Source organism: Cherax quadricarinatus, chromosome 26, assembly GCF_038502225.1.
Source record: "Cherax quadricarinatus isolate ZL_2023a chromosome 26, ASM3850222v1, whole genome shotgun sequence".
NCBI classification, from domain to species: domain Eukaryota; kingdom Metazoa; phylum Arthropoda; class Malacostraca; order Decapoda; family Parastacidae; genus Cherax; species Cherax quadricarinatus.
Window position 1 is genome coordinate 15,306,070 of NC_091317.1, and position 144,179 is coordinate 15,450,248.

General features: G+C 40.4%; 1 protein-coding gene across 3 annotated transcripts; it reads left to right on the plus strand.

The window, feature by feature from the left end:
• Positions 1-18,776: 18,776 nt before the first annotated feature.
• On the plus strand, positions 18,777-105,521 carry ND-42 (NADH dehydrogenase (ubiquinone) subunit ND-42). Of its 3 annotated transcripts, none has more exons than XM_070088819.1 (9): positions 18,777-18,800; positions 42,541-42,633; positions 62,411-62,599; positions 74,788-75,031; positions 75,835-75,921; positions 76,044-76,254; positions 81,342-81,503; positions 95,558-95,672; positions 105,276-105,521. In XM_070088819.1, exons 2-9 carry the CDS (start codon positions 42,541-42,543, stop codon positions 105,357-105,359), a joined length of 1,185 nt encoding a protein of 394 aa, XP_069944920.1. In that variant the 5' UTR covers positions 18,777-18,800; the 3' UTR covers positions 105,360-105,521. The 3 variants fall into 3 exon arrangements, with proteins under 3 accessions (XP_069944920.1, XP_053636458.1, XP_053636459.1); XM_053780483.2 differs by lacking the exon at positions 18,777-18,800 and adding an exon at positions 38,116-38,180; XM_053780484.2 differs by lacking the exon at positions 18,777-18,800 and adding an exon at positions 38,216-38,267.
• The last annotated feature ends 38,658 nt before the right edge of the window (positions 105,522-144,179 follow it).

Below are 144,179 nucleotides of genomic sequence, written 5' to 3' on the forward strand. Positions count from 1 at the left end.
ATCTAGCACACAGTTTAATAATAACACCGTCAAAAGGCACAGGAGCAGTAGATCAACACTCGTAAGAGTGCTTGGTTAATGGAGTTTCAAGCCTGTCGACTGCACTAGGGTCATTAAGGCCCCGTATAACATTTTCACCGCCAGACAAGAACACTTTATTAATAACTAAAATGGGAATTAAAGATAACTCTCAGCATATATATACTGAGAGAAATACACATCTAGGTGTATATTTCCTGCGGTCCTCCCAAGAGGTCCAGGAGCTGGAGATCAACGCCTTTTAAGCTCCGTCAAGGGAGACGGGAGGCTTATGATCTGAGGAACTGGACCTATCTTCCCATTTCCTGGATCGAACCCAATTGCCTCCCCCTTTCCTTCAAGCGCTCTATGACCCACACGGATTTAGCGCTTTACACGATAAAAAACATTAAATGGTTTTATCGGTATGCATATAAGTGCTATGCATATAAGTGGCTTTGGCATGCTGCTCTTACCTGTATTTTTTGTACCTCTGTATGTATGCTTAAATTACTAAATAAATAAATAAATAGTATTCATAGACCAGAACTACTGCATATGTACGTATTTGAGATAGAAAACGATGGGACACCATTGAAAATAATCCTTATATAAGTCCCTCTCGGCGACCCTAATGGATATAATTCGCATAATTACTCTGTCAGGTTAATTTATGGTAATTTATTACTGACGACCCATACCTGGAGTATATCAGATATAGACAGAGATATAACCCACAGCACCGTATCATGCTTTGCAGATGATACTAGGATCTGCATGAGGCTGTCATCTATTGAGGACATGGTTAACCTCCAAGAAGATATAAACTAAGTTTTCCAGTGGGCAACGGAAAACAACATGATGTTCAATGAGGGCAAATTCCAACTACTACGTTATGGAAAACTGGAGGAGATAATAACTAGAACAGAGTATACTTGTGGAAAATTGCATTTATCTGAATGTAACTCATTATGTGCATAACAGTAAATGATAACAAAGATAATTATTATTTATCAGAGTTACATAGACAAGTAGGAATTTGGGACACCTAGGTCGCAAAAATGTCCCCCTTCGATACCTACCACTGTCATATCCACAAGTTGCTCTGGACCTATTAATTATCAAATGAAAAATACATCACCAGGAATACTGGTAAATATATAAATTTGTGGACTGTATATTAAAAATAATAAATGGTTATATATATTCACAATTACATAACAGAAGGAAAATATATCTTAATATCACTCACCAATTTGACTGGAGATTAATGTGTATCATACTCAGAAAACCTCACTCTAACTAAATCTATGAAAATAATGCTGGCCAGAATTACACACAAATCTAGAGAGCTTATCTAAGGTTCCTGGAGCTGTCTTGTCCAGTCGTCTGATATCTCAAGTTATGCAGGAATGCACGTCCACCAATTTCGCCTCCTATTTGAGAGGTGTCAACACAATTTTATCCTCTAGAGCACGAAAAATTCTTCCCATTATACCAACGTTTGTACAAAATTCAAAACTAAGATGGCGAGTCTCCTCTGCGCAGGCGCAGGCTTTCCATTTCCTATGACATAAATATTATTAAATAAAGTATGGCCATCTATTTACATATAAATACTGAATTTCTGGAAAATATATACAGTATTTTCCACACTGCGGCCGGCCGGAGTTCGTTGCTAAACGATTCAAATTACTCCTTCCTTTAGGAGACGATTCCAGCCAGTTCTGGCTTGAGTGGCTGTTCTCCTAGTAGGTCTTACTACAATTTCATCTTCCGGCATCACTTGGTCTGCGTTATCTTCCATATCACTCGTGTCACTTTCCCTCAGATTTTCATTTACGTTTGATTGAACACCTAATTCCAAGGGAATCAATTTATTAATTGTGCGTAAACTTTCCTGGCCACGACACAACACTTTGACATTCCTGACAACACCTTGCGCATCTGGGTACAATGTCAATACTTTGCCCAGAGGCCACAGTGTTCGATGTTGTTCAGTGTCAATTAACACAATGTCACTTGGTTGAATGGTCTGTCGATTTACTGCCTCTGTCGCACCATAAAAGTGTTCATGTAGTGTAAGAAGATATTCCTTACGCCACACATTAGACCAATGATCAATTACTTTATTTAACATTTTAAATTTATTACACACTGCCGCATCATTGTAATCTTCATCACTTTCTTCCGGATTATCTCTATAGACAGGGGCAGCTTCCAATTTCCTTCCACATATTAGGTGAGAAGGTGTTAATACATCTGCATCAGGTGTATCACCCATGTACGAGAGAGGCCTATTATTTATACGATTTTCTGCCTCCACTAACACTGCACGGAATTCTTCCAAATTAATTCTCTTCCGGTGTAGTACTTTGCGGAGACACCTCTTCACTGTGCCTATCAGTCTTTCGTACAGCCCCCCCCCCTGCCAAGGGGCTCTAGGAGTAATAAATTTCCAGGTACACCCTCGCTGGGTTAACAGAGATTGAACATCGTTACTATTATTTAATTCTATCAAGTGTTGAGCACCTGCTACAAAATTTGTGGCATTATCCGAAATCATCAACCTCGGACAGGATTTCCTAGCTGCAAATTTTCGAAACAGCTGTATAAACTGTCCTGCAGACAAGTCCTGTGCCACTTCTAAATGAACTGCCCTAGTAGCAGTACAGGTGAACAAACAAACATACACTTTCAGTGGAACACCATTTGACGTACCTGTTAAAATTATTGGACCACTATAGTCTACACCTGTTACATCAAATGGTTTCACTAATTGTACACGCTCCTTTGGCAATGGTGGAGGACCTGGGTACATATAGGATCTGGCATCCACACGGCGACATATTACACAAGATTTAATCATCCTTTTTACACTTTGCCGTCCTTGTGGAATCCAGAAAGTTTCCCTAATACAATTTAAGGTATCTTGTACCCCACCATGCATTACATTTTTATGGGCATTTAGAACAATCAAATTTGTTAGATGATGAGTTTTGGGCAGTAAGATAGGGTGTTTAGCATAATCACCCAATTCAGCATTTTGTAACTGTAGTGATACTGGTCCTGTGGGGAGCAGCAGCAGGATAATACTGCACCACCTCTAGGGGCCCTTAACAACAACAACAGTTTGGTGTGTGTCATGGGCACCAACACATGGTGTGTGATTCTCTCCTACTTTATCCATTTATCAGCGATGCAGATTACATGGTGAGTTTAAATATGTGGCCTGTAGTTATAACTTTTCTCTTGACATATGCAAGACATCACCATCCCTGTAGAAGCCATTATTAGATGTACTAGTCATTATATTTTGTTGTTGCAGAAGTACTATGAAGATTCTATGTTCAATAAAGCCTAGAGATAAGGCCTGTGTTTCTATCACAACAATTTATTGAACATAGAATCCTGGGCTACCTGGTGGTGATCCTGCGCTAGACTACATCACAACATGGAGCGTTTACTGAAACCTGAGAGGCTAGACTGTGACCCCAGCTTATCAACGGCTGCTCAGGAATGGAAGCACTGGTTTAAGACTTTCGAAAACTTCTTGGGAGCCCTTCCTAAAGAAGATCTAGATAAACTAAGTCTGCTCATCAATTTTGTGTCACCTAAGATATATGAGGCTATTTCTGAGTGTAATACCTACGAAGATGCTATCAAAACCCTCAAGTCTCAGTATATTAAACCTACAAATGAAATCTTTGCACGCTATCGCCTTGCAACTCGCCGCCAGCAGATTGATGAGTCCTTAGAGGAATACTTTCAAGCACTGAAAATTTTAGGTAAGGACTGTCACTTCCAAGCAGTGACAGCTGCTCAGTATTGTGAAGAGTCCATCAGGGATGCTTTTATCAGTGGCCTGCAATCACCAATAATAAGGCAGCGTTTATTGGAGAATAAAACTCTCGACTTAGCCGCTGCCTTTGACCAGGCAAGAGCTCTAGATTCAGCCCAGAAGAATTCTGAAGTATACAGTACCACTCAGCCTTCTCGAGTGGTAAGTGCTGCAATTCCTGACCAAGACTCTTGCAATGAAGTTACTGGGGAACCTGCCTCAGTGACAGCAGCAGCAGGTACGGTGTGTTTCTTTTGTGGTTTTTCAAGACATCCACGTCCAAAGTGTCCTGCTCGTGAAGCAATGTGCCATAAATGCCACAAGAAAGGTCACTTTGCTAAAGTATGTCGTGCTAAGGCATCAACAAGAGCTAGTGCCTCCACACATTCCAGTGATCATGCGACTCTAGCAACAGTGACTTCTGCGGCTACTCCAAATTCACTGTCAAAGGCAGTTGTGAAAGTATTCATCAAAGGAACAGAAGTAGATGGTCTTATTGATAGTGGCAGCTCAGAGAGTTTCATCAACCTTGACTTAGTTAAACGGCTCTCCTTGACTCTACATCACTCATCAGGTACCGTTTCCATGGCATCAACATCTCTCTCTATTCAGACCTTAGGGTTTTGTAAGGTAAATCTCAGAGTTAATGGAAAGGATTATCAAGATGTACATTTAGCTATTCTGCCACAACTGTGCTCTGATGTTATCCTTGGTCAGGACTTTCAGAAGCTGCATGGTAGTGTCACCTTAACATATGGAGGTGAACTGCCTCCTCTTGTTGTCTGTGGACTTAGCACTTTAAGGGTAGACCCACCAAAGCTGTTTGCAAATCTTACCGCGGATTGCCATCCTATATCAGCTAAGTCACGCCGCTATTCTTATGAGGATCGGATGTTCATTGAGAAAGAAACTCAGAGGCTGCTGAAGGAGGGTATTATAGAACCGAGTGATTCCCCTTGGCGTGCACAGGTTGTTGTTGTTAAAGATGGTTATAGGAAACGGAGACTGGCTATCGATTACTCTGAGACAATCAACAAATTTACACTTCTTGATGGGTACCCTCTACCTCGAATTGACGATACAGTGAACAAAATTGCTCAGTACTACGTGTTTAGCACAATTGATCTGCAGAGTGCCTATCATCAAGTCCCTATAAGGAATGAAGATAAACCATACACAGCGTTTCAGGCTAGTGATGGCCTGTATCAGTTTACCAGAGTCCCTTTTGGAGTCACCAATGGGGTAGCCTGCTTCCAACGAATTATGGATTCACTCATTCAGGAAGAGCAACTCATGGGAACCTACGCGTATTTAGATAATGTTACCATTTGTGGCAAGACCCAGGAGGAACATGATGCAAACCTTGATAAGTTTTTGGAAGCCGCCAAGAAGAAAAATATCAGTTACAATGAGGAAAAGTGCACTTTTTCAACTAAAAGGCTTAGCATCCTTGGTTATGTAGTGGAAGGAGGTTCAATATTCCCAGACCCTGAACGACTACGACCTCTACGGGAACTTCCAATGCCTCAAGACAAAAAGTCACTCCGAAGAACTCTTGGTCTCTTTGCTTATTACTCACAATGGATCTACAACTATTCAAGTAAAGTCCGCCCATTGAGTGCTACCACATTTCCTGTGACAAAGGAAGCAGAAGCCGCTTTCCATACTCTCAAACAGGACATTGAAAACTCAGTAGTTCAAGCCATTGATGAGTCCCTACCATTCGAAGTGGAAACGGATGCATCTGACATTGCCATTGCTGCAGTCTTATCTCAGGCAGGACGACCAGTAGCCTTCTTTTCGAGAACTTTTCAAGGATCAGAGAAATGTTATGCTGCTGTAGAAAAGGAAGCCCAGGCCATCATAGAAGCAGTTCGCCACTGGAGGCATTATTTAACTGGTAGACATTTCACCATAAGGACTGACCAACGGTCCGTGATGTATATGTTCGACAAGAGGCACAAAAGTAGGATAAAGAATGACAAGATATTACGCTGGAGGATGGAACTATCGTGTTATGACTTTGATATTCTGTACCGACCGGGTCAAGAGAACATCTCACCTGATGCATTCTCTAGGTCCCACTGTGGAGCAGCATGTCATGATTTGCAATCACTCTCAGCTCTCCACAAGGCTTTGTGTCACCCAGGAGTTACACGCCTGTACCATTTTGTCAAATCAAAGAACATGCCCTACTCAGTGGAAGATGTGCGACAAGTGATCAGAGCATGCAGAGTATGTGCAGAGTGCAAGCCAAACTTTCATCAGCCAGAGAAGACTCATCTCATAAAATCCACCCAGCCTTTCGAAAGATTGAATATAGATTTCAAAGGACCTCTACCAAGCACAAATCAGAATAGGTATTTCCTTAACATAGTAGATGAATATTCAAGGTTTCCCTTTGTATTCCCCTGTGCAAATATGGCTGCTTCAACTGTTATTAGTTGTCTTTCACAGTTGTTCTCTATTTTTGGTATGCCAGCTTATATCCATTCAGACAGGGGATCCTCGTTCATGAGTAACGAACTTCAGGAGTTTTTGGCTAGCAAAGGTATTGCCTGCAGCAGAACAACAAGCTACAACCCTCAAGGCAATGGTCAAGTGGAGCGGTTCAATGGTACTATATGGAAGGCAGTTACAATGACATTAAAGTCGCGCAATCTACCTGTTCAACACTGGCAAACTGTCCGTAACCTACCTCTGCACCTAATTACATTGTTCTCTAAATACAGCCCCAATTTCTCTATTATAGAACCTTTTGCAATTTTTCTTTCCATCATCAATTTAATCTCATTTCCATAGATTTTCTCCTGTACCCTCTTTATCCAATATTCAAGAGGATGTGAAAACTTAAATGAAATATTTATCTTGTTTAGAAATTCAAACACCAACTTAGTTACATTGATCAGTTTGGGTAAAGAAGAATACCTATTTATATCAATGGATAAAGAAGGACAAACTATTGGAGCGGTGGTCACAGTAATTTCAACAGGAGCAATATACGCCTTTTGTACAGGCCAATTAGCTTTATTTACCAACCAGCTCGGTCCTTTAAACCATGATACAGCATTTACAAATTTAGCATAAGGTAAACCTCGAGACAAGAAATCAGCTGGATTCTCCTCACCAGGTATATGATTAAATGTTAACATATGCTGACCCAAACTATTATACTCCTCTTGCATCTGATAAATTTCAGCGACTCTGTTTTGTACGTACACAATTTTACTGTTTCCATTGCGAATCCATTGTAAGGATACCTCATTATCAGACCAAATTACAGTGTCGCTAATATTTACCTCCTGCAACTTATTTCTTATATAATTAGCTAATTTGACACCTACATAAATGGCTGTTAATTTCAACTAAGGCAAGGTACGTGATTTAATTGGAGACACTTTAGCCTTAGACATAACAAGAGAAATAACACTATTACATTGAAGATAAGCAACTGCTCCATATGCCAATTTTGAAGCATCACAAAAAATGTGGAGTACATTTTTCTCATTTGGAATGGCCACCTGGCATGGGAACTCCAACATTGGAATTTTTTCATAATCACCAATTAATTCATCCAACCTGTTAATGAATTCCTCAGGTAGAATTTCATCCCAAGCACATTTAAGTTTCCATGCTTCCTGTATTAATAATTTCCCTCTTATAGTAAGGGGTGACACTAAACCTAGTGGATCAAAACATTTGGAAACTTCAGCAAGCAAAACTCTCTTAGTTAATTTATTGGGCATACTGTAATTATTAGGTTTTAACATTAACAAATCTCTCTCAGTATCCCAAGTTAATCCCAATACATTACTACATTTTGGCACTTCATCTCCAGGGTAATCTTTACTTGTTTTGTCCTTTAATTTGGACGAATTACTATTCCATTCCCTCAGAGGCATATTGGCACTTTGCATTATTTTATTAGCCTCTCCATAAGTCATTAACAGTTCCTCTTCAGTTGACATCACACCCAGAAAATTGTCCACATAAAATTGTTTGCTCATTACTTTACTTAATGAACTTCCCATACGTTTAAGGTGTGCATTTATCGTCGCTTGAAGTAGGAACGGACTGGATGTAGCACCAAATAATACGCTCCTAAAGCAAAAGGTTTTCAGAGGGCTAAGTGGGTCAATAGGATTCTCAGGCCATAAGAAGCGGGTACAATCCCGGTCAGCCTCTTGTAAACCCACTCTTAGGAAAGCTTTACTTATGTCAGCTGTAAAGGCATAATGCTTCACTCTGAAATTTAATAAGATATCTCCTAATTTTTCCGTCAACGAAGGACCTGTCATCAAACAGTCATTTAAACTAGGCACATTTTTGTTACTCCTGGCACTATAATTAAACACAATTCTCAGAGGAGTGATCTTAGAATTCTTCTTCACTCCGTGATGTGGCAAATAGTGACCATAAATTTTGGCTTGCTCAGGAGGTACCTCTTCTATAAATTTATTAATTAACTGCTCAGCAATTATATCATTATAGGCAGTTAACAATTCTGGTGTCTTACTCAGTTCGCGGAGCTGAGTCTTTAATTGTCCATATGCCATTCTGTAATTAGTGGGCAATTCTGGATGGTTCAGTCTCCACGGAAGTCGTACCCAGTATTGTCCAGATTCAAATTTTACATCTCTCAGGTATTGCTCCTGGGTAAAAGAATCGTCTGGACTTTCTTCATTTACATTTATTCCAATGCTGTCTAATTCCCACAATTTATGCACTGGCTCAACACCATACTCTATGGAAGAATTATACTGGGGTACGATTTCATGAGTAAGACACACAGTTATGGTATTTGTAGTTTCCTCTAGTCATGAATTATTATTACGAGGAATCCTACCATACATTACATGGCCTCCTGCAGTCTTCAAAAGGGTGACACCACATTTCTTTACCATACCCTTTACAAAGGAGGCATAATAGTCACTACCTATCAAAATATTTATTGGGCCTACAGAATCATCACTTACACCAGAAGGTGCTAAATTTACATTATGTGAAAGTCTTTCTGTAGCTTTACTAAGTCCTGTAGATATTTTCTCTGGAAGTCTATCTACAATTAATGCATTAACACGTTCTTTCTCATTGCCCAACCTGACAGTTACATAAACAGTGTCATACAATTGAGCTCTTTTATCTGAGAGAAAACCAGATAATTTTAAAGTTGTGGGATCTCCCATCTGTACTTTCATACCATCAAGACATTTACGTTTTATGAAAGTACGCTGGGATCCCTGGTCCAATAATGCATTTACACTTTTAGATTTATGCCTTTTATCATCAGTTTTTACCTGTAACACAGGTAAGGCTACTTCAGCAAAACCATCATTATTAATATTAGCAGCAATTTTTACATTAGCCACTGTTGTGTCAGGATTGTCAACATTATCATTATTATCAACATTATCATATAGACCTTTACACATGACTATATGGTGTCTTCCTTTGTGACATTGATAACAGAAGTTTAATTTGGCATAACAATCCTTTACATTGTGATTACCCAAACATCTGATACATCTGTCAAGTTCCTCCAATCTTTCAACTTTATCATTCCATGAATTGTATGCATTGCAATTCTTAGAAAAATGAGTACCCTTACAGAAGAGACAATCTCTCCTTTCTTTGACTGGTTTCTTATTAACTGGGCTACTCTTAGGAGGGTACTTATTCTTCTTACCTTGTGGAGAATCATTATTTCTGATTCCTGCTCCTTGATATGCCCCTATGTAACTCCTTTTAGGAAATGAATTTTGATTATTAACATTAGGATAATTTTTCCCTTTGTGAAACTTGGCAGATACCTCAGAGTTAAAATGAGTTAGTTGGCTGGTCTTCAACTGCACAATCAATTCTTGTAGACCTAGTCTTATTTCCTCCAGACCAAAATAACCCTTGTGATATTTGTTTGAGATTCATTCAAGTGTTTTATAGTTTAATTATTCTGTATCTTGGCACTCAATAACCAGTCTGAATCCTTCAGATTATATTTATTACTTAAAGTTTTGAGAGTGCTCTCCAGTTTAACTCTAAACTGTTGTAAACCTTTGTAAGTGTGATCTGGGGATTTTAAATTAACAATGATATTCACTAGATCCAACCTACTTTGTTCTATATTACCATAAGTGACCTTCAACAAGTCAACTGCTTCCTTGTAAGAGTCATTTACATTGGGAAAGGCTTGTATGAGTATGTGAGCATCTCCTCTTACCTGTCCTTTGAGGTAAAATAATTTAGTTACACAGGCTAGGTCACTCCTGTCATGCACAGCTGCTTTAAAAATTGACCAAAATTCCTCCCATTTTTCACCAGGATTAAATACAGGTAAACATAGTTCTGGGAGTTCTGGCAAAGACATTATTTGTTGGAGCAAACTGATTAACTGCCTGGTTTACACATTTTAATTTATTCAAGGCCTGACTTTTACAAGAAAGAATCTTTTCCTCTAATTCATAATACTGATTAATTATGAGATCTACTTTAGTCTCATCTACACAGTTTACTAATAAATCTCCTTCATATTTGTTGTAATATAATTTGTATGAATCATATCTATTACCTAAAGCATCTAAATACAATTTTAAATCATCAGTATTCACAGTTTCTTGATTCATTAATTCCAAACATTTATTGTATGCTTTTGTTACATGACCCTTTCTAGCTTGCAGTGATGCTTTCTTTACTCTATATTCCATATGTTTGTCTTCTACATTAATTTCCTCATTTTCAGCCATGATGCAATGTATTAAATTCAACTTAATAACACTGATTATGTACTAAATTATGCACTTTATTAAGGTAAATAGTACAACTTACCTTTAAATAAATTCTAGCTACTTGAGCTTAGCAATTACATGTAAAAAATTGTAATATAAATTTTAAATACACATTAATAATGTTAGCTACACTTGAGCTTAGCAATTACACATGTAAGAAATTTATATATAAATTTTAAATGTACATTAATACAAACCTTTAGCCAGCCTTGGCTTATCAAAATTATTATACAAATTAATATAAATCCTTGCCAGAATTTGGCATAGCAAAATTAATATTATACACATTAATATAATTAGCAACACTTGTTGCCTTATCAATTACACATACATTGATATAAATCTTGGCCAGAATTGTCTTATCAAATTAATATTGCAATAATTATAATCCACTACACATTAAGTAAAATTAATATTATACACATTTATATAATTAGCAACACCTGGCTTATCAATTACACATACACTGATATAAATCTTGGCCAGAATTGTCTTATCAAATTAATTTTATACAAATTAATATAAACTTAGCCAGACCTGACTTATCAAAATTAATATTGTAATAATTATAATCAACTACACATTAAATAAATTTGTGAACTTAACATCCACCTCCTTCTGTCATTTCACATATAATTATTAAGTAATTAACTAATTAATGACTTCACTAATTACCTCCGGCTCAAGAAGGACCAACGGGCAAATTAAATATGGAAAATTGCATTTATCTGAATGTAACTCATTATGTACATAACAGTAAATGATTACAAAGATAATTATTATTTATCAGAGTTACATAGACAAGTAGGAATTTGGGACACCTAGGTCGCAAAATTGTCCCCCTTCGATACCTACCACTGTCATATCCACAAGTTGCTCTGGACCTATTAATTATCAAATGAAAAATACATCACCAGGAATACTGGTAAATATATAAATTTGTGGACTGTATATTTAGAATAATAAATGGTTATATATATACACAATTACATAACAGAAGGAAAATATATCTTAATATCACTCACCAATTTGACTGGAGATTAATGTGTATCATACTCAGAAAACCTCACTCTAACTAAATCTATGAAAATAATGCTGGCCAAAATTACACACAAATCTAGAGAGCTTATCTAAGGTTCCTGGAGCTGTCTTGTCCAGTCGTCTGATATCTCAAGTTATGCAGGAATGCACATCCACCAATTTCGCCTCCTATTTGAGAGGTGTCAACACAATTTTAACCTCTAGAGCACGAAAAATTCTTCCCATTATACCAACGTTTGTACAAAATTCAAAACCAAGATGGCGAGTCTCCTCTGTGCAGACGCAGGCTTTCCGTTTTCTATGACATAAATATTATTAAATACAGTATGGCCATCTATTTACATATAAATACTGAATTTCTGGAAAATATATACAGTATTTTCCACAATACTACAAACTCTGGCCATTCAATAGAGCGGAAAAATAATGTAAAGGACCTGGGAGTGGTAATGTCTGAGAATCTCACTTTCAAGGATCACAACAGTGCCACAATCACAAGTGCAAAGAAAATGGTACGATGGATAATGCGAACGTTCAAAACGAGAGATGCCAAGCCATTGATGATCCTTTTCAAATCACTTGTTCTCTCTAGGCTGGAATACTGCTGTTCATTAACATCTGCGTTCAAAGCAGGTGAAATTGCAGATCTAGAGTGTACAGAGAACCTTTACTGCACATATAAGTTCTGTCAAGCACCTTAACTACTGGGAACACTTGGAAGCACTTGACTTGTACTCGTTGGAATGCAGGAGAGAGAGATATATCATAATCTACACTTGGAAAGTCCTGGAAGGAATGGTCCCGAATCTGCACACAGAAATCACTCCCTACGAAAGTGAAAGTTTGGGCAGGCGATGCAAAATACCCCAAATTAGAAGTAGGGGCGCCATTGGTACACTAAGAGAAAACACCATAAGTGTCCGGGGCCCAAGACTGTTCAACAGCCTCCCACCAAGCATAAGGGGAATTACCAGTAGGCCCCTGGCTGCCTTCAAGAGAGGGCTGGACAGATACCTAAAGCCAGTGCCGGATCAGCCGGGCTGTGGGTCGTACGTTGGACTGCGTGTGGTCAGCAGTAATAGCCTGGTTGATCAGGCCCTGATGCACCGAGAGGTCTGGTCGTGGACCGGGCCACGGGGGCGTTGATCCCCGGAATAACCTCCAGGTAGGGTTTCGGGGGTCAACGCCCCCGCAGCCTGGTCTGTGACCAGGCTTCCTGGTGGATCAGAGCCTGATCAACCAGGCTGTTGCTGCTGGTTGCACGCAATTCAACGTACAAGCCACAGCCCGGCTGGTCAGGTACCGAATTTAGGTGCTTGTCCAGTGCCTGCTTGAAGACAGCCAGGGGTCTATTAGTAATCCCCCTTATGTATGCTGGGAGACAGTTGAACAGTCTCGGGCCTTTGACACTTATTGTATTGTCTCTTAACGTGCTAGTAACACCCCTGCTTTTCATTGGGGGGATGTTGCATCATCTGCCGAGTCTTTTGCTTCCGTTGTGAGTGATTTTCGTGTGCAAGTTCGGTACTAGTCCCTTTGGCATTTTCCAGGTGTATATAATCATGTATCTCTCCCGCCTAGTTCAGCTATCAAAACTTTGGGGGCCCAGTCCCTGGACCCATTACGTACCTCTGTAATCTGTAAATACCTTTGTAACTTGTCATGATTGTGACCAGACTTACCTGGAGTTCATTACCTTTGTAAATTGTGAGTTCATTACATTTGTAAATTGTGAGTTCATTACCTTTGTAAATTGTGAGTTCATTACCTTTGTAAATTGTGAGTTCATTACCTCTGTAACTTGCTCAGCTATCAAAACTTTGGAGTCCAGTCCCTGGACCAATTATGTACCTCTGTAATCTTTTGACTACCGCCCACAGGATGGGTATGGGGTGCATAATAAACATATTAAACTAAAACTGCATTCCAGAGAGTACAGATTCAGGAACTTCAAGCGCTCTCAGTAACTGAGGTGTTTTATCTCCATTATGCGTGCCGTGAAGGTTCTCTGTACATTTTCTAGGTCAGCAATTTCACCTGCCTTGAAAGGTGCTGTTAGTGTGCAGCAATATTCCAGCCTAGATAAAACAAGCGACCTGAAGAGTATCATCATGGGCTTGGTATCCCTAGTTTTGAAGGTTCTCATTATCCATCCTGTCATTTTTCTAGCAGATGCGATTAATACAATGTTATGGTCCTTGAAGGTGAGATCCTCCAACATGATCACTCCCAGGTCTTTGACGTTGGTTTTTCGCTCTATTTTGTGGAAGGAATTTATTTTGTAATCTGATGAAGTTTTGATTTCCTCGTGTTTACCATATCGGAGTAATTGAAATTTCTCATCGTTGAACTTCATATTGTTTTCTGCAGCCCACTTTCAAATTCAAAGTTTATTCTCTATAAGGATTACAATGCTGAGTTTACAGAAATTTGGTTATTGTGTGGTTTACATGTTGTAAAATAGTGATTACAGAGTGTACCACTAGAACGCTTAGCATGGCTAGGCATTTCGGGCAGACTTAGTTTTATTCTTAATAGTAAAATATTACAAATTATGAGGTAAGTTGGTATTATGGCTAAGTGACTAAATACTAATTTGTGAATTTAACAATGTGAATGCTTTTGTTTTGGCACAGTACATAGTTTCAGTATTGGAGTATCACAGGATTCATTATTTTGAGACTGAGATTAATATTTCTGTTTATGGTCAAATGAGTGAGTGAGGGTAAGTGTGTACCACCAGGTGGTATTCGTGTAGTTAGTTGACGGGGTGTATCAGGGAGATAAGATGTTTTCTAATGGTAGTTTTGAAGGTGATGAATGTGTCTGCAGTTCTAGAGTTCTCAGGTAGGGTATTCCAGATTTTAGGGCCTTTGACATACATTGAATTTTTGTAAAGGTTTAGTCGGACACGGGGAATGTCGTAGAGATGTTTGTGTCTGGTGTTATGCCTGTGGGTTCTGTCACAACTATCAAGAAAGCGTTTTAGGTCAAGGGTGATATTAGAGTTTAGGGCCCTGTAGATGTAGATTGCACAGTAGTAAGTGTGGATGTACTGAACAGGGAGTAAGTTTAGGTCTATGAAGAGTGGGGGGGGGTGTTGCCAGGGATGGAATTTAGTGATTATTCTTACTGCGGCTTTTTGTTGGGTTATTATTCGCTTTAGGTGTGTTGCTGCAGTTGATCCCCAAGCACAAATAGCATAGGTGAGGTATGGATAAATAAGTGAGTGGTATAGTGTGAGAAGGGCATTTTGCGGCACGTAGTATCGTATCTTGGAGAGGATCCCAACCGTTTTGGATACTTTTTTGGTTATGTGTTGGATATGGGTGCTGAAATTCAGGTTGTTGTCAAGGTATAAGCCTAGGAATTTGCCCCCATTATTTCTGGTAATTAGCGTGTTGTCAATCTTAATGTTAATTTGTGCATCTCCTGCTCTGCTACCAAACATAATATAATAGGTTTTGTCAGTGTTAAGCATAAGTTTATTGGCTGTCATCCAAGTCGACATTTTGATCAGCTCCTCATTCACAATGGTGTTGAGGGTGGCAAGATTAGGGTGAGAGATGACATAAGTCGTGTCGTCAGCAAAGAGAATGGGCTTCAGGTGTTGGGATACGTTTGGAAGGTCATTGATGTATATGAGGAAGAGCAGGGGACCAAGGACACTTCCCTGCGGAACTCCAGTATCAATTGGCCGTGTTGCTGATGCTGTGTCTTTAATGGTGACATACTGATGCCTATTAGTAATGTAAGATTTGAAATAAGCAAGCGCATGGCCTCTTATACCGTAATGATCAAGTTTGTGGAGTAGGATGTCGTGGTCTACTGTGTCAAAAGCTTTTCTTAGGTCAATAAAAATTCCTAGTGGATATTCCTTATTTTCCAATGCTGTGTACAGCAGATCTAGCATTTTTATGATTGCATCATTAGTGCTTTTATTTTTCCTGAATCCAAATTGGCAGGGGTTGAGTATGTTTTGTGCCGTTATAAATGAATACAGTCTCCTGTGCACGAGTTTCTCAAAGATTTTGGATAGCAATGGTAAGTTAGATATTGGCCTATAGTTGTTTAAGTCTGTAGGGTCACCACCTTTATGTATTGGTGAAACCCTTGCCATCTTGAGTAGTTTCGGGAAGGTGCTAGTCTCTAGTGACTTGTTAAAAAGTAATGAAATAGCATGTGAAAGGACATGGGGCGCTCGCTTGTACAGTAATGGTGGGACATGAGACAGATTCCCCGAGTTATTTTTAAGTGACTTTAAAATCTCGGTGACTTCCGTGGGCTCAGTTGGTGCAAGATAGAAGGAATTAGGGAAATTCCCATCTAGGTAGTCCCCGGCATGGGCATTGGTATGTGGGATTTTACTGGCGAGATTAGATCCTATGGTTGAGAAGAAGTCGTTTATCTTGTTAGCTGTGTCAGTGGGATGTAGTGGTGTTTCATTAGGTTTAGTTAGGACAATATTCTTGGTTTTTCTCAGTTTGTGGGTCCCTAGAATCTGAGAGAGTGTTTTCCAGGTCTTTTTTATATCTCCTCTAGTGTCTGTGAATCTACTGGAGTAGTATAGTTGTTTGGCTTTCTTTATTACTTTGGTGAGAGCTGATGAATAGTGTTTAAGAATATCTTTGTGTATTAAGCCCTGTCTATATTGCTTTTCATATTGGTGTTTCTTGTCAATGGATTTCAGAATGGTGCTGGTTAGCCATGGGCAACCAAGCCGTTTGTTTGTGATCTGTTTTGTTTTTATAGGACAATGTTTGTTGTATAGTCTAAGTAATTTGTTAAGAAAAATGTCTGTCCAGTCATCAATACCATTGGCCTTGGAGAATTCTGTAGGCCAGTCAACAGTCTCTAGATCAGCTGTGAATTTCCTTACTGAGGCCTCGTCATGGAGTCTAAATGAGACTTTGTTGTATTCAAGTGGTGGTTTACTAATGTTTGTCAGGAGGAAGGTAGGGTAGTGGTCTGTAGTGCTATCTGTGATTATCCCTGATTTAAGGGGGGCTAGTATATTGGTCCATATGTGGTCTATTATGGTTGCACTTGTCTCAGTGAGCCTGGTTGGTTTAGTTATTGTTGGTATGAGAAGTGTGTTGTTCATATTGTTGATGAAGTCAGTTACAGGCTGATCATCTAGTAAGCCAAGGTTGATGTTGAAGTCTCCAGCTAAGAGAAGGTGGTGCTTATTCATTTGTCTGTTTGTTATTAGTGACTTTAATTTCTCACTGAAATTTGGGATGTTTGTGTGAGGTATCCGGTAAATGGCACCGATTGTTATAGGCGTCTTAAGGATTTTTACAGTAAAATTAGCAATAATGTATTCCCCGTATTCATCACTAAAGCAAGTGGTGCTAAGACAAGATAATTGGTTAGAGTAATAGATTGCAATACCACTCCCAACTTGGTTTGGTCTGCAGTTGTGAATTGCTGTGTATCCTGGTAGAGGGTAGATATCTATTGTGTCCTGCTTAAGCCAGGTCTCAGTAAGAATAATGCAGGAGAAGGGTGTCTTTAGTGATTCAAGGAGTGCTAAGAGGTCATCATAGTGTTTGCTTAAGGACCTGATGTTGTAGTTAAGTACTGATAGACTTTTAGCATTGTTTAGGATAGTGCTGGCTTGTGATGCTGTGTTATAAAGGCAGTTACTTTCCAATAGGTTTTGATTGGGTGTCAGATTATGGAGGTTTAGATCAGAGTCAACGTGATCAATCATCTTCTAGGTTTAAATTATGGTTATTTATATCCTGAGTTGTGTGTTGAGTTCTAGTACTGATATCTGTAGTGGTAGGAAGTTTGGACAAGTATATAGCTAGAGTATTTTGGTCATGTAGAGTATAGTCACTACTACACATAATGAAGTTGATGTTGTCTATGTGTTGTGCTGGAATGAACTAAAGTACAACTAGGTATAAACTAATAATATAAAAATACAAATTAAAAATAGAACAATACTCTCACTTGTAATTGCACTAAGGTCTAATAATGACTTTTGTGGAGTCTATGTTTTGAGCTAGAATGAGCTATAGTACAATAGGTTTAATCTAATAATAAAAAAATACAAATTAAAAATAGCACTAGTCTCTCACTAGTAATTGCACTATGGTCTAATATAGTGAATTTGGTATTGTCTATGTATTGAGTTAGAATGAGCTATGGTACAACTGAGGGAATCATAGGCCTGTCCCGTGTGGAAAAAAATAATAATTGAACTTTTCATGTCAGAGGAAAGAAAGTCTCCCTGATAACATTGAGTATACATAGTGTATAGTGTATACTACAGTGGCTCCCTAGTATATTGATGATAAAGGCTAAAGTGTCATTTGAAAACAGGTGAATTTGTAAATGAAGTGATAAGCCTATAGAGGCAGGTGCCAGAAGTCGCCAGAACTTACCACAGGTCAGCTGTTTTTTTAATAATCTTCCTGGCTTGCCAGTGTACTCGCATATAATCTAGTGATACCAGTGATTAGCAGAATACAGTGTTGTAGTAGCAACTAACCAGTATTATAATGGTACTTAGTGGAGTGGAGTGACTTTCATTAGTTTCTTTTTCTTGAAATACGAGACGTTACTGTGAATTTCATATAACCTGTAGTTACCAGCAGTCGCAATATACACAACGAGAAGCAATTATTACTACAGAAAAAGCGTCCTTCCTCCAAAATTTGCACCAGTCAACTATAGTGATAATATAGCATTTATTGTGGTGGAGACGGAAAAAAGAAAAAAAAAAAAAAAAAAAAAGAGAAAAGCCAGATACAGCGATTGATAAACAAGGAGGTGACCGTTCGTCATTGTAGGAGCTGCCAGATATCACCGGCTCTTCAACACGCAAGTTATACTTTTGTATCAGTCAAATCACATATTACTCGGGTAGATAATTTCCAGTAGATCCTTCATGTGTTAGCTCAAATCACCGACCAGTATGTTTTAAATAAGTGACCCACTGATCAGAGCAGATCGACTGGCCCGAACCCTTGCCTGGTCCGAACCCTTGACTGGTCCGAACCCGGGACTGGTTTCAAACAGTTTCGTTGGACAATAAAGCAGACTGTAAACGGATGGGGTTGTAGGCGCCCTATAAACACAAACATTAAAAAATCAGGAACGTGACGGTAAGCTGTCCAATATACAAAAAGAGTTAGAAACAGAAATACAAATAGCTAGAGCTTCATTTAAGGTTATTAATAGAATTTTCAAGAGGTTGCTAGTAGAATTGCAGTAAATCAACCATTCAAATCATTATGAAGCCCTGTGTAGTCTGTGGTCAGTCAAACAAACGGGCTTCCACATGGATAAATTGTCATTTTTGTGGAAATTGGTGTCACGCCCCTTGTGCAGATATCCCAGAACTAGCTACAAGCAGTATTAAAACAGAGAAGTGTTTTTGGGTATGCTCAAATGAGGAAAATCTGTGGACTAAAATCACAAGGGTATTAAAAGAGGACAACATCAAAGCTGCTTTCATAGAAAACCTGGAAGCTTTCTACAACAGATGGGAACATAAAATGTCTGGGCTGAATGGTACTGCCCTTGATACTGGCCATGTAGTCATAAACTGTAAGGCTGGAGGTGATGTCCTGGTAGTCAGTAAATGTGGGGCTGATAGTGCTGTCCTGGGAGACAGTAATGGTGAAGCTGGAGGTGCTGTCCTGGGAGACAGTAATGGTGAAGCTGGAGGTGCTGTCCTGGGAGACAGTAATGGTGAAGCTGGAGGTGCTGTCCTGGGAGACAGAAATGGTGAAGCTGGAGATACTGTCCTGGGAGACAGAAATGGTGAAGCTGGAGGTGCTGTCCTGGGAGACAGAAATGGTGAAGCTGGAGATACTGTCCTGGGAGACAGTAATGGTGAAGCTGGAGGTGCTGTCCTGGGAGACAGAAATGGTGAAGCTGGAGATACTGTCCTGGGAGACAGAAATGGTGAAGCTGGAGATATTGTCCAGGTAGTCGGGAATTATACGCAGGAAGGAATACATATAAATGATCTCATAGGGGACAGGAGCCATAGTAGGGAAACAAGTGTAGTCAAAGATAAGATAAAACCAATATTGCAAACTAGAAATACCGCAGGAAATAGCAAACAAGAGGACTCCAATAGCAATAGTGAGGATAAATTACCAAAAACAACTGGTGGGAGCTCCATTGTTGGTGCTAGGGAGGATAGAAGTAAGACAGGGAAACATGCACCAACAGGGAATACAGTCACAGAAACCCAAGGCAAGCGGAAACCAAGCCTGTGCACATACTATGCACTTGGTATCTGCTGGCATGGGAAATCTGGAAAAACAGATGGGACATGCAACTATGACCACCCTAGAAAATGCCATGCCCATATGAAAACAGGAAAATGCAAACTCCCTTCCTGTAAGCTTTTTCACCCTGAAATGTGTACCTCTTCAGTACAGGAAAGACTGTGCTATAACTTAAATTGCCAGGCATACCATCTAAAGGGGACAAAAAGATACAAAACATCCAGGCCATGGGAAAACCTGGGTAGCCACAGCCACTCAAGAGGGAGAGGTTTTTTAGTGCCAGGAAGGAAAAAAAACTGGCAGGAAATGGCAGAAATCGTACACCAAATCCAGTCATTCCTGGAGTGGAACCACAGTCGATGGCCTCCACTCCAAACCAACAGATACAGATACTAATGCCGGAAAAAAAATCCCCCCCCAGTACCAACAATACCACCAGTCCGATAACATTCTTCTTTGCAAATATACAGGGTCTAAAGCCAGCTACAAACAACAAAATACCTTTCATCCGTGGACTGCTTGCAGAGGCAAAGGCAATGTTCGCGGCTTTCACTGAGACCCACATAAAGGATCACTTGGACAACGAAGTATGGATCCCAGGTTACAACCTATACAGATGTGACAGAGTGAACAGGCAAAAGGGGGGGGTTGGCCTGTACATTGCAGAGTCACTTGTTTGCACAGAACTGCTTAATGCCTCAAATGACGTAGTGGAAGTTTTAGCAGTAAAGGTCGAGAACCAAAACCTAGTCATTGTGGTAGTCTACAAGCCTCCGGATGCAACATCCCAGCAATTCCAGGAACAGCTGTTAAAAATTGACCACTGTCTGGAAAATCTTCCAGCTCCTGCACCCAACATCTTGCTCCTGGGGGATTTCAACTTAAGGCACCTAAAATGGAGGAATATAGCAAATAATATTGTTGCAGTAATAACACCAGGAGGCAGCTCTGATGAAAACTCACACTCACACGAGCTTTTAAATCTCTGCACAAAATTCAATTTAAACCAGCAAATAATAGAGCCTACAAGACTGGAGAATACACTAGACCTCATCTTCACTAACAATGATGATCTGATAAGAAATGTCACCATATCAAAAACAATATACTCAGATCACAACATAATTGAGGTTCAGACATGTATGCATGGAGCCCCAGACCGACAAAATGAGACTAGTCACGAGGGAGCATTCACCAAATTCAACTTCAATAACAAAAACATAAAGTGGGACCAAGTAAACCAAGTCCTAACCGATATAAGCTGGGAAGATATACTAAGCAACACAGACCCAAACTTATGCCTAGAACAGATTAACTCGGTGGCACTCGATGTATGCACAAGGCTTATTCCTCTAAGAAAAAGGAGGAGTAGATGTAAAATAGAAAGAGACAGGCGCTCCCTTTACAGGCGACGGAAAAGAATAACAGAGCGGCTAAAAGAGGTCAATATATCTGAAATGCGCAGGGAGACACTGGTCAGAGAAATAGCAAGCATCGAACTTAAGCTAAAAGAATCCTTTAGGAGTCAGGAATCGCGGGAAGAACTAAAAGCCATAAATGAAATCGAAAGAAACCCAAAGTATTTCTTCTCCTATGCCAAATCAAAATCGAGAACAACGTCCAGTATTGGGCCCCTACTTAAACAAGATGGGTCCTACACAGATGACAGCAAGGAAATGAGTGAGCTACTCAAGTCCCAATATGACTCAGTTTTTAGCAAGCCGCTAACCAGACTGAGAGTCGAAGACCAAAATGAATTTTTTATGAGAGAGCCACAAAATTTGACTAACACAAGCCTATCCGATGTTATCCTGACGCCAAATGACTTCGAACAGGCGATAAATGACATGCCCATGCACTCTGCCCCAGGGCCAGACTCATGGAACTCTGTGTTCATCAAGAACTGCAAGAAGCCCCTATCACGAGCCTTTTCCATCCTATGGAGAGGGAGCATGGACACGGGGGTCGTCCCTCAGTTACTAAAAACAACAGACATAGCCCCACTCCACAAAGGGGGCAGTAAAGCAACAGCAAAGAACTACAGACCAATAGCACTAACATCCCATATCATAAAAATCTTTGAAAGGGTCCTAAGAAGCAAGATCACCACCCATCTAGAAACCCATCAGTTACACAACCCAGGGCAACATGGGTTTAGAACAGGTCGCTCCTGTCTGTCTCAACTACTGGATCACTACGACAAGGTCCTAAATGCACTAGAAGACAAAAAGAATGCAGATGTAATATATACAGACTTTGCAAAAGCCTTCGACAAGTGTGACCATGGCGTAATAGCGCACAAAATGCGCGCTAAAGGAATAACAGGAAAAGTCGGTCGATGGATCTATAATTTCCTCACTAACAGAACACAGAGAGTAGTCGTCAACAGAGTAAAGTCCGAGGCAGCTACGGTGAAAAGCTCTGTCCCACAAGGCACAGTACTAGCTCCCATCTTGTTCCTCATCCTCATATCCGACATAGACAAGGATGTCAGCCACAGCACCGTGTCTTCCTTTGCAGATGACACCCGAATCTGCATGACAGTGTCTTCCATTGCAGACACTGAAAGGCTCCAGGCGGACATCAACCAAATCTTTCAGTGGGCTGCAGAAAACAATATGAAGTTCAACGATGAGAAATTTCAATTACTCAGATATGGTAAACATGAGGAAATTAAATCTTCATCAGAGTACAAAACAAATTCTGGCCACAAAATAGAGCGAAACACCAACGTCAAAGACCTAGGAGTGTTTATGTCGGAGGATCTCACCTTCAAGGACCATAACATTGTATCAATCGCATCTGCTAGAAAAATGACAGGATGGATAATGAGAACCTTCAAAACTAGGGAGGCCAAGCCCATGATGACACTCTTCAGGTCACTTGTTCTATCTAGGCTGGAATATTGCTGCACTCTAACAGCACCTTTCAAGGCAGGTGAAATTGCCGACCTAGAAAATGTACAGAGAACTTTCACGGCGCGCATAACGGAGATAAAACACCTCAATTACTGGGAGCGCTTGAGGTTTCTAAACCTGTATTCCCTGGAACGCAGGAGGGAGAGATACATGATTATATACACCTGGAAAATCCTAGAGGGACTAGTACCAAACTTGCACACGAAAATCACTCACTACGAAAGCAAAAGACTTGGCAGACGATGCACCATCCCCCCAATGAAAAGCAGGGGTGTCACTAGCACGTTAAGAGACCATACAATAAGTGTCAGGGGTCAGCGTGCCTCGTTGTGCTCCCGGTTTTTCTGGTGTTTTCACGGTCGCTCTTACGTGCTAGAACTTTAATTTGTGTCATCAATCCTATACGATACATCCCTCTAGCGCCTGGAACCAATCTTGGGCGGAAAACATTATATACTGAGTAAAAAAAGGAGAATTAGTGTGCACTTCCTAGCAGAGTTTACTGCCAGAGGGGAATCATAGGCCTGTCCCGTGTGGAAAAATAATAATATTGAACTTTGTGTCAGAGGAAAGAAAGTCTCCCTGAAAGCATTGAGTATACATAGTGTATAGTGTATACTACAGTGGCTCCCTAGTATATTGATGATAAAGGCTAAAGTGTCATTTGAAAACAGGTGAATTTGTAAATGAAGTGATAAGCCTATAGAGGCAGGTGCCAGAAGTCGCCAGAAACTTACCACAGGTCAGCTGTTTTTAATAATCTTCCTGGCCTGCTAGTGTACTCGCATATAATCTAGTGATACCAGTGAATAGCAGAATACAGTGTTGTAGTAGCAACTAACCAGTATTATAATGGTACTTAGTGGAGTGGAGTGACTTTCATTAGTTTCTTTTTCTTGAAATACCAGACGTTACTGTGAATTTCATATAACCTGTAGTTACCAGCGGTCGCAATATACACAACGAGAAGCAATTATTACTACAGAAAAAGCGCCCTTCCTCCAAAATTTGCACCAGTCAACTATAGTGATAATATAGCATTTATTGTGGTGGAGACGGAAAAAAAAAAAAAATAGAGAAGCTAGATACAGCGATTGATAAACAAAGGTGGAGGCTCGACCGTTCGTCATTGTAGGAGTGCCAGCAGTCACCGGCTCTTCAACACGCAAGTTATACTTTTGTATCAATCAAATCACATATTACTCGGGTAGATAATTTCCAGTAGATCCTTCATGTGTTAGCTCAAATCACCGACCAGTATGGTTTAAATAAGTGACCCACTGATCAGATCAGATAGACTGGTCCGAACCCTTGACTGGTCCGAACCCTTGACTGGTCCGAACCCTTGACTGGTCCGAACCCTGGACTGGTTTCAAACGGTTTCGTTGTGCACCACCTAGCAGGTTATTAATAGAATATTCAAGAGGTTGCTAGTAGAATTGCAGTAAATCAACCATTCAAATCATTATGAAGCTGTGTGTAGTCTGTGGTCAGTCAAACAAACGGGCTTCCACATGCATAAATTGTCATTTCTGTGGAAATTGGTGTCACGCCCCTTGTGCAGATATCCAAGAACTAGCTACAAGCAGTATTAAAACAGGGAAGTGTTTTTGGGTATGCCCAAATGAGATAAATCTGTGGACTAAAATCACAAGGGTATTAAAAGAGGTCAACATCAAAGCTGCTTTCATAGAAAACCTGGAAGCTTTCTACAACAGATGGGAACATAAAAAGTCCGGGCTGAATGGTACTGCCCTTGATACTGGCCATGTAGTCAGAAACTGTAAGGCTGGAGATGATGTCCTGGTAGTCAGTAAATGGGGGGCTGATAGTGCTGTCCTGGGAGACAGTAATGGGGAAGCTGGAGGTGCTGTCCTGGGAGACAGTAATGGTGAAGCTGGAGGTGCTGTCCTGGGAGACAGTAATGGTGAAGCTGGAGATGCTGTCCTGGGAGACAGTAATGGGGAAGCTGGAGATGCTGTCCTGGGAGACAGTAATGGTGAAGCTGGAGATTTTGTCCAGGTAGTCGGGAATTATACGCAGGAAGGAATACATATGAATGACCTCATAGGGGACAGGAGCCATAGTAGGGAAACAAGTGTAGTCAAAGATAAGATAAAACCAATATTGCAAACTAGAAATACCGCAGGAAATAGCAAACAAGAGGACTCCACTAGCAATAGTGAGGATATATTACCAAAAACAAATGGTGGGAGCTCCATTGTTGGTGCTAGGGAGGATAGAAGTAAGACAGGGAAACATGCACCAACAGGGAATACAGTCACAGAAACCCAAGGCAAACGGAAACCAAGCCTGTGCACATACTATGCACTCGGTATCTGCTGGCATGGGAAATCTGGAAAAACAGATGGGACGTGCAACTATGACCACCCTAGGAAATGCCATGCCCATATGACAACAGGAAAATGCAAACTCCCTTCCTGTAAGCTTTTTCACCCTGAACTGTGTACCTCTTCAGTACAGGAAAGACTGTGCTATAACTTAAATTGCCAGGCATACCATCTAAAGGGGACAAAAAGATACAAAACATCCAGGCCATGGGAAAACCTGGGTAGCCACAGCCACTCAAGAGGGAGAGGTTTTTTAGTGCCAGGAAGGAAAAAAAACTGGCAGGAAATGGCAGAAATCGTACACCAAATCCAGTCATTCCTGGAGTGGAACCACAGTCGATGGCCTCCACTCCAAACCAACAGATACAGATACTAATGCCGGAAAAAAAATCCCCCCCCAGTACCAACAATACCACCAGTCCGATAACATTCTTCTTTGCAAATATACAGGGTCTAAAGCCAGCAACAAACAACAAAATACCTTTCATCCGTGGACTGCTTGCAGAGGCAAAGGCAATGTTCGCGGCTTTCACTGAGACCCACATAAAGGATCACTTGGACAACGAAATATGGATCCCAGGTTACAACCTATACAGATGTGACAGAGTGAACAGGCAAAAGGGGGGGGGGTTGGCCTGTACATTGCAGAGTCACTTGTTTGCACAGAACTGCTAAATGCCTCAAATGATGTAGTGGAAGTTTTAGCAGTAAAGGTCGAGAACCAAAACCTAGTCATTGTGATAGTCTACAAGCCTCCGGATGCAACATCCCAGCAATTCCAGGAACAGCTGTTAAAAATTGACCACTGTCTGGAAAACCTTCCAGCTCCTGCACCCAACATCTTGCTCCTGGGGGATTTCAACTTAAGGCACCTAAAATGGAGGAATATAGCAAATAATATTGTTGCAGTAATAACACCAGGAGGCAGCTCTGATGAAAACTCACACTCACGCGAGCTTTTAAATCTCTGCACAAAATTCAATTTAAACCAGCAAATAATAGAGCCTACTAGACTGGAGAATACACTAGACCTCATCTTCACTAACAATGATGATCTGATAAGAAATATCACCATATCAAAAACAATATACTCAGATCACAACATAATTGAGGTTCAGTCATGTATGCGCGGAGCCCCAGACCGACATAAGGAGATTAGTCACGAGGGAGCATTCACCAAATTCAACTTCAATAACAAAAACATAAAGTGGGACCAAGTAAACCAAGTCCTAACCGATATAAGCTGGGAAGATATACTAAGCAACACAGACCCCAACTTATGCCTAGAACAGATTAACTCGGTAGCACTCGATGTATGCACAAGGCTTATTCCTCTAAGAAAAAGGAGGAGTAGATGTAAAACAGAAAGAGACAGGCGCTCCCTTTACAGGCGACGGAAAAGAATAACAGAGCGGCTAAAAGAGGTCAATATATCTGAAATGCGTAGGGAGACACTGGTCAGAGAAATAGCAAGCATCGAACTTAAGCTAAAAGAATCCTTTAGGAGTCAGGAATCGCGGGAAGAACTAAAAGCCATAAATGAAATCGAAAGAAACCCAAAGTATTTCTTCTCCTATGCCAAATCAAAATCGAGAACAACGTCCAGTATTGGGCCCCTACTTAAACAAGATGGGTCCTACACAGATGACAACAAGGAAATGAGTGAGCTACTCAAGTCCCAATATGACTCAGTTTTTAGCAAGCCGCTAACCAGACTGAGAGTCGAAGATCAAAATGAATTTTTTATGAGAGAGCCACAAAATTTGATTAACACAAGCCTATCCGATGTTATCCTGACGCCAAATGACTTCGAACAGGCGATAAATGACATGCCCATGCACTCTGCCCCAGGGCCAGACTCATGGAACTCTGTGTTCATCAAGAACTGCAAGAAGCCCCTATCACGAGCCTTTTCCATCCTATGGAGAGGGAGCATGGACACGGGGGTCGTCCCACAGTTACTAAAAACAACAGACATAGCCCCACTCCACAAAGGGGGCAGTAAAGCAACAGCAAAGAACTACAGACCAATAGCACTAACATCCCATATCATAAAAATCTTTGAAAGGGTCCTAAGAAGCAAGATCACCACGCATCTAGAAACCCATCAGTTACACAACCCAGGGCAACATGGGTTTAGAACAGGTCGCTCCTGTCTGTCTCAACTATTGGACCACTACGACAAGGTCCTAAATGCACTAGAAGACAAAAAGAATGCAGATGTAATATATACAGACTTTGCAAAAGCCTTCGACAAGTGTGACCATGGCGTAATAGCGCACAAAATGCGTGCTAAAGGAATAACAGGAAAAGTCGGTCGATGGATCTATAATTTCCTCACTAACAGAACACAGAGAGTAGTCGTCAACAGAGTAAAGTCCGAGGCAGCTACGGTGAAAAGCTCTGTTCCACAAGGCACAGTACTCGCTCCCATCTTGTTCCTCATCCTTATATCCGACATAGACAAGGATGTCAGCCACAGCACCGTGTCTTCCTTTGCAGATGACACCCGAATCTGCATGACAGTGTCTTCCATTGCAGACACTGCAAAGCTCCAGGCAGACATCAACCAAATCTTTCAGTGGGCTGCAGAAAACAATATGAAGTTCAACGATGAGAAATTTCAATTACTCAGATATGGTAAACATGAGGAAATTAAATCTTCATCAGAGTACAAAACAAATTCTGGCCACAAAATAGAGCGAAACACCAACGTCAAAGACCTGGGAGTGATCATGTCGGAGGATCTCACCTTCAAGGACCATAACATTGTATCAATCGCATCTGCTAGAAAAATGACAGGATGGATAATGAGAACCTTCAAAACTAGGGAGGCCAAGCCCATGATGACACTCTTCAGGTCACTTGTTCTATCTAGGCTGGAATATTGCTGCACACTAACAGCACCTTTCAAGGCAGGTGAAATTGCCGACCTAGAAAATGTACAGAGAACTTTCACGGCGCGCATAACGGAGATAAAACACCTCAATTATTGGGAGCGCTTGAGGTTCCTAAACCTGTATTCCCTGGAACGCAGGAGGGAGAGATACATGATTATATACACCTGGAAAATCCTAGAGGGACTAGTACCGAACTTGCACACGAAAATCACCCACTACGAAAGCAAAAGACTTGGCAGACGATGCACCATCCCCCCAATGAAAAGCAGGGGTGTCACTAGCACGTTAAGAGACCATACAATAAGTGTCAGGGGCCCGAGACTGTTCAACTGCCTCCCAGCACACATAAGGGGGATTACCAACAGACCCCTGGCAGTCTTCAAGCTGGCACTGGACAAGCACCTAAAGTCAGTTCCGGATCAGCCGGGCTGTGGCTCGTATGTTGGTTTGCGTGCAGCCAGCAGCAACAGCCTGGTTGATCAGGCTCTGATCCACCAGGAGGCCTGGTCTCAGACCGGGCCGCGGGGGCGTTGACCCCCGGAACTCTCTCCAGGTAAACTCCAGGTAGGCTGTTTCCTAACTGCGATTTTTCCATCCCTCACAAAGCACTGGTTGATTTGGTTGATGTCCGCCTGGAGCCTAGCAGTGTCTGCAATGGAAGCCACTTCATGCACATCTGCAAAGGAAGACACGGTGTGCTGTGGCTGACATCCTTGTCTATGTCAGATATGAAGATGAGAAACAAGATGGGAGCGAGTACTGTGCCTTGTGGAACAGAGCTTTTCACCGTAGCCGCCTCAGACTTTACTCTGTTGACTATTACTCTGTTTGTAGATGAATGGTTCAGAGAACCGACACTATTACTCTGTGTTCTGTTTGAGAAGAAATTATAGATCCATCTACCAACGTTTCCTGTTATTCCTTTAGCACGCATTTTTGTGCGCTATTACATCATGGTCACACTTGTCGAAGGCTTTTGCAAAGTCTGTATATATTACATCTGCATTGTTTTTGTCTTCTAGTGCATTTAGGACCTTGTCGTAGTGATCCAAGAGCTGAGACAGACAGGAGCGACCTGTTCTAAACCCATGTTGCCCTGGGTTGTATAATCGATGGGTATCTAGATGGGTGGCGATCTTGCTTCTTAGGACCCTTTCAAAGATTTTTATGATATGGGATGTTAGTGCTATCGGTCTGCAGTTCTTTGCTATTGCTCTACTGCCCCCTTTGTGGAGTGGGGCTATGTCTGTTGTTTTAAGTAACTGTGGGACGACCCCCGTGTCCATGCTCCCTCTCCATAGGATGGTAAAAGCTCGTGATAGGGGCTTCTTGCAGTTCTTGATGAACACGGAGTTCCATGAGTCTGGCCCTGGGGCAGAGTGCATGGGCATGTCATTTATCGCCTGTTCGAAGTCATTTGGCGTCAGGATAATATCAGATAGGCTTGTGTTAACCAAATTCTGTGGCTCTCTCATAAAAAATTCATTTTGATCTTCGACTCTCAGTCTGATTAGCGGCTTGCTAAAAACTGAGTCATATTGGGACTTGAGTAGCTCACTCATTTCTTTGCTGTCATCTGTGTAGGACCCATCTTGTTTAAGTAGGGCCCAATACTGGATGTTGTTCTCGACTTTGATTTGGCATAAGAGAAGAAATACTTTGGGTTTCTTTCGATTTCATTTATGGCTTTTAGTTTTTCCCGCGATTCCTGACTCCTTTAATTATAAGATTCCTTTAGCTTAAGTTCGATGTTTGCTATTTCTCTGACCAGTGGCTCCCTACGCATTTCAGATATATTGGCCTCTTTTAGCCGCTCTGTTATTCTTTTCCGTCGCCTGTAAAGGGAGCGCCTGTCTCTTTCTATTTTACATCTACTCCTCCTTTTTCTTAAGGAATAAGCCTTGAGCATACATCGAGTGCCACAGAGTTGATCTGTTCTAGGCGTAAGTTGGGGTCTGTGTTGCTTAGTCTATCTTCCCAGCTTATATCGTTTAGGGCTTGATTTACTTGGTCCCACTTTATGTTCTTGTTATTGAAGTTGAATTTGGTGAAGGCTCCCTCGTGACTAATCTCATTTTGTCGGCCTGGGGCTCCGCGCATACATGTCTGAACCTCGATTATGTTGTGATCTGAGTATATTGTTTTTGATATGGTGACATTTCGTATCTGGGAATATGATAATGGTATACAATACCGACAAGTTGATAAGCAAGACACAGAAGCAACAGTTAGGTGTCTTTGTTCAGAAACGTTTAGCCTATACAGTAGGCTTCTTCAGTCGAGTACAGAGGTGACATGAGAAACAGTAGAGATGTAAAGACGATGTTATCAGTCCATTACCCTCGAAGACCTAGTTTTGAGGTGATCAGTCCCTCAGCATAGAGAAGAGTTATGTTCCATAGTCTGGAACAATGCTGAAGCAACAGAATGGAGACTAAATTCTGTCAAGTTGAGGCGGAGAAAATCTTCAAGCCTAGAAGAGGTGGGGCCTGCTAGGAGAAGTAAGAAGGTAAACATTAAGAAGCAAAGTAGCAAACCTACTGGGTAGGTCCCTCTCAAATCTATCGTTTGTCACTTGTAACTTGTGGTCAGGAAATAAAAGTTGTCGAAGATGTCCTCTGAACCAAGATACTACGGTGGCCCGTGGCCTGGTGGCAAAAGTTCAAGCTTCCCACGGTGAGGGTCTGGGTTCGATTCTTTGCAAAGGTTGGAAACATTGGGCATGTTTCCTTACACCGGTTGTTCATGTTCCCCTATCTGGAGTTTACCTGGAGAGAGTTCCGGGGCCAGGTCTGTGACCAGGCCTCATGGTGAATCAGGGCCTGATCAACCAGGCTGTTACTGCTGGCTGCACGCAATCCATCGTACGAACCACAGCCCGGTTGGCCAGGTACCGACTTTAGGTGCCTGTCCAGTGCCTGCTTGAAGACAGCCAGGGGTCTATCGGTAATCCCTCTTATGTATGCTGGGAGGCAGTTGAACAGTCTTGGGTCCCTGACACTTATTGTGTTGTCTCTTAACGTGCTAGTGGCATGGTCTTGGATGCACTGGGAGAAAAACAGAATGCAGATGTAATATACACAGACTTTGCAAAAGCGTTTGACAAGTGGGATCATGGCGTAATAGTGCACAAAATACGTGCTAAAGGAATAACTGGCAAAGTGGAGAGATGGATCTTCAACTTCCTAACCAATCGAACACAAAGAGTAGTGGCCAACAGAGTTAAATCGGAAGCTGCCATAGTGAAAAGCTCTATTGCACAAGGCACAGTTCTCGCCCGCATCCTGTTCCTCATCCTCAAATCAGACATAGACAGAAATGTAATCCACAGCACCGGGTCATCCTTTGCAGACGATACTAGGATCTGCATAAGACTCATTTGTTGAGGACACTGTTAACCTCCAAGATGTAAACCAAATTTTCCAGTGGGCAACGGGAAAAAATATAATGTTCAATGAGGGCAAATTCCAACTACTCTGTTATGGAAAACTGGAGGAGATAATAACTAGAACAGAGTATACTACAAACTCTGGCCATACAATAGAGCGGAAAAATAATGTAAAGGACCTGGGAGTGGTAATGTCTCACTTTCAAGGATCACAACAATGCCACAATCACAAGTGCAAAGAAAATGATAGGATGGATAATGAGAACAAAAGTTAGAGATAAGATAGGTCCCCTTAAAAATAACTATGGGCACCTTACTGACAAAGAGAATGAAATGTGCTCGATTTTAAATAATTATTTTCTCTCAGTTTTTACACAGGAAGACACTAACAATATTCCAGTAATTAATTTTTATAGTGGGCTAGAAGAAGATGAATTATGTAACATCACAGTCACTAGTGAAATGGTTGTGAAGCAGATAGACAGACTGAAGCAAAATAAGTCGCCGGGTCCTGATGAGGTTTTTTCAAGGGTTCTTAAGGAATGCAAAATGGAACTCTGTGAACCATTAACTAATATTTTTAATTTATCTCTTCAAACAGGTGTAGTGTCTGATATGTGGAAGATGGCTAATGTAATTCCTATTTTTAAAACAGGGGACAAGTCGTTACCGTCAAATTGGTCTTGTCTAACTAATTTATTAACTTTCTTCAGTAAAGCTTTTGAGGCTGTTGACCACGATAAAGAATTTGATATTATTTACTTAGTAAGGCTTTTGATAGAGTTCCGAACCATAGACTGTTAATGAAAGTGGCAGCTCATGGCATTGGGGGAAAAGTGCTCTCGTGGATCGAGTCATGGCTCACAGACAGGAAGCAGAGTGTCCATAAATGGGGTTAAATCCGAGTGGGGATCTGTAACAAGTGGCGTTCCACAGGGATCAGTCTTGGGCCCGTTGTTGTTTATAATATATATCAATGATCTTGATGAGGGAATTACTAGTGATATGAGCAAATTCGCCGATGACACAAAGATAGGTAGGATAATTGATTCAAACGTAGATGTTATGGAACTTCAGGAGGATTTAAACAAACTCTATTCTTGGTCAGAAAAGTGGCAGATGCAGTTCAATGTAGAAAAATGCAAGGTTCTGAAGCTTGGGAGTGCCCATAACCCTAGTACTTATAAGTTAAATGATGTAGAACTTAGCCATACAGATTGCGAAAAGGACTTGGGGGTTATGGTGAGCAGCAACCTTAAACCAAGACAGCAATGCCTAAGCGTACGTAATAAGGCAAATAGATTACTGGGATTTATATCAAGAAGTGTAAGCAACAGAAAATCCAGAGGTCATACTGCAGCTTTATACATCATTAGTAAGGCCTCACCTAGATTATGCAGCTCAGTTCTGGTCTCCATATTACAGAATGGACATAAATTCGTTAGAAAACATTCAGCGTAGGATGACTAAATTAATACATAGCATTAGAAATCTTCCTTATGAAGAAAGATTGAAGACTCTTAAGTTACATTCACTTGTTAGACGAAGAATGAGGGGAGACCTGATCGAAGTGTATAAGTGAAAGATAGGTATTAATAAAGGGGATATTAATAAGGTCTTGAGGATGATTCTCCAAGAGAGAACCCGCAGTAATGGATTTAAATTAGATAAGTTTAGATTTAGAAAGGACATAGGAAAGTATTGGTTTGGAAATAGGGTAGTTGATGAGTGGAACAGTCTACCTAGTTGGGTTATTGAGGCTGGGACTTTGGGTAGTTTCAAATTTAGGTTGGATAAGTACATGAGTGGGAGGGAAAAATAAACACATATGCAGTATAATGTGATCCTTTATTGACTACGTTTCGCCCACACAGTGGGCTTTTTCAAGTCACAAACAGAACTACCTGGGGTGGAAGGAACGCGAGTATTTATAGTCAGGTTCAGAATGCTGAGGTCAGGTGGAGAATGCTGCATCTGATGATGTACCGAGTGGGGTTATAGAGTCTAAAATCTTGGGTAGCTTGGAAAGGAGATTGGATAAGTTTGTTAGCAGACCTTCTACAGTGATCTTATGTGGGATAGCGATGAAGAAGTTTCTTGGCAAGTGGTTCAGCTATGTTATAGAAGCCACTATTCTGGTTGAAGTTGTCGGATATAGAAATAAGTGATGATTCCAGGATTCTTCGGTATTGAGTGTTTTCTTCTGTGGCGATAAGTCTTGAGTTTCTGTAGTTTATCAAGTGGTTGTGTGAATTACGGTGTTGTACGCAGGCATTCCTTGTGTCGTCAGACCTACTTGCGTATTGGTGTTCTGAAATACGTGTTTGGAGGTCCCTTGATGTTTCGCCCACGTATAACTTGTTGCAGTCATTACAAGGGATTATGTATACCCCTGCAGAGGGTGGAAGCTTGTCCTGTCTATCACTGGTAATGTCCTTGATGGTCGTGGTTGTGGAGGTAGATACTTGAAATGAGGTATTGGAAAAGATGTTGGAAACGTGTTTGGCAATGGAGTTGGTGGGGAGGACTATGTATCTCTTCTCGGCAGTGTCTTCTCTGGATGTGTTGAAGATGTTTAATGCCCGTCGTCTGCAGTCTCTGATGAAGTGACGAGGATAGTGGAGTTTAGAAAATACTTGTTCAATCATCGTGCATTCTTCTTCAAGAAACTCATTGCTGCAGATTCTAAGTGCACGCAGGAAGAAGCCTATAATTACACCACGTTTGGTTTTGGTGTCGTGGTGAGAGTAAAAGTGGAGAAGATCGTTTTGGTTGGTGGGTTTTCGATAGACTTTAAAACGAAGTTCGTGGTCAGCTTTGTAAAGCAGAACATCAAGGAAAGGAAGAGTGTTGTCGACTTCTTCTTCAAGTGTGAACTGGATTGAAGGCTCGACCTGGTTGAGCTTGTCTTGGAGAGCTTTAACATTGAAGCGTTTAGGAGTTATGAGGAGAATGTCGTCAACATAACGGAGCCAGGTGACAGATGAAGGAATAATGGTGGAGAAACGTTCGGCTTCTAGATGTTCCATGTATAGGTTCGCCAGGACCGCACTGAGTGGCGAACCCATGGGTAGTCCAAAAGTCTGCTGAAAGAGGTGATTTTCGAAAGAGAAACACGTAAAGCCAACACATAGTTCAACAAGTTAGTTAGTTTAGTTTAATATGTTTATTATGCACCCCATACCCATCCTGTGGGCGGTAGTCAAAAGATTACAGAGGTACATAATTGGTCCAGGGATTGGACTCCAAAGTTTTGATAGCTGAGCAAGTTACAGAGGCAATGAACTCACAATTTACAAAGGTAATGAACTCACAATTTACAAAGGTAATGAACTCACAATTTACAAAGGTAATGAACTCACAATTTACAAAGATAATGAACTCCAGGTAAGTCTGGTCACAATCATGACAAGTTACAAAGGTATTTACAGATTACAGAGGTACGTAATGGGTCCAGGGACTGGGCCCCCAAAGTTTTGATAGCCGAACTAGGTGATAAATTAGACACATGTGCAACTCTTGGGTATCTTTATTGAGGAAACGTTTCGCCACACAGTGGCTTTATCAGTCCATACATAGGAGAAACTTGAAGAACAGGAGGAGAATGAGGTAATCAGTCCCTCAACCTTGAGTCGATGTGTTCAGTCCATCAATCTTGAGTAGAATACTGAACACATCGACTCAAGGTTGAGGGACTGATTACCTCATTCTCCTCCTGTTCTTCAAGTTTCTCCTATGTATGGACTGATGAAGCCACTGTGTGGCGAAACGTTTCCTCAATAAAGATACCCAAGAGTTGCACATGTGTCTAATTTATCAACATGTCGGTTCTCTGAACCATTCATCTACAAGCCGAACTAGGTACAAAGGTAATGAGCTCACAAGTTACAAAGGTAATGAATTCTGTAGAATGGTTACTTACGTTTATACTTTGGCTACAATCATGAACAAATTATAGAGTAATGAGCAATTCACACTTCCACACCCGGTCACAACTGTAATGAGTTATTGGTGCAAATATTGATTGTTGAGTCACACACACCACACACACACACACACACACACACACACACACACACACACACACACACACACACACACACACACACACACACACACACACACACACTTTAGTTTAATATCTTTATGCACCCCATACCCATCCTGTGGGCGGTAGTCAAAAGATTACAAAGGGACCCCAAAGTTATGATAGCTGAACTAGTCACAAAGGTAATGAACTCCAGGTAGAACAAGGTCGATGAAATCCCTGGCTGGAATGGGAAGATCAAGTGAATCGTCAATTTTCCTGCGCAAGAGATCGATGGCTTGTGTAGTAGGTACTTTGGTGAATAGGGAAGTCACGTCAAGGCTGGAAAGTTTCTTGTTCCTGATGTTGATGTTGCGAATGCGATTGAGAAGATCACCCGAGTGTTTGAGATGTGCTGGACTGATAGTGCCCAAGAGTTTAGAGAGGTTGTTAGGTAAGACACATATGCAGTTTAGAGAGGTGTTTTGCGAGAATTCCTGAGAGCTGGTGGGGAGCACTGCCTATTCCCGAGGATATGGGCCTCAGTGGGATACCTGGCTTGTGATTTTTTGGCAGACCGTACATCCTGGCAGGTCTGGGGTTGCTGGGTATGGTGTGCAGAAGTTTCTTCCCTTGTTCTGAGCCCCTCAGAATGCGGCGAGTCCTTTGAAGAAAAGTTTTAGTAAGGTTGTCCACTTGGTTAGTTGTGAGAGGTTTGTAGGTATCTGGGTCATTAAGTAGACTGAGCATTTTGTTCCTGTAATCGTCAGTGTGCGTGCACTCAGAATCTGCAGCAATGAGTTTCTTGAAGAAGAATGCACGATGATTGAACAAGTATTTTCTAAACTCCACTATCCTCGTCACTTCATCAGAGACTGCAGACGACGGGCATTAAACATCTTCAACACACCCAGAGAAGACTGCCGAGAAGAGATACATAGTCCTCCCCACCAACTCCATTGCCAAACACGTTTCCAACATCTTTTCCAATACCTCATTTCAAGTATCTACCTCCACAATCACGACCATCAAGGACATTACCAGTGATAGACAGGACAAGCTTCCACCCTCTGCAGGGGTATACATAATCCCTTGTAATGACTGCAACAAGTTATACTTGGGCGAAACATCAAGGGACCTCCAAACACGTATTTCAGAACACCAATACGCAAGCAGGTCTGACGACACAAGGAATGCCTGCGTACAACATCGTAATTCACACAACCACTTGATAAACTACAGAAACTCAAGACTTATCGCCACAGAAGACAACACTCAATACCGAAGAATCCTGGAATCATCACTTATTTCTATATCCGACAACTTCAACCAGAATAGTGGCTTCTATAACATAGCTGAACCACTTGCCAAGAAACTTCATCGATATCCCACATAAGAACACTGTAGAAGATCTGCTCACAAACTTATCCAATCTCCTTTCCAAGCTACCCAAGATTTTAGACTCTATAACCCCACTCGGTACATCATCAGATGCAGCATTCTCCACCTGACCTCAGCATTCTGAACCTGACTATAAATACTCGCGTTCCTTCCACCCCAGGTAGTTCTGTTTGTGACTTGAAAAAGCCCACTGTGTGGGCTTAGTAGTCAATGAAGGATCACATTATACTGCATATGTGTTTATATTTCCATTGTGTCGGTATTTTATACCATTTATTTCCATGAGTGGGAGGGGTTGGATTTGAGTGGGACTTTCACATCAGAGCTTATTTCTTGGGTGGCATTGAAAATTGGGTTGGGCAAATGTTTTGTTAGTTAGTTTAATATGTTTATTATGCACCCCATACCCATCGTGTGGGCGGTAGTCAAAAGATTACAGAGGTACATAATTGGTCCAGGGACTGGACTCCAAAGTTTTGATAGCTGAGCAAGTTACAGAGGTAATGAACTCACAATTTACAAAGGTAATGAACTCTTTTTTTTCTTTTGTTAGTGGGATGAATTGTAAAGGACCTGCCTAGTATGGGCCAACAGGCCTCCTGCAGTGTTCCTCCTTTCTTATGTTCTTATAATTAAGAGAAATCCTGAAGAGTCTGGGGACTCCTGGTTTAGCTCATGAATATAATAACTCTGATTTGACGTAATACACCTGAAAAAGGTTGCATAATTCATAAAATATATTTATTATACTGAAATTTCTACACTAAAAATAAATAGAAATTTCAGTCGTATAGAAATGTCAAGGAATTACATTATTTAATGCAAATAATAAACAACTGGAGTCAGACCAAAATTTGTATGTAAGAGGAAGACTTGAAGTTTGGCTTCTTCGATAAAGAAAATCAAATCTGACATTAATTCCTTGAGAAAATGTATGAAATATTTGTATATTTGTATAATTTTGCTAGGTAAGACACATATGCAACAGTCAGGTATCTTTATTTCGAAACGTTTCGCCTACACAGTAGGCTTCTTCAGTCGAGTACAGAAAAGTTGATAGAAGCAGAAGATACTTGTCGGTATTTTATACCATTTTAATGTTCATAATTTTGCTACTTCTCACTCAATAGCATATACTGGAGGTGAATATTGTTATTATTTCTAAACTAAAGACGGAGCCATAAGAGGAAGAGTGTGCAGCAGCTGGTGTAGTTGTTGCCGCCACCACCAGGGGGCCACCAGCCGGGGGAAAATCACAGTAAATATTACCTAATATTTTCCTAAATTTTGTTTCGCTAATTTTGAGTTTGAACTCCGCCACAAAACACAGCAACACCTGTGAGAGGTCATTGTTGCAACTACACATTATAAGGGCATGTTTGTTTCCTTAAATCTGACAGCTGTTTGTAGCAGTGGGATTGCAATGTGATCAAAATAAATATGTACAGTTTTAATGTAGATTTACCGTCTGGGAAGTTGGGTTGTTGCTGGTCAAAGGCTCTTGTTCCAAGGAATTTGAGTTTATTTCCTCAGATCAAACCTGACTGTTTCTTCCCAAGGTGATTCATGACCCTTATGAGTTTAGCGCTTCCCATCAATAATTTCCTGTAGATTTTTTACGAAGTAGACGTGAATTTCATTATTTTCTTTGACTATTATCAAATTGGTTGGGTTAGTAATTGAACCTCTTATCCTCTTCCTTGGATCAAAACTGCGTGCATCTCTAAATTAATTGTGATTGGGTTATTCTGGGCTAAAACTTCAATTACCATCACTAAGCCAATACTTATTTTTTCATTACTTTTCTTCATGGAGGAAGCCTGGATGCTGGTGAACAGCACTTCGTTCAAGGAATTGGAGTTATTATCCTCTACTTTGGATCAGTTCTGATTTCCTTTTATTCTCCAGGTCTTGTGGGTATAGCACTTAAGTTATAATAATAATAATTTTATTTCTTCAAGTACATGTACAAGGTATACAGGCCTAGCTGACATCAGTGATGCCCTATTATATAAAAAGTCCCTTGTTATGTAGTGTATTTCGGGCAAATTAGGTCAGTTTTGTCCCAGGATACGACCCACAACAGTTGACTAACACCCAGGCACCTATTTTATGGATAGGTGAACATGGACAGCAGTTGTCTTAAAGGAAACACATCCTAATGTTTTCCAGCCTTACCGGGAATTGACCCCTGGACTTCAGTGTATGAGCTGAGTGTGCTAGCACTGTATGACTTCTACTTGGACTTTTTTTTGTGTTATTCTAGGTAATTTACACATAATTTACCATGTACGATAATTTGTGGAACTGTACCTAAATAAACTTACTTGCCTACTTTCAGGCTTGGTTCTTAACCATTAATATAGTGGCAAATTACGTTGGATGCATTTTAAACATTATTTATCCTGGTATTTAATTATTGTAATATCCTGGAAATAATATTATGCACAGTATTATTTGAAGCATTCACTCATGACAGATGGTTATGATTTTAACCTGGGATAGCTTAATTATATTAAATAGGATTATATATATACACATGAATACAGTATCAAGAGTCAGTAGGATTCTAATTCCTTCCTTCTAGTAGTAATGCAAAATGATAAACGGTGATATGTCCGTTTCTCCTGCCATGCGTGTAGGGTGAACGTCTTAGTAGTTATGGATTATGTGTTATATGATTTGTGGAAATTATAATACAATTGTGAACATTGTGGTCGTATACAAGCCTCCGGATGCAACTTCCCAGCAATTCCAGGAACAGCTTTTGACCACTGTCTGGAAAATCTCCCAACTCCTGCCCTAAGCATCTTACTACAGGGAGACTTCAACGTGAGACATTTAAAATTGAGGAGTGTAGCAAATGACGACGACGATCTGATACGTATTATAACCGTATCAAAGACACACTCAGATCACAACATGATAGAGGTAGAGACATGTATGCACAGGGCTCCTGACCAGCAAAATGAAGCCTTTGCAAAATTCAACTTCAGTAACAAAAACATGCAATGGGAACAAGCCAACCATGTTCTAAATGAAACAAATTAGGAATATATCCTAAACAACACGGATCCAAACGTTGGCCTAGAAAAAATAAACTCTGTGGCTCTTGAGGTCTGCTCAAGGCACATATTGAGAAAAAGAAAGAGAGGATGTAAACTAGAAAGAGACGCTCCCTATAATGACAGAGGCGAAGAATTTCAAAGCTGCTGAGAGGAGCCAATATATCTGAAATACGAAGGGAGGCACTAGTCAGAGAAATAGCACATATCGAACTTAAGCTTAAAGAATCTCAGGAGGAACTAAAACCCATAAAGGAAATCGAAAAAAAAAATACTTCTTCTCTTATTCCAAATCTAAGAGTAAAAGAACATCTAGTGTTGGGGGCCTGCTTAGGTGAGATGGGACAAATACAGACGACAGCAAAGAAATGGGTGAGATACTAAGGTCAGAGAGCCGTTACCCAGACTAACGGTTGACAATCTAAATGAATTCTTTATGAATGAGACCCAAAATTTGGTCATTCCAAAAATCTGTGATATTATCCTAACACCACAAGACTTCGAAAAGGCAATAAATGACATGCCCATGCACTCTGCCCCAGGCCCAGACTCATGGAACTCCATGTTCATCAAGAACTGCAAGAAGTCCATCATGTGCTTTCAGCATTCTATGGAGAGGGAGCATGGATACAGGGGTCATCCCACACTCACTAAAAACATAGCCCCACTCTACAAAAGTGACAGTAAAGCAATTGCAAAGAACTACAAATCAATAGCACTAACATCCCATATCATAAAAATCTTTGAGAGGGTTCTAAGGAGCAAGATCGCCAACCACCTATACCCATCAGTTACACAATCCAGGGCAACATGCGTTTAAAGCAGGTAGCTTCTGCCTGTCCCAGCTACTGAACTACTGTGACAAGGTCCTAGATGCTGTAGAGGATGAACAAAATGCAGATGTAGTATACACAGACTTTGCAAAAGTCTTTGACAAGTGCAACCACGATGTAATAGCACACAAAATGTTTGATAAAGGAATAACAGGAAAAGTGGTAGATGGATCTGTTACTTCCTAACAAATAGAATACAAAGAGTAATAGTAAACAGTAAAGTCTGAGGCAGCTACGGTGAAAAGCTCTGTTCCACAAGGCATAGTACTTGCTCCGTGTCTTCCTTTGCTGATGACACCTGAATTTCCATGACAGTGTCCTCCATTGAAGACACTGCAAGACTCCAAGCTGACATCAACCAGATTTTCAAATTGGCCACTCAGAACAATATGAAGTTCAATGAACAAAAATTTCAACTACATAGATATGGAAAACTTGAGGAAATTAAAACTGTATCAGGGTATACAACAAATTCTAACCATACAATAGAGCAAAAAGTAATGTGAAGGACCTGGGAGTGATAATGTCAGAGGATCTCACCTTCAAAGACTGCAACAATATATCTACTGCATCTGCTAGAAAAATGATAGGATAATGAGAACCCTCAAAACTAGGGACACCAAGCCCATGACGAATCTCTTCAAATCGTTTGTTCTCCCTAGGCTGGAATGCTGCTGTACACTAATTGCCCCCTTCAAGGCAGGCAAAACTGTTGACCTGGAGAGTGTACAAAGAACTTTAACAGCACACATAAGTATGATAAAGCACCTTAATTACTGGGAATGATTGAAGTCCCTTGATTTGTATTCCCTGGAATGCTGGCAAGAGAGATGCATGATAATATACACTTGAAAAATCCTAGAGGGATTAGTACCAAACTTGCACACGAAAATCACTTCTTATGAAAGCAAAAGACTCATTAGGAGATGCAACATTCCCCCAGTGAAAAGCAGGGGTGCCATGAGTACGCTTGAAAGACAACACAATAAGTGTCAGGGGCTCAAGACTGTTCAACTGCTTCCCAGCATACATAAGGGGGATTACCAGTAGACCCCAGGCTATCTTCAAGAAGGCTCTGGACAGGCACCTAAAATCAGTACCTGACCAGCTGGGCTGTGGTTCACATGTCAGTTTGCATGTGGCCAGCAGTAACAGCCTGGTTGATCAGACCCTGATCCACCATGAGGCCTGGTTTCAGACTGGGCCGTGGGGGCGTTGACCCTTGAAACCCTCTCCAGGTATACTCGAGGTAACTCTGGGAATTGGTGAGAGATTTGTCCATAACTCGCATTTGTAGTTTTAATATGGTCTGTGCTAATCTTGTCGGGAATAGTCTGGGTGAACACTGATTGTACTAATGTTGATTGAATGTTTATTGCTAATTTTGGTCCAGACCCACTTGAATATGCAAGTGGCTCTGCCTTCAGTATGACATGTGGCTCCTCCCAAGTGTGGTTGTAGTGCTATGTAATGGTACACTGAGCAGAGATATTTCACCCTTACCAGTGTAAGGCTTCTTGTGAACACATTTACTTGATTACGGCCCCCAAAAATATAATTTTTTTCATATAAAGAATTTTGGATGAACAAGAAGTCAGATTACAATGAAAAATATTAATTTAATCAGGAGTTTGGTTTATAGAATCATACATTTTCACTTAGCATTTTAATTTGCAATATTAATTGAGGCAAGAATTTTATGTAATGTTTTATCTTCCAGATGGCATTGTCAGTGATAAGGTGGGGGATCCCCTCCCTGAGAGGGCTGTCTGGGCGCTTCTTGTCTTCTCCAACACCCATACTCCGCCCTCAGGTAAACACTGTTGTTAAGCTTGCTGCTTATCTTGTTTCAGGTTTTCATTGTACAGCATTCACTTAAACCATTCACTGTCACTTACATAAGATCTACGTTGTATTAATATTGGTAGAATTACCGACAATATGTTAAGTAAAAGGACACAACTGCAACTAATGTGACATTTTATTGTGGCAACGTTTCACTCTACAGGAGCTTTGTCAAACTGTTGCCTTCTCAAATCCATCCCCATATACCTTTGTCCAACCTACAAAAAAAAAAAAAAAAAAAAAAAAAAAGAGAGGTAATGGCTTGACAAAGCTCCTGGAGAGTGAAACATTGCCACGATAAAATGTCACATTAGTTGCATTTGTGTCCTTTTACCTAACATGATCTACATTATTGATGCCAGGGTCACTGATGTAAATCTGTTTTTTGGTGTCACGTGAGAGAATGGAGGACATCACTGAAATATAGATGATTTTGGTTGGTTCTACAGTAGGGCCCACTTATATGGCAGGTTAGGTTCCAGGCTACTGCTGCAATGCAGACATCGCTGGAAAGCAGAATGCCTTTTTTTCCACTTACAAATGCATATAAATGCCAGATAACAAGTTTGCACTAACATATATTAAGTTAGCAATAGAACTAGGCATTAAAAAAACATAAAAAGTAAAATACACACACAGTACACTCATTATTTACCGCAAAATATTTGTAGTCTTAATGTAGGGCAAAAGGTGAGAGGTATTTACTTTATGAAGTCAGGTGTGGTAGGTATGGTAACCCTCCTGGCCACCCCACCCATACATAATATACTATGACATTTAAAGCACCCTAAAGTGATAAAATGCATATACAGTACACTCATTACTTACCTGAAAATATTTGTAGTCTTAATAATAAATAATAAAAGTAACGAGTGTACTGTATATGCATTTTATCGCTCTAGGGCGCTTTAAATGTTGTAGTAGGTGGGCTGGCCAGGCCGGCTACCATACCTCCCAAACAACTTTCTACAAATACTGTAAATACTTTTCACCTCTCACTCTACATTAAGACTTAACACATCGGCCGATTCCCACCAAGGCAGGGTGGCCCGAAAAAGAAAACCTTTTATCATCATTCACTCCATCACTGTCTTGCCAGAAGGGTGCTTTACACTACAGTTAAAAAACTGCAACATTAACACCCCTCCTTCAGAGTGCAGACACTGTACCTCCCATCTCCAGGACTCAAGTCTGGCCTGCCAGTTTCCCGGAATCCCTTCATAAATGTTACTTTGCTCACACTCATTACTTAACTTAAAATATTTGTAGTCTTAATGTAGGGTGTGAGGTGAATAAGAGAGAGAAAAGCGAATAACTGAGAAATAGACAACAAGTAAGAGAACAGAGCCGCAGACTACTATGTAAACAAACGCGTCTGGTTATGGTTGATACACGTTCATAAAAACACCTTACATTGTGTACAAGTAGTCTCCACAGTGGTACAGTAAAATAAATAAAGACCAGCACTGCCATTCTTATGTTGGAGCATCATTCCTTTTAAGAATATTATTACAAGTTGTTATTGTTATTATTACAAATTATTATTATTGAAAGTTACAGTGGACCCCCGACTTATGATGTCCTCAACCTATGTTAAAACTGACATACGATACTTGGCAACGTAAAAATTTGACCCCGACATACGTTTAAAAACTCGACTTACATCATTCGTACCACGGTCAGCTGCTGCTGCATCACGGTCAGCTGTACTACTCGAAGATGTGGAGAGACTGTTATTGGTGTGGCTTCTCGAGAATACCGAGAAACAATTAACCCCAGAGAGTTAGCCACCCAGGATAACCCAAGAAAGTCAGTGTGTCATCGAGGACTGTCTAGCTTATTTCCATTGGGTTCCTTAATCTTGTCCCCGAGGATGCGACCCACACCAGTCGACTAACACTCAGGTGAACAGGAAAAAATGCCTGGAACTAGTGCTCATATTGGTGAATTTAAGGCCAGCAAAGGTTGGTTTGAGAGATTTAAGAATCGTAGTGGCATACACAGTGTGATGAGGCCTGTTCTGGAAGAAAATGCCAAACAGGACCTACATTACTCAGGAGAAAAAGGCACTCCCAGGACAGTGTCTCATCACTACATCTTCAATAAAGGTAAGTGTCATTTATTCTTCATTTAGTACACTAGTACATGCACAATATATATTGTGCATGTATCCTTCTTTTTGTGTGTAGAAAATATATATTTCATGTGGTAAAATTTTTTTTTTCATACTTTTGGGTGTCTTCAACGAATTAATTTGATTTCCATTATTTCTTGTGGGGAAAATTAATTCGACTTACGATAATTTCGTTTTACAATGTGCTCTCAGGAATGAATTAATATCGTAAGTCGGGGGTCCACTGTACTATTATTGTTACAAATTATTATTATTATTACAATCATAATAAAAAAGAAGCGTTAAACCCACAAGGGTCGTGAATAGCTATAGATAGTGAAGACATACGAAAGGAATATTTTTCAACAGTTATCCCCCAGTAACTGGTGTTTGACTAGAGAAAACATAATTCTTCCGACACTCCTACAAACCACTTGGTAAACAATTCTCATATTTATGTAAATTTTTATACTTTGGGTGTATGTATCATGTAAATGTGTTACATACTGTGTTTATTATATTATTTTGAAAAAATATTATGAATAAATGGAAAAGTCTATATTAAGGTAATATACGACATTAATGCGCCCAAGAGATTATTATATAGTTTCAAGAGTAGAAAGACAAGTGATTTTAATGTGCATCTGCATGCCAGCACAGTGTGTAGTATATTTAGGTACAGGTACACATAAGTATAATTATCAAAGTACATACATATAAAATACACAATAACTTTAAAACACTTGAAATTTTGGAAATTTTCCAGACATAATAGATGTGCTCACTGAGAATGTAAACAAACCGGGTGGGGCATGCCCTGTTAAAAAGACTGGGAGCCATATAGCAAGTTTTGGTCATAATTTGAAATCACTGTACAGTGGAACTTTGACTTATGAGTTTAATCCGTTCCAGGAGCTAGCTCATAACTCAATTCACTCGTATATCATATTAATTTTCCTCATTTAAATTAATTGAAAAGCCATTAATTCGTTCCTGCACTCTGGAGAGACGAGAAAAAATACTTAATATGACGCTATTATCAATTCTACAGCTTATTTATCTATCACAATTCATCTAGTATGACATAATAAGCAATATAATTAGCACAGAAACATGATATATACTCTAGAATGAATAAAATAGGCCATAGTATGGTGGCAGAGGCAACAGCGGCAGAAGCGTCAGTCATTTCTGTCACAGTTTGACCGTAATATCTTCCCATGTTCTTACTGTAAGAGAAAATGGAGTACAGTGGACCCCCGCATAACGATATTAATCCGTTCCTGAGAGCTCATTGTTATGCGAAATTATCGTTATGCGAATGAATTTTCCCCATAAGAAATAATGGAAATCAAATTAATCCGTGCAAGACACCCAAAAGTATGAAAAAAAAATTTTTACCACATGAAATACAGTGGACCCTTAACCAGCGATGGCATCGATTAACGATAAATCTGACTAGCGATACATTTAAACGCAAAAATTTTGCCTCAACTAGCGCTTAAAAACCCGACCAGCGCTATTCATTCCGTACCATACGCGTCCACTTTGGCCTGAGCGTGCCTCACTTGTCCCTTGGGTGTCAGTGTTTACAAGCCAGCCAGCCACCGCGGTCGCTTCCAAACATACAACAACTGGAACATTTCATATTATCACAGCCTTTGTAGTGATTGCACCTGCAAAATAAGTCATCATGGGCCCCAAGAAAGCTTCTAGTGCCAACCCTACAGCAAAAAGGGTGAGAATTACTATGGAGATGAAGAAAGAGATCATTGCTAAGTATGAAAGTGGAGTGCGTGTCTCTGAGCTGGTCAGGTTGTATAATAAACCCCAATCAACCATTGCTACTATTGTGGGTAAGAAAACGGCAATCAAGGAAGCTGTTCTTGCCAAAGGTGCAGCTGCTGCTGCACCACAGTCAGCTGTTGTTGTTGCTGCACCACCATCAGCTGTTTTACTCGAAGATGTGTAGAGAGTGTTGTTGGTGTGGCTTAACGTGAAACAATTACCGAGAAACGATTAACCCCGAAGGGTTAGCCACCCAGGATAACCCAAGAAAGTCAGTGCATCATCGAGGACTGTCTAACTTATTTCCATTGTGGTCCTTAATCTTGTCCCCCAGGATGCGACCCACAACAGTTGACTAACACCCAGGTGAACAGGAAAAATTGCCTGGAACTAGTGCTCATATTGGTGAGGCTAGTGGGGAGGATGTGGAAGAGTTGGTGGAGGAGGACAATGAAGAACAAACCACTGATGAGCTGCTAGATCATCTTCAACAGTAAGAGGCCACACCTGAGGAAACTGCTTCGGAGGAGGGGAGAGAGAAATTGAAGAAGTTGCCTACTTCAAAGATTAAGGAAATGTGTGCAAAGTGGCTTAAAGTGCAAACCTTTTTTGATGAAAATCACCCTCACACAGCTATTGCAAGCCGTGCTGGTGACTATTACACTGACAATGTTGTGAAACACTTTAGGATAAAGGAACGAGAGGTACAGGCCTCTATGGACAGATATGTTGTGCGACAGAAGTCCAATGACTCTGAAGCTGGTCCTAGTGGCATTAAAAGAACAAGGGAAGTAACCCCAGAAAAAGACTTGCTGCCTCAAGTGCTAATGGAAGGGGATTCCCCTTCTAAAACACTAACAAGATCAACGGTCTCCCCTCCTCCCATCCCATCAATCATCACCAGATCTTCAATAAAGGTAAGTGTCATGTAACTGTGCATGTCTTCTTCAGTTTGCATGTATTAAAATTAATATTTCATGTGGTAAAAATTTTTTTTTTTCAATACTTTGGGGTGTCTTGCATGGATTAATTTGATTTCCATTATTTCTTATGGGGAAAATTAACTTGACTAACGATTATTTTGATTAACGATGAGCTCTCAGGAACGGATTAATATTGCTGGTTGAGGGTCCACTGTATACATTTTCCTACACACAAAGAGAAGGATACATGCACAATAGTAGAGTAGTACATGCACAGTATGTATTGTGCATGTACTACTCTACTAAATGAAGAATAAATGACACCTTTATTGAAGATGCAGCAATGACTGATGAGACACTGTGTCCTGGGAGTGCCTTTTCCTCCTGAGTACTGTAGGTCCTGTTTGGCATTTTCTTCCAGAACAGGCCTTATCACACTGTGTATGCCACTATGATTCTTAAATCTCTCAAACCAACCTTTGCTGGCTTTAAATTCACCAATATGAGCACTAGTTCCAGGCATTTTTCCCTGTTCACCTGGGTGTTAGTCGACTGGTGTGGGTTGCATCCTGGGAGACAAGATTAAGGACCCCAATGGAAATGAGTTAGACAGTCTTCGATGACACTGACTTTTTTGGGTTATCCTGGGTGGCTAACCCTCTGGGGTTAATTGTTTCTTGGTATTCTCAATAAGCCACACCAACAACGGTGCTACAGCAGCAGCAGCAGCAGCAGCAGCAGCAGCAGCTGACAGTGCTACAGCAGCAGCTGACGGTACTACAGCAGCAGCAGACGGTACTACAGCAGCAGCAGCAGCTGATGGTGGTACAGCAGCAGCAGCAGCAGCTGATGGTGCTACAGCAGCAGCAGCAGCTGACAGTGCTACAGCAGCAGCAGCTGACAGTGCAGCAGCAGCAGCAGCAGCTGACAGTGCTATAGCAGCAGCAGCAGCTGACAGTGCTATAGCAGCAGCAGCAACAGCAGCTGACAGTGCTACAGCAGCAGCTGACAGTGCTACAGCAGCAGCAGACGGTGCTACAGCAGCAGCAGATGGTGCTACAGCAGCAGCAGACGGTACTACAGCAGCAGCAGCAGCTGGCGGTGGTACAGCAGCAGCAGCAGCTGATGGTGCTACAGCAGCAGCAGCAGCTGACAGTGCTACAGCAGCAACAGTTGACCATGGTACCACAGTATTTCGATAATATTTCTCACCCTTTTTACCACAGGGTTGGCACTAGAAGCTTTCTTGGGGCCCATGGTCACTTATTTTGCAGATAAAATCACCAAAAACGCTGTAATAATACGAAATGTTCCGATTGTATGCTTGGATGTTACCGCAGAGGCTGGCTTGTAAACAATGCCACCGGCGGAACGTGTGAGGCTGGCTCAGGCCTCACATAGACGCGTCTCGGACGAATGGCGTCGAGCGAGTTTTTTAGCGCTATGCGATGCAAAATTTTAGTGATAAAATGTATCGCTATGTGGATTTAACGTTATGTGATGCCAACGGTATGCGGGGGTCCACTGTATTTTTGAGGCTAACTGCAGTAGATCACTAGGAGCCATGGTTAGAAAAAAGAAATTTGGCCAAATGACTGTAAAAAAAAAAATGCAAACAAGCACGAGAGAACTGCCCCCACAGGGATGTAAACATGTTTACTGCTTACCAGCTGTGCCAGCTAACAGAAGCAATCTGAATTATTATTATGTACGTATTATGCATTATTATTATTAATTTAGGGAACTGAAGCTCTATGATTATTATAATTATTATTAATTTAGGGAACAAGCTCTATTATTATTATTATTATTATTAATTTAGGGAACTGAAGCTCTATCATTATAATTATTATTATTAATTTAGGGAACTGAAGCTCTATCATTATAATAATAATTTATTATTATTAGTAGTATATTATTATTTTTATTATTTTTTATTTTTTATTTTTTTTATTATCACACCGGCCGATTCCCACCAAGGCAGGGTGGCCCGAAAAAGAAAAACTTTCACCATCATTCACTCCATCACTGTCTTGCCAGAAGGGTGCTTTACACTACAGTTTTTAAACTGCAACATTAACACCCCTCCTTCAGAGTGCAGGCACTGTACTTCCCATCTCCAGGACTCAAGTCCGGCCTGCCGGTTTCCCTGAATCCCTTCATAAATGTTACTTTGCTCACACTCCAACAGCACGTCAAGTATTAAAAACCATTTGTCTCCATTCACTCCTATCAAACACGCTCACGCATGCCTGCTGGAAGTCCAAGCCCCTCGCACACAAAACCTCCTTTACCCCCTCCCTCCAACCCTTCCTAGGCCGACCCCTACCCCGCCTTCCTTCCACTACAGACTGATACACTCTTGAAGTCATTCTGTTTCGCTCCATTCTCTCTACATGTCCGAACCACCTCAACAACCCTTCCTCAGCCCTCTGGACAACAGTTTTGGTAATCCCGCACCTCCTCCTAACTTCCAAACTACGAATTCTCTGCATTATATTCACACCACACATTGCCCTCAGACATGACATCTCCACTGCCTCCAGCCTTCTCCTCGCTGCAACATTCATCACCCACGCTTCACACCCATATAAGAGCGTTGGTAAAACTATACTCTCATACATTCCCCTCTTTGCCTCCAAGGACAAAGTTCTTTGTTTCCACAGACTCCTAAGTGCACCACTCACTCTTTTTCCCTCATCAATTCTATGATTCACCTCATCTTTCATAGACCCATCCGCTGACACGTCCACTCCCAAATATCTGAATACGTTCACCTCCTCCATACTCTCTCCCTCCAATCTGATATTCAATCTTTCATCACCTAATCTTTTTGTTATCCTCATAACCTTACTCTTTCCTGTATTCACCTTTAATTTTCTTCTTTTGCACACCCTACCAAATTCATCCACCAATCTCTGCAACTTCTCTTCAGAATCTCCCAAGAGCACAGTGTCATCAGCAAAGAGCAGCTGTGACAACTCCCACTTTGTGTGTGATTCTTTATCTTTTAACTCCACGCCTCTTGCCAAAACCCTCGCATTTACTTCTCTTACAACCCCATCTATAAATATATTAAACAACCACGGTGACATCACACATCCTTGTCTAAGGCCTACTTTTACTGGGAAAAAATTTCCCTCTTTCCTACATACTCTAACTTGAGCCTCACTATCCTCGTAAAAACTCTTCACTGCTTTCAGTAACCTACCTCCTACACCATACACTTGCAACATCTGCCACATTGCCCCCCTATCCACCCTGTCATACGCCTTTTCCAAATCCATAAATGCCACAAAGACCTCTTTAGCCTTATCTAAATACTGTTCACTTATATGTTTCACTGTAAACACCTGGTCCACACACCCCCTACCTTTCCTAAAGCCTCCTTGTTCATCTGCTATCCTATTCTCCGTCTTACTCTTAATTCTTTCAATTATAACTCTACCATACACTTTACCAGGTACACTCAACAGACTTATCCCCCTATAATTTTTGCACTCTCTTTTATCCCCTTTGCCTTTATACAAAGGAACTATGCATGCTCTCTGCCAATCCCTAGGTACCTTACCCTCTTCCATACATTTATTAAATAATTGCACCAACCACTCCAAAACTATATCCCCACCTGCTTTTAACATTTCTATCTTTATCCCATCAATCCCGGCTGCCTTACCCCCTTTCATTTTACCTACTGCCTCACGAACTTCCCCCACACTCACAACTGGCTCTTCCTCACTCCTACAAGATGTTATTCCTCCTTGCCCTATACACGAAATCACAGCTTCCCTATCTTCATCAACATTTAACAATTCCTCAAAATATTCCTTCCATCTTCCCAATACCTCTAACTCTCCATTTAATAACTCTCCTCTCCTATTTTTAACTGACAAATCCATTTGTTCTCTAGGCTTTCTTAACTTGTTAATCTCACTCCAAAACTTTTTCTTATTTTCAACAAAATTTGTTGATAACATCTCACCCACTCTCTCATTTGCTCTCTTTTTACATTGCTTCACCACTCTCTTAACTTCTCTCTTTTTCTCCATATACTCTTCCCTCCTTGCATCACTTCTACTTTGTAAAAACTTCTCATATGCTAACTTTTTCTCCCTTACTACTCTCTTTACATCATCATTCCACCAATCGCTCCTCTTCCCTCCTGCACCCACTTTCCTGTAACCACAAACTTCTGCTGAACACTCTAACACTACATTTTTAAACCTACCCCATACCTCTTCGACCCCATTGCCTATGCTCTCATTAGCCCATCTATCCTCCAATAGCTGTTTATATCTTACCCTAACTGCCTCCTCTTTTAGTTTATAAACCTTCACCTCTCTCTTCCCTGATGCTTCTATTCTCCTTGTATCCCATCTACCTTTTACTCTCAGTATAGCTACAACTAGAAAGTGATCTGATATATCTGTGGCCCCTCTATAAACATGTACATCCTGAAGTCTACTCAACAGTCTTTTATCTACCAATACATAATCCAACAAACTACTGTCATTTCGCCCTACATCATATCGTGTATACTTATTTATCCTCTTTTTCTTAAAATATGTATTACCTATAACTAAACCCCTTTCTATACAAAGTTCAATCAAAGGGCTCCCATTATCATTTACACCTGGCACCCCAAACTTACCTACCACACCCTCTCTAAAAGTTTCTCCTACTTTAGCATTCAAGTCCCCTACCACAATTACTCTCTCACTTGGTTCAAAGGCTCCTATACATTCACTTAACATCTCCCAAAATCTCTCTCTCTCCTCTGCATTCCTCTCTTCTCCAGGTGCATACACGCTTATTATGACCCACTTCTCGCATCCAACCTTTACTTTAATCCACATAATTCTTGAATTTACACATTCATATTCTCTTTTCTCCTTCCATAACTGATCATTTAACATTACTGCTACCCCTTCCTTTGCTCTAACTCTCTCAGATACTCCAGATTTAATCCCATTTATTTCCCCCCACTGAAACTCTCCTACCCCCTTCAGCTTTGTTTCGCTTAGGGCCAGGACATCCAACTTCTTTTCATTCATAACATCAGCAATCATCTGTTTCTTGTCATCCGCACTACATCCACGCACATTTAAGCAACCCAGTTTTATAAAGTTTTTCTTCTTCTCTTTTTTAGTAATTGTATACAGGAGAAGGGGTTACTAGCCCATTGCTCCCGGCATTTTAGTCGCCTCATACGACACGCATGGCTTACGGAGGAAAGATTCTTTTCCACTTCCCCATGGACAATAGAAGAAATAAAAAAGAACAAGAGCTATTTAGAAAAAAGAGAAAAACCTAGATGTATGTATATATATATATGCATGTGCGTGTCTGTGAAGTGTGACCAAAGTGTAAGTAGGAGTAGCAAGATATCCCTGTTATCTTAGCGTGTTTATGAGACAGAAAAAGAAACCAGCAATCCTACCATCATGCAAAACAGTTACAGGTTTTTGTTTCACAGTCATCTGGCAGGACGGTAGTACTTCCCTGGGTGGTTGCTGTCTACCAACCTACTACCTAATATTATTATTATTATGATTTTTTTTTCTCAACAAGTCGGCCGTCTCCCACCGAGGCAGGGTGACCCAACAAAAGAAAGAAAATCCCCAAAAAGAAAATACTTTCATCATCATTCAACACTTTCACCACACTCACACATTATCAATGTTTTTGCAGAGGTGCTCAGAACACAACAGTTTAGAAGCATATACGTATAAAGATACAAAACATATCCCTCCAAACTGCCAATATCCCAAACCCCTCCTTTAAAGTGCAGGCATTGTACTTCCCATTTCCAGGACTCAAGTCCGACTATATGAAAATAACCGGTTTCCCTGAATCCCTTCACTAAATATTACCCTGCTCACACTCCAACAGATCGTCAGGTCCCAAGTACCATTCGTCTCCATTCACTCCTATCTAACACGCTCATGCACGCTTGTTGGAAGTCCAAGCCCCTCGCCCACAAAACCTCCTTTACTCCCTCTCTCCAACCCTTTCGAGGACGACCCCTACCCCGCCTTCCTTCCCCTATAGATTTATATGCTTTCCATGTCTTTCTACTTTGATCCATTCTCTCTAAATGATCAAACCACCTCAACAACCCCTCTTCTGCCCTCTGACTTATACGTTTATTAACTCCACACCTTTTCCTAATTTCCACACTCCGAATTTTCTGCATAATATTTACACCACACATTGCCCTTAGACAGGACATCTCCACTGCCTCCAACCATCTCTCACTGCTGCATTTACCACCCAAGCTTCACACCCATATAAGAGCGTTGGTACTACTATACTTTCATACATTCCCTTCTTTGCCTCCATAGATAATGTTTTTTGACTCCACATATACCTCAACGCACCACTCACCTTTTTTCCCTCATCAATTCTATGATTAACCTCATCCTTCATAAATCCATCCGCCGACACGTCATCTCCCAAGTACGTATCTGAAAACATTCACTTCTTCCATACTCCTCCTCCCCAATTTGATATCCAATTTTTCTTTATCTAAATCATTTGATACCCTCATCACCTTACTCTTTTCTATGTTCACTTTCAACTTTCTACCTTTACACACATTCCCAAACTCGTCCACTAACCTTTGCAATTTTTCTTCAGAATCTCCCATAAGCACAGTATCATCAGCAAAAAGTAACTGTGTCAATTCCCATTTTGAATTTGATTGCCCATAATTTAATCCCACCCCTCTCCCGAACACCATAGCATTTACTTCTTTTACAACCCCATCTATAAATATATTAAACAACCATGGTGACATTATGTAACAAAAAACGCGATTCTAAAAGCTTAGAGATCTCCAGTGAATACTAGAAAGGACTGCCCTTCTAGCATCCAGCCTGTTACTGGGTTTTCGTAGCAAGTAGTCAGTATCCTTGTCCAATTATCCATTAAAATTCAGTATTATTCAATAGTGCTTCAGGATTACAACTGGTAGGCTACTAACTAGAGAAATTAAAATTTAATAAATTTATTAAGTCTAGAGGTATATGCGAATGAATTTTCCCCATAAGAAATAATGGAAATAAAACATTTATGGATTTGGAAAAGGCGTATGACAGGGTGGATAGGGGGGCAATGTGGCAGATGTTGCAAGTGTATGGTGTAGGAGGTAGGTTACTGAAAGCAGTGAAGAGTTTTTACGAGGATAGTGAGGCTCAAGTTAGAGTATGTAGAAAAGAGGGAAATTTTTTCCCAGTAAAAGTAGGCCTTAGACAAGGATGTGTGATGTCACCGTGGTTGTTTAATATATTTATAGATGGGGTTGTAAGAGAAGTAAATGCGAGGGTCTTGGCAAGAGGCGTGGAGTTAAAAGATAAAGAATCACACACAGGGTGGGAGTTGTCACAGCTGCTCTTTGCTGATGACACTGTGCTCTTGGGAGATTCTGAAGAGAAGCTGCAGAGATTGGTGGATGAATTTGGTAGGGTGTGCAAAAGAAGAAAATTAAAGGTGAATACAGGAAAGAGTAAGGTTATGAATAACAAAAAGATTAGGTGATGAAAGATTGAATATCAGATTGGAGGGAGAGAGTATGGAGGAGGTGAACGTATTCAGATATTTGGGAGTGGATCAGCGGATGGGTCTATGAAAGATGAGGTGAATCATAGAATTGATGAGGGAAAAAGAGTGAGTGGTGCACTTATGGAGACAGAGAACTTTGTCCTTGGAGGCAAAGAGGGGAATGTACGAGAGTATAGTTTTACCAACGCTCTTATATGGGTGTGAAGCAATGTTGCAGCGAGGAGAAGGCCATGTCATGTCTGCAATGTGTGGTGTGAATATAATGCAGAGAATTCGTAGTTTGGAAGTTAGGAGGAGGTGCGGGATTACCAAAACTGTTGTCCAGAGGGCTGAGGAAGGGTTGTTGAGGTGGTTCGGACATGTAGAGAGAATGGAGCGAAACACTTCAAGAGTGTATCAGTCTGTAGTGGAAGGAAGGCGGGGTAGGGGTCGGCCTAGGAAGGGTTGGAGGGAGGGGGTAAAGGAGGTTTTGTGTGCGAGGGGCTTGGACTTCCAGCAGGCATGCGTGAGCGTGTTTGATAGGAGTGAATGGAGACAAATGGTTTTTAATACTTGACGTGCTGTTGGAGTGTGAGCAAAGTAACATTTATGAAGGGATTCAGGGAAACCGGCAGGCCGGACTTGAGTCCTGGAGATGGGAAGTACAGTGCCTGCACTCTGAAGGAGGGGTGTTAATGTTGCAGTTTAAAAACTGTAGTGTAAAGCACCCTTCTGGCAAGACAGTGATGGAGTGAATGATGGTGAAAGTTTTTCTTTTTCGGGCCACCCTGCCTTGGTGGGAATCGGCCAGTGTGATAATAAAAAAAAAAAATAATAAAAATTAATCCGTGCAAGACGCTCAAAAGTATGAAAAAAATTTTTTTTTACCACATGAAATGTTAATTTTAATAAAAAACGCGATTCTAAAAGCTTAGAGATCTCCAGTGAATACTAGAAAGGACTGCCCTTCTAGCGTCCAGCCTGTTACTGGGTTTTCGTAGCAAGTAGTCAGTATCCTTGTCCAATTATCCATTAAAATTCAGTATTATTCAATAGTGCTTCAGGATTACAACTGGTAGGCTACTAACTAGAGAAATTAAAATTTAATAAATTTATTAAGTCTAGAGGTATATTATCAAAGTAAATTAAATTAATCACAGTAATCAAAGTAATATCACTTCTCTCAAGTTTAATATTATTGTGCTGAAAGCACATATCACATTTATTATTCTTAAGTACCGTCTGGTACATTAACATTTAACCCTTTGAGGGTTTTCGTCGTACTAGTACGTTTTACGCGTAGGGGTTTTTGACGTACTAGTACTCATAAATTCTAGCGGCCTCAAATCTAGTGGGAGAAAGCTGGTAGGCCTTCATATGAAAGAATGGGTCTATGTGGTCAGTGTGCACAGTCTAAAAAAAATCCTGCAGCACACAGTGCATAATGAGAAAAAAAAAACTTTGACCATTTTTTTTTAATAAATCAGCGACTTTGCAGTGTATTTTCGTATGGTATTTATTGTTGTATTCTAGTTTTCTTGGTCTCATTTTATAGAATGGAAGACATTACAGAAATTGAGATGATTTTGACTGGTTTTACAAAGAAAGGTGCCTTGAAATTGAGCTCAAAGAAGCAGAAATGTTCGATTTTTACCAAACTTCAAAAGTAAACAAATCGTGCCAAGCGTGCAATACACGTCAACTGGCGAGTCTAATATTCTTTCACAAGTGCACCAATAATATTTATACCATTTTTTACACTAATGCAGTAGTCTGCATAACAGTAAATCTTATATTTTTTGTGAAAATAAAAATTCAAAGTGGAAAGCAAAAGAATATAAGAGGGGACTTGAGACATGACTAATGACTAGAGGAAATGTCATTTTAGTGCCAGGAATGTCTTTCTTGTTTATTCTGGACCCTATTCCGAAATTGGCATCTTTTGAAATTTGTGTGAAATTGGCAAAATTGCTAAATTCTGACCACTGTACTGGATAGTTGAATTTCATAAACGAGTGGTTTCTTGCATCCATTCGATAGAAAAAATGGAGTTCTAGCGAAATATTCATGTTTTTTGTCGACTAGTACAGTGAAATTGGCCGAAAATGGGGCTCAAAGTGGGCAAAATCGCCGATGCGTAAACATCGCCGAGACCGCTAACTTTGCGAGAGCATAATTCCGTAAGTTTTCTATCAAATTTCAAACTTTTGGTGTCTTTATGATCGGGAAAAGATTCTCTATCTTTTCATAAGAGAAAATAATTTTTTTTTTTTTTAAATTTGGCCGACCCTGAGAACGAGTTTCGGAGAGGGTCTGTCGACCCTCAAAGGGTTAATAAGATATTACAAATATGTACAAGTAAGTTAGTGTATGTGTGTAAGTGCTTTAAGTAGTTCTCTGTCTCATGACTCGACTAGACTTAAACAAGTGACTGACAAAGTCCTCTAATAAACTAACTTCTTGACCGACTGGCAACCAGAACAGTCTGCTTGAACAACAAAAAGAATGCTAAGCCCAATAGCAATACAACAAGCAACTGCGACACAGAATCAGGAACAAGGAGATAATATAACGACACTAAGTAGGGACCATCAGCAGATCCTCCACAAAAGTTACAAAACTCCCATACTACTGAATCTAAGTTCAGCATAAGAAAATCCCCGACTGTGATAATACACAGAAACCAGTACAAATTAGGTCATAAGCTATAGTTCAGGACCTGAGATGTTTCGAGTGTCTATGAGACACACAACCTCAGTACAACGTCGAAAATCACTAAGTCTATACAATGTTCTGTGAACAGAGTTATACAGAACTAACAAGAATAATGAGACAGACAATCTGTCCAACCACCAAGAGAGTCTAGACCAGACTGAATACTTCAGGCGAGGTGAGGACACCCCCCCCCTCGATCACGTGATAACTCCGTGGACAGCAGTCGCCCAGCAAGAAGCCGGCAATCTAACGAGCCACAAGCGATAATTACAGTAGTTAGACAATCAAGACTTGAACTGAGCACGTAATATGTTACATCCTACCTAACAAAGGAAGCTACGTCAAATAACAATATAAAGCAATACATTTACGATTTAGCTATTATCGCAAATATAAGCAATATAAAATTAAATGAAAAGGTAATAATTATATATATACATAATAATCATTGCAACCCATTCAGGGGTTGCAACACATTACACATCCCTGTCTAAGACCTACTTTTACCGGGCAGTAGTCTCCCTCTCTTCTACACACCCTAACCTGAGCTTCACTATCCTCATAAAAACTCTTTACAGCATTTAATAACTTACCACCTATTCCATATACTTGCAACATCTGCCACATTGCTCCTCTATCCACTCTATCATATGCCTTTTCTAAATCCATAAATGCAATAAAAACTTCCCTACCTTTATCTAAATACTGTTCACATATATGCTTCAATGTAAACACTTGATCTACACATCCCCTACCCACTCTGAAACCTCCTTGCTCATCTGCAATCCTACATTCTGTCTTACCTCTAATTCTTTCAATTATAACCCTACCGTACACTTTTCCTGGTATACTCGGTAAACTTATTCCTCTATAATTTTTACAATCTCTTTTGTCCCCTTTCCCTTTGTATAAAGGGACTATACATGCTCTCCGCCAATCCCTAGGTACCTTCCCCTCTTTCATACATTTATTAAACAAAAGTACCAACCACTCCAACACTATATCCCCCCCTGCTTTTAACATTTCTGTCATGATCCCATCAGATCCAGCTGCTTTACCCCCTTTCATTCTACGTAATGCCTCACGTACCTCCCCCACACTTACATTCTGCTCTTCTTCACTCCTAAAAGATGGTATACCTCCCTGGCCAGTGCATGAAATTACCGCCTCCCTTTCTTCCTTAACATTTAAAAGTTCCTCAAAATATTCTCGCCATCTACCTAATACCTCCATCTCCCCATCTACTAACTCCCCTACTCTGTTTTTAACTGACAAATCCATATTTTCCCTAGGCATTCTTAACTTGTTTAACTCACTCCAAAATTTTTTCTTATTTTCATTAAAATTTCTTGACAGTGCCTCTCCCACTCTATCATCTGCTCTCCTTTTGCACTCTCTCACCACTCTCTTCACCTTTCTTTTACTCTCCATATACTCTGCTCTTCTTATAACACTTCTGCTTTGTAAAAACCTCTCATAAGCTACCTTTTTCTCTTTTATCACACCCTTTACTTCATCATTCCACCAATCACTCCTCTTTCCTCCTGCCCCCACCCTCCTATAACCACAAACTTCTGCCCCACATTCTAATACTGCATTTTTGAAACTATTCCAACCCTCTTCAACCCCCCCACTACTCATCTTTGCACTAGCCCACCTTTCTGCCAATAGTCGCTTATATCTAACCCGAACTTCCTCCTCCCTTAGTTTATACACTTTCACCTCCCTCTTACTTGTTGTTGCCACCTTCCTCTTGTCCCATCTACCTCTTACTCTAACTGTAGCTACAACTAAATAATGATCCTACATATCAGTTGCCTCTCTATAAACATGTACATCCTGGAGCCTACCCATCAACCTTTTATCCACCAATACATAATCTAAAACTACTTTCATTACGTGCTACATCACACCTTGTATATTTATTTATCCTCTTTTTCATAAAATATGTATTACTTATTACCAAATCTCTTTCTACACATAGCTCAATTAAAGGCTCCTCATTTACATTTACCCCTGGCACCCCAAATTTACCTACTACTCCCTCCATAACATTTTTACCCACTTTGGCATTGAAATCCCCAACCACCATTACTCTCACACTTGATTGAAAACTCCCCACGCATTCACTCAACATTTCCCAAAATCTCTCTCTCTCCTCTACACTTCTCTCTTTTCCAGGTGCATACACGCTTACTATAACCCACTTTTCACATCCAACCTTTATTTTACTCCACATAATTCTTGAATTTATACATTTATAGTCCCTCTTTTCCTGCCATAGCTTATCCTTCAACATTATTGCTACTCCTTCTTTAGCTTTAACTTTAATTGAAACCCCTGACCTAATCCCATTTATTCCTCTCCATTGAAACTCTCCCACCCCCTTCAGCTTTGTTTCACTTAAAGCCAGGACATCCAGCTTCTTCTCATTCATAACATCCACAATCATCTCTTTCTTATCATTTGCACAACATCCACGCAGATTCAGACTTCCCACTTTGACAATTTTCTTCTTATTCTTCTTAGTAATCTTTACAGGAAAAGGGGTTACTAGCCCATTGTTCCCGGCATTTTAGTTGACTTTTACAACACGCATGGCTTACGGAGGAAAGATTCTTATTCCACTTCCCCATGGATATAAAAGGAAAAGTAATAAGACCAAGAACTATTAAGATAAAATCAAAGAAAACTCAGGTGAGTGTGTATAAATAAGCGTGTACATGTATGTGTAGTGTGACCTAAGTGTAAGTAGAAGTAGCAAGACGTACCTGTAATCTTGCATATTTATGAGACAGACAAAAGACACCAGCAATCCTACCATCATGTAAAACAATTACAGGCTTTCGTTTTACACTCACTTGGCAGGACGGTAGTACCTCCCTAGGTGGTTGCTGTCTACCAACCTACTACCTACAATGATTATTGTTATTAATTTAGGGAACTGAAGTTCTATCATTATTATTATTATTAATTTAGGGAACTGAAGCTCTATCATTATTATAATGATACAGTAGAATGCCATTGAAGAATTGCTGCACAATTTTATGTAACACGTATAATTAATTTAACATGATTCAGTTTGTGGGAAGGAAAAAAATATCTCTTGCTCAAGCGGCCACCTTGTTGTAGAGCAGCTAGGGAGCCATCCCTTACCACTACCCGACACCACCCCACCATCCCAGCATCCCTAACTCATACGTGTTCAATCTTTCTCTGCTACAAGGCAGCTGTGTTTGTCAATTGTGTTACAATATTTTAATTACTATATCTTGTATTTGCCAAGCAATCATGACACCCAGTAGCCATGCCAGTGTTGCTGAAAGTGGCATGAAGAGGTATAAGCACTAAGTCTTAGAATTAACAAAGATACGTATTAAACAAGTGATAACCTGTAGCCGTAACTGAAGTGTTACATTGTACACAGAAAAAGAGGTTAACATGAGTTTGTGACTGACTGAACTGACTGACTGACTTGACTGTATGACTTACTGAGTGACTTGACTGACTTACTGAGTGACTTGACTGACTTACTGAATGACCTGACTGACTTACTGACTGACTTACTGACTGACTTGACTGACTGACTTGACTGACTGACTTGACTGACTGAGTGACTTGACTGACTTACTGAGTGACTTTAATAATAATATATTATTATTATTTCTGAGAAGAAAAAGAGAATAATTTCCATGGAATTAAAGCATGAAATCATAGATAAACAAGCGAGGTGTCCAGGTTTTGGGTTCAGGGGGAAGAGGGAGGGGGGAGCTGGCTCATAACTCAAATGTTGGCTCCTAACTCAGAGCAAACAATCGACCCATTGATGGCTTGTATCTCAAAAAACTTGTAAGGTGGGACACTCGTAAGTCAAGGTTCCACTGTATTAGAGGAACGATGTAAGGTGAAATGCTGTGCACTTTACAGGATAGTTTTGATAGTTGCACAAGCAATTTCTTGTGCTCAATTGATAGAAGGTATGGCATATTAGTGAAATAGCTAAGAATTTGGTCAAATTGAGCAGTGGAATTAGCTTGAATAGGACCCAAAGTGGGTGTACTTTCCAAAGTGTAAATTGTTCCCAGACCGCTAACTGTGCACCTGCATAATTCAGTAAGTGTTCCGTCAAATTTCATACTTTTGGTGTGTGTAAAAGATTCTCTTCCATTTTGGAAGATTTTTTTTTTTTTTAAATCTGGACATAGCACTTTTAATTTTGGAGTGTTGGACAATGAAGGAATTAAAAGATAGTTATTGTTTATACAGTGTATTTTAATGCAGTATAAAATATATTGTTTTAAATACAATGCATTGATTAAAAACTAAGTTTTACTTGTATACTGTATCATGCTGCTATATGTACTGTATGTTTATATTTTTTAATATTTGATATGCTTTGTTGCTGTGTGTGACTATCCAGGTCTATAAAACATTTTATTAAGTCAGAATAAGAACTGACTTCATGTTGTATATTTACAGGAAAGCATTAAATCTGATAGGGCAGTATAACTCCTTAGGAACAGGGGGGTAATCAAGTTTTGATTCATTGAAAGGGAGGGGTAACTAATCACTTGGATCAAGAGCCCTTCTGCATCAAGACACCCCTTCCATTGAAGTGAAGAACTAACTAGAATATTGTTTATCTGTTACATCTTGTATTCCAGGTGGCAACTATAGTAAGTAAGACTTTGCGTGATAAGGACTATACACGCCCTAAACCGTACCCGTACAAGACAAGTAACTATGGTTTTCTTCAAGCAGTGTTTGATAAAACAACCCATCGCTTTGATGAAAACTCAAAAATAATTGTTGTGGATGGTCCAATCGCTGCTGGAAAAACTGCATTTGCTAAGGTATGTAAATTAGGTGGTTAAATTTACTTTTATAATGTCACTCAAATTCTCTGAAGACCTGGCTGATTACACGGAATGATTTATGGACATGGATTATGGTAACTGGATTTTTTAGTAATTTTACTTGCATTAACTACGATTTCTGTAATAGGCCACTTAATTGGTCAAGACAGTAGCAAGTTGGTATTAATAGTGTAAATTTGATGATGTCCCTAACAAAATATGTTTAAAGTGCTGAAAAACGAAAGCTTCTAGTGCCTTAAAAAGGATTTTTTTTTTTTTTTATGAAATACAGTGGAATCTCGAATAACATAGGGGGTTACGTTCCTGAATGTGTGTTACAAGAAAGTGGTAAATGAATTGAAAAATATAGGAAAAAATAGGGTTATGTTCCTGACACCTAGAGAGAGCCTCACAAACTTTGTCTCATAATTCTAAAAAATATATAATTTTAATGAAGTGCATATAATTAAAATAAAGTACATACAGCTAAAACAAAAAAGTTTTTTAAAACCATTTCTTTCTTAGTTAAATTCTGGTTGGCTCTAGTTGTGCACTTTGTCAATACCTTGAAAAATTAATTCTTGACACCTCCAGCATCATTAGTATTCTTTCTGAGTGCCATGTTTAATATCCAGAAATGAGAAGAGGTGCCAAAAATATCCACAATCTTTTAATAAAGAGTAAAAACCTTGGGTAATTATAAAAATAGGTTAGACAAGTACATAAGTGAATGTTGGTGGGTATGAGTTGTACTTGCCTAGCATGTGCCAGCAGACCTGCTGCAGTACTCCTTTCTTATGTTCTTATATAAAGCATCATACCTACAGTTGTGGACCACCACAAAATATATTAAAAATAGCACCTTCTTTAATGCCATCAGAGATTCATTCTTTGCACTCTCAGGATTACTGTATTCATTCTGGGTGCTATTGCAGCATCACTAGTATTCATCATGGGTGCCATGGCAGCATCACTAATATTCATCCTGGGTGCCATGGGAGCATCACTAGTATTCATCCTGGGTGTCATGGTTCTCCAGAGATGGGATAGTGATGAAAATATCCATAATTGTGTAATAAACTGGGTAAGGTATACCTACAGTTGTGCACCACTTAGTAATTAACACTTCAATATTATTATTCATTATTGGCAGTTTTTCCTGAAGAAGGGTAGGTGTCCCATATGCTGGCTTTTAATCCAAGGAATTGGAGCTATCTTTCCTTTCATCAAACCTGATTACCTTCATTCTCCTGGTGCTTCTCCCTTTTAAGGAAGGTTCTTTGATGATAGTGAATGGTTCTTGATCCAAGGAATTGTAATTGTTCATTTCTTTTAACCATAACAAATTGTCTTCTATGCCTCAGGCTCTGTATAATTCTTATTGGTTTAGCATTTTTATATAACATGATAATCAACATAATATAACTATAATAATGATGAACATTAAATTGATTTTCAATGCTTTCTTGATTTGGATAGATGAAAGTTGGTTTATTAATGATTACAGTAGAACTCCCGCATCCACTGATTCGGTATCAGAGGTTTCTGTTATCTACGGTTTACTGTAGCACAAAAATACCTGTTAATTTTGTATAATAATGGCCCCAAAGCACAAACTAGAGAAGCTGGCAATTCTTTAAAGCCAAAGAGAAGCCATGAAGTGCTTCCTATCAGTGAAAAAGTGATAATTCTCCACTTACTGAGCATAATTTATCAATTAAACTATAATAGGTATGTATAGGACTTATATATAGGGTTTGCTAGTATCCAGAAAAAGAAGGTTATGATGATGCTCTAGTTTTAGTTTTTGTTTTATTAATGTCACTGTCAAGGGTATCTTCATTACCTTCTCAGTTTTTAGGAACAGAAGTTTTAATTTAATTGCATTAATCAGTGTGCAGTATTTCATTAGTTTCTACTGTTGACATACTTCATACTTTTGGATTTTATTAATTCAGTCTTAAAAGAAGTCATCCAAGTATTTGCAAGGAACATGTATCAGCAGTATACTTTGTGGCTTGTGAATGAAAGTCAGAATTATTTTTTTCTTGGATTAAACTGTTATCTTCATTAAGTTTGCTACAGAATATGATGATAATTGACAACTTCCATTTTTATATACAGTAGACAGTCATGTAGCACGACTTTGACATGATTCAGATATAGCATGATTGAAGAATTGCGGCACATTTTTATGTAACACGTCGTAAAATTAATTTAACTCTGTTCAGTTTGTGGGAAGGAAAAAAAAATTCCCCCTTTCCTCAAGTGGCCGCCTTGTTGTGGATCAGCGGGGGAGACCTCCCACCATCCCCTGCCAACCCCCGACATCACCCCACCATCCCAACATTCGTACTTCATGTGTGTCCAGTCCTACTTCTCTGCTACACGCTAGCTGTGTTTGTGAATTGTTTTAATCTTGCTGAAAGTGGCAAGAAAAGGTATACGCATAGAAGTCTTAGAATTAATGAAGAAAACAAAGATATTAAAGAAGAGATAACCTGTGGCCTTAATGAAGTGTTACTTTGTACACTTAAAAAGAGGTAAACATTAGTTTGTGTGCCTGACTGGCTGGCTGAATGGCTGGCTGGCTGAATGACTGACTGGCTGAATGGCTGGCTGGCTGAATGGCTGGCTGGCTGAATGGCTGGCTGGCTGAATGGCTGGCTGGCTGAATGGCTGACTTAGTGACTTACTGACCGACTGACTTACTGAATGACTGACTGACTTACTGAATGACTTGACTGACTTGACTGACTTGACTGAATGACTTGACTGACTGAATGACTTGACTGACTGAATGACTTGACTGACTGAATGACTTGACTGACTGACTGACTGACTGACTGAATGAATGACTTGACTGACTGACTGAATGACTTGACTGACTGAATGACTTGACTGACTGACTGAATGACTTGACTGACTGACTGAATGACTTGACTGACTGACTGAATGACTTGACTGAATGACTTGACTGACTGAATGACTTGACTGACTGAATGACTTGACTGACTTAATGACCAGACTTAATGACCTGGCTTAATGACCTGACTTACTGACTGAATGACTTAGTTAGACACTCCAGTACAACCATCAACTTCAGTACCAGAACCTCTACCATCCACCTCAGCCCAGTAGGACCACAACATAACTCCCCACTCTCTTCACAATCATCCACAAACACCAGCACCCACAATTTAAGGTAAGAAATACTATAATTTGTTACATTTGTGGTCTTAAGCAGTAAAAACAACATAATACATCACAACAGTGAACAATTACATATTCACTTTTATTTTTGTAAGATGTGGAGGCTTAAAAAAAAAAGTTTGTTGGGGCACTCAGGAATGTAACCCTATTTTTCCCATAAGTTCTTCAGTTCATCTAACATGGTTTTACCTACCACGGCGTTTTCAGGAACGTAACTACCGTATTAAGTGACGGTCTACTGTATGTATATTCATAGGTGGGACAGGTTTTTATATTTAATGCTCCAGCATATTAAAAGCTAACTATTATTGGTGCCTTTATACACTTAAAGTTCAGTGGAACCTCGGTACTCGAACTTAATTCGCTCCAGAAGGCTGTTCAAGTGCTGATCTGTTTGAGTGTTGAAAGAGTTTTTCCCCATAAGGAACAATGTAAATTTGATTAATCCATTTTACAACCCCCAAAAATACACTTACAGCGACTTTGCGGTGTATTTTTGTATGGTATTTATGATTGCAATCTTGTTTTCTTGGTCTCATTTGATAGGACGAAAGATATATTACAGAGATAGATATGATTTTGGATGGTTTACTGACTAAAAGTACCTTGAAATTGAGCTCAAAGTAGCAGAAATATTTGATTTTTGCTGATGTTCAAGAGTAAACAAATCACGTCATGCATCCGATACACATCATCTGGTGGGTCTAATGTGCTTTCACAAATGCACTGATAATATATATACCATTTTTTTTAATAATGCAGTAGTCTGCATAACAGTAAATCTTCTATTTTTTGTTTGAATAAAAATTCAGAATGGAAAGCAAGCATAAAATAGGAGGGCCTGAAGTGGGAGGAGCTATAGGAGAGAGGGGGAGGGGCCAGCAGAAGGAGCATTCCGTATCTGATGAGTTGTCTTGATAGCCAGATACTATCACACTTCTTCCAACTTGATATGGGAAACATGATAGATAACCTAGAAGCACAGTAAAGACACCAAAATTAATAAAAGGCATATTATATGGAGAGACGGAGGCAGTGTTTACATCAGGTCAAACACACTAACCAATTTTCTTTTTGGTTGACTGTTATCACTAATCTTCTTAGGCACCATGGTGACTTATTTATACAAATATTAAAAAAATGCGAAGAAATGTGAAATAGTTTACAGTGAAGTTCAGCGGAGTTTTGGACTGAGCAACATCTCTCAGGAGACTGATGTACATGTTCTGGTAGGTTGTGCTTGTTTGGTCGAGTGCCGAGCAAGTGATCAATTACCGAGCGATTTTTTTTTACCGAGCGAATCGTTCGATTACTGAATTGTTCGAGTACGGAGCTGTTCGAGTACCGAGGTTCCACTGTACTTAAATTATGAAAATAACAGACAGAATTCACATAAATGTATTGAAAATTGTTCTCACAAAATTAAAGCTCTACAGAAAGTTGAACACACAAAATTTTTTGGTCTACTATTTAACCCTTTGACTGTTTCAGGCCCCTCTCTGAAACTGTCATTCTATGTCGCTCAATTTTTGAAAAAAAAAAAAATTATTTTTTCTTATGAAATGATAGAGAATCTCTTCCCGATGGTAATGACACCAAAAGTTCGAAATTTGGTCGAAAACTCGTGGAATTATGCTCCCGCGAAGTTAGCGGTCTCGGCGACATATGCGTATCGGCGATTTCGCCGACTTTGAGCCCAATTTTCAGCCAATTCCATTGTTCCAGTTGACCAAACTCATAGCTATTTCTTTAGAACTCCATTTTATCTATCAGCTGAGTACAAGAAACCTCCCATTTACTAATTTGGACTACCCAATATGGTGGTCAGAAATTGGCAATTTGGCCAATTTCACGCAAAATAAAAAAGATGCCAATTTCAAAATAGGGTCCAGAATAAACAAGGTAGACATTTGTGGCACTAAAATAACATATGCTCTGTTCATTAGTCACATCTCTAGGCCCCTCTTATATTATTATTGCTTTCTATTTTGATTTTTTATTCATACAAAAAAATACAAAATTTACTGTTATGCAGACGACTGTATTATTGTAAAAATGGTATAAATAATATCAGTGCACTAGTGAAAGAATATTAGACTCCCCAGTTGACGTGTATTGGACGTGTGGTGTGATTTATGTACTATTGAACATTGGTAAAAATCGAACATTTCTGCTACTTTGAGCTCAGTTTCAAGGTCGTTTTCATCGTAAAAGTAATGAAAATCATCTCTATTTCTGTAATATGTTTTCCATTTTATCACCTAAGACCATGAAAACGCGAATACAACGATAAATACTATACGAAAATACACCTCAAAGTCGGCGTTTTATTCCAAAAAAACGATCAGAGTTTTTTTTTTCTCATTACGCAATGTGTGCTGCAGGATTTTTTTTATGTGGTGCACACTGACCACACAGACCCATTCTCTCACATGTGGGCCTACCAGCTTTCTCCCACTTGATTTGAAGCCGCTAGAATTATTGAGTATATATACGTCAGAAACATTAGCTCGTAAGACGTATTTATACGTCGAAAACAGTCAAAGGGTTAAATTATCTGAGCTTTCAAAATACAGTAGGGCCCCACTTATATGGAAAGTTAGGTTCCAGGCTACTGTCGGAAAGCAGGCATCGCCGGAAAGCAGAATGCCATTTTTTCCCACTTATAAATGCATGTAAATGTCAGATAATTTTTTTTTTTTTTTTTTCTTTTTTTTTTTTTTTTTTTTTTCAACAAGTCGGTCGTCTCCCACCGAGGCAGGGTGACCCAAAAAAGAAAGAAAATCCCCAAAAAGAAAATACTTTTATCATCATTCAACACTTTCACCACACTCACACATTATCACTGCTTTTGCAGAGGTGCTCAGAATACAACAGTTTAGAAGCATATACGTATAAAGATACACAACATATCCCTCCAAACTGCCAATATCCCAAACCCCTCCTTTAAAGTGCAGGCATTGTACTTCCCATTTCCAGGACTCAAGTCCGACTACAGTGGACCCCCGCATACCGATTTTAATCCGTGCAAGAGGGCTCATTGGTATGCGAAATAATCGGTATGCGAATGAATTTTCCCCATAAGAAATAATGGAAATCAAATTAATCCGTGCAAGACACCCAAAAGTATGAAAAAAAAATTAAAACCACATGAAATATACATTTTCCTACACACAAAGAGAAGGATACATGCACAATAGTAGAGTAGTACATGCACAGTATATATTGTGCATGTACTAGTCTACTAAATGAAGAATAAATGACACTTACCTTTATTGAAGATGCAGCAATGACTGATGAGACACTGTGTCCTGGGAGTGCCTTTTCCTCCTGAGTACTGTAGGTCCTGTTTGGCATTTTCTTCCAGAACAGGCCTTATCACACTGTGTATGTCACTACGATTCTTAAATCTCTCAAACCAACCTTTGCTGGCTTTAAATTCACCAATATGAGCACTAGTTCCAGGCATTTTTCCCTGTTCACCTGGGTGTTAGTCGACTGGTGTGGGTTGCATCCTGGGAGACAAGATTAAGGACCCCAATGGAAATAAGTTAGACAGTCTTCGATGACACTGACTTTTTTGGGTTATCCTGGGTGGAAAATCCTCTGGGGTTAATTGTTTCTTGGTATATTCTCAATAAGCCACACCAACAACAGTGCTACAGCAGCAGCAGACGATGCTACAGCAGCAGCAGCAGCAGACGATGCTACAGCAGCAGCAGCAGCAGACGATGCTACAGCAGCAGCAGACGATGCTACAGCAGCAGCAGCAGCAGACGATGCTACAGCAGCAGCAGCAGCAGATGATGCTACAGCAGCAGCAGACGATGCTACAGCAGCAGCAGACGATGCTACAGCAGCAGCAGACGGTGCTACAGCAGCAGCAGACGATGCTACAGCAGCAGCAGACGATGCTACAGCAGCAGCAGACGGTGCTACAGCAGCAGCAGACGATGCTACAGCAGCAGCAGCAGCTGACAGTGCTACAGCAGCAGCAGACGATGCTACAGCAGCAGCAGACGATGCTACAGCAGCAGCAGACGATGCTACAGCAGCAGCAGCAGCTGTACCACCAGTAGTAGCGATGGTTGATTGGGGTTCATTATACAACCTGGCCAGCTCGTAAACACGCACTCCACTTTCATACTTATCAATGATTTTTTTCTTCATCTCTATAGTAATTCTCACCCTTATTGCTGTAGGGTTGGCACTAGAAGCTTTCTTGGGGCCCATGGTCACTTATTTTCCAGATAAAATCACCAAAAACACTGTAATAATACGAAATGTTACGATTGTATGCTTGGATGCTACCGCGGAGGCTGGCTGGTAAACAATACCACCGGCGGAACATGTAAGGCTGGCTAAGGCGCACATTGGACGCGTCTCGGACGAACAGCAGTGAGCGGGTTTTTGAGCGGTATGCGAGGCAAAATTTTTGCGATTAAAGTGAGCGGTATGCGGAATAAACGGTATGTGATGCCAACGGTATGCGGGGGTCCACTGTATATGAAAATAACCGGTTTCCCTGAATCCCTTCACTAAATATTACCCTGCTCACACTCCAACAGATCGTCAGGTTCCAAGCATCATTCGTCTCCATTCACTCCTATCTAACACGCTCATGCACGCTTGCTGGAAGTCCAAGCCCCTCGCCCACAAAACCTCCTTTACCCCCTCTTTCCAACCCTTTCGAGGACGACCCCTACCCCTCTTTCCTTCCCCTATAGATTTATATGCTTTCCATATCATTCTACTTTGATCCATTCTCTCTAAATGACCAAACCACCTCAACAACCCTTCTTCTGCCCTCTGACTAATGCTTTTATCAACTCCACACCTTCTCCTAATTTCCACACTCCGAATTTTCTGCATAATATTTACACCACACATTGCCCTTAGACAGGACATCTCCACTGCCTCCAACCGTCTCCTCGCTGCTGCATTTACCACCCAAGCTTCACATCCATATAAGAGTGTTGGTACTACTATACTTTCATACATTCCCTTCTTTGCCTCCATAGATAACGTTTTTTTACTCCACATATACCTCAACGCACCACTCACCTTTTTTCCCTCATCAATTCTATGATTAACCTCATCCTTCATAAATCCATCCTCCGACACGTCAACTCCCAAGTATCTGAAAACATTCACTTCTTCCATACTCCTCCTCCCCAATTTGATATCCAATTTTTCTTTATATAAATCATTTGATACCCTCATCACCTTACTCTTTTCTATGTTCACTTTCAACTTTCTACCTTTACACACATTCTCAAACTCATCCACTAACCTTTGCAATTTTTCTTTAGAATCTCCCATAAGCACAGTATCATCAGCAAAAAGTAACTGTGTCAATTCCCATTTTGAATTTGATTCCCCATAATTTAATCCCACCCCTCTCCTGAACACCCTAGCATTTACTTCTTTTACAACCCCATCTATAAATATATTAAACAACCATGGTGACATTACACATCCCTGTCTAAGGCCTACTTTTACCGGGAAGTATTCTCCCTCTCTTCTACACACCCTAACCTGAGCCTCACTATCCTCATAAAAGCTCTTTACAGCATTTAGTAACTTACCATCTATTCCATATACTTGCAACATCTGCCACATTGCTCCCCTATCCACTCTATCATATGCCTTTTCTAAATCCATAAATGCAATAAAAACTTCCCTACCTTTATCTAAATACTGTTCACATATATGCTTCAATGTAAACACTTGATCTACACATCCCCTACCCACTCTGAAGCCTCCTTGCTTATCCGCAATTCTACATTCTGTCTTACCTCTAATTCTTTCAATTATAACCCTACCATATACTTTTCCTGGTGTACTCAGTAAACTTATTCCTCTATAATTTTACAATCTCTTTTGTCCCCTTTCCCTTTATATAAAGGGACTATACATGCTCTCCGCCAATCCCTAGGTACCTTCCCCTCTTTCATACATTTATTAAACAGTAGTACTAACCACTCCAACACTATATCCTCCTCTGCTTTTAACATTTCTGTCATGATCCCATCAGTTCCAGCTGCTTTACCCCCTTTCATTCTGTGTAATGCCTCACGTACCTCCACCACACTTACATTCTGCTCTTCTTCACTCCTAAAAGATGGTATACCTCCCTGGCCAGTGCATGAAATTACAGCCTCCCTTTCTTCCTCAACATTTAAAAGTTCCTCAAAATATTCTCGCCATCTACCTAATACCTCCCTCTCCCCATCTACTAACTCCCCTAATCTGTTTTTAACTGACAAATCCATACTTTCCCTAGGCTTTCTTAACTTGTTTAACTCACTCCAAAATTTTTTCTTATTTTCATTAAAATTTCTTGACAGTGCCTCTCCCACTCTTTCATCTGCTCTCCTTTTGCACTCTCTCACCACTCTCTTCACCTTTCTTTTACTCTCCATATACTCTGCTCTTCTTATAACACTTCTGCTTTGTAAAAACCTCTCGTAAGCTACCTTTTTCTCTTTTATCACACCCTTTACTTCATCATTCCACCAATCACTCCTCTTTCCTCCTGCCCCCACCCTCCTATAACCACAAACTTCTGCCCCACATTCTAATACTGCATTTTTAAGACTATTCCAACCCTCTTCAACCCCCCCCCCCCACTACTCCTCTTTGCACTAGCCCACCTTTCTGCCAATAGTCGCTTATATCTCGCCCAAACTTCCTCCTCCCTTAGTTTATACACTTTCACCTCCCTCTTACTTGTTGCCACCTTCCTCTTTTCCCATCTACCTCTTACTCTAACTGTAGCTACAACTAAATAATGATCCGATATATCAGTTGCTCCTTTGTAAACATGTACATCCTGGAGCCTACCCATCAACCTTTTATCCACCAATACATAATCTAACAAACTACTTTCATTACGTGCTACTTCATACCTTGTATATTTATCCTCTTTTTCATAAAATATGTATTACTTATTACCAAATTTCTTTCTACACATAGCTCAATTAAAGGCTCCCCATTTACATTTACCCCTGGCACCCCAAATTTACCTACTACTCCCTCCATAACATTTTTACCCACTTTAGCATTGAAATCCCCAACCACCATTACTCTCACACTTGATTGAAAACTCCCCACGCGTTCACTCAACATTTCCCAGAATCTCTCTCTCTCCTCTACACTTCTCTCTTCTCCAGGTGCATACATGCTTACTATAACCCACTTTTCACATCCAATCTTTATTTTACTCCACATAATCCTTGAATTTATACATTTATAGTCCCTCTTTTCCTGCCATAGCTTATCCTTCAACATTTATTGCTACTCCTTCTTTAGCTCTAACAAGTTTATACTAACATATATTAAGTTAGCAGTAGAACTAGGCATTAACCCTTAAATTATCCAAACGTAGATCTACCTTCGCATGCATAGCGCTCCAAACATAAATTTATGTTTTTTTTACATGCTTTCAAATGGAGAAAATAAAGGTCAGGGCGCTATGCATGTGAATGAAGATCTACGTTTGGATAGTTTAAAGATTAAAAACAAAAAAAGTAAAATACACACATACTACACCTATTACTTACCTTAAAATATTTGTAGTCTTAATGTAGGGTGAGAGGTGAGTTTTATTTGTAGGAAGTCAAATTTGGGAAGTTTGGTAGCCAGCCAGGGCAGCCCTCCCTGCCCCGCCCCGCCCCGCCCCACCCCACCCCACCCCACCCCACCCCACCCCACCCCACCCCACCCCACCCCACCCCACCCCACCCCACCCCACCCCACCCCACCCCACCCCACCCACACATAATGTAAACAAACCAGGTGTATGCGTCTGGTTTTCGTCACTTTACATTGTGTACAAGCTGTCTCCATGTTAATACAGTAGAATTAATAAAGAGAAACGCTCCCATTCTCATGTAACACCATTTTTAGAAGTAATGATGCTCTGAGTGAAGGTATACAAAAGGAATGATTTTCTAGTTACCCCTAGTAATATTAGTGTACACATTTTCACTGATGTTGGACTACAAGTCACCTGGCTACCACAAGTCCTACAAGTTGCCTGGCTACTACATCTCATATTTGTTAATTTATTCTACTGTGAGGTGTATTTATCATGTTCATATGTTATGTAACATGTTTATTATATAACTTTGAAAAAATATCATAGATGGATTAATGGAAATGTCTATATTAAGGTAATATATGACATTTAATGCACCGAAGAGATTATGTATTATTATTAATATGGTGTCAAGAGTAGAGAGACTCCTAGTGATTTTAATGTGTACCTGCATGCCAGAACAGTGTGTAAGTATATTTAGGTACAGGTACACATAAGTTTAATTATCGGAGCACATATAAAATATGCAGTAACTTTAAAACATTGAAATTTTGGAAAGTTTCCAGACACAATAGAGAGATGTGCTCATGGAGAATATAGACTGGGTGGGGCGCACTGTATTAGAAAGATCAGGAGCTGTATAGCAAGTTTTGGTCATAATTTGAAATCGCTGTATTAGTGAAATGCCGTAAAGCAGGGCCCTACTGTACCTGAAGGCTTTTCATGTGAAACTGATCTCAAAACTAATATTTTAGCAAAAGTTAGTAAATTTGTTTAAAGTTTCCACTAATATTTTAGCAAATGATAATAAATTTGTTTAAAATTTCCACTGATTTAACATAGCTATGCCATGCACACAAGTAGGGCATAAAGAACACTGTTTCTGTAATTGCAATATAGGTCATCCACTTGACTTGAAGCATGCCAGTAAGGTGCTTACAGGCTATTTTTATATGGTGTAGTGTTTTAAATTTTGTTCTTGTATAAAACAAAGCCCAGTATGTAAACATAAGTCCTGATTAATGCAAAGGAGAGTTTTTTGGTTCAAAATTTCATTCAGTTTCAAAGGACTGGGATTAATGTTGATAAGAGACCCATAATTTTTTGTTATATATTCTGTTATGCAATAAGTGTTTTAATAATTTTACAGGAAATAGCTGATGAACTGGACATGCTTTATGTACCTGAAGCTAACATGGACATGTATTATATAAACTCGTATGGCTATGACTTACGACAGTTGGATGACCGCCTTCCAGAATCGACAAAATCCTTTGATGAAAAGAACTTTCACCAAGATCCAACCCACCTCAATGCTGCTGGTTTCCAGTTTCAGATGTTCCGCATTCGTCTGGAGCAATACATTGATACCCTTGCTCATGTACTGAGCACTGGTGAGTAGAGGGTGTATATAATTAAGTTGTGATCGTATTAAATTGAAATGTTATGTTTGGGTAACAGTTTAACTTGCAGTAAGTTATTTGGTCATTTTTACCTCGTCTGTTGGATACTCATTTTTTTTTTGTGCTGGCACCTAAAATTAACAAAAGATTCCAAGTTGTATCTGCTATACTGTGCTTGCAAAATATTTTTCTCTAACATGTTGGAAATTTTCCATTTTTTATTAATATTTTAATGTGCTATTCATTTATTGCTGGTTTTGATTTCTGTGGCAACATTTCTAATGCTTTGAAAGCTTATCCTCCAAATTCTTATTTAATCATGGTCACTAGCTCAGTGTTCTCAAAAAACTTCATAAAGTTTTCCATTTTGTTTTAATTGCTCACCAATAAGAATAATATGGTAAACTAGGTGTCATTGACATAGGCTGGGCAATTAGTGTGGGAGTCTTGTACAATAGCCTATATTAGGTTAGGTAAGGTTTGTCGTGAAACAGGATGTTTCCCGACATGGATCTTTGTCGTACAACAACCTGTAGCTGGAACTTTTGGTCACCTGACTGTGTGTTTGTGCTGGCTTACTGCTCCACCCTTTTAAAAATATGGTTATTTTGTATGTATATACAGCCTATATTCTGCATATTAATTTGCATCATGGATTTCAATTAAAAGTTGCTTTGTTCAAGTTAGTGAGTTGCAATATACATTACAAGTACAAGAATTTACTTCTATATGCAATTATGACTTGCGTCTTATTTTAAATACTCTTTATGACTGAACTTTTCTTTTTTTAACAGGACAGGGTGTCGTGATGGACAGGAGCGTGTACAGTGACTTTGTTTTTGTAGAAGCCATGAGAAAATTTGGCTTTTTAAGCAAGGCTGGTAAATTCAACATGTTCTTGTTGTGTATAAAGATAAACTTCATGGCCCTTTTTTTTTTTCATATCTTGCCAAAAAAGGATATCTTTTCAAAAAATTACCCCTGTATCTATTTTGTTTTTCAGCTCAAAGTCTGTATTATGAGTGCAAAAAGTCGACTGTGCCAGAGCTGTTGCGACCTCATCTTGTGATATACCTGGACGTGCCGGTTGATATTGTTCTGAAGCAGATCAAAGAAAGAAATCTTCCTCATGAAGTTAACTCAAAAGTGTATTCTCCAGAGTTCCTCTCTTTCATGGAAAATGTGTACAAGAACAAGTTTTTGAAAGAAATGAGGTAAGTAGTATTAATTGTAAAATAAGATATTCCATTATCTTTTTTTATTAATTTATTTTATTAACAAACTGGCCGATTCCCACCAAGGCAGGGTGGCCCGAAAAAGAAAAACTTTCACCATCATTCAGTCCATCACTGTCTTGCCAGAGGGGTGCTTTGCACTACAGTTATAAGACTGCAACATTAACACCCCTCCTTCAGAGTGTAGACACTATACTTCCCATCTCCAAGACTCAAGTCCGGCATGCCGGTTTCCCTGAATCTCTTCATAAATGTTACTTTGCTCACACTCCAACAGCACGTCAAGTATTAAAAACCATTTGTCTCCATTCACTCCTATCAAATACACTCGCACATGCTTGCTGGAAGTCCAAGCCCCTTACACACAAAACCTCCTTTACCCCATCCCTCCAACCTTTCCTAGGCCGACCCCTACCCCGCCTTCCCTCCACTACAGATTGATACACTCTTGAAGTAATTCTGTTTTGTTCCATTCTCTCTACATGTCCAAATCACCTCAACAACCCTTCCTCAGCCCTCTGGACAACAGTTTTGACAATCCCACACCTCCTCCTAACTTCCAAACTGCGAATTCTCTGCATTATATTCACACCACACATTGCTCTCAGACATGACATCTCCACTGCCTCCAGCCTCCTCCTTGCTGCAACATTCATCACCCATGCTTCACACCCATATAAGAGCATTGGTAAAACTATACTCTCATACATTCCCCTCTTTGCTTCCAAGGACAAAGGTCTTTGCCTCCACAGACTCCTAAGTGCACTGCTCACCCTTTTCCCCCTCATCAATTCTATGATTCACCTCATCTTTTATAAACCCATCTGCTGACACGTCCACTCCCAAATATCTGAATACATTCACCACCTCCATACTCTCTCCCTCCAATCTGATATCCAATCTTTCTTCACCTAATCTTTTTGTTATCCTCATAACCTTACTCTTTCCTGTATTCACCTTTAATTTTCTTCTTTTACATACCCTACCAAATTCATCCACCAACCGCTGCAACTTCTCTTCAGAATCACCCAAGAGCACTGTGTCATCAGCAAAAAGCAACTGTGACAACTCCCACTTTGTGTCATTCTTTATCTTTTAACTCCACGCCTCTTGCCAAGACCCTCACATTTACTTCTCTTATAACCCTATCTATAAATATATTGAACAACCACGGTGACATCACACATCCTTGTCTAAGGCCTACTTTTACTGGGAAATAAACTCCCTCTTTCCTACGTACTCTAACTTGAGCCTCACTATCCTCGTAAAAACTCTTCACTGCTTTCAGTAACCTACCTCCTATACCATACACCTGCAACATCTGCCACATTGCCTCCTATCCACCTTGTCATACGCCTTTTTCAAATCCATAAGTGCCACAAAAACCTCTTGAGCCTTATCTAAATACTGTTCACTTATATGTTTCACTGTAAACACTTGGTCTACACACCCCCTACCTTTTCTAAAGCCTCCTTGTTCATCTGCTATCCTACTCTCTGTCATACTCTTAATTCTTTCAATAATAACTTTACCATACACTTTACCAGGTATACTCAACAGACTTCTTCTTTCTTCTTTCAACATACCAGCCGTATCCCACCGAGGTGGGGTGGCCCAAAAGAAAAAACTAAAGTTTCTCCTTTTAAATTTAGTAATATATACAGGAGAAGGGGTTACTAGCCCCTTGCTCCTGGCATTTTAGTCGCCTCTTACGACACACATGGCTTACAGAGGAAGAATTCTGTTCCACTTCCCCATGGAGATAAGAGGAAATAAACAAGAACAAGAATTAGAAAGAAAATAGAAGAAAACCCAGAGGGGTGTGTATATAGAAAATAGAAGAAAACCCAGAGGGGTGTGTACATGTATATATATGCTTGTACATGTAAAGTAATGTCACGTAAGTGTAAGTAGAAGTAGCAAGACTTACCTGTAATCTTGCATATTTATGAGACAGACAAAAGACACCAGCAATCCTACCATCATGTAAAACAATTACAGGCTTTCGTTTTACACTCACTTGGCAGGACGGTAGTACCTCCCTGGATGGTTGCTGTCTACCAACCTACTACCTACACTCAACAGACTTATCTCCCTATAATTTTTGCACTCTTTTGTCCCTTTTGCCTTTATGCAAAGAAACTATGCATGCTCTCTGCCAATCCCTAGGTACCTTACCCTCTTCCATACATTTATTAAAAGCACCAACCACTCCAAAACTATATCCCCACCTGCTTCTAACATTTCTATCTTTATCCCATCAATCCCAGCTGCCTTACCCCCTTTCATTTTACCCACTGCCTTACGAACTTCCCCCACACTCACAACTGGCTCTTCCTCACTTCTACAAGATGTTATTCTTCCTTGCCCTATACATGAAATCACAGCTTCCCTATCTTCATCAACATTTAACAATTCCTCAAAATATTCCGTCCATCTTCCCGATACCTCTAACTCTCCATTTAATAACTCTCCTCTCCTATTTTTAACTGACAAATCCATTTGTTCGCTAGGCTTCCTTAACTTGTTAATCTCACTCCAAAACTTTTTCTTATTTTCAACAAAATTTGTTGATAACATCTCACCCACTCTCTCATTTGCTCACTTTATATATTGCTTCACCACTCTCTTAACCTCTCTTTTTTTTCCTCCATATACTCTTCCCTTCTTGCATCACTTCTGCTTTGTAAAAACTTCTCATATGCTAGCTTTTTCTCCCTTACCACTATCTTTACATCATCATTCCACCAATTGCTCCTCTTCCCTCCCGCACCCGCTTTTCTGTAACCACAAACTTCTGCTGAACACTCTAATACTACATTTTTAAACCTACCCCATACATCGTCGACCCCATTGCTTATGCTCTCACTAGCCCATCTGTCCTCCAATAGTTGTTTATATCTTACCCTAACTGCCTCGTCTTTTAGTTTATAAGCCTTCACCTCTCTTACCTGATGCTTCTATTCTCCTTGTATCCCATCTACCTTTTACCCCCACTGTAGCAACAACTAAAAAGTGATCTGATGTATTTGTGGCCCCTCTATAAACATGTACATCCTGACGTCTACTCAATAGTCTTTTATCTACCAATACATAATCCAACAAACTACTGTCACATTGCCCTACATCATATCTTGTATACTTCTTTATCCTCTTTTTCTTAAAATATGTATTACCTATAACTAAACCCCTTTCTATACAAAGTTCAATCAAAGGGCTCCCATTATCATTTACACCTGGCACCCCAAACTTACCTGCCTGCACACCCTCTCTAAATGTTTCTCCTACTTTAGCATTCAGGTCCCCTTACAATTTTACTCTCACTTGGTTCAAAGGTTCCTATACATTCACTTATCATCTCCCAAAATCTCTCTCTCCTCTACACTCCTCTCTTCTCCAGGTGCATACATGCTTATTATGACCCACTTTTCACATCCAACCTTTATTTTAATCCACATAATCCTTGAATTTACACATTCATATTCTCTCTTCTCCTTCCATAACTGATCCTTCAACATTATTGCTACCCCTTCCTTAGCTCTAACTCTCTCAGATACTCCTGATTTAATCTCATTTATTTCTTCCCACCTAAACTCCCCTACCCCCTTCAGCTTTGTTTCGCTTAGGGCCAGGACATCCAACTTCTTTTCATTCATAATATCATCAATCATCTCTTTATTGTCATCCACACTTCATCCATGCACATTCAAGCATCCCAATTTTATAAAGTTTTTCTTCTCTTTTTTAGTAAATGTTTACAGGAGAAAGGGTTACTAGCCCATTGCTCCCGGCATTTTAGTCGCCTCATATGACACGCATGGCTTATGGAGTAAAGATTCTTTTCCACTTCCCCATGTACAATAGAAGAAGTAAAGAAGAACAAGAGCTATTAACCTTAATTTTATTTTCTCTTGATTAACTTTCTAACCACTCTAGCTAATTATATTGCTGTTGTCATTGTTTCAGTTAATATAAAAAATTTATGCAGCTTTTGAACAGAATTCTTCCTCCCTGAGCCATGCATGTCGTAAGAGGCGACTAAAATGCCAGGAGCAAGGGGCTAGTAACCCCTTCTCCTGTGTATATTACTAAATGTGAAAGGAGAAACTTTCGTTTTTCCTTTTGGGCCACCCCGCCTTGGTGGGATACAGCCGCTGTGTTGAAGGAAAGAAAGAATGTTGTTACTATGGCTGATATTTTCAGTTGCTGCTGTCATAGAGAATGAGTATAGTAAAGTAGGCATAGAGGAGGAAAAAAATGCTGAAACATAATTGTTCTGAATTTTGTGTTGTACAAGTGTGGCAAATGTTTAAGCCAGGATTCCTTAAAACAAATCAAAGTTTAATTATAATTTAGAAGACCTAGGAGAGGCATTGGAAAGTGCTGGTTTCCTTTCTCTGAAAAGAAATTCTGTAGTTGGTAATATAAGTAAACTTGATTTAACAGACTGTAGGATTGCTGGTGTCCTTTTTATGTCTCACGACATGCAAGATTTCAGGTACGTCTTGCTACTTCTACTTACACTTAGGTCACACTACACATACCTGTACAAGCATATATATACACACCCCTCTATGTTTTCTTCTATTTTCTTTCTAGTTCTTATTCTTGTTTATTTCCTCTTATCTCCATGGGGAAGTGGAACAGAATTCTTCCTCCGTAAGCCATGTGTTTTGTAAGAGGCGACTAAAATGCTGGGATTACTAAATTTAAAAAGAGAAACTTTTGTTTTTCTTTTTGGGCCACCCTGCCTTGGTGGGATATGACCAGTTTGTTGAAAAAAAAAATTCTTCATTCTAGGGTGTAGAATTTACATCAACTGGAGAGTCCATGGAAAAATTACGTGAAGTGGACGTTCAGAAGTTTAGAGATAACAGATAATGGCAGTATCATATGTGACCCTGTAGAGTAAGAATTAAATCTAAGCTGGGTTAATTTATTAACTCAAAGGTGATACTATTTAAATTTAATGAATAATGTAAATATTTTGTTTAGTAATATTAGATCATACAACCCATTGGGTAAAAACATTATAAAAAGTAATTGAATTGCTTGTTACTCCTCAGTGTACATTCGGAACTCTTGCTGTATGATTGGTCAGAGAAGGGGGAGCCCGAGATTGTTGTGGAGGACATTGAGCGTATCAACTTTGATTTCGATAAGAATGACCCGAAGATGGCCGACTGGAGAAAAGACGACGAATGGGACTGGTGTGAGACACGTATGAAGTAAGTACAGCTCTCCCTGGCTTGTGTGGGAATATAATTTATTATTGGATGTAAATTCCATGAATAAGAATAAGGTTCCACAGCTCATGTCATGTTTGTAGACTACAGTATTTCAAATTTTTCTTCATAGTAATGCATTTCTATTCTTAGGCTTATGATTGTATAATACTAGGTAGGTGCCTCATGTTCAGTGGACAAATGTTTTACTCTTCTAGAGACCCTTCAAGGAGGGAGGAGAAAGTAATTTGATGCTGGTGACTGGCTCTTGATCCAAAGAATTTGAGCTGTCACCCCATTTCCTTGGATAAAGCCTAATTACCTCCTGTTCTCAGGCACTATGACATGGGTTTAGCCCATCCCCATGAATATAATAACATTTCTAAGTACAGTGGTACCCCAAGTTTCATACAGCTCCCAACTCGATCAGTTATGTAAGTACGTATATTATTGTAAGTGTATATTTGAGTGTCTGAAATGGACTAATCTAATTTACATTATTCCATATCTGAACAAATTCATTCGGTAATGGCACTCGAACAGCCTTCTGGAACGAATTATGGCCGAAACTCTGGGTACCACTGTACATTGAATACTCTTACTGAACATCAGGCATTGAAGCCTGAAATATTCAGGATATGTAATGATACACATGGGGAAGTGGAATAAGAATCTTTCCTCCGTTAGCCATGCGTGCTGTAAAAGTCAACTAAAATGCCGAGAACAATGGACTAGTAACCTCTTTTCCTGTAATAATTACTAAAAAGAATAAGATGATGATAAGAGTAAGGTGATGAGGGTATCAAATGATTTAGATAAAGAAAAATTGGATATCAAATTGGGGAGGAGGAGTATGGAAGAAGTGGACGTTTTCAGATACAGTGGACCCCCGGTATTTGATATTAATCCGTTACTGAGAGCTCATCGAATACCGATAATATCGAAAACCGAATCAATTTTCCTCATAAGAAATAATGGAAATCAAATTAATCCGTGCAAGACACCCAAAAGTATGAAAAAAAAAAATTTTACTACATGGAATATTAAGTTTAATGCAATAGAATAATAACAATAAAATAATTGACACTTACCTTTAATGAAGATCTGGTGATGATTGATGGGATGGGAGGAGGGGAGAGGTGTTAGTGTTTAGAAGGGGAATCCCCTTCCATTAGGACTTGAGGTAGCAAGTCCTTTTCCGGGGTTACTTCCCTTCTTCTTTTAATGCCACTAGGACCAGCTTCAGAGTCACTGGATTTCTGTTGCACAATATATCTGTCCATAGTGGCCTGTACCTCCCGTTCCTTTATGACATCCCGAAAGTGTTTCACAACATTGTTAGTGTAATAGTCACCAGCACGGCTTGCAATAGCTGTGTTAGGATGATTGTCATCAAAAAAGGTTTGCACTTTAAGCCACATTGCACACATTTCCTTAATCTTTGAAGTAGGCAACTTCTTCAATTTCTCTGTCCCCTCCTCCGAAACAGTTTCCTCAGGTCTGCCCTCTTGCTGTTCAAGATGATCTATCAGCTCATCAGTGGTTAGTTCTTCACTGTCCTCCACCAACTCTTCCACATCTTCCCCACTAACCTCCAACCCCAAGGACTTCCACAATGCCACAATGGATTCCTCAACTGGCATAGGATTCTCAGGGTTAGCCTCAAATCCTTCAAAATCCCTTTTGTCTACACATTCTGGCCACAGTTTTTTCCAAGCAGAGTTCAAGGTCCTCTTAGTCACTCCCTCCCAAGCCGTACCTATCAGGTTTATACAATTGAGGATATTAAAGTGATCCTTCCAAAACTCTTTTCGAGTCGAGTTTCTGTGGTCACTATAAAGCACTTTTGAAACATAGCTTTTGTGTACAGTTTCTTGAAGTTGGAAATGACCTGCTGGTCCATGGGCTACAGGAGAGGAGTGGTATTAGGAGGCAAAAACTTGACCTTAATGAAGCTCATGTCCCCACAAAGTCGCTCTGCCAAGTCTGTAGGATGACCAGGGGCATTGTCTAATACCAGGAGGCACTTAAGGTCTAATTTCTTTTCAGTTAGGTAATTTTTCACAGTGGGGGCAAATGCATGGTGTAACCTGTCATAGAAAGAGTCCCTAGTGACCCATGCCTTACTGTTTGCCCTCCACAGCACACACAAATTAGCCTTGAGGACATTGTTTTTCCTGAACACTCTGGGAGTTTCAGAGTGATACACCAATAAAGGCTTCACTTTGCAACCACCACTAGCATTGGCACACATCAACAGAGTAAGCCTGTCTTTCATAGGCTTATGTCCTGGGAGTGCCTTTTCCTCCTGAGTAATGTAGGTCCTGCTTGGCATTTTCTTCCAAAACAGGCCTGTTTCGTCGCAATTAAACACTTGTTCAGGTTTCAGTCCTTCACTGTCTATGTAATCCTTGAATTCCTTCACATATTTTTCAGCTGCTTTTTGGTCCGAACTGGCAGCCTCACCATGCCTAATCACACTATGTATGCCACTACGATTCTTAAATCTTTCAAACCAACCTTTGCTGGCCTTAAATTCACTCACATCACCACTATTTGCAGGCAATCTCTTGACCAAATCGTCATGCAACTGCCTAGCCTTTTCACAAATGATAGCTTGAGAGATGCTATCTCCTGCTATCTATTTTTCATTTATCCACACCAATAACAATCTCTCAGCATTTTCTAACACTTGCAGTCGCTGTTTCATAATCACAGTTGCACCTTTTGCAAGAACAGCTTCCTTGATTGCCGTTTTCCTGGTCACTATAGTAGAGACGGTTGATTGGGGTTTATTATACAACCTAACCAGCTCCGACACACGCACTCCACTTTTGTACTTTGCAATTATCTCTTTCTTCATTTCATAAGTCATTAGCGACTTTTTTCTTGAAGGGTTGGCACTAGAAGCTTTCTTGGGGCCCATGGTGACTTATTTTGCAGAAACAAGCACCAAACAGTGATAATATGGATAATATGGAATGTACCGAATGTATCCTTAGATGCCCACATACTGGCTGGCTTGTAAACACTGGCACACAAGGGGCAGTTCAGGCCACACGTGGACACGTCTTGTACGAATCGTATCGAATACCGGGTTTTCAATTGAATACCGAGGAAAACTTTTTGCGATATAATGTATCGAATGCCGATGCCATCGAATACCGGGGGTCCACTGTATTTGGAAGTTGACGTGTCGGCGGATGGATTTAGGAAGGATGAGGTTAATCGTAGAATTGATGAAGGAAAAAAGGTGAGTGGTGTGTTGAGGTATATGTGGAGACAAAAAACGTTATCTGTGGAGGCAAAGAAGGGAATGTATGAAAGTATAGTAGTACCAACACTTTTATATGGGTGTGAAGCTTGGGTTGTGAATGCAGCAGCGAGGAGGCGGTTGGAGGTAGTGGAGATGTCCTGTCTAAGGGCAATGTGTGGTGTAAATATTATGCAGAAAATTCGGAGTGTGGAAATTAGGAGAAAGTGTGGAGTTAATAAAAGTATTAGTCAGAGGGCTGAAGAGGGGTTGTGAGGTGGTTTGGTCATTTAGAGAGAATGGATCAAAGTAGAATGACATGAAGAGCGTATAAATCTGTAGGGGAAGGAAGGCAGGGTAAGGGTCGTCCTCAAAAAGGTTGGAAGGAAGGGGTAAAGGTGGTTTTGTGGGCGAGGGGCTTGGACTTCCAGCAAGCGTGCGTGAGCATGTTCGATAGGAGTAAATGGAGAAGAATGGTATTTGGGACCTGACGATCTGTTGGAGTGTGAGCAGGGTAATATTTAGTGAAGGGATTCAGGGAAACCGGTTATTTTTTATATAGCCGGACTTGAGTCCTGGAAAGGGAAAGCACAGTGCTTGCACTCTAAAGGAGGGACTTGGGATATTGGCGGTTTGGAGGGATATGTTGCGTATCTTTATACGCACAGTGGACCCCCACCTTACGATATTAATCTGTTCCTGAGAGCTCATCGTATGCCGAAATTATCGTAAGGTGAATTAATTTTCCCCATAAGAAATAATGGAAATCAAATTAATCCGTGCAAGACACCACAAAGTATGAAAAAAAAAAATTTTTAGCATATGAAATATTAATTTTAATACACACAAACTTACACTTACCTTTATTGAAGATCTGGTGATGATTGATGGGATGGGAGGAGGGGAGAGTATGGAAGTTGTTAATGTTTAGAAGGGGAATCTCCTTCCATTAGGACTTTAGGTAGCACGTCCTTTTCCGGGGTTACTTCCCTTCTTCTTTTAATGCCACTAGGACCAGCTGACCATGGTGCAGCAACAGCTGGCCGTGGTGCAGCAACAGCTGGCCGTGGTGCAGCAACAGCTGGCCGTGGTGCAGCAACAGCTGACTTTGGTGCAGCAGCAGCTGACTGTGGTGCAGCAACAAATGATGGTGGTGTAGCAGCAGCTGACTGTGGTGCAGCAGCAGCTGACTGTGGTGCAACAGCAGCTCACCGTGGTTCAGCAACAGCTGACTGGTGCAGCAACAGCTGACTGGTGCAGCAACAGCTGACTAGTGCAGCAACAGCTGACTAGTGCAGCAACAGCTGACTGGTGCAGCAACAGCTGACTGGCGCAGCAACAACTGACCGTGGTGCAGGAACAGCAGACCATGGTGCAGCAACAGCGGACTGTGGTGCAGCAGCAACAGCGGACTGTGGTGCAGCAGCAGCAGCTGACTGTGGTACGATAGTACATGTTTCTCACCCTTTTTTTCACAGGGTTGGCACTAGAAGCTTTCTTTGGGCCCATGGTGGCTTATTTAGCAGTTACAAGCACTATAAACAATGGAATAATACAAAATGTATTGAATGTATGCATGCAACCGGCCACCCTGGCTCGTAAACAATGAGGGCAGGGCAGCTGTGGCACTCAGGCTGGCTGGACAGGTTCGGGACGAGTCATGTTGGTCAGAAACAGCTGATGGTAGTGCAGCAGCAGCTGACTGTGGTGCAGCAGCAGCTGACTGTTGTGCAGCAGCAGCTGACCATGGTGCAGCAGCAGCTGACCGTGGTGCAGCAGCAGCTGACTGTGGTGCATTAACAGCTGACCGTGGTGCAGTAGCAGCTGACGGTGGTGCAGCAGCAGCTGATGGTGGTGCAGCAGCAGCTGACCATGGTGCAGCAGCAACTGACCATGGTGCAGCAGCAGCTGACCGTGGTGCAGCAGCAGCTGACCGTGGTGCAGCAGCAGCTGACCGTGGTTCAGCAGCAGCTGACCGTGGTGCAGCAACAGCTGACAGTGGTGCAGCAACAGCTGACCGTGGTGCAGCAACAGCTGACCGTGGTACGATAGTACGTATTTCCCACCCTTTTTACATGGGATCGCTTGAGAGATGGTATCTCCTGCTATCTGTTTTTCGTTTATCCACACCAATAACAGTCTCTCAACATCTTGGAGTACTTGCTATCTCTGTTTCGAAAAAAAACTTGCACCTTTTGCAAGAACAGCTTCCTTGATTGCCGTTTTGTTGGCCACAATAGTAGCGATGATTGATTGGGGTTTGGTATACAGCCTGGCCAGCTCCGAGACACGCAATCCACTTTCGTACTTAGCAATCATCTCTTTCTTCATTTCCATAGTAATTTTCACCTTTTTTACCGCACGGTTGGCACTAGAAGCTTTCTTGGGGCCCATGGTGACTTATTTTGCAGGTACTATCACTAAACACGCTGTGACAATATGAAATGTACCGATTGTATGCGTGGATGCGACCACACTGGCTGGCTTGTAAATACTGGCACCCATGGGGCTGCTGAGACGCACTCAGGCCACACGTGGGACGCGTCCCGGACCGAGACGAATCGCGTGAGGTGAGGCAAAATTTTTGCGTTAAAATGTATCGTATGGCAGATTTAATGTAACGCAATGCCATCGTAAGGTGCGGGTCCACTGTATATGCTTCTAAACTGTTGTATTCTGGGCGTCTCTGCAAAAACAGTGATTATGTGTGAGTGAGGTGGAAGTGTTGAATGATGAAAGTACAGTGGACCCCCGCATAACGATGGCATCACATAGCGATTATTTCGCATACCGCTTACTTTAATCGCAAAATTTTTGCCGCGCATACCAATTAAAAACCCGCTCACCGATTTTCGTCCGAGACGCGTCCAATGTGCGCCCTCAGCCAGCCTCACATGTGCCGCCCGTGCCATTGTTTACCAGCCAGCCTCCGCGGTAACATCCAAGCATACACTCGGAATATTTCGTATTATTACAGTGTTTTCGGTGCTGTTTCTGGAAAATAAGTGACCATGGGCCCCAAGAAAGCTTCTAGTGCCAACCGTACACCAATAAGGGTGAGAATTCCCATTGAAATGAAGAAAGAGATCATTGATAAGTATGAAAGTGGAGTGCGTATCGCCGACCTAGTCAAGTTGTACAAGAAACCCCAATCAACCATCGCTACTATTGTGGGCACCAAAAAGACAATCAAGGAAGCTGTTCTTGCCAAAGGTTTAACTGTGTTTTCGAAACAAAGATCGCAAGTGATGGAAGATGTTGAGAGACTCTTATTGGTGTGGATAAATGAAAAACAGCTAGCAGGAGATAGCGTCTCTCAAGCGATCATATGTGAAAAGGCTAGGAAGTTGCATGAGGATTTAATTAAAAAAATGCCTGCAACTAGTGATGATGTGAGTGAATTTAAGGCCAGCAAAGGTTGGTTTGAGAGATTTAAGAAGCGTAGTGGCATCCATAGTGTGATAAGGCGTGGTGAGGCTGCCAGTTCGGACCACAAAGCGGCTGAAAAATATGTGCAGGAATTCAAGGAGTACATAGAAACTGAAGGACTGAAACCTGAACAAGTGTTTAATTGTGATGAAACAGGCCTGTTCTGGAAGAAAATGCCAAGCAGGACCTACATTACTCAGGAGGAAAAGGCACTCCCAGGACATAAGCCTATGAAAGACAGGCTTACTCTTCTCATGTGTGCCAATGCTACTGGTGATTGCAAAGTGAAGCCTTTATTAGTGTATCACTCTGAAACTCCCAGAGCGTTCAGGCAAAAGAATGTCCTCAAGGATAATTTGTGTGTGCTGTGGAGGGCAAACAGTAAGGCATGGGTCACTAGGGAATTTTTCTATAACTGGTTACACCATGCATTTGCCCCCAATGTGAAAGATTACCTAACTGAAAAGAAATTAGAACTTAAGTGCCTCCTGGTGTTAGACAATGCCCCTGGTCATCCTACAGACGTGGCAGAGCGACTTTATGGGGACATGAGCTTCATTAAGGTGAAGTTTTTGCCTCCTAATACCACTCCTCTCCTGCAGCCCATGGACCAGCAGGTTATTTCCAACTTCAAGAAACTGTACACAAAAGCTCTGTTTGAAAGGTGCTTTGTAATGACCTCAGAAACTCAACTGACTCTAAGAGAGTTTTGGAGAGATCACTTTAATATCCTCAATTGTGTAAACCTTATAGGTAAGGCTTGGGAGGAAGTGACTAAGAGGACCTTGAACTCTGCTTGGAAGAAACTGTGGCCAGAATGTGTAGACAAAAGGGATTTTGAAGGGTTTGAGGCTAACCCTGAGAGGATTATGCCAGTTGAGGAATCCATTGTGGCATTGGGAAAGTCCTTGGGGTTGGAGGTTAGTGGGGAGGATGTGGAAGAGTTGGTGGAGGAGGACAATGAAGAACTAACCACTGATGAGCTGATAGATCAACTTCAAGAGCAAGAGGCCAGACCTGGGGAAACTGGTTCAGAGGAGGGGAGAGAGAAATTGAAGAAGTTGCCTACTACAAAGATAAAGGAAATCTGTGCAAAGTGGCTTGAAGTGCAAACCTTCATGGATGAAAATCACCCTCACACAGCTATTGCAAGCCGTGTTGGCAACCTGTACACTGACAATGTTGTGAAACACTTTAGGGAAGTCATAAAGGAACGAGAGGTACAGGCCACTATGGACAGATATCTTGTGCGAAAGAAGTCCAGTGACTCTGAAGCTGGCCCTAGTGGCATTAAAAGAAGAAGGGAAGTAACCCCAGAAAAGGACTTGCTACCTCAAGTCCTAATGGAAGGGGATTCCCCTTCTAAACAGTAAGAAGATAATGCTCTCCCCTCCTCCCATCCCATCAATCATCACCAGATCTTCAATAAAAGTAAGTGTCATGTAAGTGTGCATGCCTTTTTCAGTTTGTGTGTATTAAAATTAACATTTCATGTGGTAAAAAAAATTTTTTTTTCATACTTTTGGGTGTCTTGCACGGATTAATTTTATTTCCATTATTTCTTATGGGGAAAATTCATTCACATAACGATTATTTCGCATAACAATTACCCCTCTTGCACGGATTAAAATCGTTAACCGGGGGTCCACTGTATTTTCTTTTTGGGGATTTTCTTTCTGTTTGAGTCACCCTGCCTTGGTGGGAGACGGCCGACTTGTTAAAAAAAAAAACGCATAAAAGCTGAATGATAATACACTAACTGATGGGATTTGGCATGATGTTGGAGAGATAGAGTAAGGTAACATTTATGAAAGGATTCAGAGAAACCAACTGTTCTTGAATTCTGGAGGTGAGAAGGGTCGTGCATGTATTCTGAAGGACGTTGCAGTTCAAATGGTCTTTTGATTTGGGTTGTCTGCACACTACCTGAAAGTTAGCCAAGAGTGTGAATTGGTGAAGAAGTTACCTTCTTTGGGTCAATCTAGCTGGAAAATGGCCAGTTTGTTAAAAACATGCATAATTATAAACAATTTGCATGTTAGGGTATAGACAGTTGTTAGTGTTTTTATTGCATCTACACTTTTTTAATGTTTTGTGTTCATTCTCTACAGCTTGGAAGATTGCTGTGTTCTGTAATGTACAGTACAATGATGATGTTAGTCCTCTTAGTGAAAAATACTAGACTTCTCATTTTAATGTGTTTAAGTACTTTTGTACTTTTATTATCTTTCTCTAGAGTGTGAAATGTATGTTGTATATCCTGTTATATGGTAAGAACCTGTTTTTATCTTGATTTTTTCTGAGGCACAGGTTGCTTTTATTTGGTATCATTTGCAAGTGCTTCATATACAAGTATATGTCCTTTATTGCATCATTAGTATCCCTTTTATTTGCAATGATGATGCTAAAACACTTGGTAACCTGTCACTTCATTTATGTGCCTTTAACTTGAATAAATAACAGAGTGTATGAATGCTTTGTCAGTCTGTCAAATAAGGGCACAATTTTTAATAGGAATGGCATGTAAACACTGATGAGGTGAGTTAATGGCCACATTTTGCCCACACAGTAGTCTTTGTCAGATCAGTGATAAAGTTGATTAGGCCTACCATTTGAGCAAAATGTTTTCATTAATAAAGGTATCCATTGCATCAAAGGGCAGAATTTGCAAACATTCTTCTGGAATTGCCTCTTGATAACTTCTGTTTAAAACGGCTAATTCATTTCACTTGGATAAGTCGTTCAGTCTGCGCTCATTTTTGTGCTTGTTATAATGTACATGTACTTCTGTTTTCAAAACTATTCTTTGGCATTATTTCCACAAGGAATGAATCTCCATACTTTCCTTCATTTGTTTTTCCAGTGATTCTTCCTTACTTCATTTCTCTTCAGTGACTGTTCTTTTGCCCTCCATCTCCTGATATTCCTTGACATCTGTTTTAATGAGTTTTCAATTTATGCATTTTATTTAAACATAGTAATATTTACCTTTTTTTGCTGGTTGGTTTAAATGTTTTTTTTTTTTTCTGCTCTGTAGTTTTGACTTGCAGGCCTGAGTGTATATCATATGTAACTTATGTGTATGATCTTGTGGATCAAAGCACATTGTAAGCCTTGCAACTTTTTATTCTTCACCCTTGATTCGTCTCTCCTGTGACTTGTCCTGTAGTCATCTCTCCACCAACTGATTTATCCTCACTTTTTTTTTTTTTTAACGTGCCGGCTGTCTCCCACCAACACTTTCACCATTCAACACTTTCACCATCATTCACACACAGTCACTGTCTTTGCAGAGGTGCCCAGATATAACAGTTTAGATGTCACTCCAAACAGTCAATATCCCAAACCCTTCTTTTAACCTTTTCAGGGTCCAGACCCCCAATCTGAAACTTGTCCACAGGGTCCAAGAATTTTCAAAATTTTTTTTTTTATTTATTCTTGTGAAATGGTAGAGAATCTTTTTCTGAAGGTAATAAAACAAAAAGTACAAAATTTGATGGAAAATTTATGAAATTACACTCTTGTGAATTTTGCTGCATCAGCAATATTTATGCATCAATGATTTTGCCCATTTTAGGCCAATTACATTATTCCAGTTAGCCAAATTCTTAGCTATTTTGCTAATATTGCTTCTATTTTATCGACTGAGCACAAGAAATCGCCAGATTGGTAATTTGGCCAATTTCACACAAAGTTCAAAATATTTCAGTTTCAAAATAGGGTCCAGAATAAACCATGCAGGCATTCCTGGCACTAAAATAACGTTTCCTCTGTTTATTATTTATGTTTCCAGGCTTTACAAATGAATTCCACTTTGATTTTTTATTCACATAATGAATTTTTATTCACACCAAAAAATAGAAGATTTATTGTTATGTAATATTTTAATAATTGTATAAATAATATCAGCGCATTCGTGAACACACATTAGACCCACCAGCTGACGTGTATTGGACACGTGACGTAATTTGTTTACTCTTGAACATCGGCAAAAATTGAGCATTTCTGCTATTTGAGCTTAGTTTCAAGTAATTTTCAGTACTAAAATCAATGAAAATCATCTCTATTTTTGTAATATATCTTCCATTTTATCAAATGAGACCAAGAAACTGCAAATACAACTGTAAAATACATATTAAAAGACACCTCAAAGTTACTGTTTTAATCCAAAAATACGGTTGTAGTTTTTTCTCATTATGCACTGCTTGCTGCAGGATTTGTTTTATGTGGTGCACACTTAACACACAGATGTACCAGACAAGCCTGGCCCATGGCTGGGCTCAGAGAGTAGATTAACTCTCGAAACTCTTCAAAGGTATATCAAAGGTATCTCATATCTAGGCCTAAATTTACCGCTCACAGCTTATGTGAGTGAGCTGAGCTCATGGCGTAGAACTGCGGCTTGGACCGTGTCTTCAAAGCCATAGAACTTGGGGATGGGCTCTCAAAGGGTTAAAGTGCAGGCATTGTACTTCCCACCTCCAGAATTCAAGTCTGACTAACCGGTTTCCCTGAATCCCTTTACAAAATATTTCCCTGCTCACAGTGCAACAGTAGTAGGCTGGTAGACAGCAACCATCCAGAGAGGTACTACTGTCCTGCCAGATGAGTGTAACTTGGAAACCTGTAATTGTTTTACTCGATGGTAGGAGTGTTTGTGACTTTCTTCTCTCTAGTAATCCTTTCGAGGTCGGCCCCATTCCACTATGGTTTTGAAGCCATTGTTGGTCCTGTAGCGCTATGCCATGAGCTCGGCTTGCTCAGATAAGCTGTGAGCAGTAAATTTGAGCCTAGATACGAGAGAATGGGTATATGGGGTAAGTGTGCACCATATAAAAAAAATCCTTTAGAAAGCAGTGCATGATGGGGAAAAAAACTGTGACCCTGTTTTTGGTTTAAAATAGCAGCTCTATGGTGTATTTTGTATGATTTTTATGGTTGTAATTTTTTTTTTTTTGTCTCATTTGATAGACTGGAAGATATGTTACAGAAAGAGATGATTTTGGTTGGTTTTAGGACTAAAAATAGCTTGAAATTGAGCTGAAATTAATGGAAATGTTCAATTTTTGCTCATGTTCAAGATTAAACAAATCGAGTCAACTGGTGGGTCTAATATGCATTCACAAATGCGCTGATATTATTTATACAATTATTACAATATTGCATAACAGTATATCTTCTATTTTGTGTGTGAATAAAAATTCTTTGCGTGAATAAAATTCTAAATGGAATTCATGTGTAAAGCCTGGAAACATAATGAACAGAGAAAACAGTATTTTAGTGACAGGAATGCCTGCATTGTTTATTCTGGACCCTGTTTTAAAACTGGAATATTTTGAAATTTGTGTGACATTGGCCAAATTGCCTATTTCTGATCACTTTATTGGGTAGTTGAGATAGTTGATTAGGTGATTTCTTGTGCTCATTTGATAAAATGGAAGACATACTGATGAAATAGTTAAGAATTTGGTCAACTGGAACAATGTAATTGGCCTAAAATTGGACTCAGAGTGGAGGAAATCGCTGATGTGTAAATACAGTGGACCCCCGCATAACGATATTATTTCAATCCAGAAGTTTGTTTGGGTGCCGTTATAGACCGAATTTGTTCCTATAAGAGATATTGTGAATTAGATTAGTCCATTTCAGACCCCCAAAAATACACCTACAAAAGCACTTACAAAAATACACCTACATAACTGGTCGAGTTGGGAGCTGATCGTTATGCGGGGGTCCACTGTATTGCTGACACAGAAAAATTTGTGAAAGAGTAATTTCATCAGTTTTTTATACCAAATTTTGTACTTTTTGTTTTATTACCTTCAGAAAACGATTCTCTGCCATTTCATAAGAATTTTTTTATTTTTAAATTTGCAACCCTGAGAGCAAGTGTGAGAGCAGGGGTTGTGACCCTGAAAGGGTTAAACACACAAGATAACAGGTGTATCTTGCTACTTTTACTTACTCTTAGGTCACACTGCACATGCATGTACACACTTATGTATATGCACTCATCCGAGTTTTCTTTTTGATTTTATCATAATAGTTTTTGTTCTTATTATTTCCTTTCATAGGAATCTTTCCTCTGTAAGCCATGTGTGTTGTAAAAGCCAGCTAAAATGCCACAAGCAGTGGGCATGTAACCCCTTCTCCTGTATAGATTACTAAAAATAAGAAAACCTTTAAGAGGTGTATATATATATATGTGTATACACTGAGCTTAATCCCAAGGTGAGGGATCAGAACGTTATTAAATGGAAATATGCATCTTTAATGTTCCATGTGAAATTGATAATTAAATGTAACAAACTGACATATTGGAAAGAGTTGTCAGGGGTCACAACTGCCACACAAAGAATGTGTTGTGCTTCCTTTTTTGTTATATTGATATAGTGAAGAAGTGTTGCAATGCAAGAGGTGGAGTAGAAAAAGAAGAGTGAAAATTATTTTTCCTATACCAGCTATCTCTCACTGTGGTAGGCACTCCCCCCCTCTCCCCAAAAAACTAATTCCTTCAGTCACTGTCCTCCCACAAGTTAACTGACATCACAACTTGTATAACCTTCTGCACTGCAGCAATCCCACTCCTCCTTTAGAGTGCAGGCACTGTACTTCCCACCTCCAGGACTCTTATCCGGCCAACTGATTCCTCTGAATCCCTTCACGATGTTACCTTGCTCCAGCAGCATGTCGATAAGAAAAACCACTTGCTTCCACTTCTATTTAACAGGCTTACACAAGCCTGTTGGTTGTCCAAGCCCCTAGCACTCAACCTCTTCTACCTCCCTCTAAAACTTCCTTGGATGACTCCTCTCCTCTCCTTCCCTCCACCCCAGATTTAAATGCCATAGCCAAGATATCCATACCACCTCTACCTATTCTCTGCCTTCTGAATAATAATAATGGTAACACCCCCTCCCCCCTCCACCTTCTAATCTCCAAGCTCTGAATTATCTGCATAATATTCATACCACACATTGCTATCAAACACGAGATCTCCAGTGCGTCGTTCAAAACCCATTCTTCACCCCCATATAGCATTGTACTTTGATACATTCCCATTTTTGCCTCCATGGATAAGTTAAAAGATCGATATAGAATAGTGATCATTTGCAGAAAAATTCAACCAAAAAATAACAATCTTAAGAGCAAATGGAAAGTAGGACTAAACATAAAATTGATTGATGTATGTTTTTATGTATCTGAATTTTCATCCAAGATTGGGTGACTCAGAGTGGGAAACATTCACTATCACTCATTCCCCTCCCCAGTTGTCTTCAGAAGTGCATGGACATCACAGTTCAAATACACAGTGATTTGTCATTTTTAGCAATTTATGTAATGTTTTCTAACATATTTTTTATAACCCATGAAGGTATACAAAGTTGAAACGTGTCATCATGCAGTGGATGAATGTCCCAGGCATAAATGTTCCTGAATTGTTAGTAGAGGGCCAGGATGTCAAGATATATAATGATGTTGTGTATTCCGTAAGTATTTTGCTGCCTTATTTTTGTAGTGTTATGTTTTCTATGCTCTTTGTATGCTTTTTAATTTTTTAATCAGTTAATATTTGCCAAATTTTTTAACTCTGGAATGTTAATTATGTCTGTGTTTATATGTTCAGTGAATAATTAACATTTTTGGTGAATAATACCATTTGAATTGTTAGTAGAGTAAGAACTATGTTTTAAGCAGATCTTGATGGTGTAGATATTAAGTGTACTTGGCTTTCGCTTGACCATAGGTATTGTAATTTTTACAGTCATAACTAAGTGCTAAACCCATAAGGGTCATACAGCACTGTAGTTGAATTAATGTGTATTTAGTGGATCATAGTAGCTTAGGGATTTGTCTATATTATTAGAGTAATGTTTAACCCTTTGACTGTCATAAGCCCTTTTCTGAAACTGTCATTCTATGTCACAAAAGTTTTGGGGGAAAAAAAATTATTTTTTCTTATGAAATGATAGAGAATCTTTTCCCGGTGGTAATGACACTAAAAGTACGAAATTTGGTCGAAAACCCACGGAATTACGCTCCCGTGAAGTTAGCGGTCTCGGCGACATATACGCATCGGCAATTTCGTTGACTTTGAGCCGTGTTTTTGGCCAATTCCGTTGTTCCAGTTGACCGACCTCATAGCTATTTATTTAGAACTCCATTTTTTCTATCAGTTGAGTACAAGAAACCGCCCATTTACCAATTTGAACTACCCAATAAAGTGGTCAGAAATTGGCAATTTGGCCAATTTCATGCAAATTAAAAAAGATGCCAATTTCAAAATAGGGTCCAGAATAAACAATGTAGACATTCTTGGCACTAAAATAACATATACTCTGTTCATTAGTCATGTCTCTAGGTCCCTCTTATATTACTATTGCTTTCTATTTTAATTTTTTATTCATACAAAAAATACAAAATTTTTTGTTATGCAGACTACCGCATTATTGTAAAAATGGTATAAATAATATCAGTGCACTAGTGAAAGAATATTAGACTCCCCAGTTGACGTATATTGGACGTGTGGTGTAATTTGCTTAATCCTGAACATTGGTAAAAACTGAACATTTCCGCTACTTTGAGCTCAATTTCGAGGTCGTTTTCATCATAACAGTAATGAAAATCATCTCTATTTCTGTAATATGTTTTCCATTTTATCACCTGAGACCATGAAAACAAGAATACAACGATAAATACTATACGAAGATACACCTGAAAGTCGGCGTTTTAATCCAAAAAAAAACGGTCAGTTTTTTTTTCTCATTATGCACTGCATGCTGCAGGATTTTTTTTATGTGGTGCACACTGACCACACAAGACCCATTCTCTCACATGTGGGCCTACTAGCTTTCTCCTGCTTGACTTGAAGCCGCTAGAATTTACGCGTATAAATACGTCAGAAACAGTGGCACGTAAGACGTATATATACGACGTAAACAGTCAATGGGTTAAAGACATATGGCTGCTGAACCAAATTAGGACGCTATTCCAGCCATTGACTTCTGAAAATGACTCCATTGAATTTCTCACACAAAGCAAATGCATTTTGTTTCTTGATATTGAAAGAAATACTTCGCAGCCATTGTCCTAAGAGCAGGATTTGCATTTGGAAAATTAATATTTGTTAAATGTTTTACATACTGGAAAGATTGTTAGTTTTTTCTTTCTGTGTCATGGACATGTAAGATGGCAGGTAAATTTACAAACTACAGCACTTATATTTAATGAAGTATCCCCTCAAGGGAAGTTCCTTGATGCTGGTGAGAGGCTGTTGATTTAACATAAGAACATAAGAACATAAGAAAGGAGGAACACTGCAGGAGGCCTGCTGGCCCATACTAGGCAGGTCCTTTACAATTCATCCCACTAACAAAACATTTGCCCAACCCAATTTTCAATGCTACCCAAGAAATAAGCTCTGATGTGAAAGTCCCGCTCAAATCCAACCCCTCCCACTCATGCACTTATCCAACCTAGATTTGAAACTACCCAAAGTCCCAGCCTCAATAACCCAACTAGGTAGACTGTTCCACTCATCAACTACCCTATTTCCAAACCAATACTTTCCTATGTCCTTTCTAAATCTAAACTTATCTAATTTAAATCCATTACTGCGGGTTCTCTCTTGGAGAGACATCCTCAAGACCTTATTAATATCCCCTTTATTAATACCTATCTTCCACTTATACACTTCGATGAGGTCTCCCCTCATTCTTCGTCTAACAAGTGAATGTAACTTAAGAGTCTTCAATCTTTCTTCATAAGGAAGATTTCTAATGCTATGTATTAATTTAGTCATCCTACGCTGAATGTTTTCTAACGAATTTATGTCCATTTTGTAATACGGAGACCAGAACTGAGCTGCATAATCTAGGTGAGGCCTTACTAATGATGTATAAAGCTGCAGTATGACCTCTGGACTTCTGTTGCTTACACTTCTTGATATAAATCCCAGTAATCTATTTGCCTTATTACGTACGCTTAGGCATTGCTGTCTTGGTTTAAGGTTGCTGCTCACCATAACCCCCAAGTCCTTTTTGCAATCTGTATGGCTAAGTTCTACATCATTTAATTTATAAGTACTAGGGTTATGGGCACTCCCAAGCTTCAGAACCTTGCATTTATCTACATTGAACTGCATCTGCCACTTTTCTGACCAAGAATAGAGTTTGTTTAAATCCTCCTGAAGTTCCATAACATCTACGTTTGAATCAATTATCCTACCTATCTTTGTGTCATCGGCGAATTTGCTCATATCACTAGTAATTCCCTCATCAAGATCATTGATATATGTCTTCCAATTCCCTAAATGCCTTCCCCCATCCCCCCACAGTTGCTGTATAATCCCTACTGGTTTAGCACTCTCCTATGGTGATAATAATGTATTCATGTACAGTGGTCCCTCAATAATCGTAGGGCTCGAGAGTCGTACTTTTCGGAAATCGTAGCGATATTTTCGTAAAAACATGGGCTCGCTAATCGTAGATTGACTCGCAAATAGTAGTTCGTCCGGGACAGGTACACACAGCCCCGAGCCGCCTCACACTCCATTCCCAGCCAGTGTGCCATTGTTTATCAGTGAGTGAGGATGATCTCACGAGTTCATAAGATACATTTCATAATATTCCATTCGTTTTAGTGTTTGCAGCTGCTAAATAAGTCACCATGGCTCCAAAGAAAGCTTCTAGTGCCAGCCCTTTGGTAAAGAATGTGAGAAACACATATAATTTAAGAAAAAGTTTGTAGAAAAATATGAAGGTGGTGGTGGTAGAGTGGAAGCAGTTGTGGTTGATGGTGGTTGTTAGGTAAGACATATGCAACAGTTAGGTATCTTTATTTCAAAACGTTTTGCCTACACAGTAGGCTTCTTCAGTCGAGTACAGAAAAGCTGATAGAAGCAGAAGATACTTGAAGACGATGTAATCAGTCCATCACCCTTGAAGTTTTGAGGTGATCAGTCCCTCAGTCTGGAGAAGAGTATTGTTCCATAGTCTGAAACAATATGGAGTTGAAGTGACAGGATGGAGGCTTATATACTACCAGGAGGTGAGATGTAGGCCACTAGTAGAGGTAAGAATGTCGTTGGGAGGTTAGGTCCCTCTCAAATTCAGCCATTCTCACTAGTAGAAGTTGTCCAATTTGATTTCAGGTCTGTACCAAGATACCCTTGTGTTGCAGTGTCTGACAGAGTGAACATTAAAATGGTATAAAATACCGACAGGTTGTTAGGTAAGACACATATGCAACAGTTAGGTATCTTTATTTTGAAACGTTTCGCCTACACAGTAGGCTTCTTCAGTCGAGTACAGAAAAGTTGATAGAAGCAGAAGATACTTGAAGACGATGTAATCAGTCCATCAGACACTGCAACACAAAGGTATCTTGGTACAGACCTGAAATCAAATTGGACAGCTTCTACTAGTGAGAATAGCTGGATTTGAGAGGGACCTGACCTCCCAACGACTACATTCTTACCTCTATTAGTGGCCTACATCTCGCCTCCTGGCGGTATATAAGGCTCCATCCTGTCACTACAACTCCATATTGTTTCAGACTATGGAACAATACTCTTGTAATAATGTTGGTAGAATTATCGACAATATGTAAAGTAAAAGGACACAAGTGCAACTAATGTGACATTTTATTGTGGCAACGTTTCGCTCTCCAGGAGCTTTGTCAAGCTGATATCGGCATGACAAAGCTCCTGGAGAGCGAAATGTTGCCACAATAAAATGTCACATTAGTTGCACCTGTGTCCTTTAACAATACGCTTCTCCAGACTGAGGGACTGACCACCTCAAAACTTCAAGGGTGATGGACTGATTACATCATCTTCAAGTATTTTCTGCTTCTATCATCTTTTCTGTACTCGACTGAAGAAGCCTACTGTGTAGGTGAAACATTTCGAAATAAAGATACCTAACTGTTGCATATGTGTCTTGCCTAACAACCTGTCAGTATTTTATACCATTTTAAGGTTGATGGTGGTAGAGGGTGGTAGTGATGGTGGTAGCAGTTGTAATAGTGGTAGAAGGTGGTAGTGATGGTGGTAGAGGGTGTCTTCTTCAGTGATTCAGCAATTCTACTAACTCCTCCAATGTTGTTAGAGTTATATAGGGCTACAGAAAACACCGCCGCCTCAGCTGCTGCTTCACCACCATTATGGACGGCTTACTCTCAGTGGCCCTTATATACGAAACAACAACACAACACAACACCTCTCGTGACATACATAATGACTTATTTTATTCATTCTAGAGTGTATTCCATGTTTCTATGTTATTAATATTGTTTATTATGTCATATTAGTTGAATTCTGATAGATAAATAAGCTGTAGAGTTGATATTACTGTCATATTCTCCAACAATAAACTTGCCATCCCTCCCTCAAACAAACAAGTTTCCAATAAGAACATAAGAAAGGAGGAACACTGCAGTAGGCCTGTTGGCCCATACTAGGCAGGTCCTTCTTTACAATCCTTCCCACTAAGAACGTAATGGAAGAACACTGCAGGTCTACTGGCCCATACAAGGCAGGTCCTTATCAAAATGACCTCTACCCAAAGCTACCCAAGAATTAACTCCCGTACCCAATGACACAAATCAAACTCAGCTCCTCCCACTCGTATATTTGTCCAATCTCTTCTTAAAGCTACCCAAGGTCCTAGCCTCAATCACCCTACTGGTAAGTGTGATGTTAAATAAGAACATAAGAACTTAAGAAAGTAGGACCTGCCTAGGCAGGTCCTTCACAAATCCAATCCACTAACAGAACAAATGCTACCCAAGCAATAAGCTCAGGTGCAAGTCCGACTCAAATCCTACCCCTCTCACTCATGTATTTATCCAACCTAAATTTGAAACTACCCAAGCCATAGCTTTTAGAACATAAAAGAGGAACAATGCAATAGGCCTGTTGGCCCATACTAGGCCAGTCCTTCACAAATCCAACCCACTAACAGCATTACTATACCCAAGCAATAAGCTTTGATAAACCTATTTACTCATGTGCAAGACCGATTCAAACCAACCCCTCTCACTCATGTATTTATCCAACTTGAATTTGAAACTACCCAATGTTTTAGCTTTGATCACCCTACTAGGCAGACCATTCCACTCGTCAACTACCCTTATTCCCAATGTTCATTTATACATTTTATTAGTGCTTTACATTTATTTGGCATTCTTTTCTGCATGTAAATCTATAAGCTAGGTAAAGGTAAAAAAAATTGTTGATACTTCTGGGTGTCAGGAACGGATTAATTGTATTTACATTATTTCTTATGGGGAAAATTGATTCGAAAATCGTAGATTTCGATAATAGTAGCACCTCCAGAAACGGATTAATTATGAAAAACGAGGGACCACTGTACTTTATTTTCGTATTCATGTAATCTGTCCCTTTAGGTGGCCTGGTGTGAGACTGGGCCACAAAGGCAATGATGTTCAGAACTATAACAGATTCATATTTTGTATGTTCTCTTTTCGTGCATGTGTGGTGGGTTCATTATTTGTACAAATTGGTCAAGAAACTTAGAATGTGTGTTTGGCTTGTAAGACCTTAAGTTGAAAATTGGGTTGCCTTAGCAACCCAAATAGGAATACTGTATTATCTGAACAGACAATATTTAATACCCCCTTTTCAGTTTCTTGGTTCATTGAAACACTATTATTTACTTCAGACTTGCATTGCTTTTAGATTTTTTGCTGCCATAGTTAAATTTTTACAATTAGAAGAATGGCACTGCTGTTTTAATGTTAATCTTAATTTAATCACATGAGTGTCATTTGGAAAGATATTTAAATTATGTATAAAAAGGGATTGGAAATAAGTTGTACTTTGAAAGAGAGATGATAAATAAGTATTCATAATATAAGGTACAATGATGGCAGTTTGTTAGACCATTAGTAAGTTAAAGGTTAATGGGTAAACTTCTGGACGTACATTGTGCATGTTCTTAGAGGAGCACAGTGCTGTATGACCTTTACGGGTTTAGCCCTTAATGATTATAATAATAATTTATTGGAATGTTGGTAGAATTACCGACAATAGGAGCAACAGATATCAGATGATTTAGTGATTTTTTTTTTTCAACAAACTGGCCGTATCCCACCAAGGCACGGTGGCCCAAAAAGAAAAACGAAAGTTTTTCTTTTTAAATTTAGTAATTTATACAGGAGAAGGGGTTACTAGCCCCTTGCTCCTGGCATTTTAGTCGCCTCTTACAACACGCATGGCTTACGGAGGAAGAATTCTGTTCCACTTCCCCATGGAGATAGGAAATAAACAAGAACAAGAACTAGAAAGAAAATAGAAGAAAACCCAGAGGGGTATGTATATATATGCTTGTACATGTATGTGTAGTGTGACCTAAGTGCGAGTAGAAGTAGCAAGACGTACCTGAAATCATGCATGTTCACGAGACAGAAAAAAAGGACACCAGCAATCCTACCATCATGTAAAACAATTACAGGCTTTCGTTTTACACTCACTTGGCAGGACGGTAGTACCTCCCTGGACAGTTGCTGTCTACCAACCTACTACCTACGTTAGTCATAGTTATAATTATAATAATCTTCCTGTAGCTAAGTGATAAACCCACAAGGGTCATACAGGGCTACAGGAAGAGTAAGGAGTAGATGGAGTAAAAAGAGGGGAAGTAAATGTAAATGAACTTACATTGACAGGTGAACTTAAATATTTACCTTCCATTCTCATAGGATATTATGACCCCTGTGAGCTCAGTGCAAGGCAGCTGTACCCCTTTCCCCATTGAATATAACAAAGGAGATAGGGAAAGATATAAGCAACGGTTAAGAGATAGGTGGGCTAGAGAGATTACAGGAAATGAGCCACGGGAGGTATGCAGTGCTTGAGTGGACAGCAGAAGTTTGTGGGTGTAGGTGGGAAAGGAATAATCAGTGGAGTGGTGAGGAAAAGATGGTAGGGAAGAAAATAGCATATGAAAGGCTTTTATACTGTAAGAAGTGATAAATGGAAGGCTTGAGTATATACAGTAGGGCCCCACTTATTCGGCAGGTTAGGTTCCAGGCTACTGCTGGAAAGCAGACTTCGCCAGAAAGCAGAACACCATTTTTTTTATATTTATAAATGCATATAAATGCCAGATAACAAGTTTACACTAACATATCTTAAGTTAGTAATAGAACTAGGCATTAAAAAGTAAAATACACACACAGTATACTCATTATTTACCTCAAAATATTTGTAGTCTTAATGTAGGGCAAAAGGCAAGTAGTACATATTTACTCTAAGAAGTTAAGTGTGGTAGCCCTCCTGGCCACCCCACCCACTCATACTATACAACGATGCTTAAAGCTCCCTTGAGCGATGAAATGCATATAGAGTACACGTATTACTTGCCTTAAAATATTTGTAGTCTTAATGGTCTTAGTGTAAGGTAAGAGGTGAAAAGTGTTTATTTGTAGAAAGTCGTGTGGGAGGTATGGCATCCTGCCTGGCCACTTATACCTACTACGACATTAAGCTCCCTAGAGCGATAAAATGCATGTATAGTACACTGATTAATTACCTTAAAATATTTGTAATCTTAATTAATGTAGGGTGAGAGGTGAGTTTTATTTGTATGAAGTCAGGTTGGGAAGTATGGGTAGCCAGGAAGGGCAGCCCTCCCAACCCCACCCACACATAATGTAAACAAGCCAGACGAATACGTCTGGTTTTCGTCACTACATTGTGTACAAGTTGTCTCCACGTTGATACAGTAGAATAAATAAAGAGAAACATTCCCATTCTCATGTAACACCATTTTTAGAAGAAATGACACCCTGAGTGATGGCATACAAAAGGAATAATTTTCTAGTTATCCCCAATAATATTATAGTGACACATTTTCTCTGATGTTGGACTACAAGCTGCCTGGCTACCACAAGTCCTACAAGTTGCCTGGCTACCACACCTCATATGTGTTAATTTATTCTACTGTCAGGTGTATTTAGATGGATTAAGCAAAATGTCTATATTAACGTTTTATATATTTAATGCTCCTTAGAGTATTATCTTATTAGTCTTGAAGACCCCATATTAATAATGATAATAAGGCACACTTAGTGATTTTAAAGTGTACCTGCATGCCAGCACAGTGTGTAAATTTACTTAGGTACAGGTACACATACGTATAATTATCAGTTACAATAATGTAGGTATGTAATCCGCCTGGGCTACATACCTACACCTACCTACATAGCTACACGATATTTAATGTGGCTCAGAGAGACATTACCATTGACATACCATGTTAACTGAGTTTAATCGTTTCTATCAACTACCTTTAGATGCCATCATAAACAAATGGAGAAGTAATGAATAATTCATGCATTGAATTATAAACAAAAGTGTTATGTATTAAGAGGAGTGACGTAATGTTTTCCCTCCACCTGGCTACCATACCTCCTTAGTATATAAACATAAAATGTTTATATGTTATGTAACATGTTTCTTATATAATTTTGAAGAAAAAATAAATTAATGAAAATGTCTATATGTATTAACATAAAATAAGCCATTTAATGTGCCCAAGAGTGATTATTATTAGTATTACATAATGTTTTCCCTCCATAGCATATAAACAGCATGTTTATATGTTATGTAATGTGTTTCTTACATAATTTTGAAGAAAATATCATAGATGGATTAATGAAAATGTCTATATGGACGTAAAATTAGACATTTAATGTGCCCAAGAGTGATTATTATTACATAATAGATGTGCTTATGGAGAATGTAAACAAACCGGGTGACGCGCGCCGTATTTGAAAGACCATTTGCCGTATAGAAAGTTTCGGTCATAATTTGAGATTGCCATATTAGCGGAACGCCGTAAGGCGAAACGGCAAAAAGTGGGGCCTTACTGTACATGGCTGGTAGAAAGGTTAAAGAGTGATGGAAGAGGGCAACAGGAGAGTCAATGAGGAAATAAAATTTAAAGGTTGAGAAAGTAAATACCACATTTCACAGTATTACAATACTTAGTTACTGAGACTAGTATTACGTTATATGGCATTTGTTTTTTATACCATCATTCATTCTTGCTATTTATCTTTCACAGGCACCGGGCATGAGGTATGCCAAGGGCTTCAATAAAGATATGGGAGATAAGTTCATCGCCACTAAAGTGAGGTTTGAGACCTAAATAAGGGCCCCACATTTATGCTTTCTATTTCAGTTGACAGCATCAAAAAGGTTTAAATCTAATTGTCACGAATTTAGCATTCTGAAATTTTAGATATTTTGAGTGTGAATGTTCAGCTTTATGTAAAATATTGTACAGATATTGTATAAAAATATAATGTTATTCATGATTTCTTTAACCAAGTTTATGTACAGAGACCTGTGATATAAGAAACTAATTGATTTGCATCGTATTCAGCCATTCTGTAGGTTTTATGGTCCTTAGGGGTTCGGCACTCTTGTGAATATAATTTATCGACAGCCTCTTATGACTGAACTGTATGACACTTGTGGGTTTAGCGCTTAGTTTTGATTATAATGACTAACACTTCAGTAGTAATTAAGTCATTATAAACCTGTAAAGGTCATTAAAGTTTTCTTAAAATGTTTTTGTAGATGTGTTTGAACACTTCATTTTTTAAACCACTTAAACCTTTGACATACACTATTCTACACAAATATTTAAGTAACATGGGATTGCATTTTGTATTTAAACTGTCAGGTAAACCAAATTTTTATACATCTGTAAGGTAGGGCAAAATTGCCATATTTCTCCTAATTTTCACTAACCTAGATGCTTCTAACATTATTCATGTTGCCTAAAACAGTGTGTGGTAAAACTGTATTCTTCCCCTTTCCTCCTTTTGATGCTGGGTCACCTTAGCACAGTGGCAGGGGTTGTGACACTTATGCCTAAGGGATGGGTCCTCTAAAGCTGGCATTGTTTAATCCATATTCCAAGGAATTGGACATGGGCTCCTCTCCTTGGATCAGATTGTATATAATACATCACCTGGGGGAATGGGAGATATTCAGAATCTGATCCAAGGAGAGGAGCCCATGTCCAATTCCTTGGAATATGGATTAAACAATCCCAACAATGCCAAATTAAGAGGACCCATCCCTTAGGCATAAGTGTCACAACCCCTGCCACTGTGCTAAGGTGACCCAGCATCAAAAGGAGGAAAGGGTTTAGCACTCTCCATGAATGTAATTTTATCCATTTTAATCAAGGTACAAATGCTAAATCCACAATAATCATATAGCACCTAGAGAATAGGCATTCAGGTTTGATTCAAGGGCCCTTCAAAGGGAGTGCCATTCTATTGGTGAAAGGTTTTGATTCAAGGAACGAGTTACCCCCCTTTTCCTTGGATTGAACTGAATTACTTTCCACTCCCCAGGCACTTACTCCTACTGGTTCAGCACTTTCTCCATAATATTCTAAAAAATAATATTTTACTGTGGGTAATGGCCAGTGACTTGCCTTTGTGTTGTTTGCTTGCAGTGTAATGAGATGTTCAACATGACTATATTACTCGCCATATTAGCAAATTGGTAGTGGTAGCGTTAAGCAAGTTGATAACTATGATTAAAATGGTTCTAGTATTTTGAGGGCTCTTAATCCAGGGAATTGGAATTTTCTTGGATCAAACCTAATTGCCTCCCATTCCCAAGGAGCTGAATCATCCTACCAATTTAATCCTCTTCAAGGGGGGCTCCTTGGCGTGGTGAAGAGGCTCTTGGCCTGAGGAATTAGACCTGTCGGTCTCCTTCCTCAGACCGAACCTAATTACCCCCCCTTCCCTATCCCATTCTCCCCTTTTTCCTTTCCTTCTCCTCCTCCCCACCCCTCCCTTTTTTGGCCTTTGGGATTTTTCCCACAGGCGGGCTAGTTCCTGGGTAGGGGAAAGGGTACCAGGGTCCATCCCATTCCATTGAGGTTCTTGGCGGTGGCGTAGTTTGCCGTGGAATCTGGATCGCCTGGGGATGTCCCGATCCCTCTCCGGTATCCCGGAGGGTGTCTTTCGGGCGACGGGTGTATCTCTGGAAGCCACCTTTCGGATTCCAGGGGTGGTGGCCGAAGGAGGTATGCTTTGTGGCGGATATCCGGCCGCCCTCTTTTGTCCACCGAGGTAGCTCGGCAGATGTGAGGTTGCTATCCCGGATTGCTGCATCTGCGCTACTTGCGGTGCTGAGGTCCTCTTGGGCACGGAGGGAGATTTCTGGCCCTTTCATTCCTCCTAGGAAGTATCCCTCCCTGGTCCCCCCTTTTTTTATTTTTATTTTCTTTTCTTCTTTCTTTTTAAGAAAAAACAAAAAGAAGTAACCTAACCATGGAGTACCCGATCCATGACCCCGCAACCCCCGGGCCCCTTATTGCTACCGCACCCAGTTCTGACCTCGCCTCGTCTTTTGGCCACTCTTCGGACATTCCTAAGGCCCCTGTACCTCTTGCTGGTGTTATTTCCTCACCCGCTTCAGGTACTGGGGCTTCCACTGACTCCTTCGATTTGTCTGACCTCCGCTCTCCTTTGACTATGCTTCCGGCTTCTCCCTCTACGGTGCGGCGATTTTCGAATCGCCAGCCCGTCCCACATCGGACCGACTCTGGTCCCACTTCTAAATGTCAACGACAATCTCCTAATGATGTTACTTCGTTACCTTCCCTTTCTACTCGGAAAAGACCGACACGTCATGCACTCCCTCTCCACACTCAGTTTCAGACCACACAATGGACTAAATTCTTTACATTAAGACTGACTTCTTCTACTGCCTATCTTTCCGACCATAGTATTGGCAAAGCGCTCCTACGCCACATTGGTAGAGATATTTCATGCTCTTAAGAGTGGTACGTGCATCATCACAGTCCAGAATTCTACTCAAGCTCATAATCTTTCTCTTCTTTTACATATCGATACTATTTCTATCACTATCGAAAAACATCATTCCCTCAATTCTTGTAGTGGTACTGTTATTCTGCCCCATACCATAGTCCTACAGAATTTTCAGACACGTGGCACTGACATGCTGGAACTCCAAGATCTCCCAATTCTCAAGGTAGACACTTATGTTCTTCCTGCCCGCGGGCGAAGACGATACCCTTGCAATGTGGCTCGTTTAACTTTTGACAGCCGTGAACTCCCATCCTCTGTTTATGTAGCAGGACATCGGTTACAAGTTCGGAAGGTGATCCCTACACCGCAACGGTGTAGGAATTGCTGGCGATTTGGCCACCCAGCAAAATATTGCAGATCTATAGCCGAATGCCCAGTCCGTGGTGCCGATGACCATTCTAATACATCTTGCAGTCGAACTCCCTCTTGCCTCAATTATCGTGAGGCTCGCCCTTCGTACTCTCGCCATTGCCAAGTCTACTTAAATGAGCGGGAAATTCATTGCCTCAAAGAGGCAGAAGGTCTCCCTTATGCTATGGCGGTTTCTCATCTCCACCTCCAAGGGAGACTGCCCCATGTTTCTTATTCTCGTGTTTCAAAGCGTCCTCCCACTTCTTGGGTCACATCTTCTGCAGCCTCCTCTGCAGTTGCCAGTCCCATAGTCACTCCTGTATCTAATTCTTTTGCTGTCCTGGGCTCAGACGTCCCTACTTCAACTTCAACTCCTCAGTCTGTCCTCACTTCTTCGTGTCCTCCCTCACAAACCCCGGTATCAACAAGACCTCGTATGACACCTCCCAATCGTCCCTCTACTTCTCAGAGGCCCCAAAAATTTCCTTTAACCCCTCCTTCTCTTCATCCACCTCCACATTTTACTTTCCCGGTCTCTGTACCTGAGTCTTCCCCTTTCACTGGCTCTGTTAAAAGTGTGGAGGTTCATCCTCCTCCTTGTACTGTGCTTTCCTCCCCTGTCCCCTCCCACGTTTCTTCCTCTTCTGTCCCCTCCCACACTTCTCCAGTTCCCTCCACCCTTTCCTCCCCCCCCTACCTTGGTACAGTCCATTACAGCTCCGATCTTTACTCAAACTCCTCCTCCTTCCATCTCCAATACTGTCTCCCATACAACGTCTCTGAACTCCGAAACACTTGAAGCAATCTCTGAATATATTGCAGAGACCAAACCATCAATGGACACTGATCCACCCTCTGTTCCTTCTCTTTCCTCTTCTCCATCTGCGCAACTCCTTTCTTCACAACGCACTGTTCCTTCGCTACTTGAACGTTTTCCTTTGCCACCGCATGTGGACTTTTCTAACCCCTCTAGTCCGTAGGTACCCTTACCTGCAGACTTCAGGTATATTTATCGTTGCCAATCATGGCCTATTTACAGTGGAATATTCACGGCCTCAGGGGTAATCGGGGTGAGCTTCAGATGTTGCTTTCCCAGTTTTCCCCTGTTGGTGTTTGCTTACAGGAACCAAAATTACACTCTGCTGTTATCTATCCTATCTCGGGCTATAATTTATTCAAATTCAAATTCAAAATTTATTCTCTTTAAGGATTACAATGCTGAGTTTACAGAATTTGGTTATTGTGTGGTTTACATTTAGTAAAATAATAATTACAGAGTGTACCACTAGAACATCTAGCATGGCTAGGCATTTCGGGCAGACTTAAATTAAATCTTAAGTTTAAAATATTACAAAATTATGAGGTTAGTTGGTATTATGGCTAAGTGACTAAATACTAGTTTGTGAGTTTAGCAATGTGAATGCTTTTGTTTTGGCACTATACATAGTTTCAGTATTGGAGTATCACAGGCCAACTTATGACTAGTTAAGATTCATTATTTTGAGATTGAGATTGATATTTCTGTTTATGGTCAAATGGGTGAGTGAGTGTAAGTGTTAACCACCAGGTGGTATTCGTGTAATTAGTTGACAGGGTGTATCAGGGAGATAAGATGTTTTCTGATGGTAGTTTTGAAGGTGATGAATGTGTCTGCAGTTTTAGAATTTTCAGGTAGGGTGTTCCAGATTTTAGGGCCTTTGACATACATTGAATTTTTGTTAAGGTTTAGTCAGACACTGGGAATGTCATAGAGATGTTTGTGTCTGGTGTTGTGCCTGTGGGTTCTGTCGCAACTATCAAGAAAGCGTTTTAGGTCAAGGTTAATATTGGAATTTAAGGTCCTGTAGATGTAGATTGCACAGTAGTAAGTGTGGATGTACTGAACAGGGAGTAAGTTTAGATCTATGAAGAGTGGGGGGGGTGTGTTGCCAGGGATGGGATTTAGTGATTATTCTTACTGCGGCTTTTTGTTGGGTTATTATTGGCTTTAGGTGTGTTGCTTCAGTTGAACCCCAAGCACACACAGCATAGGTGAGGTATGGATATATAAGTGAATGGTATAGTGAGAGAAGGGCAGTTTGCGGCACGTAGTATCGTATCTTGGAGAGGATCCCAACCGTTTTGGATACTTTTTTGGTTATGTGTTGGATATGGGTGCTGAAGTTCAGGTTGTTGTCGAGGTATAGGCCTACGAATTTGCCCTCATTATGCCTGGCAATTAGAGTGTTGTCGATCTTAATGTTAATTTGCGCATCTCCTGCTCTGCTACCAAACATAATGTAGTAGGTTTTGTCAGTGTTAAGCGTAAGTTTATTGGCTGTCATCCAAGTCGATATTTTGATCAGCTCCTCATTAACAATGGTGTTGAGGGTGGCAAGATTAGGGTGAGAGATGACATAAGTCGTGTCGTCAGCAAAGAGAATGGGGTTCAGGTGTTGAGATACGTTTGGAAGATCATTGATGTATATGAGGAAGAGCAGGGGACCAAGGACACTTCCCTGTGGAACTCCAGTATCAAGTGGCTGTGTTGTTGATGCTGTCTCTTTAATGGTGACATACTGATACCTATTAGTAAGGTAAGATTTGAAATATGCAAGCGCATGGCCTCTTATACCATAATGGTCAAGTTTGTGGAGTAGGATGCCGTGGTCTACTGTGTCAAAAGCTTTTCTTAGGTCAATAAATATTCCTAGTGGATATTCCTTATTTTCCAATGCTGTGTAAAGCAGATCTAGCATTTTTATGATTGCATCGTTAGTGCTTTTATTTTTCCTGAAACCAAATTGGCAGGGGTTGAGTATGTTTTGTGCCGTAATAAATGAATATAGTCTCCTGTGCACGAGTTTCTCAAAGATTTTGGATAGCAATGGTAAGTTTGATATTGGCCTATAGTTGTTTAAATCTGTAGGGTCACCACCTTTATGTATTGGTGTAACTCTTGCCGTCTTGAGTAGTTTCGGGAAGGTGCTAGTTTCTAGTGACTTGTTAAAAAGTAATGAGATAGCATGCGAGAGGACATGGGCCGCTCTCTTGTACAATAATGGTGGGACATGAGACAGATTCCCTGAGTTATTTTTAAGTGACTTTATAATCTCGGTGGCTTCCATGGGCTCAGTTGGAGCAAGATAGAAGGAATTTGGGAAATTCCCATCTAGGTAGTCCCCGGCATGGGCATTGATGCGTGGGATTTTATTGGCGAGATTAGAACCTATGGTTGAGAAGAAGTCGTTTATCTTGTTAGCTGTGTCAGTGGGATGCAGTGGTGTTTCATTAGGTTTAGTTAGGGCAATATTCTTGGTTTTTTCAGTTTGTGGGTCCCTAGAATCTGAGAGAGTGTTTTCCAGGTCTTTATATCTCGTCTTGTGTCAGTGAATCTACTGGAGTAGTATAGTTGTTTGGCTTTCTTTTTTACTTTGGTGAGGACTGATGAATAGTGTTTAAGAATATCTTTGTGTATTAAGCCCTGTCTATATTGCTTTTCATATTGGTGTTTCTTATCAATGGATTTCAGAATGGGGCTGGTTAGCCATGGGCAACCAAGCTGTTTGTTTGTGATCTGTTTCGTTTTTATAGGACAATGTTTGTTGTATAGTCTAAGTAATTTGTTAAGAAAAATGTCTGTCCAGTCATCAATACCATTGGCCTTGGAGAATTCTGTAGGCCAGTCAACAGTCTCTAGGTCAGCTGTGAACTTCCTTATTGAGGCCTCATCATGGAGTCTAAATGAAACTTCGTTGTATTCAAGTGGTGGTTTACTAATGTTTGTCAAGAGGAAGGTAGGGTAGTGGTCTGTAGTGCTATCTGTGATTATCCCTGATTTAAGGGGGGCTAGTATATTGGTCCATATGTGGTCTGTTATGGTTGCACTTGTTTCAGTGAGCCTGGTTGGTTTAGTTATTGTTGGTATGAGAAGTGTGTTGTTCATATTGTTGATGAAATCAGTTACAGGCTGATCATCTAGTAGGCCAAGGTTGATGTTGAAGTCTCCAGCTAAGAGAAGGTGGTGCTTATTCATTTGTGTGTTTGTTATTAGTGCCTTTAGTTTCTCACTGAAATTTGGGATGTTTGTGTGGGGTATCCGGTAAATGGCACCGATTGTAATAGGCGTCTTAAGGTTTTTTACAGTAAAATTAGCAAAAATGTATTCTCCATATTCATCACTAAAGCAAGTGGTGCTAATACAAGATAATTGGTTAGAGTAATAGATTGCAATACCACCTCCAACTTGGTATGGTCTGCAGTTGTGGATTGCTGTGTATCCTGGTAGAGGGTAGATATCTATTGTGTCCTGCTTAAGCCAGGTCTCAATAAGAATAATGCAGGAGAAGGGTGTCTTTAGTGATTCAAGGAGTGCCAGGAGGTCATCATAGTGTTTGCTTAAGGACCTAATGTTGTAGTTAAGTACTGATCGACTTTTAGCATTGTTTAGGATAGTGCTGGCTTGTGATGCTGTGTAGTAAAGGCAGTTACTTTCCAATAGGTTTTGATTGTGTGTCAGATTATGGAGGTTTAGATCAGGGTCAACGTGATCAATCATCTTCTAGGTTTAAATTATGGTTATTTATATCCTGAGTTGTGAGTTGAGTTTTAGTACTGATATCTGTAGTGGTGGGAAGTTTGGACAAGTGTATAGCTATAGCATTTTGGTCATGTAGAGTATAGTCACTAATACACATAATGGAGTTGGTGTTGTCTATGTGTTGTGCTGGAATGAGCTAAAGTACAACTAGGTATAAACTAATAATATAAAAATACAATTTAAAAATAGCACAAGACTCTCACTTGTAATTGCACTAAGGTCTAATGTAATGACTTTGGTATAGTCTATGTATTAAGCTAGAATGAGCTATAGTACAACTAGGTTTAATCTAATAATGTAAAAATACAAATTAAAAATAGCACCAGACTCTCACTAGTAATTACACTATGGTCTAATATAATGAATTTGGTATTGACTATGTATTGAGCTAGAATGAGCTATAGTACAACTGAGTTTAATCTAATGATATAAAAAACGCACAAGACTCTCAATTGTAATTGCACTAAGGTGTTATATAAGTTGTTTACAAGAATTAGAGTATAACTAGATTTAAGTTGACAAGATAAAATATGCAAGTTAAGGTAGCAAAATAATAAAAAATAAGTAGAAAAAAAAATATATGAGGTAGTTGGTACTAGTTAGCAAAAGATAGTTAAGGGCCTTGAACAATAGCTAAACTCCTTATGATTCAGAACCAAATGATCACCAAACTAACTCTGGAAATGCAGGAACTAAAGGCTAGCAATGCAGATTACCTCAACAAGATCACTGCTCTAGAACATAAACTAGACACTCTAGAACAACAAAGCAACACCCACACCCGGTCCCTAGACACCATCAACACTCTAAAAGACCAAGTCACCCTACTTACTACCAACATTACAGAGGAAAGATCAAGAGTGGACCAACAACTTGCCAATGTCATAACCAACTTCCAAGACCATAATGACCAACAGCAGCTATCTGACGCTGTTGTAGTTAACAGCAAACATCTCCCACCCACAGTCACCCAAGAGACCTGCATGGAGACCACCCTACAGCTTATCAAGGACCACCTTTGCCTTAACATACGTAGTGATGACCTAAAGAATTGCAAACTGATGGGCTACCAAGCAGGTAAAAAAACAGTGCTGTTAAAATTCCAAACTAGCCTACAAAGAAACAACCTACTAAAAACATCTATTTCTATGAAAACTGATGTTTACGTCAATGAGTGCCTTACCAAAACGAGACAAAACCTTCTTTATCGGCTAAGAAAATTGCGCTATCCCCAAAAAATCCACCAGTGCTTTGTGAGGGATGGAAAAATAGCAGTTAGGAAACAGCCCACTGGGAAGAGATACTTCATCTCCACAGAACATGACCTTAAAACATTCCTAAGTGAGGCTGGACTAACAGAATCAGAGTAAAGTGCAGATAATACCCATAGTCCACTGTTAGTGTTATATTGTCATAAATTTGTGCCCCCCTAAAATTCTAATACCCCAACTACTTTTAATTGTCATTGTTGTATTCAACGACCATTCTACCTCATAGTCTTAATTGTGTTTATATCTACAGAATCTATCTCCTTTTTTACAACTTATCACATCACTGTTCCATCTTATTTTATTATAAACTAACCATAACTTGTCTTCAATAATTCTACCTCACTTTAAAAAATACTCAATTGCCCAATTTTATTCTAAATCCCTATTATTGCCCAATTTTACTTTAAACTATATTGATCAAACTTATTGTAAACTTCTTTTATTGACCATTTTTATTCCATACTTTTTTAAACTAGTATTTTCAACTACAACTTTTATATTATCCTGTCTACCATCTTACTAGCATATTATAACCAAGTCATTGCCATTTTTATTTTTATCATTTTTTTTTTATTATTATTTTGCTACCTTAATTTGTGTATTTTATCCTGTCAATTTAAATCTAATTATACTCTAATTCTTGTAAACAACTTATATTAGACCTTAGTGCAATTACAATTGAGAGTCTTGTGCCTTTATTATATTATTAGATTAATCACAGTTTTACTCTAGCTCATTCTAGCTCAATACATAGTCATTACCAAATTCACTATACTAGACCATAGTGCAATTACTAGTGAGAGACTGGTGCTATTTGTAATTTGTATTTTTATATTATTAGACTAAACCTAGTTGTACTATAGCTCTTTCTAGCTCAATACATAGTCAATACCAAATTCACTATATTAGACCATGGTGCAATTACTAGTGAGAGACTGGTGCTATTTTTAATTTGTATTTTTATATTATTAGATTAAATTCAGTTGTACCATAGCTCATTCTAACTCAATACATAGTCAATACCAAATTCACTATATTAGACCATAGTGCAATTACTAGTGAGAGACTAGTGCTATTTTTAATTTGTATTTTTATATTATTAGATTAAACCTATTGTACTTTAGCTCATTCTAGCTCAAAACATAGACTCCACAAAAGTCATTATTAGACCTTAGTGCAATTACAAGTGAGAGTCTTGTTCTATTTTTAATTTGTATTTTTATATTACTAGTTTATACCTAGTTGTACTTTAGTTCATTCCAGCACAACACATAGACAACATCAACTTCATTATGTGTAGTAGTGACTATACCCTACATGACCAAAATACTCTAGCTATATACTTGTCCAAACTTCCTACCACTACAGATATCAGTACTAGAACTCAACACACAACTCAGGATATAAATAACCATAATTTAAACCTAGAAGATGATTGATCACGTTGACCCTGATCTAAACCTCCATAATCTGACACCCAATCAAAACCTATTGGAAAGTAACTGCCTTTATTACACAGCATCACAAGCCACCACTATCCTAAACAATGCTAAAAGTCTATCAGTACTTAACTACAACATCAGGTCCTTAAGCAAACACTATGATGACCTCCTAGCACTCCTTGAATCACTAAAGACACCCTTCTCCTGCATTATTCTTACTGAGACCTGGCTTAAACAGGATACAATAGATATCTACCCTCTACCAGGATACCCAGCAATTCACAACTGCAGACCAAACCAAGTTGGGGGTGGTATTGCAATCTATTACTCTAACCAATTATCTTGTCTTAGCACCACTTGCTTTAGTGATGAATATGGGGAATACATTTTTGCTAATTTTACTGTAAAAAACCTTAAGACGCCTATAACAATCGGTGCCATTTACCGGATACCTCACACAAACATCCCAAATTTCAGTGAGAAATTAAAGTCACTAATAACAAACAGACAAATGAATAAGCACCACCTTCTCATAGCTGGAGACTTCAACATCAACCTTGGCTTACTAGATGATCAGCCTGTAACTGATTTCATCAACAATATGAACAACACACTTCTCATACCAACAATAACTAAACCAACCAGGCTCACTGAGACAAGTGCAACCATAATAGACCACATATGGACCAATATACTAGCCCCCCTTAAATCAGGGATAATCACAGATAGCACTACAGACCACTACCCTACCTTCCTCCTGACAAACATTAGTAAACCACCACTTGAATACAACAAAGTCTCATTTAGACTCCATGACGAGGCCTCAGTAAGGAAGTTCACAGCTGACCTAGAGACTGTTGATTGGCCTACAGAATTCTCCAAGGCCAATGGTATTGATGACTGGACAGACATCTTTCTTAACAAATTACTTAGACTATACAACAAACATTGTCCTATAAAAACAAAAAAGATCACAAACAAACGGCTTTGTTGCCCATGGCTAACCAGCACCATTCTGAAATTCATTGACAAGAAACACCAATATGAAAAGCAATATAGACAGGGCTTAATACACAAAGATACTCTTAAACACTATTCATCAGCTCTCACCAAAGCCAAACAACTATACTACTCCAGTAGATTCACAGACACTAGAGGAGATATAAAAAAGACCTGGAAAACACACTCTCAGATTCTAGGGACCCACAAACTGAGAAAAACCAAGAATATTGTCCTAACTAAACCTAATGAAACACCACTACATCCCACTGACACAGCTAACAAGATAAACGACTTCTTCTCAAACATAGGATCTAATCTCGCCAGTAAAATCCAACATACCAATGCCCATGCCGGGGATTACCTAGATGGGAATTTCCCTAATTCCTTCTATCTTGCACCAACTGAGCCCACGGAAGTCATTGAGATTATAAAGTCACTTAAAAAGGTGAGGTGAATCATAGAATTGATGAGGGGAAAAGGGTGAGTGGTGCACTTAGGAGTCTGTGGAGACAAAGAACTTTGTCCTTGGAGGCAAAGAGGGGAATGTATGAGAGTATAGTTTTACCAACGCTCTTATATGGGTGTGAAGCATGGGTGATGAATGTTGCAGCGAGGAGAAGGCTGGAGGCAGTGGAGATGTCATGTCTGAGAGCAATGTGTGGTGTGAATATAATGCAGAGAATTCGTAGTTTGGAAGTTAGGAGGAGGTGCGGGATTACCAAAACTGTTGTCCAGAGGGCTGAGGAAGGGTTGTTGAGGTGGTTCGGACATGTGGAGAGAATGGAGCGAAACAGAATAACTTCAAGAGTGTATCAGTCTGTAGTGGAAGGAAGGCGGGGTAGGGGTCGGCCTAGGAAAGGTTGGAGGGAGGGGGTAAAGGAGGTTTTGTGTGCGAGGGGCTTGGACTTCCAGCAGGCGTGCGTGAGCGTGTTTGATAGGAGTGAATGGAGACAAATGGTTTTTAATACTTGACGTGCTGTTGGAGTGTGAAAAAAGTAACATTTATGAAGGGGTTCAGGGAAACCGGCAGGCTGGACTTGAGTCCTGGAGATGGGAAGTACAGTGCCTGCACTCTGAAGGAGGGGTGTTAATGTTGCAGTTTAAAAACTGTAGTGTAAAGCACCCTTCTGGCAAGACAGTGATGGAGTGAATGATGGTGAAAGTTTTTCTTTTTCGGGCCACCCTGCCTTGGTGGGAATCGGCCAGTGTGATAATAATAATAATAATTAAAAATAATTCGGGGAATCTGTCTCATGTCCCACCATTACTGTACAAGCGAGCGGCCCATGTCCTTTCGCATGCAATTTCATTACTTTTTAACAAGTCACTAGAGACTAGCACCTTCCCGAAACTACTCAAGATGGCAAGGGTTACACCAATACATAAAGGTGGTGACCCTACAGACTTAAACAACTATAGGCCAATATCTAACTTACCATTGCTATCCAAAATCTTTGAGAAACTCGTGCACAGGAGACTGTATTCATTTATAACGGCTCAAAACATACTCAACCCCTGCCAATTTGGATTCAGGAAAAATAAAAGCACTAATGATGCAATCATAAAAATGCTAGATCTGCTTTACACAGCATTGGAAAATAAGGAATATCCACTAGGAATTTTTATTGACCTAAGAAAAGCTTTTGACACAGTAGACCATGACATCCTACTCCACAAACTTGATCATTACGGTATAAGAGGCCATGAGCTTGCTTATTTCAAATCTTACATTTCTAATAGGTATCAGTACGTCACCATTAAAGACACAGCATCAGCAACACGGCCACTTGATACTGGAGTTCCGCAGGGAAGTGTCCTTGGTCCCCTGCTCTTCCTCGTATACATCAATGACCTTCCAAACGTATCCCAACACCTGAAACCCATTCTCTTTGCTGATGACACGACTTATGTCATCTCTCACCCTAATCTTGCCACCCTCAACACCATTGTGAATGAGGAGCTGATTAAAATATCGATTTGGATGACAGCCAATAAACTTACGCTTAACACTGACAAAACCTATTATATTATGTTTGGTAGCAGAGCAGGAGATGCACAAATTAACATTAAGATTGACAACACTCTAATTACCAGAAATAATGGGGGAAAATTCCTAGGCTTATACCTTGACAACAACCTGAATTTCAGCACCCATATCCAGCATATAACCAAAAAAGTATCCAAAACGGTTGGGATCCTCTCCAAGATACGATACTATGTGCCGCAAAATGCCCTTCTCACACTATACCACTCACTTATTTATCCATACCTCACCTATGCTATTTATGCTTGGGGATCAACTGCAGCAACACACCTAAAGCCAATAATAACCCAACAAAAAGCTGCAGTAAGAATAATCACTAAATCCCATCCCTGGCAACACCCCCCCCCCCACTCTTCATAGACCTAAACTTACTCCCAGTTCAGTACATCCACACTTCCTACTGTGCAATCTACATCTACAGGGCCTTAAACTCTAATATCAACCTTGACCTAAAACGCTTTCTTGATAGTTGTGACAGAACTCACAGGCATAACACCAGACACAAACATCTCTACGACATTCCCCGTGTCCGACTAAACCTTTACAAAAATTCAGTGTATGTCAAAGGCCCTAAAATCTGGAATACCCTACCTGAGAACTCTAGAACTGCAGACACATTCATCACCTTCAAAACTACCATTAGAAAACATCTTATCTCCCTGATACACCCCGTCAACTAACTACACGAATACCACCTGGTGGTTCACACTTACACTCACTCACTCATTTGACCATAAACAGAAATATTAATCTCAATCTTAAAATAATGAATCCTGTGATACTCCAATACTGAAACTATGTACTGTGCCAAAACAAAAGCATTCACATTGCTAAACTCACAAACTAGTATTTAGTCACTTAGCCATAATACCAACTTACCTCATAATTTGTAATATTTTACAATTAAGAATAAAACTAAGTATGCCCGAAATGCCTAGCCATGCTAAGCGTTCTAGTGGTACACTCTGTAATCACAATTTTACTACATGTAAACCACACAATAACCAAATTTCTGTAAACTCAGCATTGTAATCCTTATAGAGAATAAACTTTGAATAATATAATTGAAATATACACTAATTGCACACACAATATAGTCATTAAGATATGAAAACAATCTTAGAATAGGACTTATAATATAAACTTATAATATAAAAATACAAATTGAAATGGTGCTTGCAATTGCACTAGAGTCTGGTATAGGTTGTTGACAAGATCAAGAGTATAACTAGACTTAAATTGACAAAATAAAATTCACAAATTAAAGTACCAAAAGAATAATAAGTAAAAAATAACAATGGCAATGTCTTGGTTATAATATGATAGTAAGATGGTAGACAGGTACACAGGTACAGAGGCACACAAGTGCACAGGTACACAGGTACAAAGGATAATATAAAGGTTGGAGTTGAATATACAAACTTGGAAATTTGGCAACAAAATGTTATGGGAAGTATAAAATAATGATTAATGTACAAAAGTAATATTGACTGGTAGTAAATATGGTGTTTAATAAAATTTTAGTAAGTAATAATGATTACAAAATAAGTGAAAAAGTAATGTTTATTTCTTTCAAAATTGCACTGGTAGTTATACTTGAGGTTATTTGGCAGTACAAGGTAATTAAGAGTACTCTAAGATAGTAAATGTGGTATTAAAACTGGTTAAGGTAATTAGACAAGTAATGGTTATTAAATGTCAAAAATGTTAGAGTAAATTGTATTGATAGTAAAAATGGTAATTATTAATTTTAGTAAGTAATATCAATTGATAGTATTTAAAAAAATAGGTAGTAATATGGACAGAGAAAGTATCGATTCAGCTAATATTTAAGCAAACAATAGTAAATAAGAAAATTAGATAAGGTGACTTATGCTTACTAGTAAAATCACAAAATGAGGTAGTTAGTAATTAAATAATCAAGAGATTGTACTACGAGATTTGAACAATAATGGAGCAAAACATACACTACATTCGTAGGCTTTTAGGTAGCTTATGAGAGGTTTTTACAAAGCAGAAGTGTTATAAGAAGAGCAGAGTATATGGAGAGTAAAAGAAAGGTAAAGAGAGTGGTGAGAGAGTGCAAAAGGAGAGCAGATGATAGAGTGGGAGAGGCACTGTCAAGAAATTTTAATGAAAATAAGAAAAAATTTTGGAGTGAGTTAAACAAGTTAAGAAAGCCTAGGGAAAATATGGATTTGTCAGTTAAAAACAGAGTAGGGGAGTTAGTAGATGGGGAGATGGCGAGAATATTTTGAGGAACTTTTAAATGTTAAGGAAGAAACAGAGGCAGTAATTTCATGCACTGGTCAGGGAGGTATACCATCTTTTAGGAGTGAAGAAGAGCAGAATGTAAGTGTGGGGGAGGTACGTGAGGCATTACGTAAAATGAAAGGGGGTAAAGCAGCTGGAACTGATGGGATCATGACAGAAATGTTAAAAGCTGGGGGGGATATAGTGTTGGAGTGGTTGGTACTTTTGTTTAATAAATGTATGAAAGAGGGGAAGGTACCTAGAGATTGGCAGAGAGCATGTATAGTCCCTTTATATAAAGGGAAAGGGGACAAAAGAGACTGTAAAAATTATAGAGGAATAAGCTTACTGAGTATACCAGGAAAAGTGTACGGTAGGGTTATAATTGAAAGAATTAGAGGTAAGACAGAATGTAGGATTGCGGATGAGCAAGGAGGTTTTAGAGTGGGTAGGGGATGTGTAGATCAGGTGTTTACATTGAAGCATATATGTGAACAGTATTTAGATAAAGATAGGGAAGTTTTTATTGCATTTATGGATTTAGAAAAGGCATATGATAGAGTGGATAGAGGAGCAATGTGGCAGATGTTGCAAGTATATGGAATAGGTGGTAAGTTATTAAATGCTGTAAAGAGTTTTTATGAGGATAGTGAGGCTCAGGTTAGGGTGTGTAGAAGAGAGGGAGACTACTTCCCGGTAAAAGTAGGTCTTAGACAGGGATGTGTAATGTCACCATGGTTGTTTAATATATTTATAGATGGGGTTGTAAAGGAAGTAAATGCTAGGGTGTTTGGGAGAGGGGTGGGATTAAATTATGGGGAATCAAATTCAAAATGGGAATTGACACAGTTACTTTTTGCTGATGATACTGTGCTTATGGGAGATTCTAAAGAAAAATTGCAAAGGTTAGTGGATGAGTTTGGGAATGTGTGTAAAGGTAGAAAGTTGAAAGTGAACATAGAAAAGAGTAAGGTGATGAGGGTGTCAAATGATTTAGATAAAGAAAAATTGGATATCAAATTGGGGAGGAGGAGTATGGAAGAAGTGAATGTTTTCAGATACTTGGGAGTTGACGTGTCGGCGGATGGATTTATGAAGGATGAGGTTAATCATAGAATTGATGAGGGAAAAAAGGTGAGTGGTGCGTTGAGGTATATGTGGAGTCAAAAAACGTTATCTATGGAGGCAAAGAAGGGAATGTATGAAAGTATAGTAGTACCAACACTCTTATATGGGTGTGAAGCTTGGGTGGTAAATGCAGCAGCGAGGAGACGGTTGGAGGCAGTGGAGATGTCCTGTTTAAGGGCAATGTGTGGTGTAAATATTATGCAGAAAATTCGGAGTGTGGAAATTAGGAGAAGGTGTGGAGTTAATAAAAAGTATTAGTCAGAGGGCAGAAGAGGGGTTGTTGAGGTGGCTTGGTCATTTAGAGAGAATGGATCAAAGTAGAATGACATGGAAAGCATATAAATCTATAGGGGAAGGAAGGCGGGGTAGGGGTCGTCCTCGAAAGGGTTGGAGAGAGGGGGTAAAGGAGGTTTTGTGGGTAAGGGGCTTGGACTTCCAGCAAGCGTGCGTGAGCGTGTTAGATAGGAGTGAATGGAGACGAATGGTACTTGGGACCTGACGATCTGTTGGAGTGTGAGCAGGGTAATATTTAGTGAAGGGATTCAGGGAAACCGGTTATTTTCATATAGTCGGACTTGAGTCCTGGAAATGGGAAGTACAATGCCTGCACTTTAAAGGAGGGGTTTGGGATATTGGCAGTTTGGAGGGATATGTTGTGTATCTTTATATGTGTATGCTTCTAGACTGTTGTATTCTGAGCACCTCTGCAAAAACAGTGATAATGTGCGAGTGTGGTGAAAGTGTTGAATGATGATGAAAGTATTTTCTTTTTGGGGATTTTCTTTCTTTTTTTGGGTCACCCTGCCTCGGTGGGAGACGGCCGACTTGTTGAAAAAAAAAAAAAAAAAAAAAAAAATTAGTTATTCTCTGTAAGATCAGTATCCCTGAGAAATCGTGACAGATCATTCTCGTTCGTGATTGTGTACAGTTGACCTACATTTGTTTTCCTAACTAGAATTTTCCCATCCCGTGTGAAGCATTGGTGTATTGTGTCATTATTCTCCCGCTTAAGTTTTCTGACTCTATACAGGAGGTTCTGGCGTTTTTTGGTAAGACACTCGTTTATGTATACCTCTTTCTTTACTTTAGTAGATGCAATAATTAAGTCTTTTTTCCTGTCATGTGAGTGGAATCTAAGCATAACACTTTTTCTACCATGGGATCCTAGTAACCTGGCTTCTTTTATTTCTGACTCTGGTACAATAACACTTGTTTGGTCTTTTATGATCTGCAGAGTAATTTCTTTACTGTTTGTTTGGTTCATATCACTGGGAAAAAGTGGACTGTTAACTATTACTGCGTCCGATAGTTTATCTTGCTCAGTTTTATCTTCTTGGAGAGCAAAGTAGTCACTGAACTGGTTATCTAAGTTGTTCTTCCATTCTTTTACTGCTTCTTCAACCTTTGAATTAAGAGATATTATTTGTTGGGTATGGCTATCTATGACTGTTTGGATGGTCTTGTCACAGTTAGTCATTCCTGGTGTTGATAACTTTTGTTTAAAACTGAGGATTTTGTTCTAGAGTTGTGTCATCCTGGTGTCTTGTTTTGTTAGTGTCTCTCGAAGATTCATATTTTCAATAACTAAGTTGGAGATGCATGTCTTTAGGGTATCTGGATCGTTGGTCATACCTGAGAGACTACTTGGTAGGTTGAATCCGGGGAAGAGAGGGGAGGATGGGCTGGTGGCAGCCATGTTTGTTGTTATTGTTGTGGTGTCGCCTTGAGCGGTGGTGAGTGGGGTGGTTGCTGGGCCGGCGTCCTCCTGGCTACACTTGTTGAATAGTTGATTTTTCGGTGTTTTCTTGCTGGCCTTGGTGCTGTTTCCTCTTAGATTGTATTCTTCAGATCCTTTTCCTGATGGGACCTTTAATGAAAGTGCCCTTCTTCTACACACTGATGTTCCATACCATCAGCTATTTGTTCGTACTTCGCTGCATTACACAGCAGCATGTATCCACTTGCATAGGTGGTATACACTGTTCTTTGGATCTCTCTCCTTCTCGGGCATTATGTATCCCAGATATTGCCTTTCTTGTTTTGTCATTACCGCCACCACTTCTGTTACTTGGCGATTTTAATGCCCATCATTTCCTCTAGGGGGGGGGGGCTCACTGTGATTCCCGTGGCATTCAGTTAGAGGCTTTTCTTGCTACCCACCCCCTCCATGTTTTAAATACAGGTACTCGCACCCATTTTGATCCTCGGACTCATACTCTCTCTTGCATCGATCTCTCAGTCTGCTCTTCCTCCGCCGCATTAGACTTCACCTGGTCTGTTCTCCCGGATTTACATGACAGTGATCATTTCCCAATCATTCTTACTTCCCCTTCATATTCACCACCTCTTCGTAACCCATGCTGGCAATTTGATCAGGCAAATTGGAACCTTTACTTACAACTAACTGTTTTTAGTGAGGTTCCTTCTTCATCCTCTATTGATGAGCTTTTACACCTCTTCTCGTCCTCCATTTTAACCGCAGCTTCTCATTCTATACCCCAAACTTTGGGCAGGCATTCTCAGAAATGCGTGCCTTGGTGGTCTCCTGCTTGTGCTCGTGCAGTATGTTTGAAGCGCGCTGCGTGGGGCAGGTACCGGTACAACAGAACCACGAAGAGACTTTTTGATTTTAAGCAGAAGTGTGCGATCGCTCACCGTGTCATCCGTGACGCTAAACGCACTTGCTGGCGAGATTATGTCTCCACCATCACCTCTGCTTCCTCTATGAGTGCAGTCTGGAAAAAAGTACGAAAACTGAGTGGTAAATATTCTCCTGGCCCGGCTCCTGTTCTGCGGGTTGCCGGTGTTGATATAGCAAACCCACTAGATGTTGCCAATGAAATTGGCAATCATCTGGTCCGTATTTCTCAGGGGCTCCATCTATGCCCCTTGTTTCTTTCCTCAAAGTCTGCCAGAGAGTTAGCACTCTCGGACTTTTCTTTTCTCAGAGAAGAACAGTATAATGTGCCTTTTACACTTCAGGAACTGGAGGCAACACTCTCAGCTTGCCGATCATCGGCAGCTGGGCCCGACGACATTCATATTCGTATGCTACAACATTTACATCAGTCAGCCCTTGCAGTCCTATTATGCCTTTTCAATCTTATTTGGTCACAGGGAGTTCTTCCACAGCTGTGGAAATCTGCCATTGTTCTCCCTTTCCACAAACCGGGTACTATGGGACATGAAGCCTCCCACTATCTTCCCATTGCTCTTACCAGTGCAGTTTGCAAAGTGATGGAACGCCTGGTAAATAGACGTTTAGTGTGGTATTTAGACACACACAACAGTCTCTCCGCTTGCCAATATGGCTTTCGTAAAGGCCGTTCTGCCATAGACCCCTTACTACGCTTGGATACATATGTTCGTAATGCCTTTGCGAATAACCACTCAGTTATTGCCATACTTTTTGACCTTGAGAAGGCATATGACAACTTGGAGGTATAATATTTTTGCCCAAGCCCACTCCTTAGGCCTTCGAGGCAGTCTACCATCCTTAAGAACTTTTTAACTGACAGACATTTCCGTGTTCGGGTTAATAATGTGCTCTCCCCGGACTTTATCCAAGCTGAAGGTGTCCCCCAGGGATGTGTTCTGAGCACAACACTTTTTCTCCTTGCTATAAATGATTTGGCCTCTAGTCTTCCATCCAATATTTGGTCATCACTCTATGTTGATGACTTTGCTATTGCATGTGCAGGAGCTGACTGTCACCTCATTACAGTTTCTCTCCAACATGCGGTCGACTGTGTTTCCAATTGGGCCACCACACATGGGTTTAAATTTTCCAGTACCAAAACTCGCCAAATTACTTTCACTAGACGCTCTGTCATCTCCGATCATCCTTTGTACCTCTATGGCTCCCGTATCCCTGAACGTGATACAGTCAGGTTTCTAGGCCTCCTCTTTGACCGTAGGTTATCCTGGAAACCTCACATTACCTCTCTGAAGGCAACTTGTCACAGCCGGCTGAACCTTCTTAAAACCCTTGCTCATCTTTCATGGGGAGCTGATCGTCGAACTCTCCTTCGCCTACATTCCGCTCTCATTTTATCGAAACTTGATTATGGTGACCAGATTTATTCAGCGGCCTCTCCTGCTACTCTCTCTAGCCTTAACCCCATTCATCACCAAGGATTACGTTTATGCCTTGGTGCTTTTCGCTCTTCCCCTGTTGAGAGCCTCTATGCAGAAGCGAACGTTCCACTCTTATCCGATCGCCGTGACTAATATGGTCACCAATATTAGTAGACATTCTTTATTTGTTCGCCGCCCCTGTTTGCTCCGTCCCTTCTCTCTTCGCCTACATTCGCTCTTGTCTTCTCTTCAATTACCACCTCTCTATGTTCATTTAGCATCTTCCTTTTCCCTACCCCCCTGGGAAGTTCCAGCTGTTTGAGTCTGTTCTTTCTCACTCCCTTGTTCGAAAGCCCAACTGTCTACGGTAGCTTCCCGCTCTCCTTTTCTTGACCACTTCCACTCTTATTCTCATGCCATTGCAGTGTACACAGATGGCTCTAAGTCTTCTGACGGCGTAGGATTCGCAGCAGTGTTTCAGGACAGCGTTGTACGAGGGCATTTACTATCGTCGGCTAGTATCTTTACTGCTGAATTGTATGCCATTCTTGCAGCACTTATTTGTATTGCATCTGTGCCTGTGTCATCATTTGTGGTTGTCTCATACTCCCTTAGTGCTTTACAGGCTATACAGAAATTTGATACACCTCACCCCTTAAGTCCTCCGTATCCAACTTTGGCTATGCCGCATCTCTTCCAAGCATAAAGATATAGTTTTTTGTTGGGTCCCTGGTCATGTTGACGTACAGGGCGATGAACAGGCAGACACTGTTGCGCGGTCAGCAGTACATGACCTACCAGTTTCATATAGAGGTGTTCCATTTACGGACTATTTTGCTGCAATAGCTACCCACCTTCACACCCGTTGGCAACAACGTTGGTCTACTCTGCTCGGTAACAAACTTCAATCTATTAAACTGAGTATAGGTTACTGGCTGTCTTATTGTCACCAGTGTTGAGGTTGGGAGACTACTCTCTCCCGTCTTCGCATTGGCCATACTCGTCTTACTCATGGTTATCTCATGGAGAGGCGCCCTTCTCCTCTCTGTGAGAATTGTCAGGTTCCATTATCGGTTAGCCACATTCTATTAGACTGCCCACTTTATCAACGAGCACGCAGAATATACCTCCAACGTCGTCTTCGCTCCGCTGCTCTCTCTTTACCTTCCCTTCTCGCTGATGGACCCACCTTTCATCCGGACTCTCTCATTGACTTTTTGACAACAACTGACTTACTTCACAAACTCTTATGATACCTTCAGCCCTTTCTACCTCAATCTCTTGCTGCCCTCTACCTCCCGCACTATCCCCTGCCCCGCTGCTTTCTGTAACCTACTGATCATCCCTCCCCCCTTCTACTGCCCAATACTCTTGCTTCCTTCCCTACCCTGCAGCGCTGCATAGCCTTTGTGGCTTAGAGCTTCTTATTGATTATAATAATAATAATACCAATTTAATACATCCTTATAAATAGACAGTTTTGTGACCCATACACATCCTATCACTATGCATTTATTCCCTAACTTTGCTTTCATAATCAGCGTGAATATACACAGGTGTATATCCCTGACCCATTTTCTCACTATGAGTGCTTGCTGTAGATTTGTATGCTCTTGGCTACTGAGTCCCTTGCCTTGGTGAAGGGCCCTAGATTAGAGGAACTGAAACTCTTCTTCCCTACCTGAGAAAGAAACTTTAATATTCCCTATTCAGCACTGTATAGCCCTTGTGGCTTAGCGCTTCTTTTTGATTATACAGGTCTCCCTCAACATTCACGTTTTCAACTTTCACGGGCTTCACACATTCGCGAATTCCCAACCGCCAAATTCCCAGCCACCAAATTCCCAGCCGCCAAATCATATTTAAGTTTCCCGCCACCTGCGAGTCCCTACTACTCTCCCTCCGACCCCCGCAACTGGCAGCCAGCCCTCCCACCACTCAGTGTGGTGAGTGTTTTGTTTGTTCATTATTTGCTATTAAACTACAGTATTAATAATGTAAACCCATTCATGACTGCATATTGGAATGGCTATTTGGACAGGTATTAGACAGTGACATCATGTGTTTACTCTTGAACACTGCAAAGAATTAAACATTTCTGCTACAGCTAATAATAACAGTAATAATAATAATAAATATGATATAATTGAAGAAGGAAATTGTACAAAAATACAAGGGAGTGGTTGACACATCGTCAGTGTGACTTTGTTTATGCTGGAGTGAACATTAGTCTCCCTGCTCTTCCAAACATTTCACAATAATTCATTGTGTTTGGTGCTTGTAGACTGAGTGTGACTGGAGTGGTAGAGGCAATGGTATTTAATAACTTTTTTTTTTTTTTATTCGCCAGTAACATACATGTTAATAATAATACATGTTATTAATAATGTGTACTGTTATTATTTATAACATATATGTTATTAAATACATACATGTTAATAATAATACATGTTATTAATAATAACATGTACTATTATTATTTATAACATATATGTTATTAAATACCACTGCCGTAACCGCTGAATTATTGTGAAATGTTTGGAAGAGCAGGGAGACTAATGTTCACTCCAGCATAAACAAAGTCACACTGACGTTGTGTCAACCACTCCCTCGTATTTTTGTACAATTTCCTTCTTCAATTATATCGTATTTATTATTATTATTATTATTATTATTATTATTATCATTATTATCATTATTATTATTATTACTATTGTTATTATTAGCAATAGCAGAAATGTTCGATTCTTTGCTGTGTTCAAGAGTAAACACATGATGTCACCGTCTAATACCTTTCCTAATAGCCATTCCAATATGCAGTCATGAATGGGTTTACATTATTTATTCTGTAGTTTAATAGCAAATAATGAACAAACAAAACACTCACCACACTGAGTGGTGGGAGGGCTGGCTGCCAGTTGCGGGGGTTGGAGGGAGGGTAGTAGGGACTCGCAGTGGTGGAGTCTGTGGTATTTAATAACATACATGTTATTATCATACATGTTATTAAATAACATACGTTATTGAAGCATAACATGTATATATTTAGTACAATTTATGACGTTTTCATGTATTTTATGATTATTCATGGTTCAACAAGTTAAGGAAGCAGTATTGTAATATATTTCCCTACAATATATTGGGGCACCAAACATTCACGGTTTTTCAACATTCGCGAGGCCCTTGATCCCCTAACCCTCGCGAATGTTGAGGGAGACCTGTAATTATAATAATAATAATAATAATAATATTCCCTATTCTCCCACTTCTTTTGTCATAATTAATGGCAAGATGTCCCTTTTTGTGAAATAAGATACAGCTCCAAGATTAAAGAAACAGTAATCACTACTAGCCCTGTTTTATAATTATTATAATCATAACTAAGCACTAAACCAGCCCTGTTTTAACAACTTCCATTGATAGTGCTGTGGTGGTCATGTACTCCTGATGGGAATTAGATAATTTTAGGGGGTGTCAGGTAACCCTGTGGTGAGACATCTGATGGTAGATGTACATCTGGAGGTTGCCTACGAATCCAGGAGTGGTGTCTGAAGGTGTATGACTCATGGCACTCTTTGGTTTACACTGCCAACGTTTTCTGAAAGATAATTATATAGTTAGTGCTCAAGTGTAAACAAGTGGTTTTGTTAAGCCAAGCTCTGCTAGTGTCATTCTGTTGTATACTAGGTAGGGTAAGAGAATAACAGCACTACCTATTAGTGGAGGTGACCATGGTTCATGGTGGGTATGTACTTGGTTTCTTTTTGTATATCCTTGAGGTGTCCCTCATTTACTTAATGATGAACAAGATTTTACCTTATTCTCCTGGATTCCCAGGGGATAGACCATGGACCCCTCTCAGAACTCAGATTTACCTTTAAGCAAACACTTGTTGCCTGAACCCATTATTGGAGTTCTATCTACCCTCTCTGATATCTCCAACCCCACTTTACCTTGACCATGGAACTGGCTCCCATCCCCCTTCCCAATGATGCAACAGTGATTCATAGATTGATTCATAGATCATCAGAGGATAGATTGGCTCAGAACTGCCTGTAAAGAGACAATGAAAGACAATTGATTATGCAGACATAGTGCATTTGCCTTGATCACAGAACACACCACCTGGAATCTTCATAACCCTTACAGAAATCTTCTAGAGAATTATTTTTTTTTTACTGCAAACAAGTCTCAAAGCACACCTGAAGGACCACATTCTTGTTTAAGACATCATGACCAATGCTTACCAGGCTTATAAACTAACACATCTACACAATGTCAGGACTGTGATAACTATACATTGACACTGCCCTAATTTCATACTGTGGAACTGTTGTCATCCCACAAAGGGTCATACAATAAGACTTCAGGCTACTTTTTGCACATACAGTTCAATGTTTGGCAATGAGAAAACTCAAAACTACAATGAAACAGTGCTTTAACCTTCTCAGGGTCGACAGGCCCTCTCAGAGACTTGTTCTCAGGGTCAGCCAAATTTAAAAAAAAGAAAAATAATTTTTTTTCTTGTAAAAAGATAGATAATCTTTTCCTGATCATAATGACACCAAAAGTACGAAATTTGATGGAAAACTTACGGAATTATGCTCTCGCGAAGTTAGCGGTCTCGATGATGTTTACGCATCGGCAATTTTGCCCACTTTGAGCCCTATTTTCAGCCAATTCCAGTGTACTTGTCGACAAAAATCATAACTATTTCGCTAGAACTCCATTTTTTTTTTATCGAATGAGTACAAGAAACCACCCATTTACCGATTTCAACTATCCAATACAGTGGTCAGAATTTAGCAATTTTGCCAATTTCACACAAATTTCAAAAGATGCCAATTTCCGAATAGGGTCCAGAATAAACAAGAAAGACATTCCTGGCACTAAAATAACATTTCCTCTGTTCATTAGTCACGTCCCCATGCCCCTCTTACATTCTTTTGCTTTCCACTTTGAATTTTTATTCTCACAAAAAAATAGAAGATTTACTGTTATGCAGACTACTGCATTAGTGTAGAAATGGTATAAATAATATAAGCGCACTTGTGAAAGAATATTAGACTCACCAGTTGATGTGTATTGGATGCATGGCATGATTTGTTTACTTTTGAACTTTGGTAAAAATCGAACATTCTTGCTACTTTGAGCTCAATTTCAAGGTACTTTGTAAAACCAGTCAAAATCATCTCAATTTCTGTAATATGTCTTCTATTCTATAAAATGAGACCAGGAAAACTAGAATACAACAATAAATACCATACAAAAATACGTACAGTGCAAAGTCGCTGTTTTAATCCAAAAACGTGGTGTAAGTTTTTTTTTTCTCATTACGCACTGTGTGCTGCAGGATTATTTTTATACCGTGCACACTGACCACATAGACCCATTCTTTCATATGTAGGCCTACCAGCTTTCACTAGATTTGCAGCGCTGTATAGCCCTTGTGGCTTAGCGCTTCTTTTTGATTATAATAATAATCTCACTAGATTTGAGGGCGCTAGAATTTAAGCGTACTAGTATGTCAAAAACCCTGGTGCGTAAGCCGTACTAGTACAGCTGAAACCCTGAAAGGGTTAAATGCTGGTACCACAGCCCCTCCCTTTCCTTGGATTGAGCCCGATTCCCCTCATTCCTCAGGTGCTGTATAATTGAATCAGGTTTACTCCCCTTAACATAAATAACATGGCTACTTCCTTGAGGGGCCATATTGATGCTGGTGATGGGCTCTTGATCCAAGGAATTGGACTTGTCTTTTTTTTTAGATTAAACCTGAATGTTTCCTATTCCCCAGACACTATATTCTCCTTTTGGGTTAGTGTTTCTCCATGATTAAAAACAAGTCACTGAGTATGTTTACAGAGTAAATTACTGTAGAACAGAAGAATGTTCAAACTGTGGATAAATGGATCATGACCCAACTTATGACTATCCCCTTCCTACCTTAAATGCAAAGAAACACGTCTTGTATTCTCATCGGTGCCCTTATCCTTCTGAAAAGTGAAATGCAGCCTTTAAAAAAAAAAAAAAAGTTGGGAGGGGGGGTTACATAACCAACTATTCCTGCAAGGAAGAATACCATGCACTTACTAGTTCGGAGTTGCTTGATTATCCCCCACCTGCTAGTATTGCCACCTTCACTGCCTCACAACCTACATAGTTCTCTCTGATACTTGCACCACAACATGAACGATCTCCAAAATCTTTCTATTAGAGAAACTGGAACAATCCTTTCACAAGCAATATTTCTGACCAACTACCCAACTTTTAACTTCTACATCTGTCACAGAACTACACTCATTCCCTCATTCTTTCCTTGTCTTGCCCAGGCAAGATCTGTCTCACCTTTACAGACTCCTCTGCCATTTAAGCAACCTAACCTCACAACCTCTCTTACATCTTGGGAGCTGCCATTATCCTCTCTCTGCTTCAGTTTCCTCACCTGTTGGTACTGCATGACCTCTATAGTACCCACTCCCCCATAAATATAATTTCCTCACCTGTCTCATACACTACGTTGTCTTACAGTTTTCTGCTTCCAGAGACGAGCCATAATAGTGTACGTATCTCGAAGTGAGACGTGGACACTTGGCAGTACCCTTGTCTAAATCTAAGTGCAGAAACACACCCCTTGACTCTAATCACAATAATACATCAGCATCTCAATTTCATGATTCTGTTCTTCATTCTTTACCATCCCCTCTCTTCAAGGAATGTGACTTGATGCAAATGAGAGGTTTAAGGAACTTAACCTATCCTTCCTTTCCTAAGAGCAAACCTGATTGCCTTCAATTCCTCCCAGTGCTGTTAGACATTTACAGGATTATCACTTGGATTGAACTTTATTGCCTCATGGTGCTGTAAAACCCCTACAAATTTGGCTCCTCAAGGGAGGCTCCTTGACGTTAGTGAGGGGCTCTTGATCTAGGGGAATTGTATCTGCTCCAGTTCCCTGAATTGAACATGAATGCCTTCCACCCCCTTCCCCTCCACAGGTGCTGTATGATCCCTACAGGTTTAGCGCTACCTCATAATAATAATACAGATTTAGCAATTTCCCCCTCATACCCGTCATGAACGCAATAATTTACCATCCCTACACTCGACTAACACTAATACAACCTAATCCTACTTCCCACAAATCCCTTCTACTACTACTATGCCTCTATCATTACACGTCGACTGTACCAATTATTCTTATTCGTAACCTTCCCCTTCTTCTCTGCTAACCTCTACAGTTGTATTACTAGCAAGTAATAATATAAAATTTATATTACTAGCATGCTGATAGAGGGAGAATTTGGGGAGCTCCGAATGTTAATTTCCTGGTTTAGCTTTCCCTTGTATACATTTATCTACAAGATCCTAAACTACTTATTGTAAATGGATTTGCTACCTGGTGAATATGATATGCAACACCTAGGTACTTTTATTCTAAAGAGTCATCGAAAGGGTGGTGAACACCATTTAAGCTGAAGGACTGATTACTGGTTTCTACACCTTTAAATAACCTTGTATTTAATTAATAAAACCACTGGTCAGCAAAACATCTTTAGAATAAAGATACCTGTGTGTTGCATGCATGTCTTATTCATCAACTTATCAGTATTAAACACTATTACTACTGCTATCCTGTCTCTGGTTATATTCGTTTGCAGTTATCAGATCCCTTTTTACTGACAAATGCAATGAAAGCACACTTGTGTACAGTGATATACTGCACTACCAAATTTCCATTCATTCTCTGCTATACTGCAACCAGTGTCTATCTGAACAGGTAGTAAACAGTCTGCTCTTTGTATCTCTCTCCTTACCGCTCCATTTATTAGGAGATTTTAGTTAATCATTCTCTGATTTTAGTTCCTTGATGTTGGTGAGGGGCTCTTGATTTAGGGAATTGGATCTGTGCTCCAGTTCCCCAAATTAAGCCTGAATGCCTTCCACAACCCCCCCCAGGCGCTGTATAATCCTCCGGGTTTAGCGCTTCCCCCTTGATTGTAATAATAATAATCTGATTTTAGTTAACAAGTACAACCATCAAGGTAAGCAGCTCACTTGCACACGACCCCTAATACATCACAATGCTTATATGTGTAGATACAATCTAGTCTAGCACAAAGTCCATAAGCTTCAGTGCAACAGCAAGACAGTCGGAGACAAGTTTATTCAATCCCAATGTAGGTTACGTCCATAAAGCTGATAAATGTTATAAGTTCACTTATTACTTATATGCAGAAGTAAACTTCTTTCCGAGTTCATACCGGACAAAGCAGCATAAGAGATCAATGCATCAAATATATAAAGTCTAGCATCACTCAAACGAGTGAATGCTAAGACAGCTTATACTTCAGCACAGTCTGGGCACACAAGACAGATGCATAAGAAAAAATATCTAACAGCTTCACAGAACGCAGTAAGCACGCACTTATAGTATTTCTGAACAAGGTTCTCTCTTCTCATCTTGCTACCACACAATAAGGATAGTTATAATGTTTTTGGCTTTTCTTATTCTGGGAGATTACCCAATAACCCCTCAAGGAAGGTTCCTTGATGTTGGTGAGGGGCTCTTGATTTAGGGAATTGGATCTGTGCTCCAGTTCCCAAATTAAGCCTGAATGCCTTCCACATCCCCCCCCCCCAGGCGCTATATAATCCTCCGGGTTTAGCGCTTCCCCCTTGATTATAATAATAATAATTACCCAATAAAAGTAGGCCTTAGTCAAGGATGTGTGATGTTACCGTGGTTGTTCAACATATTTATAGATGGGGTTGTAAGAGAAGTGAATGCTCGGGTGTTGTCAAGAGGTGTGGGGTTAAAAGATAAAGAATCTAACACAAAGTGGGAGTTGTCACAATTGCTCTTTGCTGATGACACTGTGCTTTTGGGAGATTCTGAAGAGAAGTTCCCCTCAAGGGAGGTTACTTGACACTGGTGAGGGGCTCTTGATCTAGGGAATTGGATCTGTGCTCCAGTTTCCTGAATTGAGCTTGAATACCTTCCATCCCCCTCTTCCCCCCACGTGCTGTATAATCCTACGGGTTTAGCGCTCCCCGTGATTATAATAATACAATAATGAAGAGAAGTTGCAGAGGTTGGTGGATGAGTTTGGTAGGGTATGTAAAAGAAAAAAAAATAAAAGTGAATATAGTAAAGAGTAAGATGATGAGGATAAAAAAAATTAGGTAATGAAAGATTGGATATAAGATTGGAGGGAAAGAGTATGGATTATTATTATTATAATCAAAAAGAAGCGCTAAGCCACAAGGACTATACAGCGCTGCAGGGCAGGAAGGAAGCGAGGGCATCAGGTGGCAAAAGGGAGATGGATGAGTAATAGGTTACGGATAACAGCGGGGTAGTGGATGGTGAAAGGGTAAAGGGCAGCAAGAGACCGAACTAGAAAGGGCTGAGGGGAGTGCGAAAAGTATCATCAGAGTTTGTGGAGTAAATCAGTCGTTGTCAAGAAGTCAATGAGAGAGTCAGGATTAAAGGAGGGTCCATCAGCAAGAAGGGAAGGTAAAGAGAGAGTAGTAGAACGAAGACGACGTTGGAGGTAAATTCTGCGTGCTCGTTGATAGAGAGGGCAGTCTAACAGAATGTGGCTAATCGATACTGGAACTTGACACTGCTCACAGAGAGGAACAGGGCGCCTCTCCATGAGATACCCATGAGTAAGACGAGTGTGGCCAATGCGAAGGCGGGAGAGAGCGGTCTCCCAACCTCGGCACTGATGACAAGAAGACGGCCAGTAACCTATGCTCGGTTTAATAGAATGAAGTTTGTTACCGAGCAGAGTTGACCAACGTTGTTGCCAACGGGTGCGAAGGTGGGTAGCTATTGCAGCAAAATAGTCCAGAAATGGAACACCTCGATAGGAAATTGGTAGGTCATGTACTGCTGACCGCGCAGCAGTGTCTGCCTGTTCATTGCCCTGTACGTCGACATGACCAGGGACCCAACAAAAAACAACATCTTTATGTTTGGTAGAGATACGGCGTAGCCAAAGTTGGATACGGAGAACTAGGGGATGAGATGTATCAAATTTTCGTATAGCCTGTAGAGCACTAAGGGAGTCTGAGACTACTACAAATGATGACACAGGCATAGATGCGATACGAATAAGTGCTGCAAGAATGGCATACAGTTCAGCAGTAAAAATGCTAGCTGAAGATAGTAAATGCCCCCGTACGACGCTGTCCGGAAACACTGCTGCGAATCCGACGCCGTCTGAAGACTTAGAGCCATCTGTGTACACAGCGGTGGCATGAGAATGGGAGTGGAAGTGATCAAGAAAAAGAGAGCGGGAAGCCACCGTAGGCAGTTGAGCTTTCGAGCAAGGGAGTGAGAAAGAACAGACCCGAACAGCTGGAACTTCCCAGGGGGGTAGGGAAAAGTGAGATGCTACATGAACATATAAAGGTGGTAACTGAAGGGAAGAGAAGAGTGAATGTAGGCGAAGAGAAAAGGGACGGAGCAAACAGGGGCGGCGAACGAATAAAGAATGTCTACTAATATCGGTGACCATTCTATAAATGGAAGGATTGTGTAGATCGTGAGAGCGTACATAGTAGCGAAGGCAATGGGCATCACGGCGATCAGACAAGGATGGAACATTTGCTTCTGTATAGAGGCTCTCAACAGGGGAAGAGCGAAAAGCACCAAGGCACAAACGTAAGCCTTGGTGATGGATAGAGTTAAGGCTAGAGAGAGTAGCAGGAGAGGCCGCGGAATAAATCTGGTCACCATAATCGAGTTTCGATAAAACGAGGGCTGAATGTAGGCGAAGCAGAGTTCGACGATCAGCTCCCCAGGAAAGATGAGCGAGGGTTTTAAGAAGGTTTAGCCGGCTGTGACAAGTTGCCTTCAGAGAGGTAATGTGAGGTTTCCAGGATAACCGACGGTCAAAGAGAAGGCCTAGAAACCTGACTGTATCACGTTCTGGGATACGGGACCCATAGAGATACAAAGGATGATCGGAGATAACAGAGCGTCTAGTGAAAGTAATTTGGTGAGTTTTGGTACTTGAAAATTTAAACCCATGTGTGGTGGCCCAAGTGGAAACACGGTCGACCGCATGCTGGAGAGAAACTGCAAGAAGGTGACAGTCAGCGCCTGCACAAGCAATAGCGAAGTCATCAACATAGAGTGATGACCAAATATTGGGTGGAAGAACAGAGGCCAAATCATTTATAGCAAGGAGAAAAAGTGTTGTGCTTAGAACACATCCCTGAGGGACACCTTCAGCTTGGACGAAGTCCGGGGAAAGAACATTATTGACTCGAACACGGAAATGTCTGTCAGTTAAAAAGTTCTTAAGGAAGGATGGTAGATTGCCTCGGAGGCCTAAGGAATGGGCCTGGGCCAAAATATTATACCTCCAAGTTGTGTCATATGCCTTCTCAAGGTCAAAAAATATGGCAATAACTGAGTGATTATTCGCAAAGGCATTACGAACATACGTATCCAAGCGGAGTAAGGGGTCTATGGTAGAACGACCCTTATGAAAGCCATATTGACTAGCGGAGAGACTGTTGTGAGTCTCTAAATACCACATTAAACGTCGATTTACGAGGCGTTCCATCACTTTGCAAACTGCACTAGTAAGAGCGATGGGGCGATAGTGGGAGGCATCATGTCCTGTAGTACCAGGTTTGCGGAAAGGGAGAACAATGGCAGATTTCCACAGCTGGGGAAGAACTCCTTGTGCCCAAATAAGATTGAAGAGGTGTAAGAGGACTACAAGGGCTGACCGATGTAAATGTTGTAACATACGAATATGAATGTCATCAGGCCCAGCTGCCGATGATCGGCAAGCTGAGAGCGTTGCCTCCAGTTCTTGAAGTGTAAAAGGCACATTATACTGTTCTTCTCTGAGAGAAGAAAAGTCCAAGGGTACTAACTCTCTGGTAGAATTTGAGGAAAGAAACGAGGGGCATAGATGGAGCCCTCGGGAAATACGGACCAGATGTGTGCCAAGTTCAATGGCAACGTCGAGAGGGTTTGCAATATCAACACCAGTGACCCGTAGAACAGGAGCCGGGTCAGGAGAGTATTTACCACTCAATTTCCTCACTTTTTTCCAGACTGCACTCATAGAAGAAGCAGAGGTGATGGTGGAAACATAGTCTCGCCAACAAGTGCGTTTAGCTTCACGGATGACACGGCGAGCGATCGCACGCTTCTGCTTAAAATCAACAAGTCTCTCAGCGGTTCTATTGTACCGGTACCTGCCCCATGCAGCACGTTTCAAACGTACTGCACGAGCACAAGCAGGAGACCACCAAGGCACGCACTTCTGAGAATGCCTGCCTGAGGTTTGGGGTATAGAATGAGAAGCTGCTGTATAAACTGATGTCGAGAAGATGTGTAGGAGCTCATCAATGGAGGATGAAGAAGGAACCTCACTAAAAGCAGTGAGGTGTGAGTAAAGATCCCAATTTGCCCGATCAAATTGCCAGCGAGGGCTACGGAAAGGTGGTGAATAGGAAGGAGAAGTAAGAATGATCGGAAAATGATCGCTGTCATGTAAGTCTGGTAGAACAGACCAGGTGAAGTCTAGTGCAGTGGAGGAAGAGCAGACTGATAGATCGATGCAAGAGAGAGTATGAGTACGAGGATCAAAATGGGTGGGAGTACCCGTATTTAAAACATGGAGGGGGTGAGAGGCGAGAAAAGCCTCCAACTGAATGCCACGTGAGTCACAATGAGACCCCCCCCAGAGGAAATGGTGGGCATTAAAATCACCAAGTAACAGAAGTGGTGGTGGTAAGGATGAAACAAGAAAGGCAAAGTCTGGGATAGAAAATGCTCGAGAAGGAGAGAGATATAAAGAACATATTGTAAACCACTTATTCAAGTGGATACGGGCTGCAGTGTAATGCAGCGAGGTATGGACAAATAGTTGACAGTACGGAATATCATTGCGTAGAAGAAGGGCACTTTCATTAAAGGTCCCATCTGAGAAAGGATCCGAAGAATACAATAAATTATAGCCTGAGATAGGTTGGAAAACAGCCGAGTGTAATTTTGGTTCTTGTAAGCAAGCACCAACAGGGGAAAACCTGGAAAGCAACATCTGAAGCTCGCCCCGATTATCCCTGAGGCCGCGGATATTCCACTGTAAATAGGCCATGATTGGCGATGAAGAAAATATCAGGAATCTGTAGGTAAAGGCACCTTCGGACTAGAGGGGTTAGAAAAGTCAACGTGTGGTGGCATTGGAAGATGTTCAAGTAGCGAAGGAACGGAGCGTTGCGAAGAATGGGGTTGTGAAGATGGAGGAGAGGGAAGAGAAGGAACAGGAAGTGAATCAGTGTCCATTGAAGGTTTAGTCTCTGCAATATATTCTGAAATGGCTTCAAGTGTTTCTGAATTCAAAGATGTATGGGAGACCATATTGGAGATAGGAGGAGGAGGGTGAGTAAAGATTGGGACAGTAATGGACTGTACCAAAGTAGAGGGGGAGGGAAAAGTGTAAGGGACTGGAGATGAAGTGTGGGGGGGGACAGAAGAGGCAGAAACCTGGGAGGTGGCAGAAGAGGGAGAAACTTGGGAGGGGACGGGGGTGGAAGGCATAGTACGAGGAGGAGGGTGAATCTCCACACTTGTAATAGAGCCAGAGAGAGGGGAAGAACTAGGTACAGAGACTGGAAAGGTAAAGTGTGGAGGTGGAAGAAGGGAAGGAAGGGGCAAAGAAGATTTGAGCAATGTGGATTTTTTGGACTTCTGAGTAGAGGGGCGATTGGTATTAGGTGTCGTACGAGGTCTTGTCGATACTGGGGCTTGTGAGAAGGACGCGAAGATGTGAGAACAGACTGAGTTGTAGTCGGGACGTCAGAGCCAAGGACAGCAAAAGGATTAGATGCCGTAGTGGCTATGGGAGGGGTAACAACAGAGGAGGCTGCAGAAGATGGGACCCCAGAAGTGGGGGGACGTTTGGAAACACGAGAATAAGAAACACGGGGTAGTCTCCCTTGGAGGCGGAGATGAGTAACTGCCATAGCATAAGGGAGACCTTCTGCCTCTTTGAGGCAACGGATTTCACGTTCATTTAAGTAGACCTGGCAACGGCGGGAGTACGAAGGGTGACCTTCATTACAATTAAGGCAAGATGGAGGTTGACTGCAAGATGTATTAGAATGGTCGTCGGCACCACAGACTGGGCATTCGGCCATAGATCTGCAATATTTCGCTGGGTGACCAAAACGCCAGCAATTTCTACATTGTTGCGGTGTAGGTATCACCTTTCGAACTTGTAACCGATGTCCCGCGACATATACAGAGGATGGGAGTTCTCGGCTGTCAAAAGTTAAACGAGCCACATTGCAAGGGTAACGTCTCCGCCCCCGGGCAGGAAGGACATAAGTGTCTACTTTGAGGATTGGGAGATCCTGGAGTTCCAGCTGTTCAAAAATGTCATTGCCACATGACTGGAAATTCTGTTGGACTATGGTATGGGGCAGAATGACAGTACCACTACAAGAATTGAGAGAAAGATGTTTTTCAATAGTGATAGGAGTAGTATCGATATTCGAAAGGAGAGAAAGATCATGAGCTTGGGTAGCATTCTGGACAGTGACGATGCGCGTACCGCTCTTGAGAGCGTGAAATGAAATATCTCTGCCAACATGACGCAGGAGCGCTTTGGCAATACTATGGTCAGAAAGGTAGGCAGAAGAAGAAGTTGGTCTTAAAGTAAAGAATTTAGTCCATTGTGTGGTCCGAAACTGAGCGTGGAGAGGGAGTGCTTGACGTGTCGGTCTTTTCCGAGTAGAATGGGAAGGTAACGAAGGAGCATCATCAGGAGATTGACGTTGGCGTTTAGGAGTAGGACCGGAGTTGGTCCGGCATGAAATGGGCGGGCGATTCGAAAATTGCCGTACCGTAGAGGGAGAAGCCGGAAGCATAGTCAAAGGAGAGCGGAGTTCAGACAAATCGAAGGAGTCAGTCGAAGCCCCGGTACCTGAAGCGGGTGAGGAAACAGCACCAGCAAGAGGTACAGGGGCATCAGGAGTGTCCGAAGAGTGGTCTAAACACAAGGCAGGGTCAGAATGGGGTGCGGTATCAAGAAGGGGCCCGGGGGTAGTGGTTTCATGGACTAGGGCTGCCATGGTTAGGTTACTACTTTCCTTTTTGTTTTTAAGAAAAAAAAAGAAAGAAGAAAAGAAAATAAAAATAAAAAAAAGAATAAAAAAAGGGGGGAGCGGGGAGGAATAGTTCCCAGGAGGAATGAAAGGGCCGGAAATCTCTCTCCGCGCCCAAGAGGACCTCAACACCGCTAGTAGCGCAGATGCAGCATGGAACCCGTGCCATACCCTACCCTTCATGCCAGTAAACCAGCAATCCGGGATAGCAACCTCACATCTGCCGAGCTACCTCGGTGGACAAAAGAGAGGGCGGCCGGATATCCGCCACAAAGCATACCTCCTTCGGCCACCACCCCCGGAATCCGAAAGGTTGCTTCCAGAGATACACCCGTCGCCCAAAAGACGCCCAAAGCTACTCCGGGATACCGGAGAGGGATCGGGACATCCCCAGGCAATCCAGATTCTACGGCAAACTACGCCACCGCCAAGAACCTCAACGGAATGGGATGGACCCCGGTGTCCTTTCCCCTACCTAGGAACTAGCGCGCCTGTGGGAGAAATCCCGAAGGCCAAAAAGAGGAAGGGCAAAAGGGAGGGGTGAGGAGGAGGAGGAGGAATGGAAAAAGGGGAGGATGGGGAGGATGGGATAGGGGAGGGGAGAATGGGGGGTAATTAGGTTCGGTCTGAGGAAGAAGACCGACAGGGCTAATTCCTCAGACCAAGAGCCTCTTCACCACGCCAAGGAGCCCCCCTTGAAGAGGAAAAGAGTATGGAGGTGAATGTATTCAGATATTAAGGAGTGGATGTGTCAGCAAATGGGTCTATGGAAGATGAGATTAATCATATAACTGACGAGGGGGATAAAGGTGAGTGGTGCACTGAGGAGTATATGGAGACAAAGAACTTTGTCCATGTAAGCAAAGAGGGAAATGGATGAGAGTATGGTTATACTAATGCTCTTATATTGGTGTGAAGCATGGGTGATGAATGTTGCAACAAGGAGAAGGCTGGAGGTTGTGGAGATGTGTCTGAGGGCAATGTGTGATATGAATATAATTCAGAGAATTTATAGTTTGGAAATTAGGAGGTGAGGAATTACCAAAACTATTATCCAGAGGGCTGAGGAGGGGTTGTTGAGGTGGTTCTGACAAGTAGAGAGAATGGAACAAAATAGAATGACTTCGAGTGTATAAATCAACAGTGGAGGGAAAGCGAGGTAGGGGTTGGCCTAGGAAAGGATGGAGGGAGGGGGTAAAGGAGGTTTTGTGTGTGAGGGGCTTAGACTTCCAGCAAGCATGCATGAGCGTGTTATGGAGACAAATGGTTTTTAGGACTTGACGTGCTATTGGAGTGTGAGCAGGGTAATATTTATGAAGGGATTCGGGGAAACCGGCAGGCTGGACTTGAGTCCTGGAGATGGGAAGTACAGTGTCTGCACTCTGAAGGAGCGTTGTGAATGTTGCAGTTACAGTGCTCGTCACAGCATTATGCCGCCCCTCCGCCACACGTACCAAAACACAAACACATACCATGACAGATTATAATATATATATTTGCACTTACTGAGGTTTCAATACTTGGTGCTGCGTCTTTTACGCTTAATCACATCCCTCAGCCATGTAGGAAGACACACAAATTCCTGAGGGTTTGGGGAGGTATATTATTCCATGCCTTGTGTAGAGCAGCCTCCAGCCGCAGGATGGAACTGATATACTTGCCCAGTAAACTTCGTTTCACTATTGACCAGAGGTTCTCAATAGGGTTTAGGTCTGGGGAATTGCCTGGCCAGTCATTAAAGAACCTCACTTCACAGTCCTTAAGTCACTGAACTACAGATTTAGTGCTATGATACAGTGCAACGTCCTGCATAAAAAACGTAGCCCCTACACTCGTCAAACACCTCAGGTAAATTGTCACACAAAAACTCCAGGTAATTATACTGGTTTCGGGGAAGCACAATGAATTCACCAACACCCTGAGCACTGAAACACCCCTAAACCATGAGAGAGTCTGGGTGTTGGTGGTCCCACAGGTGTAGCTTGGGTCTAGTGGGTCACTACCTCTGGGCTGGTATACATGTTCCCCAAGGTTGCAGGTGACATTGAAGGTTGCTTCGTCACTCCAAAGTATTTCAGACCACTGTTGAGGATTCCAGTGAAGATATTTCTTTGCATAATCTAGCCTACATTTCTTCTGTGGCTTGGAAAGGATCGGTTTCTTAACCTGGTGGTGACTACTATAGCCCAGTTCTGACACACGTTTGTTAACAGTATTACAGACATATCTGAGAGAAGATGTGGGTTCTTCTCTTTCAATTCTTTAGCAGTTATGCTAAGTGTACTCTCTAAATGCTTCTTTAACACAGTTAAGGTACGAACAGATGTCTTCTTCGAGGGGCCAGGCCGAGGTTTGGCTGACGGTAACTCGACACCACCATCAGCCTTGAAACACTACACACAGTTCCTCACTGAACGCTCACACACACTTACATTCTCCACTATTTCTTTCGTCTGGTGTTCAGCTTTGTGAAGCCCTATGATTTGAGCTATAGTTTCTGGTGTTAAAGACTTCCTTTTACCCATCATCAAACATGTATAACTCCAAAACCAAAGGGAACACCAAACAAAATATGGGGCGGATGAGAGACAAAAGTGCAATACTTTCTCTCACTACGGCAGCCACGTGAGCACTTAGGAGTCACTATGTAGTGTGGCAATAGGCCGTGACATTATGCTAACAGCTGCTACCCGGCTTAATGTACTCACGAAAAAAGACCCCCTTGTATGGTAGTCCTTTGGTTTTCATTAGGCATTATGCCGGGGCACTTACCCGGCATAATGCCGTGACGAGCACTATATAATTGTAGT

Excerpts from the sequence above, each read along its gene's own strand:
- ND-42 (XM_070088819.1), top strand. The coding sequence starts at position 42,541 with ATGGCATTGTCAGTGATAAGGTGGGGGATCCCCTCCCTGAGAGGGCTG. Across the intron at positions 62,600-74,787 it reads GAAAAACTGCATTTGCTAAG|GAAATAGCTGATGAACTGGA; the intron begins GTATGTAAATTA and ends ATAATTTTACAG. Across the intron at positions 75,032-75,834 it reads TGCTCATGTACTGAGCACTG|GACAGGGTGTCGTGATGGAC; the intron begins GTGAGTAGAGGG and ends TTTTTTTAACAG.